This window comes from Pithys albifrons, chromosome 12 (genome assembly GCF_047495875.1).
Source record: "Pithys albifrons albifrons isolate INPA30051 chromosome 12, PitAlb_v1, whole genome shotgun sequence".
NCBI lineage: Eukaryota > Metazoa > Chordata > Aves > Passeriformes > Thamnophilidae > Pithys > Pithys albifrons.
Window position 1 is genome coordinate 2,748,415 of NC_092469.1, and position 110,269 is coordinate 2,858,683.

General features: G+C 48.3%; 3 protein-coding genes across 6 annotated transcripts; 1 reads left to right on the top strand and 2 right to left on the bottom strand.

Moving 5' to 3' along the window:
- Positions 1 to 23,925: 23,925 nt before the first annotated feature.
- On the top strand, positions 23,926 to 85,727 carry GARRE1 (granule associated Rac and RHOG effector 1). 2 transcript variants are annotated; one of them, XM_071567205.1, is made up of 15 exons: positions 23,941 to 23,999; positions 29,027 to 29,141; positions 54,959 to 56,239; positions 63,105 to 63,311; positions 65,618 to 65,758; positions 66,445 to 66,540; positions 66,680 to 66,841; positions 67,743 to 67,901; positions 72,155 to 72,252; positions 73,999 to 74,124; positions 74,502 to 75,454; positions 79,531 to 79,696; positions 80,503 to 80,637; positions 82,634 to 82,712; positions 83,275 to 85,727. In XM_071567205.1, the coding sequence occupies exons 3-15, from the start codon at positions 55,787 to 55,789 to the stop codon at positions 83,596 to 83,598; spliced, it is 3,099 nt and encodes a 1,032-aa protein (XP_071423306.1). In that variant the 5' UTR covers positions 23,941 to 23,999; positions 29,027 to 29,141; positions 54,959 to 55,786; the 3' UTR covers positions 83,599 to 85,727. The 2 variants fall into 2 exon arrangements, with proteins under 2 accessions (XP_071423305.1, XP_071423306.1); XM_071567204.1 differs by lacking the exon at positions 29,027 to 29,141 and having other exon boundaries at positions 23,926 to 23,999.
- A 721-nt stretch (positions 85,728 to 86,448) lies between these two features.
- SS18L2 (SS18 like 2) lies at positions 86,449 to 89,046 on the bottom strand. Its single transcript, XM_071567206.1, has 3 exons — positions 88,920 to 89,046; positions 88,260 to 88,336; positions 86,449 to 86,966 (listed from the first exon to the last, which is right to left on the bottom strand). The coding sequence occupies exons 1-3, from the start codon at positions 89,040 to 89,042 to the stop codon at positions 86,879 to 86,881; spliced, it is 288 nt and encodes a 95-aa protein (XP_071423307.1). The 5' UTR covers positions 89,043 to 89,046; the 3' UTR covers positions 86,449 to 86,878.
- A 998-nt stretch (positions 89,047 to 90,044) lies between these two features.
- Positions 90,045 to 109,978, bottom strand: LSM14A (LSM14A mRNA processing body assembly factor). Of its 3 annotated transcripts, none has more exons than XM_071567237.1 (10): positions 109,660 to 109,978; positions 102,330 to 102,493; positions 101,016 to 101,148; positions 99,255 to 99,374; positions 97,570 to 97,746; positions 97,206 to 97,268; positions 96,452 to 96,631; positions 94,847 to 95,018; positions 93,100 to 93,328; positions 90,045 to 91,820 (listed from the first exon to the last, which is right to left on the bottom strand). In XM_071567237.1, the coding sequence occupies exons 1-10, from the start codon at positions 109,778 to 109,780 to the stop codon at positions 91,797 to 91,799; spliced, it is 1,383 nt and encodes a 460-aa protein (XP_071423338.1). In that variant the 5' UTR covers positions 109,781 to 109,978; the 3' UTR covers positions 90,045 to 91,796. The 3 variants fall into 3 exon arrangements, with proteins under 3 accessions (XP_071423338.1, XP_071423336.1, XP_071423339.1); XM_071567235.1 differs by having other exon boundaries at positions 99,255 to 99,377; XM_071567238.1 differs by lacking the exon at positions 97,206 to 97,268 and having other exon boundaries at positions 99,255 to 99,377.
- Between the last annotated feature and the right edge of the window lie 291 nt (positions 109,979 to 110,269).

A 110,269-nucleotide genomic window follows, 5' to 3' on the forward strand; every position in this document is an offset into this window, starting at 1 on the left:
CATCCCTCTGTGTGCCACATCCCTTTGTGTGCCCCATCCCTGTGTGTGCCCCATGTCCCTGTGTGTGCCCCATGTCCCTGTGTGTGCCCCATGTCCCTCTGTGTGCCCCATCCCTCTGTGTGCCCCATGTCCCTGTGTGTGCCCCATCCCTGCCCACCTCCTGTGTGCCGTGTGCCCCATCCCTTCCTGCTGTCCCGTGTGCCGCATCCCCCCATCTCCCACACCCTGCTGAGCTCTGGCAGGCTGGGGCAGGCAGGGCAGCAGCTGTGCCATCCTTGGGGCAAAGAGCTGTTTGGGCATAAAGCAGATTGTTGTTCAAACATGAGTGTGTAAAGGAGTCTGTCAAATTCCAGAGCCTGCACTCTGCAGCTTGGGGGAGTCAATCCCAGTGAAGTCATGTCTTAAGCCCCTTTATGGATCTGGGCCCAGATCAGTCACAGAGCATGAGCTCGACTCAGATTACAGAAATCACAGCCCAGGCTGCAGAATCAGCATCTCTTCCTTGTGCCAAACAAAGAGTGTTCAGAATTGATCCTTAACGAAGGCCCTTCCACACCCCACTCACAATTGTTTCTAAGGTTTGCTTTTTCAGACTTAAACTGCTTAATAGGCCAAAGCCTTTTTCTTCAACAAAATAAATCTTAAAAAATTGATACATTTTCCTTTCTTTTTTACATTTTTAGAGGCCACTCTCAGCCAGGCCAGTCATAGGTTTGGGCAATTTCTAGAAGACAAAGCCACTTCCTTCATGCCACCCAAATCTGCGTGGTCATTCCTCACTGCCTGTGGCTCCCTGCACATCTCCATGTTAGGCAGGAAAATGAAATGACAAGTGAAAACAACTATGGAGCTGATTCCACAGAGGAGCACACAAGTGCTTAGTAAGTCTTTAAGAAGTTTATGTCACTGTCATGTCAACCATACACATGTTTCTTCCTTTCCAAGGCCTGTAGGATCAAACCCTCAATAATTCCTGTTCACAGCAGGGCCTGGAACCCAGCTGGAACCTGGGATGTGAAGTTCTTTGGCTTAAGAATACCTCCTGTCACTCACAGGGAGAGAACAAATATTGTTTTTAAAATGTTAACCTTCTTGACAGCACTTGATAGTGAGCCATGAAATGCTTCTGACTCACCTGATTTTTCTCAGATCAGGGGAAATGGATTGCCAAACTCTCACCACATCCTTACCAAATCCAGGGATCCCTTCCCCAATTTTCCCCTGAGTTTCTGTACTATCATTAGCAGTAGTCATTGTTCTTGGAGCACCTTCACCTCTTTCCATTGCTCAGCTTCAAGCCAAAGGTCTCCCATGTGCACAGACTTCCTTCTTTTGCAGGTCCTCCCAGCATTCCTGGTGTTTTCTTTAATGGTGATAATGTCTCAGTTTTGCTCATACTTTTCCATGTTTATTATTTGAAAATTAGCAATTCCCCTGACCTGCCTTTCACTGAAAATCTTGGGTGGTATCTGAGCTGTTGCTCTCCTCACATTCAGGATTTCTTGGCCTCGTTACATGACCTGCTGAAAGGCCTTTCAATGATTCCTTTCTTAAATCCTCATTTATTACTAACCTTCTCTTTACAGGACACCTCACTTTTCCACTTTCTTTCCAAACTATGGAACCACATGATGGCTCTGTAGCTTCTTCCTGCTCTGCCCATATGAATTGTGCATCTTGTAATTGTTCTTACCACACAACATTTGAATCCCGTGGCCTTGTGCAGCACAACTGCCCAACTGTGCCCAGTCCAGGTTTCAATTAATTCAATATGATTGAGACACAGCTCTCAATTTTGTTTCCACTTCCATGTCTTGTTTCCCTGTTGTCCCTGTCCTTGCACTATTTGAATTGTCTTGAAATCCTCCAGATCCTAAACCTTGAACATCTTCAAGTTTATCTGATCCAAACCCAAGGTCAGCAGAACTTTGTTGGCTTCACCTCACAAATCTACAAGCATTCTGTCTGTGTGAGAATGTGTAGGCTCAGGGAATCAATAAGGTAACCAATAATGGATTCATTCTAGTTCTCAGTAGGGACAAACTGACTGTAACATCCCTGCCTGGCCACCAATTCTGCTTTCTAGGACACTGATGTGGTTACCCATAACTAATGTTGTTGCTGTTCACATAATGTTAATTCCATTTACTTCCTTCTGCAGCACTTTGTTCTAAGGATTTGAGATGTTCTCTCTCATTTTATTAACCTCAAACTATACAAGTTACCTGCCATTCATATTTTCTTTCCTTAGACTGCTTCCTTGGGCCAGCATTTTGTCACTCCCTCTCTCCTTTCCCTGGAATGCAGAGTTCAGAGTTCAAACTATTGCTGCAGCAGACTGTGACAATTTTACAACAGATGAGGGATATCCAGGCCAGATGAGGTCAATCCTCATTCTGGTTTTCAGAGACCACAAGGCAGGGTTTGTAGCTGCTGCAGGAGCTGGCTGTGTCTCCATGAGCTGTGTGGCAGCTGAGGACACTGCAGGGACAGGCAGGCCTTGTCCCCAGTGAAAGGCCCCATTGATGGCACTGCAGGGGAAGGAGGAAGAGCTGGCCCTGGGGGTCAGCAGCGGAACCAGCTGTTTCTGTGACAGCTGGGACTGTCCCACCAGTGTCCCTCAGGATTGGTTCTAAGGCAGCTCTAACACAGATGGAAGAGAGAATGTGAAGCCCAGGCAGACCCTTCTGCAGTGGAGGGCACAGTGTGAGCACAGCAGTGTCTCAGCTCCTGCAGAAACCCCCGGAACACATTCCAGGCCCAAAAGGCCAAGGGCTGTCACAGCAAGGGATGGGCCCCTCTGGGGCTGAGAAAGGGCATTCCAGGGGAGGATGTTCTGCAGTTGATGGAGATCAGTTGATCAGTTCTGTGAGTGATGGGGTACAGTGGGGGATTTACCACTGCCAAATGCCAGCCTCCATCAACCACAGCTGCACAATGACCTACTTAGGAAAAGACAAGTGGAAATTCCATTTTGGAAGACAGCTGCCTAGGAATTAATATTTCCAAATTGATGTAGAGCCTAAATACTACTGCCTCAGGCACTTACTCCAGAAAGGTTAAGTGGCACATTTAATAGATAATCTCTGTGATTAATTTATCAGAAAAAACTAAGTGGCTAATTTCCTTTAATTGAAATTCTGTGGCATGATAAAAAATTTCATATATAATTCCACTTCCACTTAAATCCATTAGTACTAACTTACTACATGAAAGCAAACAAAACTACAGGCTTGAATCCTGCTTTCCTTTTCCACTAAGGAAACAAAACCCGTGTGTGGTAAAAGAAAAGTAGTAGAGAAGTAGTAGAGTGGATTCTGCCAAGGACTGATAATAAAAAAAGGGATCAGACTTTCAAACCCAGTCCCAGGTTTCAAAGACAAAAAAGAAGCCACATCTGCAGAGCTTCCCAGCCATCAGCTTTGGGGTTCAGCAGTGGGAGAAACCCAGAGGCACTCACTGTGGGAACTGGGGGAACTGGGGCTCACTTGGAGCAGCACTTTGGGAGCAGCTGGAGGGAGAGCCCAGAGCAACCTGAGCTCAGGTGACTGTGCCAGAGCACCAGCTCTGAAATACCTGAGCTCAGGTGACTGGGCCAGAGCACCAGCTCTGAAATACCTGAGCTCAGGTGACTGTGCCAGAGCACCAGCTCTGAAATACCTGAGCTCAGGTGACTGTGCCAGAGCACCAGCTCTGAAATACCTGAGCTGACTGTCTATACCTACCTTTTTAAGTACTTCTAACAACTTAAGTGCCCTACATGTTTAAGAGTGGGATGGCTTGCAAGGAGAGGTCTGTTTTTATTCAGAATTGTCAGATATAAACTCTTCTTCAGATCTGGCACATAAAGAGTGAATAAGTTAAACAACTTCAAGGGGGGGAAAGGCTACCTGGGACCTGTAATGGTGGAGGAAACCTGCAAGGGGAGAAGTAATACAGGTCTTACAGAGAATGGAGAAGAGCAGGAACAGTTTCCTTTCAGCCATGAGGTGGAATGTGAGTGAGAAATGTCCATGTGTTGTAAAATCAGAGTCTGAATTATATTGATGGGGGGTTTGCCCTCTCATTTTTGTTCCTGGGCTTGTTTTTTCAGAATGCTTTTCAGTCTTTCTTCATGGCCAGGACAGCAATCACAGGTGGTGCTTACTTTGGTTAAGGCTCTCACTCCTAATCCTTTGTGTTGCATGGCTTGTCTATTGACATTAGTTTCTGTATGCAGTAGTTGGTTCTACTAACTGTGGTTCACATAGTGCTCATAAGGGCTTTTGGTTTGTTCCATAAATGACATTTTGGCACGGTCAGGTTTGGGAAACGTGGATATTGATGGATCTCGTGCAGAGGTCCCACACCCTGAATCCCTGGCTGCCTGAGGGTTTCCTGCTGAATCACTGGAACAGGGACCCCAGGTCTTGCACCACATCTTTTGTGCCCAACGGTGCAGCTGTTGATGGATTTGTGTTACACAGACACGTCTTGGCTAGAAGGTTGAGCTGTGTTTTCAATGCACTTTTTATCTGTCTCAGGTTTGACAGGTTTGAAAACTCACACAGAGAAACTGGGCAGATGAAGGCAGGGATTTTTCCAGACCCTCCTACAGAACTGTCTGCTCTTGGCAGGCTCTGCCCTGGAAAGGGCCGCGGGGGCGAACGCGGGGGCAGAGCCGGGAGCCCCGCGCCGCGATCCTGCCCAGGGCCGGGGGCAGCGCCCGCGAACGGGAACTGCACAGCGAGGCGGGGCGGGATGAGGGAGTGAGGGAGTGAGGGAGTGACGGATGAGGAGTGAGGGATGCGGGAGTGAGGGATGCGGGAGTGAAGGATGGGGGAGTGAGGGAGTGCGGGATGCGGGAGTGAGGGATGAGGAGTGAGGGATGAGGGAGTGAGGGATGCGGGAGCGAGGGAGTGACGGATGAGGAGTGAGGGATGAGGAGTGCGGGATGCGGGAGTGAGGGATGGGGGAGTGAGGGAGTGCGGGATGCGGGAGTGAGGGATGAGGAGTGAGGGATGAGGGAGTGAGGGATGCGGGAGCGAGGGAGTGAGGGATGAGGAGTGAGGGATGCGGGAGTGAGGGATGAGGGAGTGAGGGATGCGGGAGCGAGGGAGTGAGGGTTGAGGAGTGAGGGATGCGGGAGTGAGGGATGAGGAGTGAGGGATGGGGGAGTGAGGGAGTGAGGGAGTGAGGGATGAGGAGTGAGGGATGAGGAGTGCGGGATGCGGGAGTGAGGGATGAGGAGTGAGGGATGCGGGAGTGACGGATGAGGGAGTGAGGGAGTGAGGGATGAGGAGTGAGGGATGAGGGAGTGAGGGATGGGGGAGTGAGGGATGAGGGAGTGAGGGATGGGGGAGTGAGGGATGCAGGAGTGAAGGATGAGGGAGTGAGGGATGAGGAGTGCGGGATGAGGGAGTGCGGGATGCGGGAGTGAGGGATGCGGGAGTGAGGGATGCGGGAGTGAGGGATGAGGGAGTGAGGGATGAGGAGTGCGGGATGCGGGAGTGACGGATGCGGGAATGAGGGAGTGAGGGAGTGAGGCAGTGAGGGATGAGGAGGGCGGGATGTGGGAGTGAGGGAGTGAGGGATGAGGGAGTGAGGGATGCGGGGTGGGCAGTGAGGGATGCGGGATACGGGAGTGCGAAGTGCAGGAGTGCAGGATGTAGATGCGGTACGCGGGGGTGCAGAGCGCAGGGATGCAGGAGTGCGGGAATGCAGGTGCGGAGTGCGGGATGCGGTGATGGCGCTGCTGCTTTGCTGATCGTGGCCGACAGATGGCGGCACCGCACCGAGTATCGGCCACTTGCGGGGCCTGCCCTGCCCCGTCCTGGCCCTCCCCACACCTGCCCTGCCCCTGCCCCCTCCTGGCCCTCCCTGCCCTGCCCCTGCCCCGTCCTGTCCATCCCTGCCCTGCCTCTGCTCCTGCCCCGTCCTCTCCCTGCCCCGTCCTGTCCCTCCGCACACCTGCCCTGCCCCTGCCCCGTCCTGTTCATCCCTGTCCTGCCCCTGCCCCGTCCTGCCCCTCCCTGCCCTGCCCCTGCGCCTGCCCCGTCCTCTCCCTCCCCACACCTGCCCTGCCCCTGCCCCGTCCTGTCCATCCCTGCCCTGCCTCTGCTCCTGCCCCGTCCTCTCCCTGCCCCGTCCTGTCCCTCCGCACACCTGCCCTGCCCCTGCCCTGTTCTGCCCCTCCCTCCCTACACTTGCCCTGCCCCTGCCCCGTCCTGTTCATCCCTGTCCTGCCCCTGCCCCGTCCTGTCCATCCCTGCCCTGCCTCTGCGCCTGCCCCGTCCTGTCCCTGCCCCGTCCTGTCCCTCCCCACACCTGCCCTTGCCCCTGCCCTGTCCTGTCCTGTCTCTCCCTGCCCTGCTTCTGCTTTGTCCTTCTCTGTCCTGTTCCTCCCTCCCCACACCTGCCCTGCCTGTGCCCCGGGAGCTGAGCAGGAATTCCGATCATCCCGAACGGCCCCGTGCAGCAATCCCGACCCCGCCGGCTCTGCCGTCCGTACCCGGGCGGTGCTTTGGCCATCGCCGGGGCGGCCCCTCGCTCTTCCCCCTCGGCCGGGGAGCACCAGCCGGTGTTTGCACGGCTCAGATACTTCCTGTGGGTTTGTCATTATTACAGAGAGCTTCTCATCCCTGAAAAGGGGAGCCTGAGTACAAATGAGCACTAAGCCACCATCATGTGGCATCCTGAAATGGGTAATGGCCATAAGACTTTAAAACATGGGTAAGAAATGGGAGAACTTCCTCAGAGACACAGGAATTATCAAACTAGAGCTTTTTTATATTGGAATTGTATTAGCAATTTAACTAAGTGAAATAATAGTACTCTGTGATTTAATATGTTAATTACTGACTAGAAGAAAAGAGAGCAAAGATCTGAAAGGAGAGCAGCAAAATCTGTAGTTGGTGGGTTATTTACACGAAGGTTAGGGAGGACTGGGAAGAACTTCAAGAGACCCACTGGGCACATCCCCTGGGCAGGCTGGTGGCACACAGGGCTCAGCCTGGTAACCCCAAAGGGCTGTGCTGCAGAGGAGCTACTTATGTGACCCACAGCGTGCTCAGAAAGGGGCTCAGCTCAGGGAGCAGGCTGAGGGCATGCCCAGCTGCTGTTACAGTAAAATCAAAAGTGAGCAATTCAGATTATAGAAAACCCTGTGAGACTGAGCTACCAGCCAGAGGCAGCAAAGAGCTCAGCTGCTGCTGGCTGGTAGGGAGGGGGTTACTCCCCAAGAATTCACATAGTGGGAGTTCACAGGACTCTGCAGGAGCACGAAAACAGCCAGGATGAAATAATATAAACATGGGACTTGTGAGAGAGAGGTCCTAACCAATTGAAGTATCTGGTGTGGTGGTGTGTAACTCCTTTAGCCCATAAGCTGTTGTTCTAACCCCAAATAAACTGTGTGCTTTGTGTAATAAAAGGTCTCCACTATAAACTTCATAAGCTTGTTGGTGAAGTCCTTTCTCTCCGCCGTTTATTTTTAGTTTACTTTACCCAGCTGGGGTCAAAACAAGGAAACAAAGTGTTGGGATGCACAGCAAAAACCATCATTAGGAAGATGAAGGATGTTAAAGAAATCAGCACCCTCATCTGGAAGAAAGTGTGCAAAACACAGGAGCAAAGATCTCACTCAAGGACAGCTCAGTCAGGTGAAATTAAAGGACCTGGGCAAGGAAAGAGGCAAACTGAAAGAAGTTTGATTTTTACCCTAAAAATGGAAGGCCTGTGATAAAAATAACCCCATAAAAATTACAGATGATTACACAAAAGGTAGATTTTGAACTTCAGTTCTTGCTGACCTGTAACAGGAAAACAAGGGGAAATTTGTTGTGAAATGCAAAAATAACAATAATAAAATAATTTAAATGTAATTATGATACAAAACTCAATTGCCAAGGGAAATCACTGAGACCAACAAATTCACAAGATTCAAAAAGAGTTTCAGTGACTAAATTGTTACCAGTGGTACTGGAAAGTTGTGATTTCTTTGAGTAAAAAATTGTGGGAAGTATATTAAAATGTCATGCTTCTGGTTTTTACCATTCAAAACAGATTTAAGATTAAGATTGAGATTATTCATCACCTATGGACCTTCTACACCTCTCCCCAAACCCTCTGCTGGTGGCTCCTGGTGGAAACCAGGCACGAGGCTCAATGAGTGTTGGGTGAGCAATCCCACACCCACACTGTTGGGTCTGTGTTCTGCAGGGACACTGGTCTTTAATTACACTGGAATCACAAACTGAGCTCAGCAGGCCTGTGCAGAGCAGCATTTCCATAGACCTAACAGTGGCTTCCCCATTTGCACATTATTTACTCTAACTGGAGAAAGCAGCTTTCTGAAAAGTCTGTTTAAAGTGATGCAAACCTTTACCTTTCTGCAGAACAGCCAACACTGTCTCTGTTCTTTCCTTGAACAGGCAACTTCTTCAAATCCTTAGGAGCACTGCCTGGCTTCTTAGCTATCACATTTGGGCTCCCAAATATCCAGCACAAAGCTCCAGGCTGCATTAACATCCTGCTTTGGGTCCTACTGAAGTTGTTCACCCTCTCCCAAAATAGTTCCTGCTCCTTTTGGGCTGAGCTGATGGAAGATCCATGGAGGTCCCTCCTGCATGAGAATTGGCATCTCTGTAAACACCTCCCAGGGAACACACATGGAAGGGAACCCCAACCTCATTCCTCCTGAAGAACTGAGGATTGCCATGCTTGTGTTATCAGCCCACAAGATGAGTGTAATGCTAACACTTCACATGAATGGTAACGAGTTAATTAACATTTCTTAAAGTCCTGAAACCTCAGATTAATAGTGCTCTGGAGTATAAAGACATAATATTATTTCACTGAGCATTTGTCACTTAAAAGGCTCCATGCCTAAAGCTTTAATCAAACTCTGTAAGACAGAGCAATTTCCTCTTTGTCTCTTTGGGCCTCTTGTCTCTGCTGAGCTGCAGTTACACCACAGATTGCCCTGGAGAAAGGCAGTCCATGGGCACTGCTGCTCATCTGAGCATGGAAGGCAAACCCAACAGCAGAGCCCACACCTCAGAGAGGTGTAGAGTTGCTGTAAGAGCTACTTTTACAAGATGTGTTACAAATGGTGACCCTACATCACTTCTATTAGCATAGAAAAAAATTCTCTTCAGTTAACTGTTGTTTTGCTAAAGCTGCCAAGTCTTACTATTTGAGATTGTTTTCTGCAGATCACAGACTATTCTGAGTGGGAAGGGACCCACAAGGATCATCGAGTCCAACTCTCAAGTCAGTGGCCCACACAGGGGATTGAACCCATGACCTTGGCATTGTTATTACAACCAAGTTTTAACCAACTGAGCCAATCTCAGGGTTCAAGTATCTCTAAAACATCTTTTTTCTCCAACAAAGACTGCTATTTTTTGTTAGGTGAAACAATTACTGGCTACCAGATTTAAATCTCTTTTGGTAGCACAGGAATACATTCATCTGGGGTACAATTCCTCTCTACACAATGGATTTTAACCATGGTGTAGGAAATGCATTTATAAGTTGTATCAGAAAGCAAGGGCATTGCTTTGAGTAATAAGCAAACAGGCATGAATTTTCAGGAACATCCATTGCTACACAAGTTTAATGGTGGTCAAGAACACTTACCTGACTAGAACGGAATCACTTCAGATATACATGTGTGACTTGAGGCTAAAATTTCATGGTCAATTAGCAATTGTGGCACAGACACTGACACAGGAACCCGCCTGAAAACGCTGAGACACCAATGAGTCCAACAGCAGCAAACAGGCCCAGCAAGAGCTGCTGGGAGGCTGCAGTGCCACGGCAGGGTCAGGCTGCTTACCTGGACTCCAGCTAAGCCTGTGCAGAAATCCCTCTCTTTTCCCCCAAAATAACACACAGCAGGAGTTTGTCATTCAAGCCCCACCCTCTGGCTTAGCACAGTGCCAAGGTAGTGATGGCTGTGCTGGGCCCGGGGAAATGCCCCTTCCCTGGGCAGCCTGGAATCATCTGTGGTGGGAATGCCCCTTCCCTGGGCAGCCTGGAATCACCCATGGTGGGAATGTCCCTTCCCTGGGCAGCCTGGATTGTTCCCTGCAGGATGGTGGCCTGGAATCACCCATGGTGGGAATGCCCCTTCCCTGGGCAGCCTGGATTGTTCCCTGCAGGATGGTGGCCTGGAATCCATCCCTGGTGGGAATGCCCCTTCCCTGGGCAGCCTGGATTGTTCCCTGCAGGATGGTGGCCTGGAATCACCCATGGTGGGAATGTCCCCTCCCTGGGCAGCCTGGATTGTTCCCTGCAGGATGGTGGCCTGGAATCCATCCCTGGTGGGAATGCCCCTTCCCTGGGCAGCCTGGATTGTTCCCTGCAGGATGGTGGCCTGGAATCACCCATGGTGGGAATGTCCCTTCCCTGGGCAGCCTGGATTGTTCCCTGCAGGATGGTGGCCTGGAATCACCCATGGTGGGAATGTCCCTTCCCTGGGCAGCCTGGATTGTTCCCTGCAGGATGGTGGCCTGGAATCCATCCCTGGTGGGAATGCCCCTTCCCTGGGCAGCCTGGAGTGCTCCCTGCAGGATGGTGGCCTGGAATCCATCCCTGGTGGGAATGCCCCTTCCCTGGGCAGCCTGGAATCCATCCCTGGTGGGAATGCCCCTTCCCTGGGCAGCCTGGAGTGCTCCCTGCAGGATGGTGGCCTGGAATCCATCCCTGGTGGGAATGCCCCTTCCCTGGGCAGCCTGGAGTGCTCCCTGCAGGATGGTGGCCTGCAATCATTCCCTGCCAGGGCTACACAGAACACTCTGAGCACAGCTGTTCTTCTCCTGGGTTCTGGGAAGCCAGCTGTGAGCACAAGGCTTTGTTTGGTGTAATCAATACTAACAAGTAAATCTCTTCACAAGTATTTTTAGACATTACACATAAACTCCACATCTTGCAATTCAGTGCTTCTTTCCCTTCACAAGCAGAGAACCAGAAATAAGATTTTTACTCTGAAAGGTGTTTGGAAGAAAAGCAATGGTGCTCCCTCTGATTTTTATATCACATTTGGTTTGCAATATCAATACAGATCTCTCTATTTTAGTTGTCAGCCTGGCCCATTGAATATTGCAAATGACTATTGCTGACTTCACTATGCAAATGAACAGAAATTCAGGAAGCACAATTAGTGCTCGTGGTCCTGGTGCAATGGCCAGGAAGGTGACCCTGCCCCAACTGCACTGGTGGTGTCACAGCACGAGACAAACCAGCAGCAAAAGTGCTCAACCAAAAAGAAAGCAAGCAGATCTTTTCATGTAGAGGGATAGCAAAGTTGTTACATTATGTGTCCTTCTTGCCTGTATTCCCAGCAAAAGCACTTCCCAGTTCCCAGAGGAATTCCTTGCCCAAGCCTGGGGTGCAGGGCTGTGATCCAGCTGTCCTGGGCTCTGCTTTTCACAAGGTGAGCCCATCAGTCAGGGAGGTTCAGCTGCAAACAAGGGGAAATTCATTCTGATGGTAGCTGGATTACGGCAGTTCCCATAACTATTACTTCTTCAGAAAATTGTTATATTTATTATGTTAGCATTAATTAAATATTAATGATTATAACTATGTGTAATTATCTACATCTTACACATTGTACTTACACATAGGCCATACAATAGAGAGTAAAAGTCTTAGAACTTACTATTGAGATAAAATGCTACATCTTGCCAGATTAAAAGTACTTTTCACAACAGACTTGGTTTAATACAGACATTTAAGTCACTTTGGTTTCAAAAAAAATAAAGTTTTTGCAGTCACAGGGCCTGATCTCTCCATGATAAGTTTGACACAAGGATTGCTGCTCATCTGAAAAGCAGCACAACGAAGCTCTTGGAATATGCCCCTTAAAACACACTCACTGCTGTAAATGTTCCTCACTGCTGCAGTGACAGAGCCCATGATGAGGATCAGGAACCTGCAGTGTCAAACAGGAGGTGACTTGAACTGCTCTGGACATGTGCATATTAACTCAAAGTTCTGGCACATTCCCTGGGTGGGGTGTTTCCATTGCCAGTCCTGTCCCCAGTGGGAGGCCAAGGCAGCTTTAAAGTATTACCCACATGCAATTCTTGGCAGGTGACCCACTAAGGCAGAGCTTTGAGACTTGTGCCTGGCACTGCCCTCATTGCTGAGGGCAGTTTCCTGCCTGCCCTTCCCCTGGGGGTGTAACCCCCTCACAGGGTGAGCAGGGATGTGTCCCTGCATCTGCCACAGAGCTGCCTAAAAATACCCCCCAATGGCCAATGCCAGCTGGTGTTGAGCAGCACAGGCTGGGGACACACACCAGGCTGTCAGCAGAGATTAATGACTGCTCAGCTACGTGCCAAACACAGCTCAGGGTCTTCAAAAACCCAGAAACAACCATTTGATATCCTGTTCTAAACTTAATCTCTCAAGATTTAGTATCATTGTAATTTAATGAATTTGCATCAGTGAAAGCATATGAAGAATGTCTCATCCAAGTTTACTATTAATATTTTATGAAATGAGCCCATCTCGCAGCTTGTTTCAGTATAAGGAAGTTCTCTGGAAATGTAGGTTTTGTTCTAGAAGATGCTTCCCTTCAGGTTGACATTTCTCCCTGTGTGTGTCAGATGAGCCTGACTCTTCTGCCTGTATCTCTTTCAAAATGCCTCTTCTGTGGACTGAATCTTTTCAAAAACATCTACATGTTGCTGTTGTTCTTTCTTCACATTCTGTTTGAAATACCTGCCTGTATTTTTTGCTCGTGTGTATTATCAGACTCCTTGAATTTAACAGGGATGCTCAGAGGGCACAAACACCTACAGTGCAAATAACTGCAGGTTCTTAAATTACAGACACAGCTTTGCACCTCATCCTTCATGGCACCATCCAATTTTGCAGGGGGTAAACTCTGCACATCTTGGCATTTTTGAAGATTTCAAATTCCTATTGAACTGGATTTTGAAGATATTTACAAATATTTTTATTAATTCATAAGTTGCTGACCTTGAAACGAACTCCCACATTTATTTTATGTTAAATGGGAGTGTGATAAGACAGAGAAAGGAACCACAGGAACTGCAGGTCCTGGCCCTTCAATGAGATCTGTGTGTAAGTGGATCTCACTGTAAGATCAGCACCATAATTCTTAAAATCATTAAGAAAAAACATGACCAAAGCCAATGAGCTTTAAATATCTTTCCTTACTGCTGCTACAGTTAAGGCTGAAAATCCTCAAATTACACATATACCACTGCACAGCCAGAGAAAAGAGCTTTGCAAAGATTTCTGTTTGTGTATTTTCAGAAAAATGATTACAGACCCTTAAAAACATAGGTTAGGAAACCACTACAGATTGAACTTCATTCTTATTATGTACTGGGCTGGTTTGCCAATTCTGCACGGACAGAAACCATGGGAGAGGCTGTTCCAAAGCCTCATGGGCTTGTTTCTCTCAGGAAACCATTCCTAGAATTGTAAGATGAAGCAAAACACAAGTTGCAATCAGAAGGCCCAAATTAGCAACTCTGCAGACTGTCAGTATGTTTTGTAATCCACACGAGGAGAAAAGCACAATTCCTGTAAGGGACAAGAGTGTCCAATACCCAAATCTGGTGTTCCTGGAACCAGCCAGCACTGGGTCACCCCTGCATATAGGCAAGGGATTAACACGGGACAAGCTCACACCTTTGTGGGCAACTAACCCAGGAAACAGCAAACCAAGTTACCTCAGCAACTACAGATTATTCCTCCTCTAACAACAAGATCATTAGATTGGGGGATACATGTCTGTCTTGTACATTGCAATTTAAGAACACAGTAAAGTTGTGAGATTGCTTGCAAAAAGTGAATTTCTGAGCAATCCAAACTGCTTCAGCTCCGTGAGAATCACGCTGATACTTCAGCCTGCAAGGACACACACCTGCTGTTTGTCCGTCAGGCGACGGTCACTCCTTGCAAGTGTTGCCATGAGAACGTCTCAACTGCCTCCCTGATCTGCGGACATGGACCTCAAAACATCGGGATGAGATAATACAAACACTGGGCTTGGGAGAGATGGGCTTTGAACCAGTTAGAAGTTCTAGGGTGTTGGGGTGAGACCTTTCTAGCCAACAAGATGTACCTCTAACCCTGTATAAACCCTGTGCTGTGTGAAATAAAAGGTCTCCACTATAAACTTCATAAGCTTGTTGGTGAAGTCCTTTCTCTCTGCAAAAGTTTGTTTGCTTTACAGTAAGAGAAGTTTTTTCACTGCTTTTATGGTTTCTTACTGGTTACGTTTTTTATTTCCTACATCTCTTTTCTTCTTCTTTTTCTTTTATGCTAAACCAAACATTTGGCAACGCCATCACCATGGCTGAAATAGTTTCCCACTAAAGAGGAAGAGGAGCATGCTCTGTATCCCATTATTTATTGCCTCCTCATCTTCCAGCTCTTGGAGCAACACCAATCCTTGCAACACACACACACGGTGTGTTGACACTCAGTACCACTGTGAAAGCTTAACTTTGCAACATCTGTGTCATCTAAATTCCTCACTCCAAGTCTTGGAATTCCAAAAGAAAACTATCATATGCAAAAACCAACAACAGAAAAAACCAACTGATGTACAGAACTTACATGGCCTTATACCACTTCACTAGTCCCTTATCTTTCAGTAACTGGTGGCTTGATGTTGTGAGCCTAAAAGGATCTGAAAACAGATATTTGAGTTAAAGTCTCTTGATCATCAGAGTGAAATGAAAAAAGATGCACCTGTAGGTAGTTCATCTGCTTCTTTGAATTATTTAGCAGTGCCCACACAAAGGGGAAATCTCTGCCCCTCAGACCTCAGTGCCAGTTGCTACCACAGGCTGTGGTCTCACTGACAGGTACAGCTCACACAACAGGTGCATATTCACATGTGCAGGGACTGATGGTTTGTTCCCTGCCCCTCACACCAGGGAGAACTGGGATCTCACACACTCTATGCAGACTTGGCAGCTTTTTCTACCTCCTTTTACAACACTGCCATTGATCAGACATCATGTGAAAGAGGTGGGAGCCACAGGTATCAATCTCAGCAAAGCTACAACCACTTACATGGAGAGCTGAGCAGGACCTTTGGGGCCAAACCACAGCAGAGAGGTTTGCATGTGCCTCCTGAAGCAAGGAGGGCACAGAAACCAGGACAGCACCATCAACAGGTCACTCAGACACCAAGGACATCTCCCTGCCCTGGGTGCCCAGGGCACTGAAGGTGGTGAAGGATCTAAATGTTGTGGGATGTCAGAGAAATAACTTCTGGTAGCCCCTAATTTTCAACTGAGGAACTGCTGGGCTGGAAAAAAGACCACAGTAGAGTGAACCATGAGCCCTGTGAGATCTGGGTCAGGAGCTGGCTGGAGGGCCGGGCCCAGAGAGTGCTGGTGAATGGAGCTGCATCCAGCTGGTCACCAGTGGTGTTCCCCAGGGGTCTGTGTTGGGCCCAGTCCGGTTTAACATCTTTATTGATGATTTAGATGAGGGGATTGAGTCCATCAGCAGCAAATTTGCTGATGACACCAAATTGAGAGGGAGTGTCGACCTGCTGGAAGGCAGGAGGGCTCTGCAGAGGGATCTGGATAGACTGGAGAGATGGGCTGATTCCAATGGGATGAAGTTCAACAAGGCCAAGTGCAGGTCCTGCCCTTTGGCCACAACAACCCCCTGCAGCGCTCCAGGCTGGGCACAGAGTGGCTGGAGAGCAGCCAGGCAGAGGGACCTGGGGGGACTGAGGGACAGGAAGCTCAACAGGAGCCAACAGTGTGCCCAGGTGGCCAAGAAGGCCAATGGGATCCTGGCCTGGATCCAAACTAGCGTGGCCAGCAGGCCCAGGGCAGTGACCCTTCCCCTGGACTCTGCCTTGGGGAGGCCACACCTTGAGTGTTGTGTTCAGTTCTGGGCCCCTCAGTTGAGGAAAGAGATTGAGGGGCTGGAGCGGGGCCAGAGAAGAGCAACGAGGCTGGAGAAGGGACTGGAGCACAAGTGCTGTGGGGAGAGGCTGAGGGAGCTGGGGGTGTTCGGCCTGGAGAAGAGGAGGCTCAGAGGTGACCTCAGCACTGTCTGGAACTGCCTGAAGGGAAGTTCTGGCCAGGTGGGGGTTGGTCTCTTCTCCCAGGCACTCAGCAATAGGACAAGGGGGCATGATGGGCTCAAGCTCTGCCAGGGGAAATTGAAGTTGGAGAGCAGAAAAAAATTCTTTGCAGAGAGAGTGCTCAGGCATTGGAATGGGCTGCCCAGAGAGGGGGTGGATTCCCCACCCCTGGAGGTTTTTAAACTGAGCTTGGCCGTGGCACTGAGTGCCATGATCTGGTAAAGGGACTGGAGTTGGACCAAGGGTTGGACTTGATGATCTCAGAGGTATTTTCCAACCCAATCCATTCTGTGGTTCTGTGATCTGGCACTTGTGCAGCAGTGCAGGATATTTGCACCTAGTAACACAGCCAGTTGTGCACCATTTTCACTGAGGAAGCTTAAAGAGCAAGCAAACAAAAACTTACGGGCACTGCACCATCAGCTTTAGATCAGTGATGAGGACAGGGAGCAGCTCACACCTGATGTCAGGTGCATCAAGGAGAACCCAGCCCAGGGGTGGCCCACAGTGCCAGCCAGCCACAGACACTCCTGGCAGCATCACCCAGAAAACAGGAAGGCACTGGAGCCTGACTAAACAAACCAGGAACCTGAAACCAGCCGGTGAGCTCAGTGTTCCTGCTGAGCCACAGCAAGATGGTCCTCAGCCAACCCAGCCCTGAGAGCTGCTCTGGTCTTTCTGAAAACACACCAGGCTGTGCTGCCAGGTTTGAGCAGATAGTCCCACTCTTCTCTGTCAACATCCTAAATATCCTCTCAAGCACAGGACAGACAGGTGGCCAAAGCTCCACCATGGCCAAGGACTAACTCACAGGCATCTCACATTTCATGATGTCACCAGCCCTGGCTTGGACACCCAAAAGGCTCTGTATGAAGGGGCAGAGCAAGAGTCATTTACAAAGGGAGCTCTGTCAGTCTTGTATTTTGCTCCTGCAAGTGGATTCCTGCCTTCCTGTAAGAGGATTACTTCAGTCCCAGTCTCAGGCACATACTGACAGATGATACACAGTGAAACACTGAGGATTTCAGTAACTGTTGAAGAAGCTCCAGAGGAAAGCCTAGTTCAATCCTAGTCATGCCTGCATCAGATCACAGCTCTGTCTACTGTACTTTTTTGTATGTCACCAAGTGATTTAGCCAAGTTTCATCCATGAGATACTGACTTCCATGTTTCTCTATTACCCTTCTGTTCAACCTACTTTCATAATTCCATGCTCTCCATTACAAAATTACCCTTATTTGGCAGTTTTCCACAATACAGAGAAATCTATGCAGGCAAAAGGTGGTAACAGAGCCATGAATGCAGCTGAAACTCAGTTGCCTTTGTTACAGTGCCCTAAGAGAAAGGAGGGCAATGCAACAGCACTCGGGTCCCAGCCCAGGAGCTACCACGGGGAAATCCTTTAAACTACCATTTAGACTTTTTTCTGGACCATTTTAAATACTTACATATATTTATAAACATACACAATTCTTGTGTATTTATACAAACTTAAGTAAAAATAAACAAAATTTCATTCATATGGTAACATGTTTAGTATAGACTGTTAAAATAAGAATTTTGTGTCCAATATAAGATGTTCACTAAAAAAGCCAGATTTTGCTATCTGAAACATAAATAACACCTCAATGCAATCAGTTGAACAAGGTCAAATAAACACAACATCATTGGGCAGGTAGCCTCTAGTTTCTAACATTTAACAGAAGGGACACTATTTTTCTGTACCTGTTAATAAATGTTCTAGAATTAATGCTAAATTTTGTTTCACTTCTTGAAGAGTATTTATACTCCATAACATTAGAAGTCCTCAATACCATATATACTTAAATGCCATATTTTCTCAGTAAAAAAACCCCACCTGGTTCTCATTCCCCCATTCACAGCATGTTTGCAAACAATATTCCAGGTTCCAGTAGGACCAAATGTCAACAGTTCTTTCGTCTCACAAATATCCTCAGCACCTCCACATTTGCTGCATACCTTGAACAGTTCTAAGCCAACTGCTAATGCCTTACTAATAATGAATTCGTGATCATTTACACTCAGCAGAATATATTTTTAAATATAAAAACTTCTCCAGTACTGAAATGGCCATGTAAACCATTTCACCACAGCTGGCTGAGCAGCACATTTTTGTGGTTTTGCAAGCTGATTCCTTTTTGTGGAAGTTTTCAAGAAAACAAGCAAAATGAGAGCCCAGACATCTGAATCACCAGACAGTAAAAAAATCTTATACATATGTTAAAGTATTTGAGTTCCTAAAGCCAAACTGTGGAGTGCCAGTGACCCCTCTGTGTGTGCAGTCAGGGCAGCCCAGGCCTGTGCCCAGCTGGGTCCAACAGGGAACACACTCACTGCAGAGCCCAGCCCTTCAATTCAGCCCAAATGGAAGTCAGTTTTTTAAGCAGAAGAGCAATTAAAAACCAAACACATCTTCTCCTTCATCTCTGGACTAGGGACACTGACCACATAAATATGTGAAATTCTTCCACTGCCTGTAAACACAAGTGGACTGCAGGCACCATGATGTGTGCCCCTCTGACAAAACATTCTCACTCCTGGGCTGCTTTTTGGAAAGGTTATTTGCTGTCAATCAAGTGACAAGTTCTGCTTATAATAATGGTGATGACATCAGACCTGTAGAAGAGAAGATTAGTATGGGAGTCTAAATATACAAACCAGAAGGTCATGGGACAATCCCACGTCAGCTGAAGTTCGTGGCCTCCAGTCAGTTTGACCAAAACTGGATCCATGTAAGATTGAGATTTATATACTTACTTGTTCATTTATTTTCCCTATAGCCAGGTTGGTTTGCAGCCTAGGATTTTTAAGGTGACCTGGATCCTTGATGTGTGTGATGAGAAAAGGTGATTGTCCCTGTTTTTATTTTTAGCTGGCCCTGTCTAGTCAGTCCTGTTCCTTCTGTGCCAAGTGGGCCTTGCAGGGCACGGATTGTCCCAAGAGTGGGCTGGGGGCTCTGCCCACCCCTTGCCTGTGCCACTTGGTGGTGTTTACAGAGCCACTGGGCAAGGGGCCAGCTCGTGCTTTAAGCCTCAGGTTGGGCACAATGGTTGGTGAGCCTATTGAGGGGTATAAAGCACAGGTCAGCAGCTTTTCCTGGCAGGCAGCAAATAACTAAATTTCATTTGTCTGAAATGGGATTTCAGTTGTGCAGAGCTGCAGGACAAAAGGACTGCTCTCCCCTGACAGCTGGAATGGATGATTTGTGACATGTATTTTTAGAAGGCCTATTTGCCTACATGTATGCCTGCATTGTCAAACATTCAGGCAGCAAGAGGGGTCAGGCCTCGAGCCACAAGGGCTGTGACAGACTGTACAAACTGTACAGCTCAGCTTCATCCAAACCTGCATCGCCACTGCTGCTCCCCTGCAACTGTAACACTCTGCTGCTCCTCCTGCACTTCAACATCCCATTGCTACAGAATTCACCAGAATTAGTAACCACGACGGGAAAATCACTGCTGATACAACAGGACATCAGTGCTCAGGCCTGTCTTCTAAAATCACCCTGGTTTTCCCCACATTTCCCTTTCCTAAACGTACCTCTATCTGATTAACAGAAACAGCTCTTGTAAATTAGCTCCTTCCTTTAGCAAGACAACACACTCTTGAGGGATTTCATTACTAACATTCATCCCCCTAATCTTATCCCACACCTTGCTGATAGGCATGTCCTCATTAACATCTGCTCGTGGCCGTTGTGCCAGGGCTGCTTTTTTCCCAAGGTAATGATTTCTTCCTCCCACAGCCCAGGACATCCAGTTGCACTGGGAATACATTTCAAAGCTGGTTTCCTCTCTCCAAACAACACTGTTACATTCTTTGTCTTAACAGTGCACTGATTTCCTTCCTTTCCTATTCAATGGAGGTCTTGGAAAGCACTTCACACACCTGTGTAACAGCAATGGGCAAACCATAAATATAACTGCAAACATCTATTCTATGCTGATTTACACAGGACTTTATTAAATAATCATACTACCATCTTTCATAACAGAATTCACAAAATAAAAACAGAATACTCAGTATAAATATTGCACTGTAAGCCTTCAGGAAAATAATTTTAATGTACAATGTCACAATAGATACCTACACTCCATATTTTCTAGTCCTTAAGAGTCTCCCCTTTATTCTGCTTTGCTTATTATACACTGTTGAATTGCATGTTTTCATGCCCTGCTGGCATTAGGAAGTGTGAACTTCCTATTTATTTCACAGTCTGTCTAAAATTCCTGCCATCTGGTAAGACATATTAGCTCTAAGGCTGAGATTCTTACCAGTCATTTGTGCCTTTATGCTCTTAATCTATAAACTTCATCTGTAATAAATTCCAAATTAAATGTTTGATCTTTAGAGACAGTTACGTGTTAAAAGTTGTTACATAGCAATGTAAAAAAACCCTATAATAATCTGTAAATAGACCCAGCAAGTCAAAATAAAAATATGCTTATTGTGTGTTACTCCACTGTTTAGTGTTGACAGAACCAAATCCTGCACAGCTCCACTGAATACAATTAATTCAGTAGGAAAACAAAACAGAAGCAGATTTGGACACCTCCAGAGTGTGAAAGAACATGCTCCTGCCTTGTACTGAGCTGGTCTGCAGAACAGATCTGTGCCTCCAAACACACTGTGCTTTAGGCAGTGTGGCCTGTTGTAGTCCTGGGATCCCTTGGGAAAATTGCAGAGCCCTGGGCAGAGCAGAGGGCTGGGAATCACCAGCCATGGGAAGGGCCAGATTCTGCCCCTGGGATGGGGCAACCCAGGATGGACAAACATACTGGGAATGAGAGGCTGGAAAGCAGAGCCAGGAAAGGGCCCTGGGGGTCCTGGTCAGGGGCCAGTTGGGCACGAGCCAGCAGTGCCCTGGAGCAGGAGGGACCTCCCTGTCCTGCGGGGCATCAGGCCCAGCACGGCCGGGCCAGGGAGGGGATTGTCCCGCTCTGCTCTGCTCTGGGGCAGCCTCACCTGCAATGGGGGGGCAGTTTGGGGGGACACAATGGAAGGGAGAGATTGAGCCATTGGAGCGTCCAAAGGAGGGACACAGAGATGGGGAAGGGCCTGGAGGGGCAGCGTGTGAGGGCACTGAGGGCACTTGGTGTGTTCAGCTGCACAAGAGGAGACTGAGGGGAGACCTCAGTGCAGGGACAACTTCCTGGGCAGGGGCAGAGGAGGGGCGGGCACTGATCTCTGCTCTGTGGGACCAGGGACAGCACCCAGGGAATGGCTGGAGCTGTGCCAGGGCAGGGACAGCACCCAGGGAAGGGCTGGAGCTGTGCCAGGGCAGGGACAGCACCCAGGGAAGGGCTGGAGCTGTGCCAGGGCAGGGACAGCACCCAGGGAAGGGCTGGAGCTGTGCCAGGGCAGGGACAGCACCCAGGGAAGGGCTGGAGCTGTGCCAGGGCAGGGACAGCACCCAGGGAAGGGCTGGAGCTGTGCCAGGGCAGGGACAGGTTGGATCTCAGCAAAAGGCTCTTCCCCCAGAGGGTGGTGGGCACTGACCAGGCTCTCCAGGGCAGTGGGCACAGCCCCAAGGCTGTCAGAGCTCCAGGAGTGTTTGGATGATGCTCTGGGGCACAGGGTGAGACTCTGGGGACGGGCCTGGGCACGGACAGAAGCTGGACTCCATGATCCTGGTGGGTCCCTTCCAGCTCAGCAAGTTCTGGGATTCTGTGAACTGCAAGTTGGTGAAACACAGAGTATGACAGGAGGAGTTAGCATGGATGGCCACCAGCTGTGCTACGTCACTTGCCAGCTGTTCACCAGGGCAGGAGGTGGTTGTGAAGCACCCCAGCATGGCCAAGAGCTGTGAGGTGGCCTGGGGAGCAGAGGGTTTGTGGAGACCAGAACAGTTCGCAGGTGGGAAATGTCAACAGCTCACCAGGGCCCAGACTCCCTTTGGGACAGGCCTGGAGTGGAGATGCCACAGGACTCCAGGGTGAGTGGCAGTGTTTGCCTTAGCACCTCCTGATGGTTTCCTTCTCCCTGCAAGAGCCCCAGGGCTGCTCTGGGTGACACAGCCCCAGCACGAGGCTAACTCGAGCTCCTGAAAAGCTACTCCGAGCTGAGAAGCTCCAGACTGGCCACGCTGCTTCCCAAGGCCAGGGAATATAAGTATCCCTAAAAATACATGTCTCTGTGTGTTGATATCTCTGTCTTCATTCCTTAAAAAACCCTCAAACCTAAAACACAAAACCAACAGGCATTTTGTAGGCTTTTTTTTTTTTTTAATTTAAGATCTAGCCTCAAGATCTGGCCTGGAAGGAAAGTCCATCCCAGTAGTTTATTTTCTTTCCCTTCCTCTTCAGCTCCTTTTGACTTCCTTTACACTCACTTTTTCCATTCCTACCTATGCCTGCTTCCAATCAAAACCTTGCTGAAACTTCATCAGTCCTGTATTTTTTTAATAAATGTATCATCTACCATTTAGTTAAAAGTAGTAAAAAAAAGTTACCATTTCCAGCCCTTTATTACACTCCTCCAGTACAAAGAAAACCAAGAATTCTCCAACACCTCTCTCTCAGGAGCCAACAATATGACAGCCTTCTGTTCCCTTGTGTCTTTCCAAGTATTTCCCAGGTATCTCTTAATTTGAGGACTAAATTTACTGGGAAGAGACAAGCTTAGCAGACATGCAAGACTCAGCAGAGTTCGGAGGGAGGCAGTGATGAGGAGCCCACTCTGCCAGCAACCATCTGCTGCGAGAGGAAACAAAGCCACACGTCGCTCGCAGGCAGCTCCCCGCAGACACTACTTGAGGACTATTTCTGGCTTGTGGCTGGAAGGTGTGTGATAAATCGACAATTTCACTTCTTCCCACAGAGTTTTCTGATTAGCAGCACTGAAATGACTGTTATTTTCACTTTTATGAGTATCGTATCCAAGTGTGTGGGTTTGGGGTTTTTGGGGGGGAACCAGAGCCAGATGATTGGATGCTGAGCCCTGCAGGCAAAATTTTTGCTTACATATATCCTAACAATTTTAACTACTCTCCTACTACTACTACACATTACCTTCATTTCTAACTTCTACCAGACATTTTAAAGCATCTGTTCCATTTAAAGACGAGATTCCAAATAAGTCTTGGAAATAAAAATCAATCACTTTTTACTAAGAAAGACAGGACTAACAGAAGACTATTTCTCTGGAAACAGGATTTGAAAATACATCATATTGCACAGCAAACTTTTCTGTAGAAAATCTGCATTAAGCCTGAGAAACACTACCAGACTAGTCCAAACTCGCCCTGCAAAGCCATTGCAGACCGGGCCTATTTCTGAACAATTCCTGCAGCTGGCAGCACCGCCAAAAATATGTCCAAGGGATCAATCTGAGTCATTATTTGTGCATTTTACCAAATTCCCACAGAAGCCCGCTGAGCAGCAGCGGCCTCGGGCAGAGGCCCCGCAGGTGCGGGGTGTGCCCATTCCCGGCCGTGCCCGCGGCGGGGCCCGCACCCCGCGGAGCGGGAACCTCGCTGTGCTCTGGGCACAGAGAAAACACCGCTGGCTATTCCTCCCCGTCTCCTCCTGCCAGGCCGCCCCTCCGCCTCCTCCTCGGCTCCCAGCACTGCCCGCACCCCCCGGGCCGCGCTGAGCGGCCCTCAGTGCTCGGCCCTGTCCTCACCCCTCAGTGCTCACTCCTCAGCCCTCAATCCTCGGTCCTCACGCCTCGGCCTTCACTGCTCCCCCCTCGGCCCTGAGTCCTCGGCCCTCAATGCTCACCGCTCCCCCCTCGCCCCTGTCCCCGCCGCAGCGGCCCCGCCCGCTCCCGCCGTCCCCTTCCCTCTGTCACTCGCGGCTCCGCCCGCCCCTCGCCGGCCCCTCCCCGGCCCCGGCGGAGCCGCCGCCGTTTCCGGAGCGCTGTGCGCGGGGCCCGGGGCTGTCGCGGGCAGGTGAGTGAGCGCCGCGCCGGCCCCGCCGAGCCCTCGGCCCGGCTCCGCTGCCCCCACGGGCCCGGCCGTGCGGGGCTCGGCCGTGCGGGGCCGGCGCTGCCGCCGCTTCGCCCTCCGGGGCGCCGGGGTACGGGGCGCGGGGAGCCCGGGGAGCGCCTGGGCCGCGCGGGGCCGGGCGGGGGGGCACCCGGGGCGGTGTCGGGGGCACCCGGGGCGGTGTCGGGGGAAGCCCGGGGTGGTGTCTTGGCTGCGGCCGCCCCGTCCCCGCACCGTGACCCGGTGCGGGCAGCCCGCGGGGCCGGCCCTGCGCCTGCGGGAATTCCTGCGCACCTCTCCCCGCTCCGCCGGGACCCAGCCCGGCCCTGGCCCCGCCGCGGCCTCCGGCACAGCCGGCCGGACCCCCCGGGCACAGCCGGCCGGACCCCCCGGGCACAGCCGGCCGGACCCCCCGGGCACAGCCGGCCGGACCCCCCGGGCACAGCCGGCCGGACCCCCGGGCATTGCTGGCCATACCCCCCGGGCACAGCCGGCCGGACCCCCCGGGCACAGCCGGCCGGACCCCCCGGGCACAGCCGGCCGGACCCCCCGGGCACAGCCGGCCGGACCCCCCGGGCACAGCCGGCCGGACCCCCCGGGCACAGCCGGCCGGACCCCCGGGCATTGCTGGCCATACCCCCCGGGCACAGCCGGCCGGACCCCCCGGGCATTGCTGGCCATACCCCCCGGGCACAGCCGGCCAGACCCCTGGCAGGGCAGCGGCCCCGCACCGATCCCGCCCCGCGGCCGGGCCGCGCAGGGCATAAACTGGTGCGGCTGGAGGAGCCGCCGGTGCCGGGCCGTGTGCTCTGTGCGTGCGGGACCGGCCAGCACAAGGGGATAACGCGTTCTGGGCTGGAGCTCCAAACTTTGCTCCTACTCCTTTGCCTCTGCCTACCCGAGGGGTTTTGCCGTGCGAGTGGAGGGGCAGCGGTGCAGGTATGTGGATGTCGGCTGAGGAATGTGAGAGCAGTTGGAGGATCTTGTTTGTTTGCTTTCTGTGAGATTACCAACCTTATTGCAGGTGTAAATGGGCCGTTGTTGTTATCGCTGTTGCTTCACAGGGACGCAGGTGTCTGGGGAGCAGGTGCCCCAGCGCGGGGTGTTGGGGGTCACTCGGGGGCACTCGGGACTCAGGTTGGCCCCCAAAGTGGCACCGGGTCTGGCACCGCCGGGGCGGCTGCTGAGCACCCTCCGACGGGGAGGGTTTGCATTCTAAGGTTACTGTTCCCTACTGCTCCTGTCCTCAGCCCCACGCTCTCGGTCAAGAGGCGGTGGTGCTCTTGAGGAACTGGTTTTGTTTTCTGTGGGCGCCAGGCGCGGAGCTCCCCTTCCCTCACCTCGCCGAGGTATGTGGTGTGTGTGTGGCCGCATGGAGGGTTTGGTATGCAGCTCGTGGGCTCGGCAGTGTTGGCTGCTTTGGGTATGTGCACAGGTGCTATTTGTGTATCGTGGGGATCAACATGATTCTGCACTTGGCTGGAGTCTCCTACCGGGCAACGTTTCTACACAAGATAAGCTGGAGCCTTCTGTAAAGAATGGGTAGTTTTCCAAGCTCAGGTCTTGCACAAGCTTTTTATTCCTTCCTTTATTTTCTGTTCTGTACTTTTCTCCCTAGAAGGACTTGTAAGTATTTAGTCTATGGTTGTAAGGAGGTGTTTCAGGTCAAGATCAGTGTTCGTGGTGCTTTGAGGAACCAGTCTGGAAGCAGCATGGAGCGGTTGCTTTCCATGAATGTTGTGGTGCTGCTCCCGAGGTCAGTGTAAGGCAGAAACCCTTATTGGCATTTCTGATCCTGGATCAGGAGTTACTCGGGATACTTAGGAAACTGGAAATAATGTACACAGGGAATATTTTTTCGGTTGAATGTCTGTTTTTGAGACTCTGAAATTTGATTAACATGTAAATAGTCTCTCATAAAAAGTAATAATGAAAATATCTGCTGTAAATGCTTAAAAAAGAAGTCTGGATTTCTTATTCTTGGGCATCAATTTGGATTTGATCACTTGGATCTTATTTTTCTGTGGGTCTGCTGTCTCCAGCTGAAGAGCTTTGTTTCCCTTTTCTCCCCATTATCTGCTATTTTTCAACACCTTTTCTTCCCCAGCATACAAACGATGGCCAACCTTACTTGCAGCAGAACAATCATGTTCTTCTGTCCTATAAGGAATCAGGAGCTTTCCTTTATACCTGGCACTGACAGTCATTTGAAGTGCTGCCTCTCGCTACTCAAAACCAGGGTTGTGTCAAGAGAAATTGTGCTGCTGCTTTTGTTTATGTAGTAGTACTGGAATAGGAAGAGACTTGTTCTTGGTACAATGAATGCTGGTACACCAGAAATCCTGCTAATGATAGTGATTAATGGGTGCTGCCCAAAATAGCTATCACTGCTGATGTGACTAATTGTGCCATATGAAAGGAGCTCCTTTATTCCCAGGGATCTCAAGGTGTTTCTGCAGCCCTGGAGAAACGGCTGATCTGTGCAGACAGATAAGTGCACAGGAGATGCAGGACTGGCTCTGAAGTGTGGCAGCTCTCTCAGGAGCTTGGTGTGCTGCAGAACCACTTGGGGCTGAAAAAGAAGAATATTTTCTTCTAGTTACTGTAGGTAGATGGAGTATTGTTCCTGCAGTTGGGTGTTAGCCAGTGCAACACCCTACGTGTGGCAAACAATGCCAGAGTATTGTTGGTGGCCACAGAGGGGGTTTATACCATACATGAAAGATGACATTTCCAGCAGCATGGGTCACCCCATCACAGAGCACTGTGCTGGGCCTGGCTCCCAGGGCAGCTGGGCCTGATAAAATCTGTGTTATAATCCTGCTGGCTGTCCTGGAGCTCCATGGAGTGTCTGGATTTGTGTTTCTTACCCTTCCTCGGGCTCTGGGCAGCAGCAGTTGATTGGTAACATGCTGCAGGCAATCTCAGGCTCTCCAGGCCTTGTCACGGGCCAGGTTCTGTGCAGATTTTTTATCTGATGTGGCTGAAAGCAATGCTGGAAACTTTTATGGGAGCTGTGGATCCAAACCACAGGAGGTGCTGTGTCTTGACACCTGTAAAATCTGAAATTCTGGCTGGCAGGATGAAAAATTACTTTGGAAGTTAAGTAGAATTTGTTAAAGATGTGTTTTCCAAACTCCCTGAGAAGGTGCTTGAAGGTGCGTTTGTTGTGCCTCTGGCTTTGTGTGGGTTTCTTCTCTTCTGCTGTTTGTGTCCCCCAAGGCAGGAGAGGGCAGGAGAGGTTTAGAGCTTTGGCCCTTCTGCCCTCCTGAGGTGTGAGCTGGGGGGAATAGGGCCCATTCAGTTCACAAATACTGGTTTGCAGGTTAATTGCCGATTTGGTCAATGTGATTCCACTCTTGAAGTGTTCTGTGAATAAACTGGTTTGGTCCCGTCCTTGAATTTTGTCAAACAGTGATTAAAACAGGGCGGGGGAAAGGATCTTTTAATGAAACATCACAATTATAATGCTGGTGTTAATGAGGTGTGTTTCACTTTGAAGTGCTCTAATGTGACAAGACAAATTATTTTGAGAACTGTGGTCTTGAAATATCAATCTTGTCTTACTCTGCTGTAATTAATGAAGATTGGTGTGTTGATTACTTAAGATAAATTTGTGGGGATTGATCTGTGTGATTCCGAAGTCGTAAACTTTGCATGAGATAAACTGGAGCAGCCTTGGAGTAAAAGAGAAGTGTGTGTGTGTGAGAAACAGCAGAATGGAAGGTCCAGAATCGCTGGTTAAGCTTTTGAAGAATGAAACAAAGGGACTGGAAAAGGAACTGCAAAGGACTCCAGGTGTGTGTGGGGGAATCCTGGGTTGTCTGTGAGGGAAGCTCAGTGTGGTGGATCTGAGGTGGGAGGAACTGAGCTCTGGGAGCCTTTCAGGCACCCTCAGGAGCCTGTGTAGCATGTCAGGCATTTTTCCAGCTGTGAATTGCATACCACTGGTGGGACGTTGGCTTCAGGCTGGTGATAACACACAGCAGCTTATCCAGCTCAGGTTTGGAGGGTGATATTCCAGGACTTGGCTTTGAAGAACCAAAGGAAATAAATATTCTTCCTTCTAAGGAAGCCCTCATGGGAGAACACGATAGCACCAGTGCATAGAATTTTTGCAGCATTAGCTAAAAAGCAAACCAAAAACTTAAGAAAGCTTTTGCTGTAGTAACTGCCTGTGTTTTACAATTAGGGTCCATCAGAGAGAATAATTCCTTAGGAAACATCCTCACCATACCTCCCTAAAATGTCACCAATTCCTGCCAATTATGTTTTTAGTAAGATTTTCTCCCTGAAATGACTGATGCATATTTGCTGGTTTGGGCTGGCTGGATTTCATTGTCTTGCAGCACAGCTGTGTCCCTTCTTTGTGGTCTTTGGTTGGTTGCTTCCCTAACAGCCCTCTGCTTTTTCAGCTTGTTGGGGGGTTGGGGTCAATGTGACTGTTTTGTTTTACCGAGTCGTATTTCAGTGGGTACCTGTCAGGCACTAATGATTCCTGATAAGCATTTCTGTACAATGGCATTGCAAAAGGCAGAGTCTTTGGAAAATTTCAACAGGAAAACTCCTTCAGCACCTTGTCAGTTGTCTGGTTTTGCTCTTTCCTGACACGTGTGTGTTGGTTGGAATGCTTTAAGGGGACGTGTCAACTGGCCGTTTAATCACAGCATTTTAGGTGGGATTCCTGTTTGGTTTGCACTCCAAGCTGACATTTAAATGGTACTGTCCAATGACAGAAGGTTCCTCCCAGCTCTGTGCAGTGCACTCTGCAGTCTGGGAACGGAGCAGATCTCTCTTTCTGAACCTAAGAGAAAGTTCCTTTCCCTTGATAAAAACAGTAATATTGAACTTTGTTTCTTTAATCATTTATTCTAACATGTTTTGGGATCTTTAAAGCAGTGGTGGAATGTGTTGTAGAGGAGAGGGCAGGGTGGGAGAAGAGCAGGAAGAAATGACTGTGATGGACCTTTTTCCCATTTATTTCTCCACAGGCATCTCTAGTGTGGTTTGTTCTTGGACGGGTTATCTACCAATGAAGTGTCTTTAGTCCTGTCAGTGAGTGAGTGGTTTTAGTTTTTTAAGTAAATTACCTGACTGTCATAACTGGTAAGTTTGGGAATTTCTGGATGGTGTTGGGAATTCCTCTGGACTTACTGGGGTAAAATTAGATCCTTTGATGTGTGTCCACATGATCTGTCAGATACCAGAATATTCAGAGCAACGTTCTGGTATCTGGTATTTTTTAATGAAAGTTGAACTTCCTGCTCTCTGTACATGTTACAGAACTTGGCTAATTGTGCCTCAGAAGAGAAGAACAGTCTGAGTCCAAGCACAAGAACCTCCCTGGGGAATGATAAAGCACCTTAGTGTCTCCAGCTCACATTCCAGAAAGATCTGGAGATCTTTTAAGTGTCGTTTCCTAAGCATCTAAGTACAAGGCAATATTTTTAGAAGTTCCTCAAAACTATTTGTAGCTGGCAGCCTCATCCTGAGGAAGCCAGATATTGGTTTTATATGGCCCAGCATGTACCAAGTGCTGAAAAGCAGAGGAAGCTGTAGTGAGTGGGAAGGACAGACACAGCCACACTCTCTGACTTGTGTTGCATCCTCACAGCTTGGGTAGGAGACTGGGCAATCCCAGGGGAAGGATCACACTGGGTACGTGTAATCCTGTGCCAGACTCCAAAAGATTTGAGGAACAAAACCTCTTTTTGGTGAGTGTTTCAAAATGTTTCTGGGAATGCTGTTTGCAAGTCTTGGACCAGATGGTTTTGTATTATGTGGAAGGAGGAAGAGGCTGCCTAAAAATGTCCTTCTTCCAGTTGTGTACGTCCCTCTGCAGGGTGACTTCAGTGTAGAGTGGGTTTGTCGTCTCTGAATGCTCAGAAGAAACCATGTTTGTCAAATGAGGGTAAAAAGGAACACGGGTTTTCATCATTTGTTAAATGTGCTTAGTAAAAGATCCTGAGGAGAGGAGATTTTTGGCAGGAGGGAAGAGTGGCAGTGCTGCCTGTTGCTGAGTGCTGTGCAGTTCTGTGTCCAGGCGGGAGCTGAAGGGCAGGTGATGTAGCACAGTGGTAACTAAAACTGTGCAAATATGTTGTTACAGAATCCAACTTCATCAGTGCATGTTTCATAGCTCCAGAACAGACTTTATTTAATGAACTCCTACCAAGGATGTAGTTAGATATTTGTGGGGGTTTTGGCTGAGCAATAGTTTGCAAATACGTAAATAATAAGCTAATGAGAAATACCCTTTTCCCTGCATGAAATGAGTATTTGCAAGCAGATGATGCAATCAAGAGCTTTAATATGAGGGTGAAAAATGGAGCCTACTGCTAAATACACATGTATTTAGGAAAACTGAAACCTTTCATTGATTAAATAGGCAAAAGAGCATGAAAAAACTGTGTATGATTTGGTGGCAATCAGAGTTTTGTTGCAGTGAGCTGAGTTCTGAGCAGTGCAGGTGAAATGAAGGGTGTGAGTGGGGCTTGCACATCCTTTACCCGCAGTGAGCAAACTGGGTGTACTTCACTCTCTCCTAGTGCAGCACAAGTAAAGTGTGTTTGTCCCAGTGCAGACACAGATGTTCTGACAGAGCCAAGGCTGGGGCTCTGCTGGGGGTGTAACTGGCACTTCTTTTTTAGCGGTTTGTGAAGTCTTGTTGCTGAAGGGTTTGTACAGAAGAGCAGGGGAGGTTAAGTAAAAATGGCATTTCCTAAATTAATGCAAGTGGATGTGGATGTCTTGGGTTGAGCTGGCAAAATGCCAACTGCCCAACACAGGGAGAAAGTGTCATTCCCCCCCACCCAACCAAGGGGAAAGGAGGGAGAGAAAATACCCCAAAACCTGAAGTAGCAAGCTTCTCACACAATTAAAGACAGAATATGGTATAATACATATATATACAAATGTGAGAAAAAGGAAACCAGACTAACAACAATAACTACCAAGTCACCCAACCAAATTATACAGAGTCCAACCACCCAAACCCCACAAAACCTCCCAAAAACTCTTCCAGAGAAAACCTCCCAGAAAGAGAGGAGAAAATTAACAAGAAAATGTTCACCTCCCCAGATAACACGAGTGCGGAGGGCGGCAAGGCCTGATCTCGGCAGGGCAGGGCAGGGCAGTGAGTCCTCACCAGTCTGAGACAAAACCCAAAAGAGACACAAGCTCCTCCTCTCTCTCTTTTTATACCTCTTGACACTTCTTGATGATGTGGGATGATATGAAATACCTCTTTGGTTGCTTAAGTCAGGTGATGCTTGTCCCTTCCAATCTACGTAGATTCTCTGAGCCTGCTAATTTGAGGCTTAGCTAAAACTACCACAGTGGACTTCTAATTGCTTGGCTTATTTTTCTTAAGAGACTTCCATGCTGATGAAAACTCTGTGGAATCCTGGAAGGAAATGCCAGTTCTTAGAACAAAACACTGAGAAAAAGATCACGTTGTACATACTGTTACTGGGGTTGTGTATTAAATTGTTGGAAAAGTCCTTACTCAAAGAATTTCCAGTCTCTCTGTCTGTCTTGTGTTGCTTTCAGAAAGAGAATGAAAACATTTTCTCTCAAGCAATCCTATTAGATCTCATAATAAACTTCTTTGTCTAAACATTGCAATAATTTCCAGGGCAACAGATCGTGATGTTGAATTCAGCACTTTGACCTCATTTCAGAAGCATTGAAAAGTTTTAGGCAAATTACTACAAAATAGCTTTGGTAATTAACAGATTTTATGTAAAATTTAACCATGAATTTAAAACAGGTTTATTCACAGGTCCATCTTAGCAAAGGTATTCTACAGATCCGGGTTATCAACCCTAATTTAAACATCATCTTTCACATAAGCCACTGTTTCAGTTTGGAGAGCAAGTGCTGGGTGATGGCACAGAGTATGGTCTGGTTTGGAGCCTTTGGTCCAGAGCATGTGCAGCTTTATCCGTGTGGCAAAGTGGTACACCCGACCTGGGCTGTTCTGAAGTGAATCTGTTGCTTGGTTTTGTGGTTAGACAAGATCCTGCTCTGGTTCAGAGACTCCACTGCTCTGCAGATGTTGCTGGACGTGAAATCTGTTGAAAACCACTAATGATACATTTTTTGTTTTTGTGTAGGAATGTTGCATTTTTGTGGTGATGGATTGGTATGATAGATTAAATCTGTAGTTGACACACAAGATTTAGGGAAATGTCTTTTGGGTAAAGTGCATTTTCTTCCTTTGAAGATAGAGCAGGAAAAGAGTTTTTGTTTGTGGTTTGGTTTTGGTTGTTTTTTTTCCATCTTAGTTTCTGGAATGGTTGGGTTTTTGGAGATTTGATTAGGATTGTCTGAGACAGTCAGACCAGTGAAAAACAGACTTGCTATGTGATTGAGCTTCCCTTGAACACAGGTTAGAAGATTAAAGCTCTTCACTTCCCATGTCACGGTGATCATGAGGTCCCTTTCAGATCGTGGATTCTGTCCTTCACACCTCAGGAGGTGTTGGGTTGGGGCTGGCCAGGTGTCAGGGAGTCACTGCCCACAAACCTTCCGTGGTATGTTTGATTCTGGACGTCTCTGAAGGGTGTCCTTTACCCAGACTCCTTGGGCTGAACAGCAGGTGTAGGGATTGCTGTGGCTTACAGGTGGCACAGGGCATGGCTGAAGGGCTCCTCTGGCTTTAAAGGTGCAGTATGTTGAGCTTCATTTGTTCTTAAGCAGCTGCACAGGGTTTGTTGCTTGTGCAGTGCATTCATGTGGCAGTCCCGTGGTGTAAAGGAGAGCACTGTGGATTCTGAATCCCAAGGTCCTGAGTTCGAGTCTCAGTGGGACCGTCCCCTGGCAGTTCAATCCCTCCCTGCCATCCCATCCCGTCAGATCTCGGATGCTCAGCAGGGTCAGCCCCGGTCAGTGCCAGGGGCTGTGACAGTCCCGAGGACTTCCCTGTCACTGTCCCAGCTCTCTCAGCCGTGACAAATGGGCCTCAGGACTGAAATGGTGGGGCCAGTTCTGTGCATGCTGAGCCTCATCTGAACAATCCCCTGTGCAGGCTGGAAGGGCACCCACGTGGGGAGAGCCCTGCCCAAATCTGTGTTGGTGAAGTCTGGCCATACAGACATACACTGCATTGATGTGGGGTTTTAGTGTTTTTAAACTAAACTTCTCACTCCATGGTCACCGTGTTGGTCTCTTCAGAATCGTCTGTCCTTACCCTCTTGTTCATTATTCCCTTGCACTGAGGAGGGTTGTTGATGGGCAGTGTCTGTCCATCCCTGCCTCTCTGTGCTCCTGCACCCTGTGCCGTGCGCGTGGGTCCCTTTTTGCCGTGCGCGCGGGTCCCTGGGCCGTGCGCGCAGGTGTCCCCCCTGGGCCGTGCGCGTGGGTGTCCCCCCCCTGGGCCGTGCGCGTGGGTGTCCCCCCCCTGGGCCGTGCGCGTGGGTGTCCCCCCCCTGGGCCGTGCGCGTGGGTGTCCCCCCCCTGGGCCGTGCGCGTGGGTGTCCCCCCCCTGGGCCGTGCGCGCGGGTGTCCCCCCTGGGCCGTGCGCGCGGGTGTCCCCCCTGGGCCGTGCGCGCGGGTGTCCCCCCTGGGCCGTGCGCGCGGGTGTCCCCCCTGGGCCGTGCGCGCGGGTGTCCCCCCTGGGCCGTGCGCGTGGGTGTCCCCCCTGGGCCGTGCGCGTGGGTGTCCCCCCTCGGCCGTGCGCGTGTCCCCCCCCTCGGCCGTGCGTGTGTCTCTCATGGCCTCGACTGCGTGTGCTGGGAGAGAGGAACACAACCACTGCTCATCTGATATGACTGACAGAATTTGGCTTGACGTTGTTGTCATGTGTTTGTTCTTTTTCCTGAGACATTCCCATTTTTGCGGGTTCTGTTCAGCCTCCCCTGCAGCCAGTGGGGGCTTTGCTCTGGCTGAGATAACACGTTGTTGGTGGTATTTTGTCACATTCTGAAATGGGAGAAAATGATGTATTTCAGTCCGTGGCTTTCCTTTAAAAAGTCGCGTCTGTATTTTGTTCTGAAATTGTTTTAGGACAGATGAGGCAGATTCTTTTCAAAAATTCATGTGATTTCAGGGAAACAATACATTGTGTCTTCCTTGCATATGGTATTTGATATATTCTGTTCTGGAGCATGGCTTCTCCTCTCTGCTGTGCTGGTTGTTTTTCACTTTGCACATGAAATCACGGATCAGGAGAAACAAGGGTAAGTGTAGTTTGAGATTTTCTACACTACATAATTACACTCCTTTCCCTTTTAACTTAAGGTTTTGTAAGTGATACAGTCCTTGTAATTACGGGCGTTCATGGGAAGGTGTGCTGTATTTTGATTCAGATGTTCCATGTGTTGAAGAATAAATTATAATATGAATGCAGGACATCTTGCATGCTGTGTCTGTGCCGAATGTTTTTCTCTGAAATGAATTCTAATGTGGGCAAAGTTAAACTGGTATAATTTGGAACAGTAGACTTGGGGCAAATATGCAAGTAGCTGTGTGTGAATATTGATTACTGTGCTTGGTAGCATGTGGAAAACCTCATGGTGCCTCAAAGCACTGTTGCCTTAGTGGATTTAAAATCCCATATTTAGCTGTCGCTCAAGATTAGTGTGGAGGGTTTTTTTCCTCCTTTTACACCTCACCATTGGTTTGATACATGTAGTTCTCTGGCTGTCACTGTCACAGGCAGAGGCTGTTTTGGCCAAAAGATGCTGTTGTGAGGGACAGTGCTCCATCTGGAACAGTCCAAACCTGGTGCTCTCAGAGGACTCACCTAACATATTCTGCAAACAGTAGGGAATGGTAATTGCAGCTGGGGAATATCCCTGAGAGGGGAAGCATTGAAGTTGCCTGGCATGTACCACTGTGTCCTCAGGTGTGAGGTCCCCTTGTCTCACCTGCTGTGTGTTCAGCACAACAGGGGAGGTGTTTGGTCTCTTTTAGGTAAAGTAAACAAACTTTTGCAGAGAGAAAGGACTTCACCAACAAGCTTATGAAGTTTATAGTGGAGACCTTTTATTTCACACAGCACAGGGTTTATACAGGGTTAGAGGTACATCTTGTTGGCTAAAAAGGTCTCACCCCAACACCCTAGAACTTCTAACTGGTTCAAAGCCCATCTCTCCCAAGCCCAGTGTTTGTATTATCTCATCCCGATGTTTTGAGGTCCATGTCCGCAGATCAGGGAGGCAGTTGAGACGTTCTCATGGCAACACTTGCAAGGAGTGACCCGTCGCCTGCCGGACAAACAGCAGGTGTGTGTCCTTGCAGGCTGAAGTATCAGCGTGATTCTCACGGAGCTGAAGCAGTTTGGATTGCTCAGAAATTCACTTTTTGCAAGCAATCTCACAACATTTAGGAACCACCATTTTAAAAAGCAATACTTCAAAAGTGATGCTTTGTAGTTGATACGAGGGGAAGAATTGAATTTTGTTTTCATTGGTGAAATTGTTTTTTTTTTTCTAAAACTGCTACTTATGTTCCCCCATATGGAAGATACTGCCTCAGCTTGGACTGAGGGTTGTGGGGCAGGTACTTGTGGGTTTCTCAGTTACTCTGGAGTGCCTCTCCTTCTTTTCTTGTTTCTTTTCTCTGTTCAGAAATACCAGGTTTTGTTAACCACATCCATATTGAAGTGTGTAGTAAGAAACTCAGCAAAGCAGCTGCTCATAGACATGAACTCAATAAATAATCAGTGAGACTACTCAGTGTAATCTTTTAGAATTAACAACTACTGGGTAAAAAAGCTTTTCCTTTATGAATGTGGGACTATTCACAAGGGTGTGCAGTGATAGCTCAAGGGGGAATGGCCTTAAACTGAAGGAGGGTAGATCTGGATTAGAGTTTAGGAAGGAATCCTTCCCTGTGAGGGTGGGCAGGCCCTGGCACAGGTGCCCAGAGAAGCTGTGGCTGCCCCAGCCCTGGGAGTGTCCCAGGCCAGGCTGGACAGGGCTGGGAGCACCCTGGGCTGGTGGGAGGTGTCCCTGCCCAGGACTGGATGGGCTTCAAGGTCCTTCCAACCCAAACTGTTCTATGAATTCAGGTTAATTTAGTCAGGTTTTTACATGGGTATGTGGTAAAAACCTCAAGGCCACAAGATGTTTTCACTGATGTTTATTCCTGAGTAGTTATCTTTTAGGTGCTTGCTAGTATGGATTGCTTAATACAACCTTGAAATTGTTTTTATTAGTAGTAAATAAGTATTGGTTCTGACTAATAAAAATCCATTGGCTTGTCCAAAATATGGACAAAGAAATGGCTACTAAATGGAGTGCATATTTCAGCTTCAGAGGCAAAGAAATGCCAGCATAATCACCTGAAAAATGTGAAAAGCAGTCCATGGAATAATTTGCTGTTCCAGAGAATAATACATTAGCCATGGGAGGAGCTGAGATTCTGTGTTACAAGTGGCTACTCTGTTTAAAATGGTTTGCTGATAGGCATGCAGCAACTCAGGAAGCAGCAGGATGTCTTACTAATGGCATTTGAGAGACCTAAAATATAGTTTAATCTCAGTTTTGAATATCATCCTATTGATATTCTGTACAAAACCCCATCAGTTTCATTGCCAAGCACACAATCATCTCATTTTTTATGCTGCTGAGTCCAGTCACTCTCCTTTCCCTCTGTGATTATTTCTGTTCCCACTCTGTTTTGCTGGCTTTTTCCTGCTTTGCACTTTAATTCCCATTTAAAGCTCTCCTGTTTGTGTGTGTTACACAGTGAGGATTGGAATGTTAGCTGAAGGATGGGGAGAGGAATCTGCTGTGCTGGAAATGCCAGAGATTTCCTGTTGTTGTAACTCAGTTTGGAGTTGGAGTCCCTGCAGCTTAAACTCTCCTTGTTTCACAGAAATACATGGGTGGTAGCAGAGGATAAAACCCCTTGATGTGTCTAATAATACCCTGGCTGTGGTTAGTCCCAGTCCTGTCCTTAGAACACATCGTTCCTCATAAAATAATAATTGCACCAAGTGGAATGGCCTGCACCAGCTGCAGAGATGGGTGCTTGGAAAGAAGGGAATTATTTTATTTATTTCTGGAATGGAAATTTTGGGAAAATGACTCACTGAAATTCAGCTCCCTCAGTAAGGAGAACACGCCTCGTGTGGCGTGCACATAACAGGTATATGCAGGAAATACATATTTGTATTACTTGTGGATCAAGCCAAACCTATCCATGCCTGAGTGTGCAGTAAGGATGCCTGTCTGATACTGGGGGTTAAATCTGGCTGGAGTTAATCTAAAAGTAAAAAAAAGGATGATTGAAAATAGACCAGTGTTATCAAATTGAAAGGAAGAAAGCAGGATATATTCTTATTTGAAAATTTGCAGGAAACTGGAAACTTTGTATTATAATGTTTTTTTTTTGGAAAGAAGATGCAGGAAATAAGTGTAGCATGCCTGTGTTTATGCCTTGTAGTGTTCCTGAGAGATTTCTGCAGATATATATTGTGGGCTAATGCAGAATATAGAAATTGTCATTGCCCTGTGGGATAATTGTAAGAGTAGAGCAGAATCCTTACAGAGCTGTAGAAGGAGGGAGTGTTGGTAGAGTAGGAACAGTGTCCTGGGTTTTTTCCATGGAACACTTTGGAGAACAGGAAGGGATGTCAGTGCCCCTGCCAGGAGTGTGTTTGCTGAGTGGTTGGTTGTGCATCTGCTGCCGTCAGAAATGCAGGAGCAGAGCACACACAGGCCCAGGGTTTGTCAGAGCCTGCCTAAGGGGGAAAATCATGAAAGAAGGGCCCCTCAGTTCAGGAAAGACACTGAGGGGCTGGAGCAGGTCCAGAGAAGAGCAACAAGGCTGGAGAAGGGACTGGATGTGGCACTGAGTGTCCTCTTAAACACCTTCAGGGACAGAGAATCCACCATGTCTTGATCCAACCCCACTGTGATCACCAGCCCAGGGCACGGAGTGCCAGAGTGATCACTGTGGGGTTGGATCAAGGGTTGGACTTGTTAATCTCAGAGGTCTCTTCCAACCCAACTGAGAAGAGAAGAGCAACGAGGCTGGAGAAGGGACTGGAGCACAAGTGCTGTGGGGAGAGGCTGAGGGAGCTGGGGGTGTTCAGCCTGGAGAAGAGGAGGCTCAGAGGTGACCTCAGCACTGTCTGGAACTCCCTGAAGGGAAGTTCTGGCCAGGTGGGGGTTGGTCTCTTCTCCCAGGCACTCAGCAATAGGACCAGGGGGCACAATGGGCTCAAGCTCTGCCAGGGGAAATTGAAGTTGGAGAGCAGGAAAAATTTCTTTGCAGAGAGAGTGCTCAGGCATTGGAATGGGCTGCCCAGAGAGGGGGTGGATTCCCCATCCCTGGAGGTTTTTCAGCTGAGCTTGGCCGTGGCACTGAGTGCCATGATCTGGTAAAGGGACTGGAGTTGGACCAAGGGTTGGACTTGATGATCTCAGAGGTCTTTTCCAACCTAATTGATTCTATGATTCTGTGATTATCTAAGTGGAGAACATGATAAAGACCTGCAGTGGAAGTTGGGGTTTACACCTCAAGTCCAGCAGCAGGTTCTGCCCAAATGGGTCATGGTTCCCTGCGCGCTGGTACTGAGCTCTTTGTCTCAAAGCAGATGGAAGGGGAAGTTTTTGCCTAAGTAATAATTTCCCTTCCTTCTCCAGAGCCACTGTGGACGTTGTTGTTTCCATAATACTGCTTATGGAGCAGCAGTGGGGGTTGAGTTCTGTCCAACATTGGTCTGGCTGAGCTGTGGCCCCTGTGCAACAGCTGCCCTGGGATTGGAGGGGATTGGGAACAGTGGCTGAGTGGGAATGCGTTAGGTGAGCTCTGTGTTCAGACAGAGGATCCTGGCTGGGTCTCCTGAGAGGGGAGGGTTTGCAGTGTGGGGTTCTTGTGGAAAGAGGTTCCCTGGCAGGCTCCACTGGGCTGGATCAGGTGTGGCCAGAAGGACAGAGGCAGAAGGCACATGTTGTCTAACCTGGCCATTAATTCTATCTTAAATACAGTGTTTACTGGATCATGTTATCCTTGTAGATCGTGTTAATATACTTAGTATTTTAAATTGAATTGTTAAATTATTTTTTAAACATTGATTCAATGGCTATGTTGTTAAAGCAAACAATCAGCCCTTATGATGGGCAGTGCCCACTTCAGCAGCAGTACCAGAACTCCTGCTGGCACAGTCCTGCCTTGCCTGGTACCTGCTCTTGGTGAAAGACACATTGTTTTTCAAAAATTGTTCTCAGGTTTCCTTTCAGAAATTAAAAAAAATAAACACCACAAAATTTTCAGTGAGCTTACAAGTTTTTTCATATGCTCATTATTTTGAATGTTCATATGGACTGTTGTATGTTAAGAGGGTTGTTGTGAGCTGGTGGGGTGTGTGTTGCCTATGGAGCAGTGACTGGGCTCCGGGAGCCCCTGCCCTGGGAAGGAAGGGCTTTAAAGTGGTGTCCTGTATGACTGGTACAAATTGGGTTTCTGTCTTTATGGCTGATGAAGAATATTCTTAATGCAACTAAACCCCCTTAAGCTGCATCCCCACAAGTTTATGAAAGATGGGAGTGGAAACTCCTCAAAAATTAGAGACTCTGATGCTGCCCTTGGGGAGGATTTTAGACTCACTTCTGTACCTCTCATTCTAAAGCCAGACTGGGGGAAATATTTTTAAGTTATATTTACATTGACAAGCAGTATTATATTAGTTCTTTAATTATGCATTTTATTACTCTGGTGTCTGTAAAATACCTGATTAATTTAGTATTTTGATGTAGCCAGGTTGTTGGACAGTGCTGTTGTGATACTCTTTTTCCATTTGAATAACAGTATCCTTTTGAAAACATACTTTCAAATATTTTCCTAGTGGCATGATAAATTCTTGTGGTTGTCATTCATTGACCTGAGAATCTCAGTGTGGTTTTTTTCAGATGTTTCTAGTCCTCGTTTTGAGGTGGGGCAGAGAAGTTTTCAAATGTTGACCCTTGAGACTCAAATTACCATTCAAAATACAGCTTTGTAACTTTTTTTTTACTGAGGGATGAGACAGTCCTGTGCTGCATTTATCATTTATGTTGCCAAGGTAATTCTGTCTATTTTTTAAATAAGAAAAGAATTGTTCTCCCCCAGTAGTCACCAGGAATGCATCTCCTGGGCCATCCTGGGTGCGGTGCTGCTGCCATCCTGCTGGCCTGGGCTTCATGGGGTGCCCTGCACATTAATGGGGTGACTCTTGGCTCCACAATTTCCCTGTTGGTTTTCAGTCCATTTCAAAATCCAGCTCTGCTACCTTAAAAAGTCCTTACACTTGCTTTTCTGTAGCCTGGTTTGTGTTCCTTGCCTGCTTTTCTCCCTGTTTGCCAGAGCTGTCCTCCCTCCCACGGGCACTGCTCAGTCCGTGTGGGACTGCTCACAGATCCAAACGGTGCCCTGCTGGGAACGGGCTGGGATCTGTGGGAGGACACACCTGGGGCATTTACCACACCTGTCTGTGCAACCCAGTGTGGGACAAGCCATGTTTATTGTGAGGCACACTGATAAGATGTGTATCCAAAATAATTTAGCAAATGGTGTCATAACACAGAATGTCTTGGTTCGGGCATTATTCTTGCCCTAATTTTGTTTATGTGGTCAGGTTGGCCTGTAACTGGTTATGTCTTTGTGAAGGACTGGGGGCAATTTCTAGGCTGACTGGCTTTCTGATTAACCCACAGAAAGCCTTGTTTTGCAAGGCTTGGTGTAAGCATCACAAGTAGTTGGTGTGCCATTGGGGTTCCTTTGTTCACTCTGCCAGTGCCCCGTGCCCAGTGGGTCCCTCTCTGCAGGGTGGGCACACTGCAGCTCCCTGGGGATGATCTCTGGGACTGAAGGAGCTCCTCCTGGTCTGGCAGAGCAGTGCCAGCGTGTGGCTGTGCAAAGGCAGCCCCGGCCCCTCCTGGCAGCCCCGAGGCCCTGCCCATGTCACACTGCTGCCCCAGGCTGGGGCTGCCTGCTGGAAACTGCTTGTTTGGCAGCACCTGGGAGAACCTTTCTTTGTTCCTCAGGGAGCTGTTCGTGTCAGAGTGCTTTTGTGTGGCAGTTTGTTCATGGAGAAACATTTTGCTCTAGCAGCTGTACAAATTGGGTGTAATTGGTAAAAATATGGGAGAGGGTTATGGATAGTGCTCATTAATTAAAAGCCTCCGTCTTGACCACTGCCATTGTGGCCTAGATGGGTATCTGATCCAGCCGGTCACTTTAATTGGCTTTGTCTAACAAATGGTACAGAATCAGTGGCAAACAAACTACATACTTTGTTGTTGCAGAAACCACAAAAAGTTTTAAGTGAAGTTCTCCTGAAGAGATGGTGTCAGATGAGAAGATTTCCTTTGTAATAAACCCCTGTAGATTGCAAGGCTTTAACTTAATGTCCACAGATGGTGTGAATAATTGCTGGAAGTTAATGTCCTGCTTCACAAAGTGCCCTGAAGTGCAGTTCTATTGTATTTTAAGGTCTTCAGATCAACCTTCCAACAAATAAAGCTGTTTCATTGCAGTGGAGTGCTGACAGTAGTATTGACAATCTCTTTTTTAGAGAAAGCTTTAAACCTATACTGTGTAAATACACCATGTTTCTAATGCTCTTAAAAGTAATGTTAAATTGTGCTCAACAAGAAACATGTGGCTATAAATTCTGACATACTCTATAAATATCTGGCGTGCACCATCCCAACTGTCGGAAGCAGAGTGTGCAGCACGGAGGATATTTAATTAAAAAAATTGGGATAAGGGTCGTGAATTGTAGGCTAGAAATAGCAAATCAGATTAGAGGTTATGTTTCAGGCATGGAGCTGTCTCGGGGGGGGGACAGAACAAGGTTACTCCAAGGTTTGGAGCCTGGCTGGGGGATGGGGAGAAGGGAGGGAATGCAGCAGTGGCCAAGCGGGATGCCTGGGGGAGTTTGTAGCAAACATCCAGCAGGAGTTGCCAGGCACTGCCCCGATGCTGAGCACTGGAACCTCCTCCTCCCAACACGTGCTGGTGCTGGGCTGGGCCTGGGCAGTGCCTGTGCCCCTGGGGGCCTGACTCCAGCAGACAGTCCTGCTGGGCAAAGGTCCTGCTCTCGTCTGATGCTTGGGAAATGTGTTTGAAAGGGCTCTGTCCCAGCCCATGGGCGATGCATCAGCTGGGCTGGGGGCATTGCCCAAGTGCCTCTGGCACCTCTGCCGTGTCTCACGGCTGGCAGAGCCGCCCTGTGGCGCAGTTGGTACCGCAGAAAGGCCCTGGGTCACACACGGGGCTGGCAGGGAGTGTCACCATGGCTCAAGTCACCTCAACATTAATGTAACCCTGGTCTCTCATGTTGCTAATAAATTTTCAGTGTAATTGACACATTAGAAGATGACACCTACAATTTAAAATAATTTTTTCTAGTCTTAAATTGTGACCCAGATGCAGCTCTGTTAAGGAGCATGGAGAGATGCCACAGCATGTGCTGGGTGAGGTGCAGAGCCAGGGCCTTCCCCTGCTCTGTGGGTGCCACTTGGTGCTTCAGGGGGAACACACGGGAGGTTTCAGGAAGATCCAACAAACCAATGGAACACTAACTCTTCAGGTTTGCCTCTGGATGGTTGATTTCTACTGAATGGATCAATCCCATTGTGTTAATTTGTTTTGTGGATTAAAACATTACATCTGTTTCTCTTTTAAAATGTGTTATAGCAGCATAAATATTCCATTGTATCCTCTGTCGTGCAAAAGATTTCTTGCACAGCTCAGTGTAGAAGTATTTGGCACATAACGTGGTGACAAATCATGCCCATGACTGAGGGCTTAGTTGTCCATAAAACTATCAGTACTTTTAATTTTGGGACATGGTAAGGTGGTGTGACTGTGTTTTATATGTTGTAAATTAGGGTTGATAGTTATTTAACAATTGATAATTTTAGTGGGAAGTATTTAGGAGCTTTCTGGTGACTCCATTTTAACCTAAGAACGATGCAATCTTTTAAAGGCCCAAACTTGCATTCCATCAGCCAGCTGGCATCAGTATTTGTGTGCACATCAGCCTGACTGCTGTGTGCCTTTCCATGCCATGCTCTGAATGCAGCAGCTCCGAGCCCGAAGGGAGAGAGGCTGTGTGTGCTGCTGAGACAGAATGCCATGTGTGCATTTGTTAGCAAGGACCTCTCTTGTGGGGTTATTTATATGCCTTGGGAGCATCTACACCAGATATAAAAAGCCCAGATTTAATCTCCAAATGTGTAAATTTACTTGCATTGAAAGAAATTGAACTTCATTATTGAGAGTGTTAACTGTGCCTTTAAGAAGCAGGAAAGCAATAGCCTGTTAAAATATTAAAGCACTTGCTTTTCTTAATAAAAGGTAAATAACTTTAATCAAGCTGGTCTTCCTAGGAAGAGCATGTAAAATGCAAACCCCAAGTAACTAATTGCTCTTAAACCCAGAAATGTCCTGCAGCTCTGAGGTGTGAGGAGTGGATGGAGAGGACCGAGGCTGCCCTGGTGTTCCTCAAACTGCAGCTTTTCCATGTTAAGTTGCCCTGGGCCTTATTTTGGCGTTTACGTTGTGTGGCTGAAAGGCAAGGAATAATTGTGTGGCCTGAAATAGCAGGTGGGATTACTGGAGCAGCCCATGGAAGGTGCTGGAATCTGCAGTCCCTGAGCTGCCATGGTGGGGGGTTCTGCGGACACTGGCTGGGACTGGGGCTGCTGAAGGGGAACCCTGTGGTCCCCACAGGCTTTGCAGGAGATGGAGTGAGCCAGGGAGGATTGGTCCAGTTGTCAGCTGTGCAAAGCAGGCAGAGAACCAGAGAAGCACCAACCTCTGGGTGGTCTTGGAGGGGGAGGTGTTACAGGTGGCCAGTTCAGGCTGAATCTTCTCCTTTTGATTTGTATTAGACATTTATAAACTGGAAGGGTGCTATATTTGATCTTATAACTAATCCTGTTTTGACCCGAGCTATGCAGGATGAGTAAGTGCTATTTTAAAAATCTCATCTATATTTTATTAAGCCTTATAAATTCTGGTCTTGATGAGGAGCTTCATGCTGTGCCCAGGACACACAAGCAGCTTTTTTGATCAGGAAAAATGAGGAAAGGTTATGAAGTATGCATGCTACTGCTTCTACTTTGCTAATCCTTATGATCTCCAACTACTTGTCACCACTGTTCCTTCATCAGCTACAGAAATTAGTTCTGCATAATCTAATCTATTACAAACCATAGATTTGTTAGAAATAAAGCATTTTGGCAGTTCCAGAAGCCTCCTGTTACAAAGGTCTAGTACAAGAATGATTTTTAGATTTAAAGTGAAAGCTACTCAACTACTACTGTTTATGAAATTGCTATTTACAGTAGTGTTATGCTTTTGTAGTATTGTGTACACACTAATGTTTGGGTTTGTTGTGGGAAGGAGGCTGTTATTCACACTGGGTTGCTCTGGTTTATTCATATCCTGTGACAGTGAATCAGATACTGCTGTCTATATACAGCCTGAATTGGCAGCCAGCTTTGGGCCCAAATATGGTAAACATAATTATCTTCATTTGCTGTAAAAATACATTCTCCTTAGTTGAACATTTTCATGATTACAGTTTTCTGATAATTCCATAATTTTCAGCATGAGAGGGATATGAAAGGCGTAATCATCGTGTCCCTCTCTCCAGCACAGAAGATAGTTTGTTTTGCTGGGCAGAACTCCAGCTGTTGAGTGCTGAATTTGCTGCAGCTCCAGCACAGAGCCCTGAGCCGTTTGGGAGCTGCTCTCAGCACAGGGCTGTGCTGTGCAGACACCAATCCCTGTGTCAGGGAGGCACAAAACCCTCGTGGCTGCACCGTCATGTGGCACTAATGTGTGTGCTGATGTCAGGCTTTCTGATGGGTGCTCCTGTTTCCTATTTTTGGAAAGGAAATTCGTGTCATTTCAGAATCCTTAATGCTTTGCAAGCAGCAGACTGTCAGCGAGTTGGGGGAGAAGGCAGACAGGAAGATAAAGCTCCTACTGTGTACTGAAGGGAACAAATATTAGTAAATACTGGGTTTAGTTTCAGTCAGAAAGAAGTATTATGGTGATACTTGTTACATAGGAAAAAGAGAATAGTTTACATGTGGAAATACAGGCTAATAGTAGCCACTTCATCTGCACAGATGGGTTAGGATTAGTGGATTTAATGCAGCTAAGGAAAAGCATTTGCAGAGTTTTTTCTTCCTCTGTTTTCATGTAGTCTGGTACCATGAGAATGTTGTAGACGTATTCTGTGGCAAGTGTTGAGAACTCAGAAGCAGCACAGTAATTTGGGAAAGGAAAGATTGTTGCTGTTCAGTTCCTCCAAATGTTTTGAAAGCTTTCATCATCTTTGGTGCAAACAGGCAAAAAAAAAGATGAAAAATCACATACAGGCTTTACAGGCTTTGCTGTATGTAATCTGTCTCATGTTTCAAGTACTCAAAACTTCCTTCTTCATAGAAGAGCTTTAAATGTGTAGGTGATCTGTAATTTTCTCTGCCTTGAAATGCTGCCTTTGCCTGACACGCTAAACTGATTAAAATGTCTGCTGCAGTTACTCTGAGTTTGGGTTTTCTAGAGGTGCACAGTGTCACACACTCTGTTAGGACAGTTTGCTTTAGGGGTGTTTATCTCAGTGGGAGAATTCAGCTGTGTGTGTGCTGGGCAGAGGGAGCCCTGGAGCCGGTGTGGGGGGTGTTTGTGGGGGCAGCCTGGTGGGAGAGGGACAGCTGGGTTAGGGGGGAATGTCCCTGTTGGCAGAGCAGTTGTGAACACTGGGCTGTGATACACAGCCCTCAGGGACCACTGAGGGGCAGGGAAGGAGAAGGTGACTTCAGCACTGACCCAGCCCACCCTTCCCTGTCCCATGGAGGCTGTAAATGCAGGGTGAATTTGTGGCAGCACTGATTTGGAACTGTCCTCCATGGTTTGCTGCATTTGGATTTCCTGAGCCTGCGGTGAGCCTTTAGTGACCCAGATGAGCCTCTCTGCAAGGAAGGGTGGTGAGAGACCAGAACTGGAGACTAAATTTGAACTGTGGGTAAACCATGGATTTATGCAGTGACTTAAGTGTGTCTCTGGCTTTGCCAACACTGCTGGTCCCTTCCAGGGTTATTCTTCTGACTCTGCTGTTCAGTATCAGGACAATGTTTAGCAAAACCAGTCGGTAACAACACCAGATCATCTTCCTCAGTGGTAATGACCAGGCCAGAGCCCATCACTTTGTATGTGAGGCTAGGATTGTTTTTCCATGTATGAGTTGATAAATTTTTCCATAATTAATCTAGTGTCTTATTTTAGTCCCTCAGCCCTGTAAAGTTGTGCCCTTCCCTGTGTGTGTATATATATCTGGAGACAGATATGTAAGTGTCATGCCTGGATGCTGTAGTATTGACCTGGGCTCTTATTCCCACTTGTCTTTCCAAGTCTTGTTTAAGGTATGATTTATTTAGAGCAATGAAAGCTCCCTCAGGAGAAGCAAACTTATGAAAGGTCTGTTGAAGGTAGCATTTAAAAATGTCTTTAGTTTATTTCTCTACATTCTTTGTCCAAGGGTGGGAATTACTCCCACTTTTCTGGGTGCAGAAGCTTTTCCTGCAGTGCTTGGGTCCATGGATAACTCATTTTAAACCAGTGGGAACAGAGCTGCTCATGGAGCCCTCTGCCTGGTTTCTTGTTCTGCACTGACTCAGCAGTAACTGAGCTCTTCCAAGTGATTTCCTAAACCTCTTCAATGAATTTTCATAGACATTTTTTGCGTGGATCTTAAAATGTGTATTGAAAACTTCTCTCTCCAGTGAATGATACTGAAAAACAGGTATGACATTTGCTTAGCTGGAAAGCTGCAATTCCTGATTTATCAAGGAGGTTGGACTCTTAGCTGACTGTGTGGGAAACACCACTAACTACTGGCCCTGATCACGTACCTGAGTCCATTGCTGAAGTTTAAGGTGTCTGCCATAATCTCCTGGGATTGTTGGGGTTTTGGGGGGTGGTTGTTGTTATTGTTCTTTATTGTATCATGAAAGCTGGTCTTCTGCACAAACTTGGGAAATGATGATTTTTGTAGTAATCATTACACAACAGAGAAACAATGAATGTTTGTTCTTCATGTTTGTTTTTTCTGTTAGAATTTAACAAGGAAACACCATCCTAGACTCTCTGTGCTCACAGTTGTACTCCTAAATACAGTTATCAGGAGCAACAGGGTGAAGAATAGTCTGACATTGGTGGCTTCTCTGTGTCCTAGAAAGACTTCAAGTGTGTCTGTGTGTGTGTGTCTGTGTGTGTGTGTGATGTGCTGGCTGGGTGTGCAAGGACAGGCTTGGGACTCACCTGAAATGACCATAACTTGGCCATGATGCACAAGCCTGACCAAGCAGTATTCCCATTCCATATATGCTTAATTGAATATTTCTGTAGGTCACTCGACTTCCCTTCAGCAAGAAGTGAAATCTGTGGCTGACAAAGATAGTTTATAGGAAGACATGTTAACTTATTCTCAAGATCTTCTAGAAGTTCCCCGTCCCGTGGTTGAGGCCATGGCCTGCAGTCGGTCCCTCTGATTGGGAGAGAGGTGTGTCTTTACTGAGGGATGCTCTTGGTGTGCACAGGTGTCTGTTCCCCAGCAGACCTGAAGGATCAGGGATCTCTGGAGGTGAACTGTTGTGGGAGGCAGAGCTGGGCCTTTTCCACACAACGTTTGTGCTGCTCATGCTCGCTCTCACTCTGGTCCCACGAGCCATCTCTTCATCCTGGCGTGTTTTCCAGCTCTGATCAGAGTGTGCCCATGGCAGTGCATCCTTCTGGGAGATGAGAGATGGAGCCTTGAGTCTCCTCTGGCTGCCAGTCACATTTGCTGGGAATTTGTCACGCTGTGTGCTGCCCTTTGTCAGGCTGCTCTGTCAGAAGAATGGACGTTACTTCCGTTCTCTTTCCAGTGGGGAACTGGTCCTGCTTCCAGTGCAGATAACATAAGCACCCATTGCCAAGGGTGAACTGGAACAGACCCTGATCTGACACTGGTGTCTATTTTTGATGTTGGGGGAGGCAGCCACGTCTGAAGGAAGCTCTGGTTTAATACGTTCCTTTCACCAGCTTTTCCTTTTGCTGTCATATCCAATTGATGAGACTGGAGTTAGTGCTGTTTGGTGTGTTGCATGTTTTACTTCAAAGTGTGAGGAATCTTCTGATGGACTGTGGGCCCTGCCTTGGAAAAATCCAGCTCCCTGTGCTGCCAAGTGTGAATCCTGCAGAGGGACACCTGCCTTCCACACATGTGTTTGGGGGTGTAGTGACACAGGCCAGGGCTCTGAGGGCTCAGGAGTTGGAAGTGTTGTAATGCTGAGCAGCCAAGGCCCTCAGTACCTACCCAGCTCCCAAAATTTGGTATTCTTCAGCCTTTTCCAGTTCTCTCTGTTTCTCAATGGTTTTCACAACAGAGCATTTGGTGATTTGGTTCGGTTTTGGGCAGGGCATGGGGATATCAGTGAAATTTTGTTCTTTGGGTCCATGAAACCCAGCTGCTGGTTTAACAGGCGTCCATGCTTTGTTTTGTGATTGCTTCGTGGGGAAATGAGGTCAGTGTCTGAATTAGTAAGTTGCTCTGCTGAAGGTTGAGGTGCTCAATTTGACACCTGTAGTTAAACTGCGCTAAGTACTAGTCCTGAAGGGCATGTCCTGTGAGCTTTGGTCCCCAGCTGGGGAGGGAAGTCACTGAGTTGGTCTGACTGTGGCTGTTGCCCCCCACCCGACCCCAGGGCAGCCAGGGTGGGCCAGGGCACCTGGGAGCTGGTGCTGGGAAGGGCAGACCCTGGAAGGAGCATGTACCCAGCAGGAGCTTCGTGGATTCACTAAGGATGCGCTTGACTACTTTGTTGTTTTGGTTTTTCCTCCAACTGTTCTGGGCAAGCAGCCAAAAAGGAATCCCAATGAGCAATTCATGAGCTAACAAGAACTAAAATGATTTTGGGATAATGGTCTATTTTTGTCTCTCCCCCTCTCTTCCTCTAAGAGGAGGTTTTTACAACTTGGATGACACAAAAAGAGTCAAACCAACAAATCTCTCCAGGAGGTGCCTGAATGTCCTGGTGGCTGCAGCCCCTCCCCGTTAGCAGGACTGTCAGCCCTGGGAAGCAGCGCTGGTTTTCCTGGCTGGATTTGTAGCCCAGGGATGGGCACCAGAGGCAGTAGGGGTGTGGTGATACCAGCGTGTCCCTTCCAGCTGCTGTCCCTGCTGGCATTCCCAGGCTGTTGTCCTGTGTCCTGACAGCAGTGGGAGCGAGCCTGGGAAAACCCAAGCCTCGTGTGCCCTGGTGGTGAAGGTAACCAATACTGGTTAACCCCTATAAAAGCACTTGCATGCTTTAACTATTTATGATGTGTTGGTAAGAAATTCCAGGTGCAAAGCAACTTGGTTGGTGTCAGAGGTGAATGCAGTTTTTCTGCCAGTCAGCATTACTTGAAGGTGGCTCTTCTTGTCAACTAAAGAGTTTAATTTTCTTGTATTGTTCTGAAAAGTTTCCTGTCCAAAACAGTATTTAAAAATGAAAACAAATTTTAAAAGCTCCCACACTGAGATGAGCTCAGTTGGTGAGAGGATGGTGCTAATAACACCAAGACTTGGGTTTGATTCCTGTATGGGCCATTCACTTAACAGCTGGACTCGGTGGTCCTTGTGGGTCCCTTCCAACTCAGAATATTCTGTGATTCTGTGCCACCTCATTTCTCTTTATGGATAGATTGAATATATTATACAGGTGCCATTCTGATGGCAATTTTAATGTTAATAGATTTGGTGTATTGATTGAGAGTAGTGGAGATGCTGTAGTCGAAGTCAGAATTTGATTTCTCAGGTTGAGATTTGTTGCTGAAATTCTAAATATTATTTATATTGAATCCCTGGTCTGTGGATTCCAATTTCTAGGATTTTTTAATGGATATGTTTTGTCAATGCTAAGCACACTGTATATCTCTAGATGTAATCCATCTTTAGTTTGGGATAGTGTAAAATGAGTCAACTCCCAGTAAAAATCTCTGCAATATTATATTGATGTCTGTCTTCAAATCCCTCCCCAGAAGCAGTTGAGGCTGTACCTGACTGTTTTCCTTAATTATTTATGAGGGTCAGGCAGAGTTTATTTGGAAGAGTTTCCACTGTCTTATTCCACTTATGTTCTTATCTGCAATTTAACCTGTGTGAAGGGGAAGCAGGAATTGGCCTGTTGGAGCCCATGGAGCCCGTGGCTCTTCCCTGTGGATGGGGATCTGCAGTGGCTCAGCTGTGCCCTGAGCAGGGACAGCCCTTCCCACGGCCCCTGTGTGGCACTGCCTTCCATTTCTGCTGGTCAGGTCTGTGGTCTGGAGCCTCCCTGGTGGGGGCTGTCGGTGCTGTCTGCTCCCAATCCCTGCTGTTGTCCATGCTGGGACACCCCACAGCTCCGGGGCTGTCTGTGCTGTCTGCTCCCAATCCCTGGTGTTGTCCATGCTGGGACACCCCACAGCTCTGGGGCTGTCTGTGCTGCCTCTTCCCAATCCCTGCTGTTGTCCATGCTGGGACACCCCACAGCTCCGGGGCTGTCTGTGCTGCCTCTTCCCAATCCCTGCTGTTGTCCATGCTGGGACACCCCACAGCTCCGGGACTGTCTGTGCTGTCTGCTCCCAATCCCTGCTGTTGTCCATACTGGGACACCCCACAGCTCCGGGGCTGTCTGTGCTGTCTGCTCCCAATCCCTGCTGTTGTCCATGCTGGGACACCCCACAGCTCCGGGGCTGTCTGTGCTGTCTGCTCCCAATCCCTGCTGTTGTCCATGCTGGAATGGGACACCCCCCAGGTCCAGGGCTGTCTGTGCTGCCTCCTCCCAGTTCCTGCTGTTGTCCATGCTGGGACACCCCCCCAGCTCCGGGGCTGTGCTACACATCCTTCCCAGCCAGGGTCCCTGTGCTGGGCCTTCCTTGGCCAGGATGTCTGTGCTGGAGGCCAATACACAAGTTGTTGCTGCCTGGTCCTTTTTTAGCTCAGAGACAGCTGGTGGTGGGGGCAGTAGAAGAGTGACTGGTCTCCAGGAGCCAGCCTGGGCTTCCCTGCCCATTGTGCTCCCAGTTTGCTGTCGGGTGCTGGAGACCATTTGGGATCTCAGAGGAGGCTCAGAGGTGACCTCAGCACTGTCTGGAACTCCCTGAAGGGAAGTTCTGGCCAGGTGGGGGCTGGTCTCTTCTCCCAGGCACTCAGCAATAGGACAAGGGGGCACGATGGGCTCAAGCTCTGCCAGGGGAAATTGAAGTTGGAGAGCAGAAAGAAATTCTTTGCAGAGAGAGTGCTCAGGGATTGGAATGGGCTGCCCAGAGAGGGGGTGGATTCCCCATCCCTGGAGGTTTTTCAGCTGAGCTTGGCTGTGGCACTGAGTGCCATGATCTGGTAAAGGGACTGGAGTTGGACCAAGGGTTGGACTTGATGATCTCGGAGGTCTTTTCCAACCCAATTGATTCTATGATTATCTGTGTTTAAGGTATTCCCCATTGGACTCTGGGTGGCCTGGCCAGGTGATGGGTGTGATGTACACACCAGTGACAGCAGACTGTGAAGGTGGAATGACACCTTTCCTAGTGCAGTAACTTTGGGATTTGCAGAGGATTTGTGTCCCTAAATGCGAGAGGGAGTCGGTGTGTTTTGGACAGGAGGCCCTTGGCTCTGGCAGCTTCCTGGCCTTTTGGCCTTGCAGGAGGTTTGTTTGTTCAGGCTTTTCCCTGCTAAGCAATCTGGCTCTTCTGGGTTGTGTCTTTTGGAGGTCCTTTTTTTTTTTTTTGAATGTCAGTTGAGCTTAGTTGCTTTCGTGTTTGATTGTTTCCCATGAATGGTGTTCCCATGTTGAGTTCATCCTGAGCTGTGGAATCTGTATCTCATAAAATTAAACCCACCACACAATAGCTGGAAGTGTTACATTCAGAAAAATGAGCTCAGGTGTTGTGGATCATCTTACCCTTATGTGTTCTGTGTCATGTTCACTGGAATGACAACAGAATCCAGAAAGAACAAGCAGTTTTTGAACTGAGGTCAGAATCCCTTTTAAAGCACTGCTTCCTCTGCTCAGTTTCCTGGGGTGATTCAGGGGAAACGTTGCCTTATTTTCTAGCAGGGTAATCCCAAACAGGATGAAGGGGGATTAGACCCCTCATGCTGGTCCAAAACAGAAACTGGGAGGTGCTAAATGCCATTTGTCTGAAAGTTTTTCCTGTTAATTTGTACCTCTTACAACTGGTGCATTGGAAGAAAGTGTTTTTCTGGGCAGCATCTTTAGCAGAAAGTTTTGGATGCTGCATTTAAAACCAGTAGTGAACTCAATTTGCACGTTCACTGGTTTTCCTGCCATTCCTGTTTCCCCAGTGCAAATGTGGCTGTTTTTAGGGCAGCTCCTGCAGATGTCTGATTCTCTGTGGGAGTTCCAAGAGTCCAAACCAGTAGCAGTTCCTCAACTTCAGCATTAACTGCTCCAAGTGAGAACACAAACAACGTGATGAGCTTTTCCAGTAGCGTTTTGCAGCTTTGAATGTTTAGTGTGGAGCTGCATTTGATACTATCAACCAGTTCTGTTACAGTGTTCAGTAGTACCTGAACTGCACTGGTTTGGTGTTTGTTACATAAAGCAAGGACTAAAATACCTTTGCTTGTGGTGTGGTAACTCTTCTGGTGCTTTCTTTATTTGATCTCTGTATTTCTGTTTTCTGTAAAATGAAGTATAAGTTTTATATTTTGAACTGATAACACGCTGTTCTTGTATCATTAGAATGAAACACTGTGATTATTTTTTCCCCCTATTATGGCAAGGGTGAGCTTGGCCCAAAGTTCATGGGGTTACAGTGTGGAGCCCTCACTTTGAGTCCCTGCCCCACGGGCACTGGGGGAGCTGCAGCTGGGGAAGGGAAGGGAGAGCGTGGGAATGTTCTCCACTGCACTTTTTCAGGCAAAGATGCAAAAGGAAGAATGTTTATTCTGTGTGGAGCTTGTCAGAGAGCTCATTACAGAGAGCCTCAGCCACAGTGTTCACACACTGCCTGGTGCTGAGACCTGTGGCTTTCCTCTGTAAATAAGGATCTGCTGGAGATACAAACCGGCCTCTTTACATGTCTGTGCTGATTTTATTGCAAGGGAATTCTGAAGAATTGAGTAGGTACCTGCAGGTTTGACTGTGAAATTGTCTAGCAGTAAAACACAATGATTTGTTGTGTTTGTTTATAGCTGCAGAAAACATGAAACCACCATTTTTTCCTATTTATTGCATTTATGTGCTTTCTGGGGTGCAGCAGGTTTATGTGTTGGCTGGATGTGTGACTGTTCCAGGTGATGAGTGCAGTGTATTTGGTCCTGAAGGGCTCCCTGTGCAATGACAACCACCACGCTGGGAGATGCTCCTCCAAGTCAGGGCCCTAGAGCTTGAAAAGCCCTTCTCAGCTTTTCCCCCTTCTGGCCCTGGTTAGCATCAGATATTTCATTATCATTTCTTAAGTTCCTCTGCAATGTGAAATCCATGTCTGCTTAGGGAAAGCAATCACTAATTTCCTTATATATTGCTTTTAAATTGACCATCTCTCTTGTTCCATCTCTCTTTACATGCAGTCAAGGAAACCAACTGAAAATGCTTCCCACTGTCAGGCACCATGGCTTGTAAGGCAAGGAGAAAAATATTTTCAGTTATGCATCTGATATCAAGACTTCCTAGAAAACTCTGAATTTAATGTTTATTGCATTGTGACACATTCAGTGTGAATACTGAGAGAGGTATAAAGTAGTTAGGGAGGTAAGTAATCAGCTTAGGGTACTTCAAGGGATGCTGAAATGCATATGGGATTTTCTGCTGTGTTTCATCTGTTTATCAGGGGTTTAAAAGTGGGGATGCAAAAGAATGTTTGCTCTCTATCTTGGAAGCAGAACCATCTGCAGCAATGACTTCCTGAAGACCTTGTGCCCTGTTGTTTTAGTGGGAGTGAGACTGTGCAGCTCTGGATGTTTGTCCTGCTGTGTCTTGCCTTGTTCTTGCATCCTACACGTGTATCAAAACATATTGTGGGAATGAAGTGATGTTGTGCGTGTTCAGACAGGTGGGAGTAAGAAATTTTGACTGTATTTCCCAACCATTTTGACAATATTAATACAAGTTTCATTTCTCAAATATAATAGCAAAAGAACATTTTGCTGTTGAAAGTAAGGGCTCCCTCATGTTACTCTGGATTATTCTTTTAAGTGCTCAGAGAAAAGACCTGGTTACTGTTTGATATTATCCTTGTATGTTGCAGTTGCTGCAGTGAGGAAAAGAAGGTCCTTATTTGATAGAACCAAGTGGGGGGTGTGAGTAGAAGAGGGAGAGAGTGGCCTGAAGTGGAACTGGAGCATCTCTTGGGCAGTTCTGCCTCATACAATACCTTGTGTGTGACAGATGCTGTCCATCCTCTGAGATGGGATGTGTGTGTTGTATTTCTCAGCTCATCTCAGGTAGGAAATAGGCAGATTTGTCTGTCATTGTACTAAAAAGAAATGAAGGACCTGTATCTATTACAGGTAAATTAGTAAACTAATTTACTTAGTAAATTATTAAAATGAAGGGGAGAGTTCTGAGATAAATGATGGTGCGTGAAAAAAGGTTTAATTGACTTCATTCTTTAATTATTGTAAAAGGATGAAATTATAAAATGTGATTAAACTCCCCTTGAGCTCTGCAGTAATAGTCTCACTGTTCTTAGCTGTGCAAGACTTGCACTGGGGATTAACTAGTCTTAAGTTTGACAGTCTAGAATGGAAGAATTAACAAGGAGTTATTCCACAGTGTTGAGGTTGGGCACAGGATGACACCAACTTGTCCCTGTGCAGCTCTCCCTCCCTCTGGGTCTTGTGTGCTGTTGGCAGTGTATGCACAGGACACTGCAGGAGTTAAATTCTTAAACCTTCTCATTGTTCCATTACATTTTAAACTTTTTTTTTCCCTTCACAGGAAATGACCTAGAGGCCTTACAAATACATTTGTGCATTTTTGTTCTGAGTCTACAACTGAGGGCAAATGCAGCCTGGAAGCACCACTTCTTAATGTTACAACGGAAACAACTACCTCAACAACCAGGGGAAGGGGAGGAAGGCTTGCAATAATAAACACTCTGATTTTTAATAGCTTATACTTGCAAAGTCTTCTCTAAACAGAGTCCAGATTTTTGGGGTTTTTCCCTCTCCAGTATTAAGAAGAGACACTACAAGTAAACTAATTTGGCAGACTGGATCTGTCAAGACATTTGAAGAAATTTGATCTGCTGCCATAAGGATTTGCTTTTTCAAAGAGGGAGCCCCTGCACTGCTTTACAATCGCTGTTGATCGGTGGTTTGCTCCACTTTTCCTCATACTACTAATGGGAAAATCGTGCTAAGGTATTGCTTCTAAGACTCTTGTTTGCATTGACAAGAATAACTTTTGTGGTCTCCACAGCAAGTTACAATCTCCTGCTCATGAAGAGCTCGTAGGTGACGGCGTCTGTGCCCCGGCTGGCTGTTCTGCGAGCGGAGCAGATCCCGAGCAGGAGCCGGAGCGGTGCCGGACGCTGGGCTGGCTGCTGGAGCACAGCTATCGCTGCAGCGGGGCTGCACTGAGCACTGAAACCACGGCGTCAGCACATCGCTGCCTTTCCCACCGCTGATACAGCTTACACAGAGCCTGCCTTTCTGCGATGCCTTTTGTGAGCCCCGTGTGCCCAGCCCCGCGCCGCTCCCGCACATAGAGCCGCGGCAAGGAGCCCGAGCGGCGCTGCCCCGGCCCCCGCACCACTGCTCCCCTATGTATTGCTGCAGCGCCCAGGAGAGCAAAATGGACTACAAGCGGCGCTTTCTGCTTGGCGGGTCCAAGCAGAAGGTGCAGCAGCACCAGCAGTACCAGCTGCCCGAGCTGGGCCGGCTGGGCGCGCCGCTGTCCGCGCCCGCGCTGCTGCCCGCCGTGCCCGCCGCCACCCCCATCGCCGACATCCAGCAGGGCATCTCCAAGTACCTGGACGCGCTCAACGTCTTCTGCCGGACCAGCACCTTCCTCACCGACCTGTTCAGCGGCGTGTTCAGGAACTCGCACTACTCCAAGGCGGCCCTGCAGCTGAAGGACGTGCAGGAACACGTCATGGAGGCCGCCAGCCGCCTCACCGCAGCAATAAAGCCAGAGATTGCAAAAATGCTCATGGAGCTCAGCGCGGGGGCCGCCAACTTCAAGGATCAGAAGGAGTTCAGCCTGCAGGACATCGAGGTGAGTTACCTTGGGGCACTGTGTTCATGTGGAGTTTCATTGCTTTGTAATTGGACTCGTGTTCAGAATCCCTTCCACAGCAAAAGTTCTCTCTGCCTTGCCACGGATTTGTGGGCAATGCTGGTGAAAAAAAGAAACTCTTCATATCTTACATAAAAGGAACACACTAAGTCATTTGCTGTGCCTGAGCTCCAGCTGTGTTGAGTTGGGTATGCAGTAGGTATTTCTATAGAAGAATCAACAAGACAAAAGTTTTAAACAATTTTCTGGTTTGTATTAGCTGATGTTTAACCATCAAACTCTAAATTAACCTACACTTTCTGTGGTATTTTCCATTCTGAGGGAAACCTGAACACATGGGAGTAGCATATTGTCATCAGTGTTGGGGTAAAACTGCCTATTAGTTGTCTAATAATATTTTATCAGACCCTAAAACATTTTTGTGGTTTTGAGCTGTTGAGTGCAAGAGGAGAACACCACACTGGTGTGAGAGATTTGTGCTGTGTGAATTTGCCCTGACTTTGCTGTGGTTCTCCCACACTGGCAGCGAGTGCCCCGCAGTGAGGGCTCAGGGATTTGGGGATGGAGAGGATCCCCAGCTCCCCTCAGGCCTGGCTGGGCAGGTCTGGCTATTGCTCTAGTAAATGTCTGTGTTATGGAACAGGCAGTGCTAAGTGAGAGGCATGTATAAATCCCTGCAGTTTTAAGTAGTTCCTCATGTTTTGGCATATTTCTTTATTTTGCAGCAGTCTTTGCAAAGTTACTCCTTCAGAACTACATCCTGAGTGTAAAACTTTTGAACTTTTGGGTTCTCTTGCTTTTGCTTTAGCTTTCAGGTGCCTTTGTAGGAACAAATGTGATGTGTCTGTCAGGCATTACCTGCTTTCCCTCACTGCAGCACTTACAGGTGGAGGAGTTAAGCAGAATGCTCTTTGTCAGTCTTATTTCTCCCTGCAATTACATATTACAGTTTTCAGTGTTGTATACTTAGTCTGGAGTGAAGTAAGGTGGACTGTATATTTGTTCTAAATCTCTTCTGTGGACTGGTATTTTTAAAAACAATCCAGTAACATCCCTGTTCAGCTAAAGCTATAGCAATATATATATATAAATATGTGATTCATGAAATTAATTAATCTTTGTAGTACTTGTGCTGAAAGACCTTTTGAATTAAGGCAAAAGCAGCTGAAGCACTGCCTGTCTTCTGCAGGGAGTTGTGGACTTTGAAACTGCCTTTCCAAGTGTTGGCCCTTACCTGAGTACTGTGCAGAGACAGAGGGTGGTGGTTGTGCCCAGGAGACCCCGAGCAGCTGCTCCCTCTCCAGGGGGACCTTGGCAGGGGGCAGAACAGGAACAGACTTAAGTTTGTCAGTGACTTGAAAGTACAGGATAAAAGTTATGCTGTCAGACCTGCTGACTTAAAAATAATCCTGAACAAGTGAGTTTTCCAGTTGGGATGGAATCCCGAGGGGAAAGCTGAGTGTTGCAATAGAGTGGAGCCCACTGGGCAGCAGTTCTAGAGAACAGTCCTGGGCTGATGGCAGTCGTGTGTTGGGTAAGAGTCAGTGCTGGGCAGTTGCAAGTGATAAATCAATGCTGTTGCTACTGTGCAGAGAGGCAGTTATTGTGTATTTAACACAACCTTAACCTGCAAGGACCATGAACTGAGCTCTGAGCTCTCCCCACTTGTTGTTGTGGCCCTAAACACAGCAGTGCCTGTGCACATCACTGCTGGTGCACTTAGAGAACAGGGGGCAGCTGGAGAGACACCAGAGGAGAGCAGCAGGTAATCAGACATCCAGGAAATGGGACTGCAGAGGCAAATTGAGAGGATGGGCTCTACAGAAGAGGACACTAACAGGAAAATCAGAATTGCTCAAGTGTGTGAGAAGCTGCCAGGACATGTCCCAGTGTCCTGTTCTTCATGTCCATGTGAGGTGGAGCAGGGAGCAATGAACTTAAAGTTCAGAAGGAAAGATTCCCATAGTCACTGTGGAAATCCCTTGTAGTGTTAGTGGAGCATTGATGTGGGTTGCTACAAAGGGCAGGGAGCAGCACTCGCAGAACAGGCTGAACCTGCACCTGCCAAACTGACCCCTGTGAAACTGCTCCTTGCTGGGACAGTGGCATGACCAGCTGGGAGCCTCTCCCACTCCGCCTTTCTGGCATTTGAAGACTGAGCTGTTGATGCTGGAATTTTAATTTAAAAAGTGTAGTTTGGGTTTTTCCCCCAATGTATAGAAATGTGAACATTTCATAAAGCTGTCAGCAGGATTAAAAGACTCAATGGGAGCACAAAAGTATGAAGGGCTTGTCTGACTTCATCAGGGTTTACTGAACAGGGAGGTGACAGGGAAAGAGTGTGAGGCAGTGTAGTTGTTTCCCTGGAAAACAGGAGGGGGACAGAGGAGTGTCTGGAGTTGCTCTTGCAGTAGTAGGTGAGTGAAAGAACTTGGAGCTCTGTCTGGAAAGAGCTGGGAGGTGGTGCAGTGTGTGAGTGGCAGCTCAGCATGCCCTGAGAACACTCCAGAGTCCCCCCTGGAGGGATGGGCTCTGGTGTTACAGAGCACTGGGAGGGCAGCTGGCACTCACAACCCCAAATTCACGAGAAGGACATGAGAATGAGACTTTATCCATGAGCCCAGCTATGGAAAATGAAATTTTCCTAAGCCTTCCTCAACACAGGCTGGATGTTTTTGGGAGGAATGAGAAGTCCCAGCAGAGCAGGTTTGGCTTTAGAAGGGAAGCAGAGCTGTGGCTTTTGTGAGGTGCCACACGTTTTTATCTGTGCAGTGGGCTCTGGTCCCAGGGAAGGCAGTGCCAAGAAAACTCAGGTTTTGGTGAACGTAACCTGACTTGGGTTTGGACTAAAAAAGGTGTGTAACCTGGGCTTGTAGCACTGGGGGTGAGGGGTTTAATTTATTTATTGTTACTTAGCAGAACAAAGCTTGCTAGTTCAGAGCTGTCTGCCAGGCTGTGTGAGAAGGTGACTTTTCTTGATCAAAGTGTTGGTGACAGATGTTTCCCAAGGTTTCTTAATTTCAGAAATGCAAATGCTGTTTTTTATTTTCTTCCTTTCCTTTTCCCCTTTCAAAAACCTTTGAATTCTCAGGTGTTCTGTGCCTGAATGGGTGAGGAACAGCTTGGAAATCAGGGGGAACAAGAGTATGTTTATGTTGTTTTCTGTACCTGTTTGTAACTTCTGTTAATAAAAGCATTAAAGGAAATCCCTGGGGAGGAGTGAAACTGGAATAAAGTTGGTGTATTCCCTCCTGTCTTGTGAAGCTTTGCAGAAGCCTCAGTACTGCAAAATGGAAGGATGACTTGTAGTTATAAGGACCTTGTGTGTTGTCTCAGAAGTGGAGTATGAGAGGGATGTACATGTTGCCTTCCTGAACAACAGGGAAGCACGAGTGGGCCCAGATACATTCTTGGATACTGTTTTGTATTAAATGGAGTTAATTTTTGGCTTTTATGTGTATAAAATAGCCTCAGATTTTTGAACAAGAAGCTCATGAGACAAAAATGTCTGAGTAAATATTAAATGTAGGTTTTCCTTAGCAAACACTGTAAAGCCCAATTTAACTGTTTTTAAATTATTCTTGCCCTGGATTTGCAGGCATTGGCTTCAGACTTTTCTGAGCTGAGGAACTGTAGTAGCAAAACAATGTTTTGTCTTACATTTTAATTGCTGCTTTTTAATTTTAAAATGCTTCACACTTCAGTTCTTCTTTGCTAAGTGATAGTTAGCAGTGTAGTAGCTGTCAATGTCAGATTATCACTGGGAGATGACACTGGTTATTTCCTGATTTTATAACTGGTGCCATTCTGTTTTTAAAAATCTGCTGTCCAACATTTGCTTGCCAGGGAATTTACATGGCATGAGTGTTTAGCAATGAAATGTGGCAACTGTGTGCCCCCTTTGCCCAGTGAGATACTCCAGAGCTGACTGTGTGCCCCACTAGGAGGGGAATGTGGGGCAGAGGGACCCAACACACCTGATGCTCCTGCTGGTTGGGGACCAGTTTGATTAAACTCATCGCCTGTTTCAGAGACAGGGGAGCCTGAAGTGAGACTTGCCCAGAATCCCATTGTTTCCCACTGCCTGAACAGCCAAACAGATCCCTTAGGCCAGGCTGTTCAGCTGCTGAGACAGAGACCTGTCCCACCTCCCTGGGTCAGGGGGTCGAGGGGCTGGAGCTGCATTTCATGGAACAAAAGGTTTGCAAGACCTCACTGTTTAGGCAATAGAAGGGATTCTAAAAAATTATTTAAGGAAACACTGTCACTACCAAGAAAATCTCACTAGGTGATGATTCCAGTTCAGCTTTGATTCCTGCATGGCCTGTAGGGTTTAGTTTGTGCTTATTCTGGTCTAAAGCAGGAGAGTCAAACATTCTGTGTGGGAGGGCAGGGAAAACAAACCTGAAGAAGAGGTGGGGATGTCTGTAACTGCAGCAAGAGCATCCATGTGCTCTCACTGCTGCAGGGACTGTGCAGCAGGAATTCTGTGCTGCTCTCACAGCCCTGGGCTGGGAGGGCACCCACAGCTGAGACACTCTGAGCTGGAACTCCCCAGCCTGAGCTTTAAAGCAGAGTGAGTTTGGCATCTGCCATCAATCCAAAGGGAGTGCAAACCCCCCAGCACTGTGAGAACTGAAACAGTTAAAACCACCCTTACCCAGGCCAGAGCAAGGCTGAAGTAGGTTGTTTTTCAAACAAAATAGAAGTCCAGTAAAGCAGATGGTACTATTTATCTCTGCTGTTTAATACTGTAAATTATAGTAGGAATGTTGTGTGCTGCCACTTAAAACCTAGTTTTTGTGTTTATTTTGAGCATTATTCCCAGGCTGGGGAAACTTCAACCTCTGTACCTTAAATATTCTTTGAAATTTAATCGCCTTCAAATTCCTAATGAGTACTGGTTCCATCTTCCCCTGAGAACTGCATTCTTCCTACACAGAAGTATTCGGATCACCAGTTGCCTTTTCCTGCAATTTTCCTATAAATCTTTCTAATCTTGTAGCCAGGAAAGTTGGAGTTTTCTTCATTTTATCGTTTGCTGACTGCTTTTTTTAATAAGGCAAACTCCACTTCCAGAGGTCAGTCAAAGTACCAAAAATGTTTAATTTTGTGCCTTGTACAAAGAAGGGAAGTGATTGAACCAGAATGGAATGTGGAAAGGAGTCTGGATGCAGTGGAAAAAAGCATTGCCACCACTGGTTCCTCTGAAGTAGATAGTAAATGCATATAGCTGTTGGTGTGACTGCAGAGTCTTGCCAGGAAGATCATTGTGTCTGAGTATTTTTATTCCAGAAGAATGTTGCTGAAAATGAGCCAGATGATTTAGTGGCTCCAAGGCACGATGACTTTGTACATTATCTGTGTATTTTATGAATTATTCCTAAAATGGAATTCAAGCAGTATCTTTTTTAATAAATCAAAGTCAAATATACATTTTTAAACCCTTTGTGTGATAAACTCCATAAAAGAAACACTTGGAATAGCTTTGCATATTTCTGCAGTGGTTTGGAAGCACTTGCTTCTCGGCTGCTCTCCAGTTACTCCTGGTTGTAAGGTTTGGTCTGCTCAGGACCCAAAGGAGCAGACAGAGCATCCCCTGGTGCTGGGGGCTCTCCACACTGTCCCTGGTGCTTCCACCTCTGCCTGTCCTTCACCCGTGCTGGCTGCACCACAGCCCTCTGACACACCTGGGGGGCTCGGTCCTGACTGAGGCACCTCTGTCTTTGGGCACAGCTCTGGGCAGGGCTGGGACTGTGCAGGGACAGGGGGCAGGGCTGGGACTGTGCAGGGACAGGGGGCAGGGCTGGGACTGTGCAGGGACAGGGGGCAGGGCTGGGACTGTGCAGGGACAGGGGGCAGGGCTGGGACTGTGCAGGGACAGGGGGCAGGGCTGGGACTGTGCAGGGACAGGGGGCAGGACTGGGACTGTGCAGGGACAGGGTGCAGGGCTGGGACTGTACAGGGACAGGGGCCAGGATTCAGGGCTAGGATCTCCTTCCTCACCCAGGGACAGGGTCCAGGGTGCAGAGCTGGGACCCCTTCCCAGTCCAGGGACAGGGTCCAGGGTGCAGAGCTGGGACCCCTTCCCGGCCAGTGCTGGTACTGCCCTTGGTCCAGGGAGCAGAGGAGGGACCAGCAGCTTTGGCTTCCCTGCCCTTCCTCGGCCCTTCCCATTCCAGTGAACTATTCCAGAGAGCAGATTGGTGCTGGCAGGAGCAGTTCCTGTCAGACACTGCAGGTGCCAGGGCTGCAGCTGTGGGCACTGTGCACAGTTATGGGGCAAAAGACTTTTCCTGCCCATGTCCTACCTGTTGCTGCTCCCCTGGGAGGACAAACTCCTCAGATTTTATGATAATGCTTTTAAATTATTCACGTTTTGTTGGTGCTTTTTGGGGTTTTATCATAAATGCAGCCAGGTGTGTGTGCAGGTGGATGTTGCTGTTGGCTCTGCCCTTGTCACAGTGTGCTGCTCCCATTTCTGTGGTTCCATGTGCTGGACATTGCCAAGTGACTGAGCAAGCTTTGCATTCCTCCAGTGGCCATAACCTGAGTGCAGAAGTGAAAATGACCCTGGGTTAGCCTGGTGACCCCTCACTGATAGAACCCAGTGCTCACTCACCTCTTATTTTCAGTGAATGGTTAAATATCATGGGTTACTTATGATCTGAAGCACTATTTTAATAAAAAGAGATCAGAGTTTGGTTCCTTACCCCAAACACCAAACAGAAGGGAAGAAGGGAAACCTCCACGCAATAGTTCCTTACCCCAAACAGAAGGGAAGAAGGGAAACCTCCACGCAATCCTCTCTGTGCCTGAACCAGGTTTGTCTCTTCTCCTGCAGGTACTTGGGCGATGTTTCTTGACGGTGATGCAGGTGCACTTCCAGTTCCTGTCCCAAGCCCTGCAGAAGGTGCAGCCAGTGGCACATTCCTGCTTTGCTGAAGCTGTGGCTCAGGAGAGGAAGAACGTCAGTGGCACTGGAGCCTCCAGCATGAGCCCCACAAACGAGCTGGAAGATGCCATCAGGTCCTGGCGAGGAGCAGCAGAGGTGGGGAGGCCTTGCTGTGCTCACAGTGGGTTTGGTGTTACATTTGGTGAAACCTGAACTCAGGCCCCAACAAAGAACATCCCTGATCTGACAGACACGCTGCATTTGGAGGGGGGACAGTGCAGTTGGTTTCAGACACTGGGTCTCAGTTTCACATACGTGGTGTTGCACTCTGACCTGTGGGAAGTTCTCTTTGTGACAGGATTGTACATAAGGAGTGCACAAAGAGTGCAAACAGATTGTTGTTATTAGTAAGGAATTAGCAATGTTCAAGTGGGATTTGGCAGATGGGGGAATTGAAAATCAAAAATACAACAAGTTACAGTGAAAACAGGAAAATCTTGATGAAGAGTGATTTAGACAATGTCTATTTTAAATTCTGAGCATGAATTCTATTTCATACTTCAAAATTGTTGTGGTACTTTTTTAGCACTTTTATCTTTGTGGTGTTAAGTTTGATGTTGTCTGACCCATCCACTGTTGGAATGTGACCCATTTTACTTCAGTGTGCCCCTCTCTGCCCTTGTATTTTCACAAACATGTGCCATCTGTGGAACCCCTACTTTGCCAGCCAAAAAGGTGCTTAGCAAAGAGATTCAGGTTTAGGAGGTTTTGTGCTTTCCCTGGCACTGTTGGAGTCTGCAGAGTGATGGAGCAGAGTGGATTCAGACACAGAGGGTGGTTTCCCTACATTCAGGGCTCTTGGAGCAGGTGCTTTTCCAGCCCAACTTGTTAGTCACTGACTGGAGATCTTGTAAGGTCTCCATTTATTGCCACCACCTGCGAGGGACAGGAAAGCAAAGGAGGTTCCTTCAGAACTCTGAGTGCAGAGCAATTCTTTGGCATTTCTGCTGCAGCATAAATTTATTTCACTGGATAAAATAGGGATTTGGGAGTGCCTTGGGTGTACTAGAGATAATCCTAACAGGTCTGGTTCTGTAACAGCTGTACTCCTTTGGCATAAAAATAGTTAATTTTATGTGTAATATACTTGGCTCTTTATTTCAGTTTCTAGAAATGCCCTGTAAATTGCTATCACATTAGTTTAAAATGTGATTAAAACTAAAATTGGATTTGCAGATCTGGGACCTTAACTTTCTGTTTTGCCTTCTAACAACCCTCTTCAGCTATTTCTGTCTGTGAAACCTGCTCTTCAAAATAGTTCAGTACAGGTGTTACACTAATCAAATCCTGTATTAAACATGCAAGGGGAGGAGAAAGGAACAAAAGCAGGTTCTCCCTAGTTCCAGAAAAATAGGTGAAACTTCTTGGGTTTTATGATTAACTAAAAGTAACTGGTTTGGAGTGTTTGTGTGAGGTATTAGAATAGGATAAGAAAAATCTGTGTGCTGTGAATATATAAAATTGCTCTCTCTTACAGATATAGGGAGACTGATATACAGGTAATTTTGATAGAAGGCAGATCTGAAATACCAAATCTTTTCAAATTTTTATTTCTGGAGTGAAAGGCAACCCATTATTTCCCTATAAAATCAGCCTCTTGGCAGAAGAACATGATGCTGTTTCAGAACAAGGTTTAAGATGGTATTTTTTCAGCAGCCCAGAACTGTTTTTCCTCTTTAAGAAGTGCTTTGGGAAATGCAGTGACTGTGCATGTGTGAGCCACGTGTGTGTGCACTGGCTGTGGTACCAGGATCCCCAGTGTGGGCAGCCTGCTCCTGCCTAGGCTGGAAAATAAGCTTCCTTTGCCTTACCCTGCTCAGTGGTGTAGGATTTTACAGTTTAAACTCGATATTTGGCTTTTCATAGTTCTTGTTTTTCAAAATCATGTCCCACAAAGCTGTTTTCTTGCTGTGCTGAGCTGATCTGAGCATTGTGTGGCTCGTCTTGAGTGGCAGTAACCACCCATAATTTTATCAACTGTATCATCCTCTGTGGGCAGGAGTGTTTGTGCACGTGGTTTAACATCTGTTCTGTTTATGTGGCAAGTTTGTGTTGAAGTTCTGAGTCCCTGCTCTGGTAACCACAGCCATGGTGTGGTGTGTGCCACAGGGTCCCTGTGCTGAGAGAGCTGAAATAGAGACAGCCAACAATGTGAATCAGGTTGTTGGCAACCCCCTTGTACTGTGCAGGCTGTGAGAGCTGCACTTCCAAAGCAGCAGGGAGAGGTTCAGTGAGCTACAATAAACAGTCTCCTCCTCCAGGTCCTTCCCCAGCTGCTGCTTCTCAGCTCCTATAGGAGGTTTTGAACTCTGGGGGCTTTTTGTCTTGTTTTGAAATGGAATTAAGCTTGAGCTGGTTTAATGTTGCCCCTGTTTACACTGGATTTTTGTTTCACATTGCAGGCCACATCTCGGCTGCGAGAAAGAGGCTGTGATGGGTGTTTGGCAGGAATTGAAGTTCAGCAACTGTTCTGCTCACAGAGTGTGGCCATCCCTGAGCACCAGCTCAAGGACCTAAACATGAAGATTGACAGTGCTTTGCAGGTGCTTTTCAAGTCTGCTGCTTTCATGGATGTAGTACAGGGAGTGGGCCAGGGAGGGGTGTGAGTGCAGGAGGGCTGTCCCTGCAGGAGGGCTGTGGGTGTCCCTGCAGGAGGAGTGTCCCTGTGGGAGGGGTGTCGGTGTCCCTGCAGGAGGGGTGTCCCTGCAGGAGGGGTGTCGGTGTCCCTGCAGGAGGGGTGTCCCTGCAGGAGGGGTGTGGGTGTGAGTGCAGGAGGGGTGTGAGTGCAGGAAGGGGTGTGGGTGTCCCTGCAGGAGGAGTGTCCCTGTGGGAGGGGTGTGGGTGTCCCTGCAGGAGGGGTGTCCCTGCAGGAGGGCTGTGGGTGTCCCTGCAGGAGGGCTGTGGGTGTCCCTGCAGGAGGGCTGTGGGTGTCCCTGCAGGAGGGGTGTGAGTGCAGGAAGGGGTGTGGGTGTCCCTGCAGGAGGGGTGTCGGTGTCCCTGCAGGAGGGGTGTCGGTGTCCCTGCAGGAGGGGTGTCCCTGCAGAAGGGTGTCCCACAGACAGCTCAGAGGGGTTTGGGAGTGACAGCCTTGGCATCTTTGATGACAAATGTGTGTGTGCCATAGCGGTGAGTGGGGTCAGTCCCTGTGCCAGTCCCTGTCTGATCCAGACACGGCCACTGCTCACCTGCTCTTGTGCCTGTGCCGTCTCAATGTTGTGTTTCATGTCAGGCTTACAAAGTGGCTCTGGAGAGTTTGGGCCACTGTGAATATGCAATGAAGGCTGGCTTCCACTTGAACCCAAAAGCTATTGAAGCAAGTCTTCAGGTAGGATCTGCTAAACCTGTTCTCTTTCATCCCTCCCCACCTTGAAAAGAGCTATTTAAAATAAAGGAAAAAATGGACTGAGGTTAGGATTTTGTAATGTCTGAATTTCTTCTGTTTGATCTGTTCTTGCTCACCACAGGGCTGTTGCAGTGAAGCTGAAGCCCAGCAGACAGGAAGGAGACAGACTCCACCTCAGCCCATTCAGTGTGAGCTGCCCACTGTCCCTGTCCAGATTGGGTCCCATTTTCTGAAAGGAATCTCCTTTAACGAGTCTGCAGCAGAAAACCTGAAGCTGAAAACGGTAATAACCCCAAATAACCCCAGGAGCAAAGCTGAGGGGGAGGGAGAGTCAAACTCCTTAAAATTTAGAGAACAACAGCAATAGAGGTGCAGTCAGTGCCAAACTTGTGTTTAAAAGTGGTTTTTTTCTGCCTGACTTGTGTGGAAACACAGCACTGATAACATTGTAGGTCCACGCCTATTCCTGATAACATTTTAACCACCTGGGCAATTCCAGTCCAGTGTGGGAGCAGCACAGGCACAGAAGTGTAGGAGGCAGTGAAGCTTCTGTGAACTGCTTGAAAACAGGTGGGTTAAGTCTCAAGAAGTGCAGAGGAAAGTGAGCCCTTACAGATTCCCCAGCCAGGTGATGTCCTTGAGAGCCTTCATCTTCCTGGGTGCCAGAGTGAGTCTGGCCCAGCCTGGTGCTAAGGGAGGTACTGGAAAAGGTACTTTGTAACAGAGCACCTTTTGATGTCTCCTTGCAAACTTGAATCAATGTTGTAATAGTAATTTAAAATTGTATATTCAGTACAAACAAATGGGAAATATATCCCTTCAGAAGTAATTTGGGCAATTTTAATCATCCCTTCCACCTTTTCTTTGGATAAGCCCATTTCTCTGCTCCTGAAAGAGCAGAAACAATTCATGGCTCAAAGTGTTGCTTTTCTGTTGTCTTTGCAGCGCTTTTGTAGTTTTGTGTAGACTGGTTTGCAAGAATACAAGCCCAAATCCCGTTTGTGGTTTTGGAGGAGTGCCATGTCCCAGAGAGCAGAGCCCATCTCCCATATTGCTGTAGTGCAGTCACGCAGGCCTGCTCGGAGGGCACAGCTGGCTGGGGAGGTGCAGAGCGGGCACAGGGCCCTGCGGGGGGCGGGTGCTCCCCGGGTGTGTGCCATGGGCAGCCTCTCTGTGTGTTCCAGCACACGATGCTGCAGCTGCTGAAGGAGGCCGGGTGCCACAACGGCCTGACGCCCCGCGACGACTGCCCCGTCACCGACGTGCTCAACCAGGTGTGCCCCTCCACCTGGAGGGGGGCCTGCAAGACTGCTGTGCAGCTGCTCTTCGGCCAGGCTGGACTGGTGAGTGCCTGGGGACAGGCTGAGCGGGGAAAGCCTTCCCTGAACATCCTGGGGAGAAACTGCATGTGCCGGAGTTTGGGAATGAACTTGCAGTGTCTCACTCTGTGTGTCTCCATTTGTAGCCCTGCAGTTCACTTGGTCTCTGAGCAAAGTGTGTCCTTGTGGAATGGAGGTCTGTAGGTGACAGGGACAGAAGAATGCACTGGGTGCTTTGTAGTCTCCATGAGTAGAGAGAACAGAAGAAATGAAACTTACAATTCATAGGGATATAGAAATGTATTTTCAAATCTATAATGACCATATTTAAAAAAAAAACAAAACCAAACACACATCCACTCCCCTCTCAAATTAGCTTCTAAAGCTGCTCTGTTTCATTTCCTCTCTGCCTTGATTGAGTTTCCTGCCCAGCATAGCCCAGGAAGTCGGCATGTAATGCTTCCTCTGCACCAGGCGATGCTCTCTGACATCTCCAGCAGAGGTCACAGCCAGTAAATGCTGTAGACAGGTGTGTTCTTGAGGGAGAAAACCCAGTGGGTTTTACAGTATCTAAGCAGCTGATAGAAACAGATGCTTGGAACATGCTCTGATAAGAAGGTGCATTTGTGCTCCCATAACTAATTATTGCCATCTCCTCACTGAGTGAAGTGTCCATTCACGGCACACAGGCTGTGTTTGGGCTGCTGTGAGTGGGGACAAGACTGCCCTGGGAGAGGAAGGAGGTGCAAGGATAAAGGTGCACTGTAGCCTGTGACAGTTTCTGTCAAGTGTCACACAGCTAATTAAGAGACAGACCTCCCATCCTAGTTAGTTAAACCATGTGCTTTGGTACTGTTGGTAGATTCTCCAGTAATGGTGACTGATAAATTTTAAATCATCAGTTTGTCAGGTATTTCTGCCTCAGCATTCCTTTGATACCAGATACCAGATCTTGGTTACTCCCATAATATTAAATACCTGTTAGAGAAGTAGGTTCAAATTACACTGGAGTTCAGCTGCCTTTTCTTATAAAGGCAGCCTAAAGTCAAAGGGGCAAACCCTCAGTATCAGTGCCCCTGCTGTCAGTCCTTGCCTCACTGAGGTACAGGGACTTTGGGAGAGGAGCTGGTGGTGCTTTGTCTGAGGAAGTTTCACAGGGAGATGTGAGGAGGGGGTGTCTTTGCAGGGGCTGGAAGAAACTGTGGAATAGTAGGATTGATCAAATTCAATTTCAAGGAAAACATGTATTAAATATTAATAAATACAGTGAGAACTAGACAAAAGGATGTGTTTAAGTGGGATTATGCCTTCAGCTGCCACAGTTCGTGGCAGGATGCTGGGAGTCAGCAGCAAGGTGCAGGAAATGGGGCTGGGAGGGAGTTTCTCAGCAGCCCTGTGGGAGTTGGCTTTGGCTCTGGAGCAGCCCTTGGCTCCCCAGTGTCTGCATGAGGAGTGCTGGGAGGAGGCTGTACCTTCCACCGCTTCCTTTCAGGGGGTTGCAGGTTGTGCACACCCAGGTCCTGCCCTGATGAGGGTTGAGGAGAGGCCTGAGGCACATCTGGGCTCAGGAGTCAGGAAATCTGCTGTCCCCAGTCTGGACGTGACCAGTTAGACCTGCTGGTAATTGGGGCACTGACATTCCTCAGGTCTGGCATCACACTGGCAGAATGTCAGCACAGAACTTACTTACACATTCTCCCAAATGGCTGTGCTGGTACTTGGAATTTTGCTTGTGTTGAATCCTGAATGTCTCCAGAGATTTTTGCATGAACCTCAGTATCTGAAAGTATCAGGTCCCACTAGTGAAAGGCACAGCAATGAGCTGTGCACAGGACAGGAGACTTGCAAGCCTTCTCTCTTTCACTTGTTCTCACTTTGATTCATTACCCTTTAGAGAGGGCTGTGAGGGTTGAGGTTTTCCTTTATAGACCAGGTGACGTGATTTTTTGAAACTTACTACATTTTTACATTGTTTTTTGCAACTTATACAATGACACTCCTGTGTAGCCTCGTGCAATGACAAGGAGTTGTAATTTGCGTGTGTAAAGCGTTCCTTGGGTGGAAGTGGGAGAGGAAGCACCTGTAGGGGCAGAACAATGGCCGTGTGAGGCACAGGAAGCTGTTCCGTAAGCACAGCAGGGAGGGACAGTGTTTGTGTTCAGCGTGCTCTGTGAGGAGCAGATCAGTGACTCATGGCACGAGGTGACGCAGCTCTGCTTTGCTGCTGAGACACGGAGCTGTCTGCAGTCGGTCAGAACTGTCTGTAAATCTGCCCCTTCAATGCCCAATTCAAAAAAGAACATTATTTGACAGTCTTGCTGGTTTAGCCTTTCTTTCCACGTGCCTTTTGAGAAGAGACTCATTAAGTGTGGAAGGCACAATGAGATGTGACGTCATTTGCTTGGTCATTTTGGGCTGCAGTTTTTTAGCATAAGAAATAATTTGAAGTGTGGATTTTCAATTCTTACCTTAGCATATGTGTAATAAGGATTGTATTTTCAGATCTGGGTCAGACAAGGAAATCTACATGAATAAAAATAACGTGGATTAAAATGGTTGGATTTGGAGGATGAGTGGACGTAGTAAAACTTTGAATTGCAAAGAGGTCAACAGTTACACCTCTCTGTCCTGTGCTAGTAGATCTTCCCATAGCAAACACCAACATGCTTTGCAGGAGCACTAAATCTCCTGGTAATGTTTAAATCCCAGATGTCCTAACTCTGAGGGATGTAAACTCAAGAAATGTAAACCTTTTTTCCAAGGGAAGACAGGAAGGTACATCCAGGGGACCCCCCAGCAAAGCAAACCTTGGGCACTGCTCTTCCCCACTGCCAGCAGCTGACACAGCTCTGCACTAACCAGAGTTTTAGCTCTGATGACTGAAGGTCTGAGGTGCAGACTGTGTTTTTCTTGGGAGCTGAGAACAATCACTCCTAATTACATCTCTCCTTATCATAGCAATCATTGCAGTAGAGCTGAATTGCACATTACCAAATTGCATAAAATTAAAATTACAAATACAAGGAAAAGAGTGATGGAGTTGTCCTGTGGTGAAATGAGAGGTATTTTCATGAGTGGATGATCATGTGGTGTTTTGTCACCAGGTTTAGACATGTTAGTCAGGATTGAATAAACTTGGGCACGTGCTTGGAGTCAGCTGGGGGAAATGAAAGGCCCTATGCTAAAATATCTGAAAGGTGGGAAATAATTGTGTTCCAGTGTCCTTGGGTGGTTTTGTTCAAGTGGGAGAGGAGAGACTTCCAGCATTATTCATGTTTCACATGTTTCCATAGCCAGTAGTACACAACCAGTGAGAAGCAGAACTGGTGTAGTCTGGGTGATGGCAAAAGTCAGAAACATCCCCCGAGGCTCATTTGTACCAGAGGACTTTTGCCAGTGCAAGGATAAATGGTGCAGCTAATCTGCTAGTCACTGAAGCAAGGACTGCTGATGCTGCCAAAAAGCTGCTGGTTCAGCATGACCAAAATAGGAAATTATGGAAATGATCAAAAAGGCCAACCCACACAGACTGGACAGCAACAGAAACATGAACCAAATATGGAACTTACTGTCACTGGTATTAGAGGGTAAATGAAGCTGAAGTGACTCCATCCCTCCTCCATTCTGTAAAAAGAAAGGGTCATGGCAAAGGGTTGGTTTTTCAAGACTTTTGTCTTCCACATGTCTTTGTGATATGGCTCAGAATTCAACAAACTGAACAGTCACTTTTCTTCTCTCTGTATAATTGGGAATTAATGGTAGTACTGTTTCATTGGGTAAAAGGGAGAAATGGTGGTGTGGAATTTTGTAATTCTGAGCTCTGTGAAGGGTTTCCAGCTGAATACTACTTGTCTATATTATACTATGCACTGGAGTTAAATGATGTAAAATATTTTGCTAAATAGGTGTTTGGGAGCTATTAAAGTCATAACTGTGCTAAACCTCTCAAGTGTAAGGGCTGTTGTGTGGAGCCATTGAGAGCCACCAGCTGTGAGGCAAAGCAGCTGGAACTGTGGAGTGATGCTTACCTACCGTGTGGAACTGAGGAGAGGTACAGGTTACTGTGCCCAGCTAATTTTATGTTATTTTAACAATATATATTGAAATGTCAATAAACTTCCAATGATTTTGTGAGTCGGTTTGGTTTTATTTGGTTATTTTTTGTACCTGTAGCATGGCTCGGAGATGAGACTATTGCAGCTTGACTAGAGGGGTGATGAAATAACTAGAACTAATTCTTAAAATAATTTTGCTTTTATTTTCATTTTATTTGCTAGGTGGTTGTGGACACAGCACAGATTGAAAATAAAGAAGCCTATGCTCCTCAGATAAGTTTAGAAGGATCAAGAATTGTGGTGCAAGTTCCATCAACTTGGTAAATAAAAATCCTGTATTGCAGATTATGACTGAAATGTATGGGGGAGATTGTTGCAGTACAGATGGAAAGAGAATGCTGCACAATTATGGTATGGCCTCCTTAAGTTCTTTATCTGAACTGTTCCAACACCTCCATTCCTGACAGGCTGTGCAGGAGGCAACACAGGAGAGGCAGTGCTGGGGCACTGAGACTGAAAGCAAAAGTAAAAGCTTGATGATGAAGCAGAAAGCTTAAAAAATAATAATCTAAGAGTGTTCCTGTTGTGCTGCTCCCCAGCAGGTCCCAGCTGTCAGCTCAGGAAGGCCAGGAATGAGCTGAGTTCATGTCAGAGCCTTTGCTCTTTCTTTGCTGGGCTGTTCTTAAAGTGCTGTCATGGCTTGGGCTCCGAGAGCTGCTGTTCCTGCCAGTTCAGCTGATTGCCTGGGAAAGAAGGGCAGGGTTAATCTGCAGTTTGAGGGAGGATTTCTCCCTGTTCAAAGCAGTGATTTGGAATTAGAACACTCCTCTCTTACTTTGAAGCATTCAGTGTTAGGAGCTTCAGTACAACACACTTTGTTCACCTGCCTCCTTCCTGAGGGAGCCTGTCCTTGTGGGGATGGCGTGGCCAGGAGGAGTCTGCTCTGCTCTGGGGCAGCCTCAGCTGCCATGGGGGGCAGTTTGGGGGGACACAGTGGGAGAGATTGAGCCATTGGAGAGTGTCCAAAGGAGGGACACAGAAATGGGGAAGGGCCTGGAGGGGCACCATGTTAGGGCACTGAGGGCACTTGGTGTGTTCAGCTGCAGAAAAGGAGACTGAGGGGAGACCTCAGTGCAGGGACAACTTCCTTGGGAGGAGCAGGCACTGATCTCTGCTCTGTGGGACCAGGGACAGCACCCAGGGAATGGCTGGAGCTGTGTCAGGGCAGGATCAGGTTGGATCTCAGCAAAAGGCTCTACCCTCAGAGGGTGGTGGGCACTGACCAGGCTCCCCAGGGCAGTGGGCACAGCCCCAAGGCTGCCAGAGCTCCAGGAGTGTTTGGATGATGCTCTGGGGCACAGGCTGTGACTCCTGGGGATGGATCTGGGCAGGGACAGGAGTTGGAGTTGATCCTGGTGGGTCCCTTCCAGCTCAGCATGTTCAGGGATTCTGTTTTTGCCGACAAGGAGTCTCCCGATGGTGTTTCCCTGGGTGTCTTCCGATACGCTGTTTGCCCAAAAGGACTCTCCCGGTGCTGTTGTTCCCCCGAACTCCCCCTGTGCCGTTGTTCCCCAGGACTCGCCTGGTGTTCCCGAGCATCCGTTTCCCGGCGCTGGTCCGGCGCCTCCTGGTGCCGCGCGGCGGCAGCGCGGGGGACTCGTTCCGTGCGGGAATGCCGCGCCCCGGGAATGCCGCGCCCCGAGGGGAATGCCCCGGCCCCGCACCTTCCCAGCCCGGGGGCATCTCCCCGGGATGCGGGATGCGGAACCAGCCCCGGCTGGTGTCGGGCTCGGTGTTTGTTCCCGACGTGTCCCGACGGTGCCTGCTCGGGAGCTCACCGACAATCGCGATATAAATACACCGTATCGTTGACTGTCCAGCTGGCCCAGGCGTGTGTTCCTCAGCAGGAAGGACCTGCTCTGCTGCAGCCCCAGGGGGCCCCCGGCACTCTCGTGCGGTGCTGCCGGAGTGCAGCCCTTGGCCTTCTGTTCTGTGACTGATGTGGCACGATTATTTAGGGTAAAAAATGAACGTTCTGATTTTTAATTTAAACTTGATGATTACAGGTGTCTGAAAGAAGATCCAGCAACAATGTCCTTGCTACAGAGGAGTCTGGATCCGGAGAAGACCCTGGGGCTGGTGGATGTGCTCTACACCGCTGTGTTCGACATACACCGGTGGAAGGAGGGAAGGTACGTGGCCTCCTGAGCCCCACACTCCACTTGCTTAGTTTAAACTAAGCTGTCACTGTTGAATTTGACAGTACCAGCTTGTCAGAAGAGAAAAACAAGAGTTAAACAAGGGACAAAAGTGTTTGTTTCTCTTGTACAAATACTTGATTTGTATTAAATTAGTCTCCATCTGGGTCTAGAAGCACAATTAGAATTTTCTTAAGGAATGTAAAGTATTGCAAATACAAGCAATAATTTGCAGTTACCACAAGAAGCAGCTGATGAACTTGGCAGTCTTTGGTGTTGTTTCTTTCTGTTATCCAAACACACGTTTTCCTGCAAAGTGCAAGCCCCGTTATGTATCAGGTGGTTTGATACATGTGGTTTTGTTGCCGCAGGGAGCAAGCCTTGCCCTGTATCCAGATCCAGCTGCAGCGGGAGCTCTCAGACTTCGGGAACCAGGTGGACCTGCCCTCAGGCAACGGAAGCAAACCTTCAGGGGGTCTGCAAAAGACATTCTCCAAACTGACCTCGCGGTTTACAAAAAAAACTTCCTGCAGCAGTACCAGTAGCACTGGGAGTTACTCCATCCCCAGCACGCCCTCCAAGAACGTGTTCATCAGCTGCGGGTCGGAGGAGAAGGCGAAGGAGGCGCGGCTGCAGAGCGTGCTGGGCAGCGGTGGCTTCGCGCGGCACGCGGAGCCGGCACACGGCACACACCTGGCCAACGGGGGCCTGGGGGACAGGAGGGACAGCTGCTTCAAGCCAGAGGAGGGCAAGGACGACAAAGGGATGAACCTACCAACTGACCAAGAAATGCAGGATGTCATAGACTTCTTGTCTGGTTTTAACATGGGCAAGTCCCAGCAGACTTCTCCGCTGGTGAAGAGAAGGAACTCTGTGGCCTCCTCCACAGCAGCGGAACAGAAGGCAGGGGCGGTGCAGCAGCAGCCCCAGGCCATGTCCCACCCCGCCCTGCATCCTCCTCAGCAAGCCTTGGCCCAGCAGCAGCAGCCCCAGAAGCAGCAAATGCAGTATTACCAACACTTGCTTCAACCTATTGGACCACAGCAACGTGTACCTGCCAAATGGCTCAGTAATTCTTCACAGCAGCAAGCCCAGGCTGTTGGAACTGGATTGTCTCATATAAACCAGTGGAACAATCCTGGTTTTTCAGACTTAAGCTCTGATTTGTACAGCTTGGGTCTTGTGAGCAGCTATATGGACAATATGATGTCAGAGATGTTAGGACAGAAACCACAAGGACCTAGAAACAACACATGGCCAAATCGTGACCAAACTGATGGAGTGTTTGGGATGTTGGGAGAAATCCTGCCTTTTGACCCTGCAGGTGTGTGCCTTTTTCTTTACTATGCCATTTGTAAGGGTCCTTGTACAAAGAACACTGTGAAATATTGCTGGCAATAGCTCATTTCCTTGTGCTGCCCACCACATGTGAGGGTGCTGGCCAAGGCAGGCAGGGATTTGTGTGGGTGCCTGTTTCCTTTTTTTAACAGAGGCTGATCTTAAAGTACAAGCAACTTTCATTAATAAGCAAGCATGAGAACCAATTCCTTGTTTCTTGTCCCAGTTATAGGAGTTCTGACCTTTCCTATATGGACCACAGCAAAGTACTGGAAAGATACTTGCAGATGGTGCTCCTCCTATTCTTAATTTGTAAAATGGTTTAAAATCAAATTCTTGAGCTCAGGTATTTTCCCTCTTCCCGAAATGACTCTTCCTGCTCTTTACCATTCTTGTAATATGGAGATACAGTGATGAATCTTCCTCATAACCCCACATTTCCCCTCCATTACTTTGCAATTCCATGGGAGTCATGCTGGGTCCTGTTCTACAGCTGGGTCTGCAGCGCAAAGCTTGGATGTCAAAGGGTTAGGAGACCAAAAGGAAGTGCCAGGAGGTTTGCCAGATGTGCTTGGACCACCAGTAACTTGTAAATATAGATGGATTATTGTCAAAGAGGAAGTGAGATAAAATTTGAGTCATAATCAAATAGCTAAAGACTAAAATGGACTGTAGAATCCAAGAGGAGGTGGGTTTTCAGTCCCCTGGGTGGGCCATTCCCTTCAGAGCTGGATTCCATGGTCCCTGTGGGACCCTTCCAACCCAGAGTGTCCTGTAATTCCAACTGTAGCACCAGGAACAGCTTCCCCTGCCGTGTCAGAGTGAGCTCTGTGGCCTGGGGCACAGCCACAGGGGTGCTGCAGTGTTCTTGGAGCTGCTGAGGGAGGCAGGCAGGGAGGGAGCAGGACAGGGGAGCCCCTGCTCACCCCAGGGCTCCCTGCACTGCCCTGGGATTGCAGTGTGTGGGTCTGACCCCAGAGCTCTGCACTGCCCTGGGATTGCAGTGTGTGGGTCTGACACAGCTCCCTGCACTGCCCTGGGATTGCAGTGTGTGGGTCTGACCCCAGGGCTCTGCACTGCTCTGGGATTGCAGTGTGTGGGTCTGACCCCAGGGCTCCTGCACTGCCCTGGGATTGCAGTGTGTGGGTCTGACCCCAGGGCTCTGCACTGCCCTGGGATTGCAGTGTGTGGGTCTGACCCCAGAGCTCTGCACTGCCCTGGGATTGCAGTGTGTGGGTCTGACACAGCTCCCTGCACTGCCCTGGGATTACAGTGTGTGGGTCTGACCCCAGGGCTCTGCACTGCCCTGGGATTGCAGTGTGTGGGTCTGACCCCAGGGCTCTGCAGTGCCCTGGGATTGCAGTGTGTGGGTCTGACACAGCTCCCTGCACTGCCCTGGGATTGCAGTGTGTGGGTCTGACACAGCTCCCTGCACTGCCCTGGGATTGCAGTGTGTGGGTCTGACCCCAGAGCTCTGCACTGCCCTGGGATTGCAGTGTGTGGGTCTGACACAGCTCCCTGCAGTGCCCTGGGATTGCAGTGTGTGGGTCTGACCCCAGGGCTCCCTGCACTGCCCTGGGATTGCAGTGTGTGGGTCTGACCCCAGAGCTCCCTGCACTGCCCTGGGATTGCAGTGTGTGGGTCTGACACAGCTCCCTGCACTGCCCTGGGATTGCAGTGTGTGGGTCTGACACAGCTCCCTGCACTGCCCTGGGATTACAGTGTGTGGGTCTGACCCCAGAGCTCTGCACTGCCCTGGGATTGCAGTGTGTGGGTCTGACACAGCTCCTTGGACTTGTAATTCTTATTTTTTTCAGCTTTGTTGATAAATCAGTGGAGTTTATAAGGCAAAAATAGGCATCATAGTTGTGTTATTGCTTAACAATTTTAAGTCTGAATTAGCATAATCTTACATAAACATATGTCTGGTATAGACAAGGATTATCACAACCTTTAAAGAAGGGCAAAATTATTTTTAGTAAGCACTAAATCTGTGTGTATGTAGGGAAAGGAAAGCAGGTACACAAAGAACTGCCATTTTCAGCATTTTGAATCCATTATATTTCTGTAGTATTTTGCTTTCAGTCTGTGTAAAACTACTTGTTCTGTTCCATTTGATGAGTATCAAGGACATGGGAAGTGACACTCTGAAAAGGTGACTTGCTCAAGCTCATAAATGGTGCTCAGTGGATTACACTTCTACAGTTGTAGTGATTCAGTAAATGGTACTTTCCACAGATCTGGAGTTTAAAAAATGAAAGCCAAACAAAAAACCCCTTCCAACTGAGCAGACTCTTCCATTGGGAACATAACTTTTCTTCATAAAACTTGCCAGGCTGAGCTGTGATGTAGGAATTCTCAGTCTAAGCTTTAGTTACTGAAGTACAAAAAGCTTTAAAACACAAAACACTTTTTCATTTCCAGGCTTTCCTCGGACTGTACATTTGTAATTTGAGACAAATCACATTACTTTTTCAGACTCTAAAAATATTTATTAAAAAGTCTCTTTTCAGATGCAAATCTACTAATAATTTATAAACTTGGTGGCTTTCCATGTCAAAGGCTTAACTAACAACCAAAAATGTATTCTGCAGTACTTCCATCACCTGTAAGAACTCGATGAAGGAATGTTGCAGTAAGAACTAGCAGAAGGAATGTTGATAACTCCAAGTCTTTGGAAGTAAAAACTATCTGATAAGAAGCTGTTCACCTGGCATGTTTTTAGTGAGGCAAAAGTTAACACAGGGTTTTATTTTGCCAGTAATTTAGCACTGAATGCCATCCACAGGTAAAGAGCCTGGGTGCCCTTCAGAACCCATGCAGACTCTCCTTGGCTCTGAGGGGCCTTGTGGCTTCCAGCCTCACCTGAAGAGGATGTGTTGAGATTTCAGAGGGAGAAGGAGCACTCGTGGGGTGTTTCATTTCAGGGCAGCTGTCACAGCTCTGTCCCATGCTAAGGTGGTACAGGATGCAGAGAAACAAATTGCCTCCCTCCCTGTCCTTTTCATTTGCATCCCACAAAACACTGTGGAGCTCTTTTCTAGATGTGTTGGATGAAAACAAGGAAACTTCTCTTGTAAATGCAGAATGGGATGTAGGGAGCAGTCAGAGGAAAGAGGTTCCTGCTCCCCGAGCTGTGTGTGCTCGTTGGGTGTTCCTCAGGCTGAGCCTGGTGAGCTCTGAACTTCCCACTGCAGTCATGTGCATGTGGAACAGACAGTTTCCATAACTCCAGTCAGATTGCAAAGGTTTTTATCAGGGAAGGGAAAAAAAGGCAACAGGAAGCAGAAGCTGTGGAAACTCAAGTACACCGACTCGTACCAGTGTTCCTCCTAATCCAGCAGCCGCTCGCTCTGTCAGGCAGCATCTGAAACACACTTGCATTAAGGCTTGTGCTGTGTCTGCTCAAGATCATGCTCATCCCTCACCAGATGCTTGGGACACATAAAGCACTTGAAGAATGGAAGAATTTTTAGATTATTGCTTTTTTCTGTAAATATGATTCTCACGCTGACATGTTCTGTAGGTCAGGATCAGAATGTTTTCAGAATCAGCTGGTCCTTGTAGGAGTGGGCAGTTTTGGGGTGCTGTGTTCTAATATGAACCATCTGATGTTCTGATTTCCCAAGTAAGCTGGACCACAGCATGGCTGGAAGTCATATTGCACTCTGGCATCAGCTATCAATGGGAATGTGCTTTTTTTCTGAGCATGCATAAATGTACAGGCTTTAAATCCGTCGGTGTCTGCTGGTGGATATTGGACCTTTCAGTGCACAGACACGATCACAGTACAAACACTGCTTCCCTGATGGGATGCAAGGGTGTCCTCCCATGTGCTAATTATTAACCAGGGCAGATGCTGGGTATGTACTTGCTGTAGAACATTTCCTGTTCCGTGTCCTTCACTGTGCTGTGAAGAGGTACTGACTGTTGGCTGCCGTGTGTCATCAGGGAGGAATCGTTTTCCCGTGGGGTACGGCCAAGCCTAACGGATTAAAGGAGGGGTAAGTGCAGCACAAAGAGCCGAATGTCAGCACTGACCCTGTTGGTTTCTGCCCTCAGTTGGCTCTGACCCCGAGTTTGCTCGCTACGTGGCGGGGGTGAACCAGGCCATGCAGCAGAAGAGGCAGGCGCAGCACGTCCGCCGGCCCAGCGCCGCCCGCGCCAACTGGCCCCTGCCCGACGAGCCACACAAGACGTGGCCCTTCCCCGACTACTTCGCAGAGGGGTAAGAGATGGGGCGAGCACTTTGCACCCAGGCTGGGCAGGATGTGGGCACACCAGGTGTGTGTTCCAGGGGCTGCAGCATCTGTGGAAGCTGCACTTGGTTATGTCAGGAGTGAGCAATTTGAGCCCCTCCTGTCTCGCTGATCCTGAGGCACTGACATGTTTGATGTCATCTTTAGAGGGGCACCGACACCAACTGTGGCTCCAGAGGAAATAAGGAATTCATAGCACAGATGCATTGTTTGCTTTGAATGTTTTGAAAACCTTTAAGATGTGGTTCTGATGAAAAGTGATGCTGTCAAAGTCACAGTGCTTGACTGAATTAAGTTTTCCAGACTTCAGCCACTTAATCTTGTTACTAAAAGGCAGGTACCTTATGGCAAGTACCGGAGTAGCTCTTGGTCTCTTCCAAATCACAGCTATTTACTCCAACAGAAGAGTTTCAAGGTCCTGTCCCTTTGTGCACAGTGTAACAGCTGTGGCTCAAACCAGCAGGACAGGTATGGGTTGCAGTGAAGTCAAGTGCTTCCTGGTTCCAAACCCAAGCATCACTTGTTCCTCCTTCCTGAACAGGAGAGACACTTTTAATTGGCATTATTATTTTAGTAAAATGTATATATAAAGAGCCTGTAACAGAAAAAGCAGTTAATGTGACCACTCAGAAGGGGTCACTGTATTACTGGCACCAAGTATTGGAATTTCTTAGTTCTCTGAGGTATCACCTGTGACAGATTCAGCACAGCTGGGGCACACAGTCTGGGCCAGGCACTGTAAATACAAGGACTAACACAACTCTTTGTCTTGCAGTGATGTGACAAATAGCTGGTCTGGTGCTCAAGGGGACTCTGCCAGCTCAAGTGATGAGACCTCCTCAGCTAACGGAGACAGCTTGTTCTCCATGTTCTCAGGGCCAGACCTTGTTGCTGCTGTAAAGCAGAGGAGGTGAGCAAAATGAAGAGAAATACAGACCACTTTCTAAGATTCCTTTCTCTCTATGTGTAATTCCATTTGAGCAGCCAGACAAGGGAAATTCCTGCTAATGAACAAGGTTCCAGCCCCCTCAGACAGTCCTGCCCCGGTGCTGTGGCTCGGTGTGTTCCCTGGGGGAGCCGTGTGAGCAGCCCCTGTGCAGACAGCTGGCACTCGCTATGGCAGGGGATGGGGCACTTCCCTCTTCCAACAGACTCTTCTGGATGCCACTTCTTCCCAAAGTGCAGGGGCGTGGGGGAGCCTTCTTGGACTGGTTTGCAGGCTGTGCCCTCCGTGGGAAGTGCTGCAGGAAATGTTGTGTAGACTTGTCTCACCTGGGCTGCCACTGCCCTTCTGGGAGCTGTAAATACACTGGTTAGTCCTTTATTTCTGGCAGTATGAACAGGAGGCTTAATTGCCTTCATAAATAATTTCAGGAGCTTAAAACCTAAGTCAGGATTTTCAACTATGGGCAGTCCACTTCCAGCAGTACAAATTACAGCAATTGCTTTCTGCTTTTCCAAGGGCTGGAGGCTCAGTGTCCTTGGGACCTCAGGGATTCCATAGCAGAGGGTAGTTAGAACAGTAACAAAACACACAAGGTGTAGCTTGAATACCAACCCAGCTGCAGTCTGGGATCATTCTCTCAAACTCTTTGTCAGAGCCTTTTCTAAAAATGAAACAAGTTAGTCCTGTGGCCAATTATTCATAGATCATGTATCACAGAATATTCATAGTCCATACAAGACTGAAGATTGCCTGTCTGCTTTTTGGTAACTGGAAAAAGTCAGTGGATGCACTGCCAGGTTATACCTGCATAGCTATTTTATATGCACTGTCAGAAAGGAATCAGCCAAAAGAGGAGCCATTTTCTGAATCTTTACACTTACCAAGACTTTATAGAGAGGGAACAGGAACTGAGCTTCAGTGAATGCTCAGTGGAAGAGACACCTCATAAACAGGCACAGAAAATGTAGTAATTATTTCTATTAAAAAAAGAAACAGCAAGGAAAGAAAACACAGTAGCACATAAGGGGTGAGTTAACCTGCTAAACAGCAGATAGCTGGAGATTGATCATGGACCAAGAACAAGAAAAGCTGTGCTTTGTGTACAGCTCTAAGAGAAGAGCACAAGTTTCCAAAGAGTGTCCTTCACTGAGCAAAACCTTCAGCTGAAGTGACAGTACTGCTGTCTCCTGTTACTTTCAGGAAGAAAAATGTTCCTCAGTTGAGGACCTGAGAAAATGCCAGAGCCAAAACCAGGCAGTAAGAGAAGGCAAAGGGTTGGGTGTGCTCAGCTGACCTGCAAAGGGCTGCTCACCCATGGAGGCCTCGTGGTTGGAGAATGCTGGTTGGGTTTTTTGAACAAAGGATGAAATAAAAGACTCTGCTTCAATCTAAACCCACCCACCTAATCCCACCCCCTAAAAAACCCAAAAACAAGACTAAAAAGCCAAAAAGATCTTCCAGAGTGTCCATGTGGTCAAGGACTTCTATTTGATACCAGGTGTTAGGTCACAAATTTAAACCAAAGGTACAGTGTTTCTTCAGTAAAGTGACTGTGCTTCAGTAGGTGTTTCCCTTGTCCAACTGTTCTTTTGTCGTGTCTGTAAAGTTATTTCAGAAAACAAAAGAACCCAAAGAAACACAAACCATGAGAGCAAGTAGCAGAAGAATAAAGGCCATTTCTGGCAGATTTCTTCAGTGGGCAAAAGCCTAGCCCAACTTCCTTTCACCTCTCCAAAAACATCATTGCTGTAGGTCCAAGTGCTGCCCTGTCAAGCCCCTGACAGGACTCAGCAATCCGTTTCTTTCTGTGTTGCTGCTTTTACCTGTACTGAGCACAAAGTCCCTGAGCCCCACTGTGGGGTGGGACAGACTGACCCACGGAGTGGGCTGTTCCAGTGGCCCGTGAGTGTGGGTGACTCAGTGAAAAACACGAACTGAATGTCCCTCTCCTCCCGGGCAGGAAGCACAGCAGTGGAGAGCAGGAACCCAGCACGCTGCCATCGCCTCCCCTCCTGTCTGCAGCCGACGACCGCAGCCAGGTGAGCTCCGCCCTTCTCCTGTTTGCAGCTGGGGGGCTGCACTGGGGAAACAACTGCAATAGCAGCTCTGTCTCCAGATTAGTTACTGCAGCAAAACCCCAGCCCATCTGCACTTGAGTACAAGATGCTTTTGTCAAAGTGCCCAAGTTTAAATATTAAAATTGGAAATCACTTCTCTCTGTCCCTTTTAGTGGGGCCACTCTGTCATGCTGCAGTAAATTAAAAGGGGTTTTTAACAGGCAGATATGTTAAGAATTGAGTGCTTTATATATACATCATTTCTGCTTTCTCCCTGATGAGCTCAGCTGGTTAGAATGTGGTGCTGGTTAGTGACTCCAGGGCTGTGGGTTTGATCCCTCTATGGGCCATTCACTTAAGAGCTGGACTGGATGGTCCTTGTGGGTCCCTCCAACTCAGAATATTCAGTGAAATCCAAGCAGCTCCCCCAGGTCTGTGAAACCTGCCAGTGTCTCAGGGAGGGGTGAGGTGACACGTTAGGCACTGTCTCCCAAAGCAGCGTTTGGTGTTGCACCCTGGCAGAGCGTTCTCGTTGTTTGTGCAGGAGAACAAGACGAAGACGTGGCCGCCGAAGGCGCCGTGGCAGCACTCGTGCTCGGGGGCGGGCGCGCTGCCGGGGCCGGGCTCGGCGCTGTACCCGCTGGGCAGCGCCGGGGGACAGTGGGGGGACCCGCTGCCGCTGCTGCCGCCGCCGCTCTGGGGCAGCGACTGCGCCGCACCCGCCGCGCTGCCCTCGGGCTTCGGCTACGCACAGCAGCAATCCCAGCAGCCAGCCCAGCAGCCAGCCCAGCACAAACCCATCAACAAGGGCTTCAAATCCTTCCCGGTGAAGCACGAGCGCCGGCCCTCCTACCTGCCCCAGTACTGACCGGGCCCGACAACACGTGCTGGCACTCACAGCCGGGGGCTGCACCCGGCTCGGCTCACGGGTGGGAGGGACTGAGGGCCTGGGGACACAGACAGACTGACAGTGCTGAGCAAACACGGCCCATATGTTTGTTGGTGGACATGAAACAGCCCAAAACTGTGATGTAGAAATGCTTTTAAAATGTGTATATTGCCTTTACTTTCAAAACATTTTTTTTTCTAAAAAGAACTGCTGAAGGACTACCATACAAGAAACACTGTATTTTATAGCTATTTTTCATATAGATTTATAGTTAAACATCTTACTGAAACACATTGAATATGTTGGAGCAAATATATAGTGGTCACTTTGCTCAACACTGTTTGTGTTTAACTTTATAAAGGACAAGCTGTAGAGCCTTTGTATTCTCATCAGGGCCCGTGGGCAGCTTTTTTAAAATGAAGTGCAAGAGCAGCTTTTCCTGTGCCACACAAGTGAGTTCTTTGGGAACTGCTGCAGAAACAGTTACAAAACGGGTTTTGTGGCCGTTTCCTCACTCCAGGCTCAGCAGAACCCCTGACCCTTGTGTGACAAACGTTGCCTGAGCCCCGTGGGGGTGACTGGCTCTGGAACACACCCAGTTCTTAGGGCAGCGCTGGGCCAGAGGTGTGACCCACGCGGGGTCCCGCAGGGTGGGAAAGCAAAGCCTGAGAGACTACTCGCTTTTATTTAAAGTCTTATTTCAGATGCTACAGTTGATTAAAATTGTGAGCTGGCTCAGAAGATACTAAAACTGAAACGTGGGTAGCAGTTAGTTAAAAGAACATTATTTTTTTTAAAGGATAAAGTAATTATTTGCAGTCAATATGTGCCATTAAGTGAACCTGTGGAATTGGGAATAATCTTCCAGCCAAAGTGGATCCGGGAGAGTGACTGGTGCTTAAAAATTGAAGAACAATGGTAAATATATGTACAGCTATCCCACTGTATATGAACTGAGATTACAGAAGATTCTTTATATAGTTAGAGCTTATTTAAATTTTCATATTTCATCTTTGAAAGAGTCTAAAAAACCACAATATTTTCTGGTATAAGAGTTTTGACAGTATTAATCTTATTTTTGTATTTTTCTTAAGTCATATCATTCTAATATGTTAACTACTAGTAAAGTGGGTTATTAGTTCTAACTACATAATTTTTCAATGAAGATAAAGCACATTCGTTGGTTTTGGTTTTACAAACTAAGTACATCTATATCTAAAGATACCAAAAAATAAATACATTATATATATATATAAATAAAAAGTATACACAACACTAAAACTATTAAACATGTGGGTATTTAAAGCCCATCCACCTTTTTTGTTTGTATGGTGACGGGCTCTATTTGCAGGCCCAGATTGTTACCTTTTGTGCTGTTTGAGGATGCCAATGTTGCCTGTATTTATGATATTGTCACCATGTTTTCTGAACTTCATACTTACCATGTTTACAAAGATCTGTTTGCTGTACATAGACTTTTTACAGTAATGTGCTTTGCACAATCAGTGTGGCTTCTGTCTGTAAATTGTTAATGGTCTGTACTACTATAATTTTGAAAACCCTCCACTGAAAATGTTAGTGGTTATTTAACTTGATGAATGGTTTTGAGTTTCCTGAATCTTGTCGTTTAGATCTGATATTAAACCCTGGATTTGGTTGTACTTACTGATTATTCATACTAAGACCAAAATGGAAGTTAATGAAAACACTTACTTTTGAACTTTTTTCTAACAAGTGCCAAAATGATTGCTCTAGTTTTTGCAGTTTATTCATAATTACAATGCTGTCAAGTTCCTGGACCTCCATAAGTGAATTGCAAACCCAGAACGTTTGTCTGCAGTTTGACCACGTGGGTGCTACTCTGTCCTCTGCTTCCCATCGTTCTGAACACTGGTGATTTTAAGAATTGTTGCACTTGGCAAATGAGTCTTGCCCTTAACCTTCACTTACACTGCCAAGTGCAAGGGTTTGGTGCTTGGTTAACTTACCCTAATTGCAGTGCTCCTTGTGAATAGCTCATGCTTCTGAACTGGAACTGTACAGTTTGTATTTTAAAGCTTCTGTAAAAGTAAACTATTTGCTTTATTAAAGATATACATTTAATAGGTCATACCTGTTTAAAATATGCACCTTGCTGAAATGAGCAGCACCTTAAACTGTAATTTTGGTTTGTAAACAAAGATCTTATTTCATTAACATGGGATTATTTAACAGTTTGAAAATTGTCAACTGCCTACTTACTGACTCCTCCTATACAACCGAACTTCATGCACTGTACAATCTGGAGCACCTTCAAAGCTGCTTTCTCAAGGAAATGGCACCGAAGAACAGGACCCAGACAATGCCCCAGCAGGGCCTGTGGGCCAGCAGTGCAGAGGGACACTGCCAAAAGCAGCTGGTCTGAGGTTTCAGCAATCACAGAAAGGGGATGGTAGTGATCAAAAGCAAACCGTGTCCCCCTCCCCACTGCTGCCAAGGCTGCTGGCTCAGCTGGCGTTAAGTGGCCCTGGGCTGCCATCCCCGGGTGGGCAGGGCTGCTGTGCCCTCTGTGCAGCTGCCCAAAGTGCTGACACAGCCCCGGGAGCCACACCAACCCCCTTGATTGTGCAGGAATCTGCTTGTTTGGGGGGGCTGCAGCACCCGTCCCTTCAGGCACAGAGGGAAAGCCTTGGCACAACTGGGGCTCGCTGCAATAAAGGCTCTGTGTGTCCCCTGCCCTTCTCTGCTGAGTTCTGCAGCAATCCCAGCAGCCCTGGGAAAGCCAACATTTGCTTCACTAACTCACTGAGCTGCTCCTTTGTTACCACATCACATTAATGCAGAATGTACTACAATTTACAAAGAACATCTTTATTCAGCCACATCCTCTGATACAGACCATACAACAGGCAACATGTGCCTGCCTTTGTCATGCTGGGGGTAGGAGGCACCTGCTGAAATGCTTACCCTGCTATTACAGACTTTAGTCATAAACCAGGCTCTGCTCCCAGCAGTGCTGTCGTGACAGCCAGGCTGTTCTGAGAAGGGCACTTTTCTCAGAGGAGAAAAGGGAATGTGATAATTATCACCCCTAAGTTGTGTTCATTAAAGTAGCAGGGGCATCACTCACCTAATACACAAAAAACTACATTCACATTTTGCACACAGAAGTACAGATCACTCTTTGCTTGCCTTTCAAGACCACACCTTCCTGGCTGGTGGAGTGGGGCTAAACTCAGTACCCATTCTGCAAGCAGCAGTGCTGGTGTCCAGGTGTCAGTCAGTCCACAGTCTTCTGCGTGCTGGGCGGGGTGCCATCAGCAATTGTAGCTAAATAAATGAGGTTTCTGTGCAGGATGTGCTGGTACCTGTGAGAGAAGGAAACACAGTACCTGGGTAACATGTTCTTTTCTAGCCAACTACCCACTCTTGTCACTGCTGCAAGCTGATCAGCACTGCTGATAGGTAAGGAAGAGGCAAACTAGAGTAATACATCAGGGGAAACATCGTGTTCCTTATGTGAATGCCTGCACAGTGCTCCAAGTGCGCTCTTACAGCCGAGCACTCTGACCGGCATGGATACTAAGCAGCACATTCAGCTCGGGTCTGATGAACGCTGAAAAGCTGCAGCACTGCGGGGAGCAGGGGAGGAGAGGGCTGCCCGCTGGGCTGTCGGTGTGTCACACGCGGAGTGTGTGCCCCGGCCCCGCCCGGGGTGTGTGTCCCGGTCCCGCCCGGGATGTGTGTCCCTGCCCCGCTCGGGGTGTGTGTCCCGGCCCCGCTGGGGGTGTGTGTCCCTGCCCCGCCCGGGGTGTGTCCCTGCCCCGCTCGGGGTGTGTGTCCCTGCCCCACCCGGGGTGTGTGTCCCGGTCCCGCCCGGGATGTGTGTCCCTGCCCCGCCCGGGGTGTGTGTCCCTGCCCCGCCCGGGGTGTGTGTCCCTGCCCCGCCCGGGGTGTGTCCCTGCCCCGCTCGGGGTGTGTGTCCCTGCCCCGCTCGGGGTGTGTGTCCCGGCCCCGCTCGGTGTGTGTGTCCCGGCCCCGCCCAGGGCGTGTGTCCCGGCCCCGCCCGGGTGTGTCCCTGCCCCGCTCGGGGTGTGTGTCCCGGCCCCGCCCGGGGTGTGTGTCCCGGCCCCGCCCGGGGTGTGTCCCTGCCCCGCTCGGGGTGTGTCCCTGCCCCGCTCGGGGTGTGTGTCCCGGCCCCGCTCGGTGTGTGTGTCCCGGCCCCGCCCGGGGTGTGTGTCCCTGCCCCGCCCGGGGTGTGTGTCCCTGCCCCGCTCGGTGTGTGTGTCCCGGCCCCGCCCGGGGTGTGTCCCTGCCCCGCTCGGGGTGTGTCCCTGCCCCGCTCGGGGTGTGTGTCCCTGCCCCGCTCGGGGTGTGTGTCCCGGCCCCGCTCGGGGTGTGTGTCCCTGCCCCGCCCGGTGTGTGTGTCCCGGCCCTGCCCGGGGTGTGTCACACGCGGGCGGGCAGAGCCCCCGAGGGCCGGCACAGGACTGAGCGCGCACCCTCCAAAGCCGGCGGTCACTGCGAGCGGGGCAGCTCCGCCTTACACATCTGTGCAGAGGATTTCGGGGAGTGTCCCCCAAGGCCCAGCAGAGCCCTGGGCTGGGAGCCCCGCGGCACTCGCGCTCCCGGCCCTGGCCCCCGCCCGCCCGGGCACTCACTGCACGCAGTCGGTGGCGCGGCCCTTGTTCTGGTACTCCACAATGCACCGGATCAGCTGGTCGTTCTCCTCCAGCAGCTGCGGCAGAGAGTGCGCTCAGCACCCGCGCGGCCCCGCCCCGGCTCCCGCCCCTGCCCTGCCCCACCCAGCCCGGTCCTGCCTCACCTGGCCCGGCCCGGCCCCACTCCGGCTCCCGCCCCTGCCCTGCCCTGCCCCACCCAGTCCGGTCCTGCCTCGGCTCCCGCCGCGGTCCCGGCCCGACCGCGCAGTCCCCGCCAGCCGCGGCTCAGCCCCGGCATTTCCCGGCCCAGCCCCGGCCGTTCCCGGCCCAGCCCCGGCCGTTCCCGGCCCAGCCCCGGCCGTTCCCGGCTCAGCCCCGGCATTTCCCGGCTCAGCCCCGGCCGTTCCCGGCCCAGCCCCGGCCGTTCCCGGCTCAGCCCCGGCCGTTCCCGGCCCAGTCCCGGCATTTTCCGGCCCAGCCCCGGCCGTTCCGGGTCCAGTCCCGGCATTTCCCGGCCCAGCCCCAGCCGTTCCCGGCCCAGCCCCGCCCGTTCCCGGCTCAGCCCCGGCCGTTCCCGGCTCAGCCCCGGCCGTTCCCGGCCCAGTCCCGGCATTTCCCGGCCCAGCCCCGGCCGTTCCCGGCCCACTCCCCGGTGCTCACCCGCTGCAGCGTGTCCTGGTTCACCTCGGCCTTGCCGCGCTGCCCCTCGGGCACGAACGCCACAGACATGGCGGACCCGCCCGGCCGGAGGCGCCCCGCGGCCCCGCCCCCGCCGCCTCCCATTGGCTGAGGCGGCCGCGCACGCGCAACGCGCCCCCGGCGGGACGGGAACGGCCCCCGGAACAGACAGAGCAGAGACCGGACAGACGGACACGGCACAGACAGACACACAGCACGGACACGGCACAGACAGACACACGGCACAGACAGACACACGGCACAGACACACGGCACAGACAGACACACAGCACGGACACGGCACAGACAGACACACGGCACAGACACACGGCACGGACAGACACACGGCACGGACAGACACACGGCACGGACACACGGCACGGACAGACACACAGCACGGACACACGGCACAGACAGACACACGGCACAGACAGACACAGCACGGACACACGGCACAGACAGACACACAGCACGGACACGGCACAGACACACGGCACAGACAGACACACAGCACGGACACACGGCACGGACACACGGCACGGACACACGGCACAGACGGACACACGGCACAGACACACGGCACGGACAGACACACGGCACGGACACACGGCACAGACACGGCACGGACAGACACACGGCACAGACACACGGCACAGACAGACACACGGCACAGACAGACGGCACAGACACACGGCACAGACACACGGCACAGACACACGGCACAGACACACGGCACAGACAGACACACGGCACAGACAGACGGCACAGACACACGGCACAGACACACGGCACAGACACACGGCACAGACACACGGCACAGACAGACACACGGCACAGACAGACACACGGCACAGACAGACACACGGCACAGACAGACACACGGCACAGACAGACACACGGCACAGACACACAGCACAGACACACGGCACAGACACACAGCACGGACACACGGCACGGACACACGGCACGGACACACGGCACAGACACACGGCACAGACAGACACACGGCACAGACAGACACACGGCACAGACACACAGCACGGACACACGGACAGACAGACAGACGGCCCCGCCCCGCCCCGCGGCACGACAAACCACGGCCACAGAGCGCTTTTACCCAACAGTTTATTCTGGTTTCAAATAAAAAACAGCCGGCGGGCGGGCGCGGCGGGGACACCAGGGCGGCCCGGCCACAGCCCCGCCCGGAATGCACAGCCGGAACACCTCGGACAGGAAAGAGTTATTGCAACAGGACAGCACTCGCCTCTACGGCCAAAAACCTCAACAGGTGTTCAGAATCATGACTTGTGGATCCCAAAAGGCAGTTGTTAACATGCAAAAAACATTACTAAACAATATTACCTAACTTCTACAGCTGTCAAATACTTGACCTTAATAAGGAAACCAATTACAAAATACTTCCTTGTAGTGCTATACAAAAGTTATAAAATTAAGATTCTATCAACCACTTTTAAATATTCCAATTTTTCAACAGTGCAGTTTTCCACATCTTTATCACCACTGAACATTTTTAAGTAAAAAAAAATAAATCAGCAAATTAGATCAAAGTGATGTAATCTTTGGATCCCTTTATTCCTGTGGCCTTCATTTACATACACAGACACAAACGACCAGGTTTCTATTTCAGCAAATCAGAAAGTGGCCACCACTCCCCCTGAACTGGCCCAGAGCCATCTGTGACCTGGTGGCCTCACACCCAGAGCCTCCCTGTCTCCAAGCTACGGTCTAGCAAAATGCAAACAACTTCAAACACTAAGAATTCTTTAAATTGCTCATGTCTACAGGTATTACAACAAAGTTAACATTTCAAGAATTGACAAATGGAGACAGACTTTCTGCCCAGGCACTCCAGGAGAATCACCAACTCATGTGCCTGGTCCATTATTAAAAAAAGTTAATATTTCTCACTAAGTAAAATTAATTGCAAATCTTGACGTATGAAAATTAATTTTCTCCTTTTTTTGAAAATATCTCCTTAACTTGGTCAAATCCTGTGATATGCCAGAAACTACAAAATCAAATTCTTGCAAGAGCAATGCAGTGTGTATCCAGTCTCGTGTAATGGAAGAACATTTTCAAAATTTCATTATAGTCCAAATATAAAATCAAACATTTAAGCCTGAAAAGCTGCTAAAGAAAAAACCCAACTACTTCAGTGTTCTTCAGCATATCAACTTCTGCAATAACACAGTATGTTTGCCGACTTAAAAATGTTTATTCTTTAAAAAATTAGTTGCTTTTTATACAGCTATACAAAGTTTGTAATGTTTCTTTGGCAATGGGATATAATGGAATTTTACAACTATATAAAAACTTTCCTTTGCCTAAGAAACAGTATTTACTGTGTGTACATATCTGACTGACAAAGCAAGTTTTCTACTGTCCAGCACCCCAGTTGATACAAGTACAACTACCTCAAAAGGGATATTACAGGATTTCCAAAAAACAACCTTCAGTGGGTCAAAACACTCACAGTATCGACGGCCTTCTGCATACAATTGTCCTTACAACTTGAAGCAATTATCAAATACAGTTTAGTAATAAGAAAAATCCCTTCAGTGATGAAAAAATACTTAAACTCCATCGAAGTACTGCTTATAATTAACTATACATAAGAAATTACTCATCCTTCTGTCTCAAATATATTTAATGCTCACTGTTTTCAAAGATGGCCATTTTTCAAAAGTAACTGCATTACACCCCTTTGAAATTAAATAGTTAAATCCCAGTGCTGGTGACAAGTATACAGCAAATTAACTTCATTCTTTGCAGAGATCAAAACTACTTCTCTGAATCAAGAAGATCTAGACGTTCACCCGGCTTCAGCTTTCCTGCAGACTATGCAGCAACTTTGTTGTCTTTCTAGAGGGAACAAAGTACAGAGTTAAAATCCCCGTGGATTAACGGGGCAGCAGCCGTGCCAGCAGATGCACCGTGGTGGCCACTGCCCATCCCTGCAGCAGAAAGGAGACCAGCTGGCACCTGCCCCAACACCCTCAGCCTGGCACACGCCCAGCAGCAGCTCCTCACTGACTACAAGGCACAAATCCACAGCCTGGGCACCACCTCCCACTCATCTGGAAGGCTGCAAAATTCTTTTATTCAGAAATTCAAATCATTCATCTTCACTCCCTCATCTCCATTCATGTTCAGCTGTTGAAAGTTTTTTTAAATCACAGGACTTATTGTTGCAATCTAATGGAGGAACAGCTGAGGGACAGTCAGAAAGCTGCTGGGATGAAACTCCCTTTTTAATTTAAAAATGCTTAAAACTTCTAACAGCAAACAAGGTTTTTCACTTCCAAACTCTTATCTGCTTAGCAATGAACGACCAGAATTTGTCCTGTCCCAGTCAGAACTGTGAGAGCCTACTTTACTTGAACCAGCCTGGGTAACTCTCTGATTCTTACCAGCACACCAGTCTACAGGACTTGTGCCAACTCACAAAGAATTCAAAAGTTTGTTGCACACCAGAAGCAAGTTAAATTGTTCCCTCCCAACCTTTTCATTTCACATCTGTAACACTTGTATACAACCTGCAGAACTTATTTTTTTTCTCTTTCCTTCCCGTCCCCCTCAACGCCAGCCATCAAGTAACTCTATTTAGGGCATGTGAAGAAAGGCAGCTTTACTTTGCTGGCTGTCAATAATAAGATGATGATACAGAATCATCATAGAATGAATTGGGTTGGTAAAGACCTCCGAGATCATCAAGTCCAACCCTTGGTCCAACTCCAGTCCCTTTACCAGATCATGGCACTCAGTGCCACGGCCAAGCTCAGCTGAAAAACCTCCAGGGATGGGGAATCCACCCCCTCTCTGGGCAGCCCATTCCAATCCCTGAGCACTCTCTCTGCAAAGAAGTTTTTCCTGCTCTCCAATTTCCCCTGGCAGAGCTTGAGCCCATCGTGCCCCCTTGTCCTATTGCTGAGTGCCTGGGAGAAGAGACCAAGCCCCACCTGGCCAGAACTTCCCTTCAGCGAGTTATGTAACTAAAATTTCAGCATTAATACACTCCAATAATGTAGCTCAGAAAAATACTACTCAAGCAGTTCTATTTGCACACGAAAGGTAAGAGCAGGGGTTTGTTTTCCCCACCCCTCCCCAGGCACAGCACACAGCGCCCTCAGGCACCGCTCACCCTATATTCGAAGTCAGCGAACTCCCTGCCGCCGCGGGCCCCCCGGAAGGCGCCGCGGAAGCCGCGGGGCGCGGGGAAGGCTCCCCTGGGCGCGGCCCGGCCCCGGCCCCCGCGGAAGCCGATGACGGCCCGGCCCCGGTAGCCGCCGCGGCCGCGGTTGGGGCGCAGCGGGATGCCGAAGGTCTCCGCGTTCAGCCGCCGCTCCTCCGCCCAGGTGGGTCGCCGCTCCCTGCCGCACAAAGGAGCACGGATTGGTGCCAGGCACAGCTGGGAGGAGCACAGCCTGGCTTGGTCAGAGCTCCCCGAGAGCCGGGAACTGGTAAAGGACACATTAACCACTTGCAAATCTCCCCATTATCCCTTCCTCAAGAGCCGAGGTGTCTGCCACAGGTTCACGAACTCATCAAAAGGGACGTGTTACAGTGTCATTAATTGGACATTAACAATGTAAAGAGTTTCCCACATAGGAGAGCACAATCTGTATCCTCCTCATGTAGCATCATCTAAAGCCAGAAATAGTTTGTAGTTACAGATGTTTTATCTGGCTGTCGGTAAAACAAACAATCCTCCTCCCCCTCCTGTCATTCAAAATAGGTCAGCAATCCACATCCTCGTGTCTAATAAAAATGCAACAGCAAAAGATAAGCGTTAACTCTCCTCAGATGCTATCTGCCCATTCCAACGACTCTGCCGGCCGAGACAGTTACGTAATCTGTTAGAAACCATTCCCAAAGCAGGGCCGTAATTGATTTAACTGAAGTGTGTTGTAGTTTGGGATTATTATGTAAATTCTCTCCCCTGCCACTTAACTGCCCAGGCCAGCGGTTAACAAAAGAAGCAGTTAACTGTTGATCGCTGGGGTGGGGACAGGTTTGTCTCTTTTGGGTTTTTTTTGGATATTCTCCCCAGTCTTGGCTCGGCGGAACGGGGGAGTGGGGGCTCGAAGGAGGCAGCTGCCCTGCTGGTTACTGCTGGGGTTTTCCCTGGCTGTCTTGCCGCTGCCCACCTCGGACTACTTTTCGTGCCGTGCTGTTGCTGCTACCTGCCTTGGATTTGCTGCTGGTTGCCCGTACCTTTCTGCTTCTTGGACGGGGAACACAGGGGGAAGAGACTGAGTCCATCTGAAAGCCCACTGCTCATCTGTCTCGCTGGAGAGGGATTGAAACTCACTCTGCAGCCAGCCGGGCTGTGACAAGGACACTTAAGTATAACCTTTTCTCCCGCAGAAAAAACCTGCTGGGTTTTGTTGTTGTTTTGTTTCTTTTGTTTTTTTTTTCCTCTCTTGTGGTGTTGGGGAAGTGGGTTGCACTAGTCTGTTTACATATATATATATAGCAGTTATCCTTCTTGTATTAAAATTCCTTTTCTTAAATTTGATAAAGAGTGGTGTGATTATCGTGGAGGAGGCCCCTCCCCTGCTTGTGGGTAAAACATTTTGGATTTTTCCCCTCAAACCGAGACAAAGTGTTAATTTAGTAGCAAAGCAAAACAAACAACATCCACACACTTAAGTAAACCTGGAAAGGAGACCCTACAGCCTGTGCTGTAAGTTCTTTTCCTGTTAACATACTGCACTTGCCCACAAAGAAATGCTGTGCTTCGTATTCCTGTCTTATTCTTGCCCACTGCATGTGGGAATAAGCTCTAAGCACTTCTGACTCCCAGCTGACTGTAACAAGGAGCACTGCCAGTACCTCATGACAGACGTGCATTTAGCAGACTAAGGCGCTTCCCTTGCAGGCCATACCTGTTGTCATCACAGGAAATGTTATCAAAGAAGGATTTGGTTTTGTCATAGTAGCAGTTGGGTCCAAGTGGATCTTCCTCATCGGCATTCCCTTCACTGTTCTGGGTATCAACACCTGAGTCACCTTTGTCTTCTCCATTTACAGGCTTCTCTGGTTTCTCAAGTTTATCTTCTGAAAAATACAAAGTAAACAGAAGCCTAAAAAACCAGCACTATTAACCTATTCCCAGACAGAAACTATACTGAATGCTCAAAAATACAAAATTCTCCACATAATGCAGAAGTCAAATAATTTGACACACTAATTAGGATGTTTTTGCTGCTGCTGTGAGGGGGTTTGATGTCCTCCATATTTTCTGTGGGTTTAGTTAACAAAAACACCTGTGGCAGAACAGATTTGACAGCCATCTATTTTCTACCCTCTTCGCTCCCTCCTTCTCAGACTTAAGATCCTCACTCAGTCCATCCCCATAAAAGCCATTCCACGGTTTTGTTCATCCCTGTTGTCCCTCTCCTTTGCCTTCTGGCTTTGCTGTAACCTCCTTTCACAGGGCCAGCATTCAAGCTATGCCATGGACTGGCTTTGCCATGTATTTCTCTCCTAATAATGCCTGAAGTTCAACTGACTGTTTTGACAGGTACTGAAAACAAGGCTGATGTTTCAACAGAACCAGCTATTACTGCCTTCAAGTCTCATTCCTAAACGATCACAGCTTAAATCTCATGATGCTGTGCACAAACTTGAGATAACCGGCTCAGCTATTCCACACCACACACAATTACCAGTCTCACAACCCTTTCTAGAGCTGTCTGTGGTTCGCTTTCCCTTCCCTCCATTATTCTAACAAAGCAGTACCAACAGCAAACCATCACCTCATTTAAAAATGATCCAGAAAAAGAGGCAGCACCAGGGAACAGATCCTGGGGGACTCTGCACTGAAATCTGACCATTTATTCCTACCCTTTGTTCCTCAGCTTTCAGCCAACCATTCACTGCAATAGGGAACCTGTATCAACCTGCCACGATTTTGTCCAAAAATAGGAGCAGCAGCGTAACAAACAGGTGGCTGGTCACAAGGGAATGAGGTAATCAGTACAGAAGCCTGCTGGAAAACAAGTGCTGCCAGTATGCTCTCTAACTGCTCCTGGGTTGCTTTGGAAAAGGGTACAAGCAAGAAAATGCCAGATGCTTTCAAACAAACTCTCCTGTCTACTACAGCAAAGTTCTGATCCCAAACTCATGTTTTTCCGATTGCTTTCGGTCTATAATTGATATTTTAGTTTTGGTCTAATAATTGAAAACATAAAATAGGGGGTTTCTTTTATCGCATCCTTTCCAGAACTTTAAAGTAACAAACATTATTGGAGCTTCTACTCAAGTAATCTGAATTTTTAACAGACTTCACATATGCTAGTTAAAATTCCTTCAAAGCTCAAACACTGGCCCAATTAACAGATGATCCCAGTTTACTTATTAATAAATTCTTTTGTGACTGCAAACCAGACTTATTAGGCTATGCCTTTTGTAAGTTCTTCTCCAAGGCAGAACTAAAACAGCAAGACATAATTTTTCCATGCTCGAATTTAAAGCAGAAACAGGCTCACCTTTTAATTTAAGTTTATTATGAAATTCTCTGTCAATTTCCTCCTTGTTGAATTGTGCATTTGCACTTTCAAAGTCGAAGTCCTTCTCAAACTTCATGGGGCCGTCCCTCCTGATCCCGAACCGCCCTCGGCCCCCCCTGTGGCCGCCGCGGCCCCTCCGCGCCGAAGGTGCCCCTGGAACTGAAGAGAGGGAGATTCTGGTGGGGATTTTATGGGCATTGCTTTTCCTTTGAGGCTGGTGGAGGGTGGTGGGTTTTTGCTTTGCTCTCTAATTCCTGGGCTCATAGGCTGGGACTTCATGCAACCTCTTCCTGCCCTTCTGTTCTTAAAAACCACATCAGAGCAGCTTGTAAATTGTGAATTCACATAGAGAAACACAACAGTAGTAAATTTGGCTACTAAAAGACTTTCCAGAGGTCATTAAAAGCTTTTTTTTAAAAAGAAGAGTTAAAATGTTAGTGGCTTTTCAGTCAAGTATTTTTTAGAAAGGTAACAGGCTTTGTTTCATGCTATTGTGTTTATAAATCCATGAATACTGCTTGGTTTACATTTTTATTCAAATTGCTTCATTTAGAGCAACCAGAAGAGATTTTTCTCTTTCATGATGACTTTAAGTGCTTGTATTTCTGGGACACAATGCAAAGTTGTTACCCACTAGAAACAAAACGTGAAAGAATTCATGTATTTTAGACTATTTTAAAAAACTTAATGAAGTTTGAAAACAACGATAGCTATTTCTCAAAACAAGATTTACCAATTTGCCGTTTGTTTTCATTTCTGAGTTCATTTTCTGATCTTGAAACCTTGTGTGCTTCAGCTAAAGTTGGAAATAAAAAAATTATTTGTTTATCCAATTAGGTATTTTTGATCATAGTTTTGTATATATAATTCAGATTTTAAAAAAAAGAAAATCCAAACCTTTAAGTGTAAACCATAGGTTTATGATCATAAAATTAAAAAAAAGTAATTTAGAATATATGCTTGACTTTCAAAAGGAGTATGTATCTAATGCAGGCTCGCTGTCCAAAGCCAGCAGGAAAACTCCTGCCTGTTCCCCTTGGGAAGGGCACTGGCTGTGTGTGGGAGGGGAGCAGCTGCGGGACAGCCCCCAGCGCTACCTCGGCGGTGCTCCTGATTCTCCAGGGATTTCTGGCCAGCAGACACCAAGGGCCTGGTGGGCACGGGGCTCCTCCTCCCCACGGGGGCCGGGGCGGGCAGGTGGGCTGAGGCTGTTTGTACTGCTTGTTCCATGGTGGGGCTCCTTCTCAAGTGATCCATCTGAGGGCTGGAACGACCTGGGGAGAGAAACACAACCACCAAACCCCACAGTTATTTCTCAGCTACAAATGTGAGTCACTGGTCTCAACCAATCCAGACCTGCCAGAACAGCTGTGTCCAAAGAAGAAATAAATATTTCTGCACCCTCAGATCCACTAATCCAGAATGAAGGGTATTTAGCAATACCCCTTCCCCAGACTACAAGAAAACAATGGGTAGGACAATTAATCCCTCCCAACCCATCCAGGATGTGTGGAATGAAAGTTTCAGATTCATTGGAGGCAAAAGTTCACAGCATCAACAGGTAAATCTACCAAGAAATTAGAATAGGACTCAAGCACCAGGAAGTAAAAGAACAGGCTGTATCCTGTAACAAAAACTAAACAAAAGAGAAACCAAAACCACACAAAAAAAAAAAACCAAAAGTCCAACACCAACCAATAAAAGCAACCGTATCACACTTGCAACCTACAAAGAGGAACAGTATTTTTAAAAGCAAACACACACAGAAAAACTTGTTGCTGCCCCCATGAAATTTGTGGTAGAATGTATGTTCATCTGGAGCATATGTGATGTATGAAGTCCAAGACTCACAGGTTTTAGCTTCAACTACAGAAAACCAAGGTACTTTTTCAGAGGAGAAATGCCCAGCATGCTTTCCCCCCCTTCAGTTAATCCAACAAAGCAGAACCTGTTTTGGGCAACCCACTGAACTGGTCCTAGAAACACTCCTAGTGGATATACAAATCTCAGCTGGAACTCAGGAAAAAAACCTGTTTGCTGTTAAGTGTTTGGACTTCTAACATGACTGTGTAATTTACAAACAGCATTAGGATAATATCACAGCACACATTTTAATGGCAATGAAGAGTGGAAGAGCAGCAAATAATGGTGTCTGGGATTTTGGGCAGCAATGTTAACATATCTGCAGGAAAGGTGATGGTGCTCAATGTTTAGTTAGGTTTTGGGGGGGGTTGTTTGGTTTTTTTTTTACTCAAAATTCATCAAAAATGTCCTTTTTGCTTCACTTTTTTTTCCAAAGTTGCACAAACTACCCACAGTTTCTGTTACTCCTAAGCTGACCTAAGTCACATCTGTATCTCTACAGCTGATCAGGTCTGTTCGTGCAAGAAACCACAATTAGGAATCCAGATTTCACAACTGAAATGTGGGATCCTTCAGCCTACAATCAGTGGGAAGCATTCAGAGTTTTGTCACGTTACCAACAGAACAAGAGAACTGAATTTCCACATGCAGCTATTTGCTGACATTATTCCACTTAGTGAGTCCTACTCCTCAGTGGATGCCTTAAGGACAACAACAAATGTGTTGCTACCTATGGAGCACTCCAAGATGTAGAAAAACACATTTAAAGAGCAAATACAAAGCCTCCAGGGCCTTCTGGCTTTAATACCAAGTGTTTTCATGATAGAATTTGGCTGTTTCATTGGCATTTTTGGGAATCACCCAAGTCATGGCGGGACAACTGGTCAAAAAAGATCAAAGTTTCTAAAAAAGATCTTACCTTGAGACATCTGTGTTTTTAGTGATCTTGCATCTGTTGCAAATGCAGAACCAACTGCTGTGCTTTGGGACATGTTAGCACTGCCTGAGGAGTCTGTTCCAAAAGATGTTAAAGAACCTCCTGCTTTGGAAGAAATAATATAGTTGTAAACACTGATTTATACCTTATTCCATTTTTTTTAAGTAGTACTGATCCATAAAGCCATGTGAGACAGTTATTTTAAAATGCACCTAAGTCTGCCCTTCCCACACACTTTTAGTTTAACATATGTATGCACAGTAAGTTGGTAAGCCTGGAATTTTTTAATCTAATACAAAAAATGAAAGAGCCCTTCTAACTTCAGTATCACAAGTATTAATAAAACAGTCATGACAGCATCTTACTAAGCAATAGATTTTATTGCTATATTTCCTCTTAACATCCTGTCAACAAAAATATGACTGCCACATCTAATTAACTGGTATCAAATTAGGGCCAATTCTACAGTCCTCCTTTCACATGGCTAACACTTTCAGTACCACGAGTAGCACTGCTGCCATGACAGCTACAAGACCAAGTTCTTGTGTGAAAAACTGAAATGTGAAATACAAAACCCTCAGGAAGGAAAGCTGCTTGGCAAGTCTGCATCTGCAGTATAAAGGAACAAGTAGCCCAAGCAGCTCACAGACACCTCCAGCAGGTATTTCACACCCAGCTAACACCTCTGACTGCTGGAGGGCTGTGCTGAATCACCCAGATCCCCAGTTAGGGCACACACCACTTGGCCAGCCTGGGGTAACCAGCACAGCCCTGGGGCTTTAGTGCAGGGGCTGCTTCCATCCCCTGTGAAAGGTAATGACCACACACACAGGATAAATTCCTGATATAGGAACCTTTTCCCACTCATCCCTTTGAGATAGCTGTTTGATTCTGAATTGTAATTGCTTTCATTTGAGCTGCAAAGACTATGAAAAACTCTCTACTTTTAAGCTAAACTGCAGGACATGCATACTGAAGAATCATAGAATGGATTGGGATGGAAAAGACCTCCAAGATCATCAAGTCCAACCCTTGGTCCAACTCCAGTCCCTTTACCAGATCATGGCACTCAGTGCCACAGCCAGTCTCACTTTAAAAACCTCCAGGGATGGGGAATCCACCCCCTCTCTGGGCAGCCCATTCCAATGCCTGAGCACTCTCTCTGCAAAGAAGTTTTTTCTGCTCTCCAACTTCAATTTCCCCTGGCAGAGCTTGAGCCCATCGTGCCCCCTTGTCCTATTGCTGAGTGCCTGGGAGAAGAGACCAACCCCCAACTGGCCAGAACTCCCCTTCAGGGAGTTCCAGACAGTGCTGAGGTCACCTCTGAGCCTCCTCTTCTCCAGGCTGAACACCCCCAGCTCCCTCAGCCTCTCCCCACAGCACTTGTGCTCCAGTCCCTTCTCCAGTCTCGTTGCTCTTCTCAGTTGGGTTGGAAGAGATCTCTGAGATTATCAAAACCAACCCTTGATCCAACCCCACTGTGATCACCAGCCCAGGGCACTCCGTGCCCTGGGCTGGTGATCACAGTGGGGTTGGATCAAGACATGGTGGATTCTCTGTCCCTGGAGGTGTTTAAGAGGACACTCAGTGCCACATCCAGTCCCTTCTCCAGCCTCGTTGCTCTTCTCTGGCCCCGCTCCAGCCCCCCAATATCCTTCCTGAGCTGAGGGCCCCAGAACAGTCTCAGGCTGCCCGAGGATGAGGCAGTGCTGAGCCCGTGGGCACTGCCCCCTGTGCACCCACCGACCCCGACGGCACCGAACTGCTGCCCCACGAGCGGGCTGGGGCTGAACTGGCTGTAGGCCGGCATCCTGCCGAACGGCCCGTACGACCCCACCGACTGGAACGACGACGCGCTCGAGGAGCCCAGCGACGACTGCAAAACACAACACAGCAGCAGAAACACGGATTTACACAAACAGTTCTGCAAGGCAAGAAATGGAGGAACTCTGCAAAGCATATTCACAAGTATGTACAGAGCTTAGAAAGCACTTCTACCCAGACCTGTGAAAACTGAGCCATAACATTCTGCAGTCCTCTCCCCAGAGCCTCAGACACTGGGCTCTGTTGTCAAACACGCATATAAGCTTGGTTAGCAAACTTGGAAAGTGTAGTGGCTTTTTCTTTGAAGTTTCAAACCTCACAGGAACAAGAGGAGACCCAAACGTACTGGAGGAGGGTGGGGCTGTTATTGGGGCTGGCAGTAATGCAGCTCCACAGCCTCAACTACCACTGACAGAAGGAGCTGCACCACATGTAGCAAAAGTCCTTAGAGGACTGCAGGGGTACGTAACAAGGAAGTATCAAGAATTTTATCCTAGAGAATAGTTAAAACATAAGAATCATAAACACTTACATGGAATTATCAAGCTCCATTTGAAGCCAGAGTTTCCCTCTTGCTCTCAGGGATGATTTTAAGATACCCCATAAGCACAATCCACAAGCCAACAAATTACCAAGATGAAAGATAACTATTTCTGCCAGCCCATTTACTATGAAACAACACAGTGATTAATCCTGGAGGCTTCAAGCTGTAAGTTGCTCTCCCTTCAGCAACCAAGCACTCCCCTTTCCAAGAACTGCCCCTTTGGACGAAGCCTGATGAAATAGGTAGATGAAATGCAGGAAAGTCACAGTCAGCAAAAGAAGCTGAACATTGGAATTAAAATAAAAACCAACCAAACAAAAATCACTAATGACTTGGACAGGTTTCAGTATCTATCCCATCTGACTTACACCAAGTCTGCTCTTTCCAAGAACTGCTGCATACTTGTCCTCCTAAGCCAAGTCCCTTTGAAAAAAGGTATCAAGATTCACAGAAAGTCATTACTGTTTCTGAAAAAACAGCACCTTTGGTATCTAGTGCACTGTGTTAGATTTCAACCTTCATTTTCTCAAGTTAAAGACATGATTGCAAAGAGGAAAATCTTCCCAGAGTTCCTTACACTGTGCTGTGACCTTTACAGTGACAAACATTTCAAACACTCAGCTAGAGAGCACTCGAAGCCACCAGGTTAAATCTTCAGCAACAATTACCGAAAAGATGTTTGGCCTTACCTGAACAATGGCAGGGTCCTGAGGCAAAGAGCACTGAGGCTTTGGGGGCTCACAGACAGTCAGGTCTTTGATGTCACTGCCCCGGAAAATGATGTACTCGAAGACCTCATCGCGCGGGGGGATGGGCCTGTCCGTGGGTCTGTCCTCCGTGCCAAAGGAGCGAACTGCAACAGCGGGAGGGGAACGGGAGACACCCCAGTCAGCAAAGAGGGTTCAAACATGCTGCACACACCCACAGCTCCAAAGAAACTGCATAAAATTTGGTTGAGGAAAAAACTCTTATTAAACAGGCAGAATATTTTTATCAACTCCTCAGGCAAAAACCAGTAACTGAATCTTAAAAATTTCAGTCATTAACCACGTTGGAAGACTGAGACATCACTTCTGCTAATCACTTCTGTGTTGAGTATTTCAGCTGTTTGGTGAGGGGAAGGGGAAGCAGCAAGGCGGGTTTTTGGCTGGTAAGTCAGCCCTATGAATCAAGGAATACATGAGTTTACATATTTCATATTCTGTACTTGCAAATCAGGGGAAAAGTATGTTAATACTAACAGAAACTGGAATATTAAAAATTACCCAAAGTGAAGTATTTCTCAATGGATTCAAAGGCTAAATTAAGATTAATCACACCAGAGGAATTCTGTGGTACGAACACAGAGTTTTCACTACACAAAATGCATTCTCTTGTAAGGTTCATACGATCTGTGTCATACAAAGCAGACCCACTGGGGCACAACTCTGTTCCTAAGGAGGCCTGCAAAGTGTGCAGCATTCCAGGTCATTGTATGTACTTAGCTGAATTCCAACAGTTTTCCAGTTGCACAGCAATGAGGCTTATCAAGCTCTTCCTTCTGCACTACCTGCAATCAATCCCTACCACTGTGTGTGGCGTCAGTGACACCACCACTGCCCTGGCACTGCCCTCTCACAGACTCCTCCTCACTTTGGGACTGCCGGCCCTGGGTGAGGGCACCCAGTGAAACACACAAGTAACTAAAGAGAAACCTCTCCAAGAGCTGGAGGTTTGTAAGCAAAACTGGGAGGGAAAAAACCAAACCCCCCATATCATGACAACCACATTCAATCACCATCTCATCCACTCGCAGCAGCTCCAACATGACTGGTTTTGCTCCAGCCTTTCAGACAAAAGTGTTTGTTTGCTTTGTAAGGTACTGTAGGTTATGCTGAGAAAAATCTGTATTTTGCTTTAATTTACCAGAATTAGATTTCCCTCCTTTTCAGATGAATCAACATTTTGGAGACATCATTAGGCACTTATTTGCAGCCATAAAACAATTATTGAAGAAAAGCAGAGTTTCCTGCAGAGCTGCACAAAGTGATACTGAGTCATTTCTCAGGCTTCACCAACCATCTTCCATCACTGCTGCTTCTGGGAATATTGCACAAACAGAGCTTAACAGGCAAGGATTACATCTTTTTGAGAAGCATAATCAGGGGTAAAGAGATCACGTCCACACCGCAGTGAAAAGTAACAACACTAAGTGGTTACAAGGATTTTGTTCATTCTTGTATCATCTGCTGAGCTGACTTTCCATCAACTTTCTATTTCTGAGCATCTGACAGTCTCCTCTGAATGGTACTATAACACATGAGCACTGTGAAAAGGTGCATCCCCCTTGGCAAACTGTATCCAAAGCTTAAGGACTTACAGAAATTAACCCAAAGCAGTGCACAACAGCTTAATAACACTATCAGTGGCCATGGGCATCACTGCAGTTCACTCCACTGCTCTTTATCCATCAGGCTTTTCTGTTTCACTGTCCTGACCACAGAGCCCTCATCACTTTCTGGCCATCCTGTACCCTATTTGTGACCTAACTAACAAACTGAGTTGGACTTTCCCTCCATCACTGGCCCTGCTGTCTCGGTAAGCCAAACCAAAGTTGATGTGTGTTGCCTCTCCCTGTCCCACACTGAAATGCCTTCTCTAGTAGCCACTTTGTCTAAAAAGGTGCACAGAAATGGCCAGAGTGTGATCAGTGAGTTCCCAAAGCATTTCACTCTCTAGCCCAAGTGAAGGAACTGCTCTGCAGCAGCACCACATCAAAGGGCAGTGAGTCAGAGGATTGCATCTTGCCTCCACATGGAAATACAAACCTGATGAACTGCGGAAGAAACATGCTTTGAAAGTACTTCTCTTAACTCAGAGCTATGCTGGATGGGTAAAGTATTTTAATATTAATACCAATGTCACATGACACAGAGGAGTTTTAACACTTGGCAATCCCCTTTCTCCATTCCAAACCAATCCAAAAAGAGTGAACAACCTGACTTTCATCTAATGGCATCTCAAAAGAAGTAAAAGGATTTTACTATATGTCAAAAAGAATTTGCATTTCTCCCCATCATAAAATTAGCATAACATCAAAAGGGAGTATTTTCAATGCCAAAGTCAGAATTCATCTTCCAGAGTTTCAGCTGCCTATGAAGATAGCTCAGGACACTGGTAAGGTGGACAGTGGTTGGCCATAAACACATCAAGACCAGCTACCAAGAGTTTGGCTTTTTCCCCCTCCCCCTCCCCTCCCCAAACCAAACTGGATGCAGCACAGCTTTCTGCCAAATATAAACCCCATTTCGGCCAGTGAAGATTTGCTCTGCTGGAGAGGGGGAAGCAAACTCCTCTCCTTGCAATTCTGCCCTGCCCTCACCCCAGCAGCAAAAATAACCACAAGTCCAGTTTCCTCCTAAAGCAGGAGCCAGACCCTCCCGTGCAGTGACCTAACCAAGGGCCGCTCGATGCTCCTGCAGTGTCTGCCCCGCCCAGGTGCTCAGAGGGGAGTATAACACAGGGAGCTGAAGGCCACCTGTAGGATTTTGCAAAGGCACAGCTGCCTTTACAGTTTCCCTTTCTCAGCATGGGTTAGGATTTAGTATAATCTCAGCTCATTAAAGTGAAAACTCCAATATTGAAGGGTGCAGTACAACAGCATTTTAGAAACAGCTTTTCCCAAGGTTTTGCATTATCAGAAACACTAAGTTGCTTGGGCATCAAACCCCCAGGATTGCAGAAGAGCAGCAGACTCAGAGCTCTCTCCAGCCCTGTCTCAGGGCTCAGACTCCCTCCTTCCTCCAGAGCAAGGTTCAGTGCTCATATATAGGAACATACTGAGGAGCAAGAGGAAATGGAAACAAGCATGTGAAAGACAACACAGTCCTACAACCCCCCCAGGACTGCGCTAAACCCAGTTAGTCTTACCCTGGCAATTTCAAGTTTGGTCTTTGTTTTGGTTTTTTTAAAGAGCCAAACTGGCTTAGGGAGCTGCAAACAAACAGGCAGCCTGCACATATTAAAAGCAAACTTACTGTTTATCAATGTAAATACACACAATTCAGTAGCTATCTAGAAAGACACTAACCCTGCTAAGCCTAAGAGGATTCATGTATGTACTTGCACCAAGCAGTTCAACCCATTTCATCTTAAAGTGCTGTCAGCAAGTTTTTGCACAGGTACTGACTGTGTTACTGCTGCACTGTGTTTGGATGTGTATTACCCGTGGCACTGCTGCAGAACCCAGAGGCAGCACCACAGCCCAGCCCTCACTGAACAGACACGGCCACCTGTACACTCACGGCGGGCACTGGCGCACAGCGCTGTTCAGGAGCCCCGTCACTTCCCACACCACCACGGGGCGCTGCTCCCACCCAGTGCCAGCTACTCCAGCCCGCGCACAGCCCGGACACTCCTGCCCTCCCCTCGCGGCCTGCGCACAGGCACAGACCAGCTCTGCTCCACCCCCCACGGGAAGGAGGCACAACTAAAGTGAGACCCCACAAGTGGGCAGGTCGTTCCCACTGCCCTGAGAACACGCTGTGGTGCCCGCACACCACACGGCAGGAGAGTGAATGTGAACGGCTAACTGAGCCCACACTCCCCTCCCGGCAGGAGCAGGGAGTTCACAGGAATGTGAGGGCAGCACCCACGGGGGGCTCTGGCACAAGGAATTCTGCTGCTGTGACACACAGTGCACAAGCCAGGGCTGGCACACCCCCCTAAACCTCGGGACATACAGGGAGCATGTCACTTAACTGACTAAAAAAAAATCAAGTTATAAAAATTTGATAAAAACCTTGAGCCTCCACAAGAATTTAATTTTCTTCTGTCTATATTTTTGAGTCTTTCACTTGTAACTAATATTGTGTCAAAGTCTAAAAGGAAAGTTTTCCTTTTCATGTGTCATTATACCTTGGAAAACACTATCACAGATGGTTGAAAATGCCAGAAATACCAGTTGTTTAACTACTTCTTACATTACCAAAAGCTATTTCAGTAATATCTACCAACTGTAATTGTTCCAAATGCAACTCTCGATGGTGCAGCAGCTGAAAAGTGAGAATTGGTGCACTATGCCAGATAGACACCACATAATTCATTTTTGTGTCTCACATGCCTAAGGATTCCCTACTGCTGAAAGGAACAAAGCTTTTTCCATCCCAACACAGATATTCTCACACAGCATACCTGCATTAAAAATAACTCTCTCTAAATCAGTGTCTTGAAATAGAAAATCTATGTATTACAGTATGAAGGATCACATCTCATTTTTAATGCCACGTTTAAGATCAAGCACCACGATCATTCTGTCACTGCCCCAGGCAGGGCAGCTCTTTCCAGCAAGAAAACTAACTGTGGCTTGCAAACACTGCTCTAAATTGGGTGGGCTTAATGATTTTTCAAAATTATTAATGATTTTTTAAAGAAATAAATATTAATTAGACCCATGAACCAGAAAGGCATTTCAAGTTAATTTAACCTGAGGCTTGACAGCAGCAGTGAGTGGCTCCTGGTTGCAGACACTGTCTCTGGAGGGCCGGCAATCCAAGGAAAGCACCTGTGCCAACACTGCTGGAGAACCTCAGGAACTGCACAGCCTGCTCAGTGCTGGGAATGCAGCTTGCCTGGGTGTTCAAATAACCACACACTGTACCGTGCTGTGAGAGGGTGCAGGGATTGCCCCGTCAGACTGCAGACAAAGATGCTGTGCCTGATCTCTGACAGCTGCCACCTCCCCCTGACTCACGGGACACGGGCCACAAGTCCTGCTGTAAACAAAGTGCTGATGAGGAACCAGAGCAGGCTGCCCTCGGTGAGGGAGGGCTGCAGTCCCTGCTGCCAACCCAAAGGTCTTATTTCTGCCTGAAATCCCAGACCATTTAACATAAATGAAGGCATTCCATGAGCACAACTTCATGAGATTAATCTCTGAGTTCAGTTTAGCCCACACAAATCCTGCTGCTGGGCAGATCTGTAGTTATTCAAGAACAGATTCTACCTCCACTTCCACCCTTAGTGTCACAGTTCCCGTTGCAATACAAACATGACAAGCTGCCCTGCACTCCACCCACCTCAGTCCCGTGGCACAGAGCACACAGCTGAGCACCTGAGAGCACCAAGCCATCCTTGGCTGGTTTGGCTCCTTCCAGCAGAAAATCTGACATTTGTGGTAAAGATGCAGGTGGAGCAGGTCAGTTTGACTGCTGGACTCAGCACGGGAAGAGGAGGTGACAAACCCCAGCAGGAGGCCCTGCCTCCCTCACAGCCAGGCCTGGCCTCCCCACACACACTGTCCTTTCCACCAGTGAGCTGGGCCTGCAGAACTCAGACCCTGCAGAGATGGGCACTCTGCTCACCAGCACAGCAAACCCCACGGTCCAACCCCGCCGTGAGCAGCTCCACACTCAGCTCGGGATTTTCACTTCCATGAGGCCTGGACATGCTGGTTAATTCTCGTCTGAACCACAACACTACGTTACAAAACACACACTCTTCAGCTAACTCAGCCAGCGTTACTGAAGCAAATGCAATGGTTTGGGTTTACATCTGTGAAGGGAGACTCATAACTGGAGTCTGATATACCTTAACGTGCACTCTGGCAGATGGGCCACAACACGACTGAACCACTCCCGAGTCGGGCAGGATTGGCTTGGGCAGCACCAAATCAGCCTCATTTTGGACAAGGCTATCAGCAGGCCCTCCAGGATGGGATTCTTTTTCCCAGTGCTTTTGCACAAACCTTACCCATCACAGCATGCAACTGGAATCTCTGAACGTTTATTTTTAATCACAGCATTCATCCTTTTCTCATATAAACCAATACCAGCTGTCCTTTCAAAGCAGATAATGTGACCCAGCAAGGCAATTCAACCTGAAGGCAACTGCAGCAATAAGCAGAAGTCACAATGAAATCTGAGTGCCCCATACAAGAAATGCAAGCCTGGGACCAAACATACTCTAAGGTGTTTCAAAACCCACGTCTCAGAATTTACAAAACAAAGTGAACTATTTATTAAAGAATAAGGGGGGAGGGCGGGGAAGGCCTTAGGGAACTTAACACACAACCAGGAATTGCCACAAAGGCCAGTGACAGCAAACAAGCCACACGATACCAACCGGCAGCCAGGCCAGCTGTGTCACACCACACAGACCGTCGTTAAGCCTCTCGGATCAGCCACGAACTGAGCTCCGCAATCCTCGCTGGCCCAAATATTTCCTTTATACAAGGGGCAATTTCTCCTCCTGTCTAATGGCTGGATAAACCCTCTGCTTTTATATGTGCATTGAGACGATTTAGCAAGACTTTGCAGATTCATTAGGGGTAAAGTAAAACACTACTGAATTTTGCAGAACCGTTTTTATCAAGAGGTTTCTAACAGTTCTGACGGTGTTTTATGCTGAGGGTGCAGCACCACGCAAGAGAAACACCCAAGTCTTTCGGGTGCCCATTTTCAAAGACTCTTTTTGCCCCCCAGTTCACCCCTCAGTAAACGCGTCTTCCTAACCCTCCTGTACACACACGCATAGCTGTATTTGCTGGCCGATGCGTTCTCTCGCACTCCGCAGTGCCGCACAGACCCCGCCAAACCAGGGGCTGGGCCGTGTTTGCCGCCGGCCGATCCCCGCCCCGAGCTGGGGAACAGCCGGGCCGGCCGCGGGCCCGGAACGCCGCTCGGCCGCGCTCCTTACGGCGCAAAGAAAAGCGCCTTGCAGCCTCCCCCTCCTCCTGCCTTTTACGCACTAACTCTGGACCGCTTCCACCGCCGAGGGCTCCGTGCCTGTGCTCTGTTCGGAACTCTGGGAGCAGCGCCCGGCCGGCCCCGCTGCGGGCTGCCCTGGGGGGCGGCGGGAGCGGGGCGGGGGGTGCGGGGCCAGTGCCCCGCTGCCTCCCCTGGGCCGCATCCGCCCCGCCGGGCCCCGCATCCCGCCGGGCCCCCCATCCCGCCGGGCTCCGCATCCCCCCGGGCCCCGCACCCCCCCGGGCCCCGCACCTGCGGGGGCTCCGCGGCCCCACGTCCCCGCCCGTGTGCTCACCCTTGGCCAGCGCCACCGTGGAGTTCTCGGTGTCGATGGTGTACAGGATCCCCTCATAACGGATCTCGGCCTTGGAGATGAGGCTGATCTTGCTCCCGATGTAGGGCGTCCCCCCGCTCATGGCGCTGCTCCTCAGTCAGGGACACCCCCCTGCCCGCGCCGAGCGCTCCTCCAGCCGGGCGGCAGCAGCCCAGCGACCCGGCGCGGCGGTGCTCCCGCGGCTCGGCCCCGCTCGGCCCCGCTCGGCTCGGCCCGGCCTCAGCACGGCCCGCGCCCCGCGCCTCCCAACATGGCGGCCGCCCCCGCCTCCCTCACGGCCCCCCCGACCGGGCATGCCGGGACCGCGCCGATCTCGCGAGATCTCGGGAGGCGCCGCGAGGGGGGCGGGGCCAGCGGGAGAGGCGGGGGGGGGACGGACGGACAGAGACAGAGACAGACAGACGGACAGAGCGATGGACAGACAGACACACAGGCGGACAGAGCTACAGAGAGACCGACAGACAGACAGACAGACGGACAGAGCTACAGAGAGACCGACAGACAGACGGAGCGATGGACAGACAGACGGACAGAGCTACAGAGAGACCGACAGACAGACGGAGCGATGGAC

Bases quoted from the DNA above. Each gene is read 5' to 3' on its own strand.
- SS18L2 (XM_071567206.1), bottom strand. From the start codon at position 89,042: ATGGGAGGCGGCGGGGGCGGGGCCGCGGGGCGCCTCCGGCCGGGCGGG. The intron at 88,337-88,919 runs GTGAGCACCGGG...TCTCTGCCGCAG, and splicing joins ACCAGGACACGCTGCAGCGG to CTGCTGGAGGAGAACGACCA. The intron at 86,967-88,259 runs GTGAGTGCCCGG...CTTCTCTCACAG, and splicing joins CGCGCCACCGACTGCGTGCA to GTACCAGCACATCCTGCACA.
- LSM14A (XM_071567235.1), bottom strand. From the start codon at position 109,780: ATGAGCGGGGGGACGCCCTACATCGGGAGCAAGATCAGCCTCATCTCC. The intron at 97,269-97,569 runs GTAGCGCTGGGG...TTCCAACTTTAG, and splicing joins GAATCAGGAGCACCGCCGAG to CTGAAGCACACAAGGTTTCA. The intron at 91,821-93,099 runs GTGAGCGGTGCC...TGTTCCCTCTAG, and splicing joins TCGCTGACTTCGAATATAGG to AAAGACAACAAAGTTGCTGC.
- GARRE1 (XM_071567204.1), top strand. From the start codon at position 55,787: ATGTATTGCTGCAGCGCCCAGGAGAGCAAAATGGACTACAAGCGGCGC. The intron at 67,902-72,154 runs GTGAGTGCCTGG...TTTATTTGCTAG, and splicing joins TCTTCGGCCAGGCTGGACTG to GTGGTTGTGGACACAGCACA. The intron at 80,638-82,633 runs GTGAGCAAAATG...CCTCCCGGGCAG, and splicing joins GCTGCTGTAAAGCAGAGGAG to GAAGCACAGCAGTGGAGAGC.